The sequence below is a fragment of the Tachypleus tridentatus genome, chromosome 4, assembly GCF_004210375.1.
Source record: "Tachypleus tridentatus isolate NWPU-2018 chromosome 4, ASM421037v1, whole genome shotgun sequence".
In the NCBI taxonomy this organism is placed as follows: Eukaryota; Metazoa; Arthropoda; class Merostomata; order Xiphosura; family Limulidae; genus Tachypleus; species Tachypleus tridentatus.
This window is the reverse complement of record NC_134828.1, coordinates 3,320,220-3,443,061: the sequence shown is the minus strand read 5'-3', so window position 1 is coordinate 3,443,061 and position 122,842 is coordinate 3,320,220. Positions and strand designations below refer to the sequence as shown.

Here is a 122,842-nt window from a genome sequence, read left to right as displayed (position 1 = left end):
TGGTCTGGATTACGAGGCAACCTTCTCACCAGTGGTGCACTATGCATCAATTCGCTCCTTGATTGCATTTGCTGTGCAGAAAAACTTGAAAATTCACCAGATGGATGTCATAACTGCATTACATGGAACAACTGGAAGGCTACGCTGTTCCAGGGAAGGAAAACCTTGTGTGTAAACTGAAAAACTCACTGTATGGATTAAAACAGTCACCACGCTGTTGGAACAAATCATTTCATGAACAGATGATGGAACTGGAATTTGTTCAGAGTTCAGCAGATCTATGTGTTTACATACGGAAAGGTGAAAATCTAGCAATAGTTGCAGTATATGTGGATGACATTATTTTGGTTGCTGATAGTGATGATGAAATAATCACTATAAAGGAAGCACTAAAGGAAAATTTCCGCATGAAAGACCTTGGAAAGCTCCATTACATCCTTAGATTCAGTGTTGTTCAGGATGAAAAGAATGGCTGTGTATGGTTAAATCATTGACAGTAATTGTAAGTTTGTGTAAAACTTAAAATTAAGTGGGAGTGTTAAGAATATTGAGATATGTGCTGCCACCTGTAGTTAGGATTTTTTTTTTCTGTGCATGTGCTCTCAATGAATAAACACGTATCAGCAATAATGTTAGGCTAAACTGTTATTATTATAATGTTAGAAGAACAGAAAATAAAATGAGCACTATTGAGACTGTTTTAGTGAAAGGAATTGTTTTGAAATACAGAGTTATAGGTGGTTTAAGAATGATAGAGTACTAAAACGAAAGATATAAGTGGAATTACATGCTAAATGTAAGTTAAATTCTGTTCGAGTTGAGGATTTCAAAGCTAATAGCACGAAGTTGAATCTGTTTGTATTTATGTTATTGGTTAAAAGGGAGGAAAGCTGTAATTAGAATCAGTTGCAGGTCACCAGATAAAACTGGTGAAATTAATGATAAACTGTACACAGAAATAAAAAAAATTCAAATATTTATGAGGTTAGAATTATGATATATTTTAATTTTATATGCACGCAAGTTAAAAATATTAAAGTGAAATCACGAGGAAGACAGATTATTAGAATATACTCAACATGATAATCAGTGATGGCGAGAAAACCCACCATGACCCACCGCCAACTCTTGGGCTACTCTTTTAGCAACGAATAGTGGGATTGACCGTCACATTATAACGTCCCTAGGGCTGAAAGAGCGAGCATGTTTGGTGCGACCGGGATTCGAAACCGCCACCCTCGGATTACGAGTCTAACGCCTTAACACACTTGGCCATGCCGGGCCCTCGAGTAAGGGAAGAAATATTGGCCTTTGTGGATTACGAGATCGAACATATGGAAAAAAAAAATATTTGAAAAAATTCTTAAAATGTCAAAACAATTCAATCTGAATTTTAAAAACTGGTGTTTGTCACAACAGATGGTGCTCCTGCCATGACTGGAGTGAAATTAGGATTTTTCTCTTTTGAAGCAGCACTTAATTGAAAATAGTGTGAACTCTACGCTGCCGTCTCTCCATTGCATTTTGTGTCAGGAAAATTTATGTTCAGATGTCTAAAGGTAGTGAACTGAAAAATTTGATGGACGTTGTTGTAAAAATTGTGAATTATATCAGAAGTGGAAGCTCTCTCATCCATCGACAGTTTGTTGAATCTTTGAAGAAAAGCAGTGACTGTACTTTTGACGATCTTACTGATTTTACAAATGTAAGATGGTTAAGTGGAGGAAAAGTCTTGGAACGATTTACTTCCTTATTTCCTCAAATAAAAGAGTAACTTGTTGAAAAAGGTAAGATTGAAAATTTCCTTGAAATTGAAACTTTGTCATGGCACTGCGACTTGCACTTTTTGTGTGACATGATGGCTCACTTGAATAATTTGAATACGAAGCTTCAGGGAAGAGGTAAAATAATACGCGAGCAATTATAATCTATTCATGAATTTCAATTAAAGCTAAACCTCCTTGCGAGACAATTACAAAAGAATGATTTGATACATTTTACAAGGTTGAATAGTTTTCTAAAAAAATAATAAGGACTATTATTTCTCTGATGCTAAAGATGATCTCTATGTAAATTGGATCAAAAATCTGTCTCAAAAATTTGAATCATGTTTTTCCGAATTCAAACATTTGAAATTGATATTTGATTTTGGAATGACCCATTTTAATTTGACTTAGGAAATTTGAATAAGAAAATTGCACCTTTTTTGTCTTTGGATAAATGTGGATTTGAAAACGAGATACTTACCCTGCAAAGTGTAGAACACAAAAAATAAACAAAAATGTTATATCAGAGATGTGTGGCTCACTATTCTGATAAATGAGAGTCTTCCAAATTTAAAGATAGCAATTTCAAAATTATTTTCCATGTTTGGATCCACATGGGTGTGTGAGTCAACATTTTCTACGCTAGGTTTTCTCAAGTCTAGATACAGATCTCGACTTACTGACATAAATTTAGAGGTAGAGCTAAGATGCTTATTGAGCATAGATATTAAGCCAAATTTCACGAAACTTGTTGATGAAACCCCATCAATTTTCACAGTGAAGGTTAGTTGAAATGCAATTATTTTGATCAAACAAGCATTTTTTTTTTTTAAATAGTGTGGCCAACGCTGCTTTCATTAGTCACCCCTGCTCTAAGCTAATGTGATTCATGGTGCCCTGTCCCTAACCATGCTAGTCACTTCAGCAGCGGTATTTATATTTACTGTAATGTGTCAGCAGTAAACTAAACTTTATCAGGACATATATATGTGCTTTTATGCAGTCATACAACGTTTTTTTTCTCTTGAATTTTAATGACGCTACATTTAATTATGGAAACCTTGCCAGTATAATAATACGTTTTGATGCCACTGAAATAACCTTTAAAGTTGATCAAACTAAACAAGATAATTATGCCAATGCAGTATAATTTACTCAATGTTATGTAGCTCATATGATGTAATTTGCAATCATGGGTTTGCTTCACTGGCCTGCATACATAATAAACCGGAAACTCAACTGAAATAAATTATAATACGATAATGCATAACAGAAGTAAGTTTGGCAACACTGACTGAAAAGTACTTTGTAGTTTTGTCTTCCACTTTTATGGTTGATTCTTCTCTTCATGATATCAGCTGGCTCAACTCTCCACAAATAGTGTTGGGAAGATAAGATGTTACACTTTTTCCAACACCGACATATTTCTCAATGTGTTACGAAACAAAATTTGCTATTATTTCAAGAATTATGATATAGCATCCCCCAGTATCAGACAAGAAAGTTTCGTCTTCATATCAAAAAGGGAGGCCTAGCTCTTTTAGCGAGAAATTTTTTCGTTCAACAGAGTGCCCAAGAGTTTCTCTCCAATATTTCTGTTCAACCTCAAACATTTCAACTAGGCTCCCCAGATAGCTATTGAAGTTATATTATCAGAATTGTTTTCGTGTTCATTGACTCAATTATAGCAGTTTTCCAATCACTCAACCTACTCCGAAAAGTTAGTTCTTGAGAGCTAAAGATCCTGGAAAGTAAACAAAAGATATTAACAGTAGATAGCAGACAAGCAAGCTATTTTCTATTTACCCTTTCCCCATTGGCTATTTTACGTTCAAATAGGCTCAGCATTAAATATTGTTTCCGCGTGTTTCCAAGAAATTTCTGAAAAAGAAAACTCCTCAAAGTTCTGTGCTATAGGCAGCCTTACAAACTGTTCACTCAGTACAATCAATAAACCACACAGCAGGATCAGGAGAGACAGTTGTGAAATGATAAATTAGTAATGGTCATGTTGTCTTGACCGTTGTATTTATGGTCTGATTTTGACAAACGTTTTATAGGCCTACTGTGATCCAACTTTGATGAAGTTTCGTTAAATAATTTGGCATCGATGCCAGTACCGTTATATGTGGAATTTGCTTCTTTCCCTTTTCAGCGCCACTCAAACATGTTGTACCACACGTAACTATTAAATATTACATATAGCACACTAGGTGTAATGCAACTCTTTAATACCAGGTGAACATGTTATCACTAACATGCCACGACGAAATGAAATAGAAACCCTATAACCTGAGCGGTTTCGAAGGTGGACCTTTCGAAAGCGCTCGGGTTATATAGTTTCTTTTCACTTCTGTCAAGATTCTTAACCTACGTGTTTTTCTAATATAATGAAAATGTTACCGACGACACATTGGAATATTAGGAACTAATCAAGAATGAATCATTTGATAACCAGATAGGCCAAATGATATATTTTTTGCTAGGTCTGTCTTAACTTGTTTCAGGTATAAAAAATATTGATTAACAAATATCATAACCTGCTATAAAAGAAAATAAATATTTCGCTTGTGGCAAAAACAAAAACTCATATCCTTCTTTAGATATGGAAAAATGGTCGACTCTTATTTTGATGCTGAGAAGTTTACCGAAATATTTATCAGACGTTTTAATAGATTTACAATTACACATGTAGTTTCACGATAATTATACTTATACTGGCGATAATTTACAGAATCATGAATGATGACGTCGTTCATCACTCATCATATATGCCTAAAATATCCTAACAGTCCACAGATATGTGATACCACTTTTAAGTAAGAGCCTAAATATGGCAATTAAACATCTAGAAACAGGCCTATTTGCAACAAAAGTTATGTTTGTACACACAATGCATGAATCAAATTATACAACATTCTATATATTAAATATCGCGCAAGCTCTGATGCACAACGTTGGGCTATTATATATATTTTTACGTGGGCGTATATTTTTATTTTATTTAGTGAAAAATTTCGAATGGAAATTATTATTATTTTATACAATTTCATTCTTTTAACTTTTTATGTGACTTTTATCAACATAGGCCTATAATTATGTAGATCTAGACCTACATATACCATGCCACAACCGCAGTTGAGACGGGGCTCTTATAGAACCAGGGGCCTTATGCTGCAGCCTAATTAGCCCGTTGGTTAATCCGGTTCTGCTGGTCACTTGTTTGCTAATCACCTGTATAGTAAATTATGAATGGAATTCTACCTTCAAAATAGCGGTATATTTATCAACTTAAAATGCTATGATTTGGAGTTCGATTTTACGCGGTAGAAATACAGATAAAATAAACAAACAAAATATAGTGCGTCATCAAGAAAATATAGTGCAGTTAATCAATAGTTAAAAAAGTGAATTAATAATTTTTTGTAAAGGTTATATTTTACCAATTTTATCTTCAAAATACTTTATTTTTCAAAGAGACCGGATTTTGTACTGTTTCAAAATTTGTTACTGTTATATTTGATGTTAGAACTACAAATAAAATGAACAAACAAAACATAGTGCGTCATCAAGAAAATAAGATAAGATAAGATTTAATTAGTTAAAGTTTGATAATTTTTAGAATAAAATAAAATATAGTAAAATACATTAATTATAATATAACTGTAATTTAAGTCTCTTACACTTAATAATTACTTAAACATTTTAATTACATGTAAAATATCAATCCAATTAAATAAATAGATATAAATGTAAGCTTAAATAGTTATTTAATAGTTAACGATTTATACATATTTATTATTTTTGCTGTTTTGAAGCATTTAGTTATACAATAATAAATTACAAATAACGATTTACAAACATATCAAATTAGGTTATTTTCATGTAAAGAACATACCATATATTTTAACAGACCATTGCTTCAAGACAGACTAACGTTATGTTGAAACAAGTAACATGTTCCCTCCATCAAAATTTAATTTTGATTATGATTATAAATCGTTCTTGGTCAAGTTACGATTATAATACCATAATTTGCTAACGTACACAAGCGTTACTTTATACCTCGACATTCCGAAGCAAAAAAACATAATATTTTATTAATAAGCATCTAGCGGTGTTTTATGAAAATATTAGGGATGTGTTTTGCCAAGATGGCTGATAAGTTAGGCGATATTACGTTCCTCTATCTTTTACAAATAGTATTCGAAGGTTTTACTTAAATTATCTGTGGTGAGAGTAATAATTTGAATTATTTCATTTTTCATAGGTAATAAAGAATCATTTAATATAAAAGTAATTGTTTCTCCTTTTATAAAGTACTACAACATTGAAGTAATTTGTGTTAATTTGGCGTTTTTACTTGGTGCACTGCTGTTTTCCGATTGGCTAGAATTTGGCGGGTAAGTTGCCCGGCAATATCATCTTTTTCAAAACCGCTGACTTACAAATAAGAGACGAGCAATGTGATATATCAGATAGAAATTTCTTTAAAATCTAACGATTTGTTTTTGTAGTTAGAAATGACAAATGTTGTGTTAGCTTGTGTGCTACGACCATTATAGCATTAACAGTAGCAGATGGCCCTAGAATTTATAAACTAATTCAAAATTTATAGTTTTAAGCCACAAGTAGTAGTGGCAGTAATACTAGTACTGTTAGTGTTACAAATAACAGCACTGCTAACACTTAACTACAACTTCCATAATTTACTCTCAGTTTTTACAGTGCCATCAGCTGTTTAGATCGAATTACAGTTATTAAAAGTAGGTGTAATTATTTTCGTCAATTTGAAATAACTATTGATAATTTAAGAGAAAAAAATGTTAATTTGTTTATATCTTTAAATTTTAACGAGTCTTATAGATAAAACAAAATAACTCCTGCTTTTAGTTCCACAGAAACCTTTTTGAATGTACTTTTCAACACTTGCAGTATGTGAAATTAATTTTCATTTAGTACAAATAATTTAAATATATAGAATAACCATAGTTTTTAAAGTAGTAGTATATGGAAATAACTTTAGTGTCTTGGACAGATTACTTTGTAATTATATCTGGAGTTATGCAGAGTTAATATTTAAGTGCAAATTTGCTGATTTATAAATCTGAAAGTATATTAAAATTGTGTAACTTGTGATTAATTGAAGTGGGCAATGTCAGAAGAAAGACTGAATACAAATGATCTGGAAGGACTGAAGGCTGAGAATGGTTGGCTAAGAAAGACAGAAAGTAATCATAAGGAAGAGAGTATATGGACTACACAAGAGAAATGTCTTTCACTTGAATGTCCGGAAAAAAATTTAGGCCAGTCAAGGAAGAAACGAAAGTTTAGAGAAGGGCTGGATGTTTTATGTAGATGGACTGATGGACTTTTGTATCTTGGAGTTATCATTAAGGTAACATTACTTGTAAATAAAAATGAAATGACTCAACAAAATTATGTAATGCTTTATACAGAATCATCAAATTCTTTTTTTGGTAAAATTTTACTTTAATGGCATAGTAAAAAGATACTTTAATACAATGAATGCTAGAGCTGAGCAGTTTGTGGTATTTGCTAGTCAATAAATTGATGGCCCCATTAGTATATTGCATTTGATTAATCAATTATGCCAATGTTCCTCAAACCATGGTACATACAAGCATAAAAAAAAAAAAAAAGGTTGGTAGCAGGTGTTGCCAGCTAGTTGCTTTCCCTCTAGTCAGTAGTTAAAACTTTTGAGGCTGTGGCAGATACCACAATAAAAATAAGGTAAGTGTGGTAAAAATTACTTGGTTTTTTTTGGATAGTTGAAATAACCAAAAGTAGTAATAATCAGAAATCCTAATTTTTTTATTAATAAATTATTTTCATGTCCATCAGTTTAATCATTAATTGCTGTTTACAAGTAATTGAATATATCGATCAAGTTGTCCAGCAGTACTGAATACACAGATGACTTCTTTCTACAGAAAGAAACTTGTTTAATTTTCACTGTTTTGCTTTGGGTATTCTTTAGGAGTTCTGTACAACATACACAACAAACAGTTTTTTGAAAAACTTTAAAAATAAAATTCCTTTAATATACATAGCAGGAGCTGTTGGCAGATTTCAAGCAACACTTAACTATCATACCTTCACGGATTGAGTATATGCCTGGTTTGTTTGTCCCATACTCTAGTTGTTTTTACTGAAATGTGTCAGTTGTATTACTTGTGTGGAACCTTTAAAAAATGACATATAATTTTCAAAAGGTAACTTAAAAAAGAAATCTTCCTATCAAACGTATCCATGAACTGTGGTAGATTCCTTAAGTCTATTAGAAGTTCTGCATATGAGGTGTAATAAATGTAAATCTACAGGATCTCAGTAAAAGAGGAAACATTGTACACCAGGTGATCTGTGTTGCACTCAAACATTCATATTTGTGAAACATACCGTCATGGTAGAATAGTAGAAAACATAAGACATCTACAACCCTAATGTAAACAACATTGTTAATGTGGAATGCTATTAAGGAACGTGACTTACTGCACATTGAAGAGGCTTGTTTACTGTGTTGTGTGTATTATTTGCTGTGCACGTTTTAGATTGCTTTTGAAGAAAGAAAAGTAAAAAACTGTAGTAAACATGTTAGGAAAAATAATTTGTTCATACATTTCAGGTAAGAAATATCAGTTAGTATTTAAGAAATAAAAACTTGCTTTATTTCACAAAATACATTTTTTTTCACTACATTTATTTGATAGTAAAAATGGAACTGTAATAAATATGAAGATAAACTGTGTGAGTTTTTGTATGTAAGAAATATTAAACTAAACAACAGTTTTCCAATTATTTTCTTTTATTGAGAGGTCGTATCCCATCACTGTCACTTCTCATGTAGAAAGTGTCCCAAAGATTTTCAGCAGTAGTTAACTAAAAGGGTCTTGTCTCATTATTTACTTTAGCTTATGTTATTTCTTCCATTTGGCCTTTATGTGGCATTCTTATCAAAAGTATTTATTGTGATATGTAATTCAACTTTTTTTATTCTACGTCTTCTTTGTCTGGAACATTTTTCCCCCTTCATACATTGGTGGCTCATGAGAATAACTCCTCCATTTTTACCATTATCCTTGTACTGATCCAGATAAAATTCTGTGTCTTGTATACGTGATCTGTGTTATTACCTGCACAGCTGTCTTTTGTGGTGTTTGTTTTGTGTCTCTTTCTCTGTGTTATTACCTGCACAGCTGTCTTCTGTGGTGTTTGTTTTGTGTCTCTTTCTCTGTGTTATTACCTGCACAGCTGTCTTCTGTGGTGTTTGTTTTGTGTCTCTTTCTCTGTGTTATTACCTGCACAGCTGTCTTCTGTGGTGTTTGTTTTGTGTCTCTTTCTCTGTGTTATTACCTGCACAGCTGTCTTCTGTGGTGTTTGTTTTGTCTCTTTCTCTGTGTTATTACCTGCAGAGCTGTCTTCTGTGGTGTTTGTTTTGTGTGTCTTTCTCTGTGCTATTACCTGCACAGCTGTCTTCTGTGGTGTTTGTTTTGTGTCTCTCCCTTGGGAACTATCAAATCTGATCATGTTCTTTTTTTTTCCTGCGTACTTTATTTTGAACATCTTTTCATCTAATTTTGATATCTTTTCATTGGTATTTTATTTCTGTCATTCTTTGGGGGTACTTCTTCAATCAGGCAGGTGGACTACCCATGTTTATCTCTCACTGTTTGCATTGGATTGTAGTTTTCTTTCTCTTCAGATTATTTTCTTCTGCCTCTACCCACTCTAGAATATTAATATCCAGTGAGACTTTTTTATTATTTTTCCATTTTCTCTCTTATTAATGTTAACTTTTTAGATCTCACTCCATGGAAAGTGATGTTTGACTAGTTTTATCTGCATTGTAAAGAGTTATTGACTTGCATGCTATAATTCCAAGGATATGCAACACACACTGCATTTTCCAGTTTCAAGCTGCTAGGGTGGTGGACCATGGAGGCATCTTCATGAATGGATTAATGAAATACAAACAAAAATTTAGAAATTATTGTAAAACCATTGACTTGAAAGTAGGTCTGTGGTGTTCTGCTGGAGCAGATGTGACATTGCAAGAGCAATATGAAACAAAAATTAATGCAGGTAATTCCTTCAGAATGGATCCTTCATGTTACTCCTATGTGAATGTTGGTTTCCAGTGGGAGGATTTTGAATATAAGTTGAACCAATCAACATAAGTCCTCACACATGTATTAGATATGTTTATGTTCATCATTTATACTCCATCTGTGTTGTGGGTCATGGTGAAGGTAATTGAAGGTTGTTACACTTCCTTCCTTTTTGCCATACCTCAATGTTTCTTACTCTGAAGATGTTGATGTCTTTAGAGTGGTTCTGGTTAATTTCATGTCTGATGGAGTTGATTTATGTTGTGTAGACACCATTTTGAAACCATGTGCTGTCTTCATGAGTTGGGGGATACTAGATTTCCTCAGGTCTCTTCTTGGTGTGGATTCCTGTATGTGGTGAGGAGACTTCCCAGTGCAGGTTTTATTCTTTCAGTTTACCTCCTCTGTGATCTAAACATCCACCCCACATGTTTGCTGTGCCTGGTGACCTGCAAAGATGAGGAGAGGATCCTAGTGGTTGAGGGGTCCAACCCTAACACACCACTTTGGCCTTGAATTCCTGTAGATGGGCAGCCTTGGGGTGGCCCCACTTGGGTCAATTGGCTGGTCCACTTGGGCTTGGGTCAACCAAGTATCAGTGTTGGATGTTCTCAGCAGGTGTTGTGAATATAGTATCTGATGCTGGTGTTTGGGTATAGTGCTCATGAAACCCTGGTGTGCTGAAATTTCTTTGGTGTTGTAGTGTGTCCTTTCACAGGGCTTCATGGTGGGTGGGGTCAGTGTGCACCGAAATATTCCTTTTTCATTATGGATTCTCTAAATAAAAACATAATAGTGAAAAAAACAGTCCATAGTTAAACGACCACGTCTTGAAGATTCTGAGCAGCAATCTTCAACATCTTTAACAACTATTGTACCTCATTTTCTTATTCTGCATTCTCTTTCAGACAAACCTTATGGGCAGATGTCTCTCTTTTTCATTCAGAAGGGACTAGAGGGACTTGCTGAATCTCCAAAGTTGATAAAGAAGCTCCGCTCTGGTGATATATTGGTGGAAGCATCTAAATCTCAACACAGTGAACTCTTCTTGTATTCAAAGGTGGTTGGGGACATACCTATTGAGGTTACACCTCATGCTACTTTGAATTCATCATAAGGAGTTATTGTTGAGAGGGATTTGAAGAACATCCCAGAGTTGAGATTCTCGCTGGTTTACCCACCCAAGGAGTTTCTGCAGTGAGGTGTATCTCCACTCGCAAAGATGGAATTATGATGCCGACCAATATCCTCATTTTGACATTTACATCACTACGTCCACCTGCCACCATCAAGGCAGGCTATTTTAATTGCAGGGTATGGCCATACATTCCAAACCCTCAGATGACTTGAAACATCAATCAGAGAAGCCTTTCTCAAACAACATCTTGTATCAGTATTCTTTGACATTGAAAAGGCTTATGATACAACTTGGAGGTATGGCATTTTGCATGACCTCCATATATATATGGATTACGTGGCAATTTGCCCATTTTTATTAAACATTTATTAATGGACAGGAGATTCGAAGTTTGTGTGGCTTCAACACTTTCCTGTTCTTTTCTACAAGAACTTGAAGTCACTGAGGGCTGTGTTTTGAATGTCACACTTTTCAGTATAGAGATTAATACCATCACTAAACAACTCCCTCTCACTGTTGCAAATGGGCTGTATGTTCTATGCTAAAGATATATCATGCTCTTATTTGATCAAAACTCTACTCTGGATCACTGGTCTATAGCTCTGCCAGGACCTCGGCCTTAAAGATGCTGGACTCCATTCATCATCAAGGACTTTGACTCTGTACTGGGGCTTTCTACACTTCCCCAGTTCAGAGCTTATACATTGAGTCTCATGAACCTTCTTTGTTCCTTTGCCGTTTGCAACTGTCTTTACTGTATGCTTCAAAACTTCGTTCCTTACCAAAGCATCCCACCTGGGATTGTGTTTTCCTTCCTCAGTGAGCCATGCTTTTTCAAAACAGACAGTCTGCCATTGCTCCTTTTGGCCTTTGTATTCAGGCGCAGTTGGATGAATTGGGTCTGTCCTTGGATAACATTGCTACCACTGGTTAGCCTATCCCACCATGGCTTCTTAAAGACCCCAAATGTGACCTATCTTTAAGTCATCTGAGAAAAGCAGACACATCTGATTGGAAATACTTTATTTGCTGAACATTTTTTGAACAATCCTTCCTTTCCTATTTATACAGATGGTTCGAAATCAGGTGACTGTGTGGGCTCTGCCATGGTTTGTTGTGGTTCGGTGGTTGTGTGCAAAATCCCTTCTACAGCTTCTGTGTTCACTTCTGAACTGTATGCCATTTCTCTTGCTCTGGATTACATAGACACTAAGCAGTATTCAAATTGCACTATTTATACTGATTTACTTTGTTCTCTCATGGCCCTGGAATCGCTTCATTTTAGTTCACATCCTGTTCTTGCTAATATTCAAAACCAACTGGCCCATTTCTCTTTAACATCTATTTCTATCCATTTTTTCTGGATATCAGACCACGTTGGTATTTGCAGGAACGAGCTCACTGACAAGGCATCTAAATCTATCTGCTCTTGCACTATATTCGCTGTACCTGCTCCATACATGGACTATGGTTCTGTATTCAAGGCTTGTCTCCGTGTATGTTGGCAGTTGACTTGAAGTGAGCAACGTGAAAATAAGCTTTTCCAAATAAAACCCTACATTGGACTTCGGTCGTCTTGCTTCTGTAAGGATCGGAAAGAGGAAGTTTTAACTAGACTACGTAGTGGTCAGTTTTTTAATTCATTGTTTTCTTTTATCTTTGACTGATGCACCAATGAGTTGTCTGTGTAACTCTCAGGTCACAATAAGCCACATTTTACTGTCTTGCTGTCATAAAGTTCTGTCTCAAAGTTTATCCGTAATGTTAGAAACTGATATTTGTGATGGTGACACTGTCCACCTTTGAAATGTTTTTAGTTTTTTAAAGACTATTAATCTTTTTAATGCTATTTAAGATTAAAAAAATATATTCACTAGACTTTTTTAACGTGATTCCCTTTTAAGAAACAAATCACATCTAGTTCGATTTAAAATTAGAACATATCTTGAAACCAGGACTGGAAAGGCCAACTTCAGGTAACTGATGCTGCTGTTTGAACTACCCATTAGTCATTCTGGTAAGTTAAAATTTTGCTACAAGTCTTTAACAACTTTTATTACTTTACTTTCTGAAAATGTCCATAATGTTAAATAACTCTGAACCAGGGCTGTAATGCCAACTTTAGGTGTCTAACAGTGGTTTTTTAAACTTACCTGTTAGTCTTCCTGGTGAGTTATGATAATTACAATTATGCTACTGAAAGTCTTTTATAACTTGTATTTCTATAGTTTTTCTCTTACTGTTGTAGACTAGATGTAAACATTGGTTTTATTCTGTTTATGTTTTTTTAAACTTTGTTTTATTTTACCTTAATTTTCTTTTTCTAATTTCACTTTAATTTTAACTTTTTATCAGATGTTTGGTGCAGATAGCCGAGTTGCTTTGTGCCATAAAACACCAAACCAACCAAACAACTCTCAGGTCTCGTAAACTTAAGGAAAATATAATAGTCTTTCCTACCTCTGCCAGATGGCTGGGTTTGGTTTGTAGTGAACTTGCTAGTGGTATGATCCTCTTTCCTATATCCACATAGATGTTGGTACCATACCTGGCAGCTGGGTTTTGGATTATAGTTAAGTTAATTGCATGATTCTTATCCAACCTCTATGTTGATGTTGGGTCCCAGCAGCATGGGTTCTGAATATTGTCACTTGCTGTGGACAGTTCAGTTGTCATGTCATGTCCTAGCCTTGGAGTACGTCCTTTTTATTTTACCTACTTTTATAATCTGTGGGACTGAGTTTAATATATATTACATGGTTCAGATCAGTTTCTGGCCATAGTTCTTTCCAAATTGTATGTGTTCCTCTGTTTTCTTCCCATACATGCAACAAAGATTATAACTGGTTCAGAAGTGGTGGTTTCCCCACATCAGATTTTAGAATCTAACTCTCTTATCTTAGGGTGTGTCCTTTCTGAAGGATGTTTCTTCTGTCCTTCCACCTTTTCAGTGTTGGATTCTAGCTACTTAGGTGAGAGGAGATACTGTATCATATTGGAAATTGTAATTTTCCTACACTGAAAATGTATTTCTGATAACTTCCTGGTCTTTCTCCCCAATCAAAACCATTGCTTCCATCTGCCAAAACTCAAAGATAATTTGTTAGAATTGAATATAGGGAGCCACATGAGAATGTGTTGCATTCTTATTGGTTGATGCATGATCATTTGCATTTGAATCAGTCTATTCCAATGGAAGGGAGATGAAAGGCTTGTGGCATGTGTAAATTTGTTTGCATATAGAGGGCAGTGCTGAATGAGAAATGGTATTCATGTGAAAGGAGGTAAGTACCTATTGAAAATTCACTTTCAGTATAAGAAAATTATAACTTTTCATATACCACAAAGGAATCACAATTGCATGATTTAAGTCAATTGTAAGTCTTCTGTTGTTAGATTAACAATTTGCTGTAAATTCAAAACAATCAAATATTCATGTTTTTTCTTTACATAAATAAGATATTTTTCACTCTGGTTAATGATATTATATGTAAGTCATATGTTGATGTGGTTTTTAAAATAAACATCAACTCTTGGTTTACAGGGCTTGTATGTATGAACTTGTATCCAGTTCAGTTTTGATAGTTACATTATCTGGAAGGACTATGATTGTAGTACAGTGCTCTCACCTGTTTCTATAGTTAGACGATGTTTTATCTTCTGTACTTTTGCCTGATTTTAACTTGAAGTTATAGTTGTCTTTCTGTTAGTTGGTGCTAACCTGTGATAGAGTTACTACCTGTGTAAGTAGGAATATCTTGAAGTACAACGTAGGATGTAATAATTGATTTTGTATGGTTTATCTCTCACATGAAGAGACTAGTATGCAAGAAGAAACTGTCACATAAACTCACTAATTAACTAAAAGATAGTTCATAGCTAACAACTTTGACTTTAAAAATGTACCAGTGTAGAAGTCAAAATGTTGTCCATCCTAGAAACAGGCAGAAGCATTCCAGAAGCAAAACTGTCGTGTCTACACTGCCTAAAATATCCTTGAAACAACAGCTTCATTACTATTTTCAGACTGTACTGATTGCTCAAGAAAATTCCCACACCTAATTTTCTTAATTATAAATGATATAAGAATCAGATTTAAGGTGAATAATAGTGTTATACATTTGAATGTTGTTAAACTTACTGATTAGTAATATTTTTTTTATGTTCTATGAGAAATGTTGGTCTGTTACATAGTCTTTTTTTTCTATATTTGCTGTTTTTAATGATGCAGGTTGAAGAAAAACTGAAAAAAGCACTTGTGAGATTTGAGGATTCATCAGAATACTGGACTTTGTTTAAAGATATGCAAAGAGGTATATCATAGTCAAATGTTGTGGATTATTTCTATGTTATTTATAGTATTTGTAATTTTCTGTGTAACTTTTAATCTCTGGATAAAAGTTTTTTTGAACAAGGAAGTTGTATTTTGTACAAAGCTTCATGTGTATACTCTTTTACAGTTTTGTACCAAAGGTGCATGTCGTGTGTATATCCTTGTACAGTTTTGTACCAAAGGTGCATGTCATGTGTGTGTATCCTTGTACAGTTTTGTACAAAAGCTGCATGTCATTTGTGTATCCTTGTACAGTTTTGTACAAAAGCATCATAACTTTTTTGTCCAAAGAAATTTTATTTAGAGAATAAGAATTACGTAGGCAAATTCTCAGCAAGTTTTACTAGAACTGTTTATAAATAGCCGACTAAGATGATATATAATTATATCATTGTGTGTCTTCATAATTTCCATGTATGAAAGATCCAAGGTTCATCAAATCTGTATGAAATCTTGTCTTTTGTGATTCTTGTAGAAATTAGGTTGATAAAAGTTGAGCTTGCATTAAAGGGAACTTGAAGATACTTTAGTATTTTTTAACATAAACAGTAGCATCATAATTGCTTTATACTTTTCAGTACCAGAGTTTCTTTAATATACATTGCCTTAAGTATAGCCGTTATTGTTTTGACATGCATGTGAGCTTATTTTAATATGATGGCAGTATAGTTTTCTGAGGATAAGCTCTTGTGCTTCATAAAAATGAAGTGAATAAAAAAAGGGTTATTTTACAGTGTGAAATTTTGCAGATTATAAAGCTAAATTATAGTTCCATAGAAGGTTCAGTTGTCTTTTATTAGATATATATTCTTTTGTGATATATGAAAAAATTACTTTCATTTACCATTCTCACAGCTCATTTATATTCTTAAAACATTTCTATTCCAGTTTGAGAACTTGATGTTTTTATGTTACGTCTTTACAATTAAGGTAACAAAAACTTACCAGAAAGGGTTTATTATTTTTTCAGGTAATATGTCTGGTGGAGAAATTGTTTGTGTAAAGTGTGAAAATGGACAGTCAGATCCTCCAAATGAAATTGTAATCTGTGATCACTGTAATTTAGGTAAGCAATGTTTTAGCTGTTTTAGAAACTTTTGTAGTTATGTTAATGTTAAGATTGAAAGTACTTTTCATTATCTACAAATTGTTATATCTCATATATGTAACCTTTGTATTTTATGTGTTATATACTCTACTGTAATTACATACAAGGTTAATTAATTTATTTTTTGTATTTACCATAAAAATAACAAGGAAATAAATCTAAACCAACCTGCTTTTTTCATTCTACAATAATTTCAAAATGTTACAAGAAATTACATGTGTTTTTACTTAAAATTTATTGTTTCATTGCCCTTTGAACCATATCCAGCTAATAATCTCACCACACAAGTTGTAAAACACATGGAAGGTGTGTTGTTTGTTACCCTATCAATTGAGCAATGCCTGAGTTATTCATGAGCATACCTGATGGTATTTTGTATTATTATTTATCTTCATTTCACATAATCTAACCTAAAAAGTTTCTAATTCTTACATTTTAGTTACTTTTATAATAATAAATGAAAAACAAGAAACATGGTGCTTATATGGTTCTTGTTTTGTTGATGAAGTTCACATTTGAGTTTCCATCTGTAGCTTTTAATACAGCACATGTATCTTTACATAATTTGGTAGATTTTCAGTATATATTATAAAATTTTTGTACATAAAAAATTAGATTTTCTTTAAGTATTGTTAATAAAGATTTGTCTGTGAATATATCTAGCAGTTGTTTGTTAGATCAAGTAATTTTCATGTTAATATTAGAAATACTTATGTTTATCTTAAGATTTTCAGATTTCATGTTTATAGTCCCTAAAACCTCCAAATTAATTATAAAACCTTATTTTTTTTAGTAAGTCTATTTTATCTGTTAATTCTCTGTTAACACTAAACAATGTTGGTCATCTTGACTTTATAACCACCATAAAAAATATAAAATAAATCTAAATTAACATTTTTATCTTTCAAATTGTAATATAAAACTACTGTTCTTTATCGTAAATAATTTAAATATTGTTACAATATTCGTTTCTTTATGTTTAAATTATATTGTTTTATTTCTCTTAGAACTGTTTCTAACTAACATTCCCTTCATAAAACTTGTAAATCATTTTGTGAACATATATTACCCTATTGAATAATGTACTGTACAGGCTACTCATGAGCTGCTGGTGAGCATGCCTTGTGGAAAAATATTATTTATTTTAACTAACCTAAAGAGTTGCTGATTTTTATATTTCGGTTACTTTTGTAATAGAGTACAGATAAAAAACAGGAGGAAATATAGTACCTATTGCTATTGGCTGTTGACCAAACCTAACCCTACTTTTTATACCAATGGTACTACTGAATTAAGTAATTTTTTTTATTTAATCGTGTAATGCACCAAAGAACACAGAATAGTAGCACAAAAAACAGATAATGTCTCATAATTATTTCTGGCTTTCTAGCAATGCAACAAGAAGCATTAAAAATTCATCTGAGCTTGTTGATGTGTTTCCTTTGGGAAGAAAGTTTGAACGGAAAGTGAAATACAGTTTTTTATACAGAAAACATGTTATTTGATTGGTTAATACTTTACTGAATGTGAATAACTATTAAATTACTGGCAGTTTATGAAGACGTGGCAGGTTAGCAAGAGGAACATGATTTTCTATTTTATCATTTTGTGCTTTACCTGAGTGATGACATTGTAATGAGTAAGTCGCATTATATTTTGCACTTCTTGGAGAGGTGATAAATAAATTTGATAAGATGGGATACCTAGAGAGTAAATGTCACAATTCTGATGTTTGGAAAAATTGGGGATTTTTTATAAATATTTTTAGTTAAAACTTAAATAATGTCAAAACTTCTGTTATTAGCTAGATTTTGATTTCAAGTTTATTTACATATCTTGTAAATAAAGTACCTTTAAAATTTTGTTTGTTTTTTAATTTCGCACAAAGCTACACAAGAGCGATCTGTGCTAGCCGTCCCTAATTTAGCAGTGTAAGACCAGAGGGAAGGCAGCTAGTCATCACCACCCACTGCCAACTTATGGGCTACTCTTTTTACCAACGAATGGTGGATTGACTGTCACTATATAACATCCCCACGGCTGAATAAGTAAGCATGTTTGGTGCAATGGGGGTTTGAACTTGTGACACTCAGATTATGACTTGAATGCCTTAACCCACCTGGTCATGCTGGGCTTAATATTTTTTTTTTAATGTAGCTTGAGGCATTTTGTGACATGGGTAGAAAAGGATGCTTGTAGGGAAAGAATTAACTAATAAACAATTTTCAGTAGTTAAATTCAATGTTTATTAGGTTTGAAATTTTGCTAAAATTGGTAAATGAAAAGATGTTTATCTTTGTTTCTTGCTGTATGACATTTATCACAATTATATTTTGGCAGTGGATTTTACGTAACTATATAACCATGAAGGTGTAACCCTGAAAGAACTTAATGTAGCATTATGAAATTTGGAAACTTTTTACTGAACATAAAATCTTTTAATCAAGCATTTATGTAAAAGTGTGTTCAAAAATCTTCGGAGTGTTGACTGCTCTGAGTGAAAAGTGATTTTTGTATTAAAATTAAAAATACTTTTCTTTAACTGATAATTTTCAAATTCCATTTGCATAATCTTCTCCTCCTTTTATAAAAAGTTTATTTTTGTTATGTTATTCTGTGGGGTCAATTTGTGAAATTAGGAAATCTAAATCACTCTTTTGTTGTTGTTTTCATTTCTAAGATGACTGTAAATTGTAACAGAAAACTACAATTGTTTATTCTTGTAATAATGTACATTATTTTACACATAATTTTATTGTTCTATTGAACTGTGTTGGCCAGGTGGTTAGAATGCTCGACTCACTGTTTGAAGATTGTGAATTCAAAACCCCATCCCACCAAACATGCTTGATCTTTCAGTCATGTAGATGTTATAAAATGATAATCAGTAATACTATTTATTGGTAAAAGAGTAGCCCAAAAGTTGACAATGGGTGGTTATGACTATCTGCCTTCCCTGTATTATATCGCTACTAAATTAGGTATGGCTAGTACAGTTAACCCTTGTGTAGCTTTACCTGAAATTCCAAACAAACCTGAACTGTGAGTAATTAATAATTCTACCAATTCTAATGAATTTTAAATCATTTGTTGAACTTGTATCTCAAATTACTGTCTTGAATTATGTGATTCACAGAATGCTCGCAACCTTATCTCGTGAAGAATTATCTATTTTTTTCATTATTTTATCTAACCAAATAAGTTTCTAATTTTCACATCTTAGTTACTTTTGTAATAATAAAGAATATACATAGAAAACAAGAAGTATAGTACTTATCTGAGTTGTCTTCTTTTTATGTTCTGTGGACTGTTGATGAAACTTAAGCCTACTTTTATATAGTACTTATCTGGGTTATCTTTTATGTTCTGTGGACAGTTGATGAAACTTAAGCCTATTTTTGTATAGTACTTATCTGAGTTGTCTTCTTTTTGTTCTATAGACTGTTGATGAAACTTAAGCCTACTTTTTTATACTAATGGTACTAATACACTAAGTAATTTTTTATTCAATTAAATAATGCACCAAAGAATACAAAATATCAACATGCAAAACAATGTCTTATAAATACCATAATATGCTAACTGTGTGATAAGGGCCTTCAATAACTAAGTTCATCAATGGAATTTCCATGAGGACAAAGTTTGAAACTAAACAACAAAACAGAGAAAACAGTATAATATAATGTACTCTCTGACAGTTTAAAACTGGCTTTATATTGTTTATAAATAATACAGTAGAAGATCCCAGAAAGAACTATTAGTGTGTCTTATTTTCTAGTTTAAACAAGTATGATGGAAGGCTATAAAAATTGCGCTTCACTGAGTAAAATCTATATTATAAGTAATATATGTTAAATTCTGTACTTCTTAAAAGGAAGTTAAAAAATAGAGCAAATGTTATAATTCTTAGTGTGGGAGATTTAGAATTTTTAAAAATATTTACTTACAAAATTAAGAAATTAACTCTAACATTTGGATTATTAATCATGTTCTGATGCAAAGTTTATTCATATACATTGATAATAAATAGTTTAATTAAATTTGAATATAACTGTTAAAGACTATGATATGTGCACTTTGACCTGTATGATGTGAAAGGGTTAATATTGGTGAATGATAGCACAGTTAAAACTTAAAAATTGATATTATTATGAAAAAAGCTAAGGTAACTTGGCATTTATATAGTTTCAATATTAAGACATATAAGGCACAAAAACAGTGTAAGTGACAACTTTTTAGTAATATCAATAGTAATGTATATTTACATTGGGCTAAGGATTCTTCTACAGTAGGTGTCTCTGACATGTTGATGTTAAATTTGACAATAAACAAGCAGTACACACTTGTTGTTAAATGTATATACAAAAAATTCTTTACACAGTGCATATCATAGTAGTATCTTAAATACTATACAGTTCTTACCCAAAAGTCCACTTAGACCTATTAAATTGCTTTAGAATTCAATTGATAAGCCAAAGTATTTTTCTCTGTATTTATCTTAAACACTTAGTGAGTTACTGCAGTTGTATCCTGAACTTTCTGATGTTTATCTGCTGTTTTGTATTTAGGTCAACTTCTGCTAAACATCTTTTTTTGCTCTTGGTCTCTTGTCCAGTTGTTATTTACAATTTACATCTCTCACTGAGGCTTTCTCGAAATCTGTAGCCTTGATGTCAATAACTCATAAACACAACTTCCAGCAATTGTCTGCTTTTAACTCTCTTATTATGAAAAAGAAAAGAAACAATTGTGATATATTAAACCACAAAACAAATTAATACTATCTACTCTAAATAGTCTTTTATATTTGAAAAATGGATTGATTAATTAGGTTTGGAGTAATGTGCTATAAGGATGTATTTGAGTGTTATAGATTCAGTAGAACTAAATTAGATGCTTGTATTAGTATCAGAATGTTCCAATCAACTTCTGAATGTAAGTTACAAGACTAATTTACATATTTAAACTGTTTTAAATAAATTATATTTTACTGAGAAAACTCTGTAACAATAGCTAAGAATATTTATAACTTGGATCATTAGTTTGAGTTAAAAATAAGATAAGGTTCAACAGCTGTATAAACTATTTTTAATATGAAAAATTAAAAGATTTAAAAATTTTAAAACAACTGAATTTTATTGAAATTTGGATATAATTTGTCAGTCATAATTACTAGAGAGAACCTTTGTTATAATAAACCAATATAACGTAAGGCAGCATTATTATAAATTACTCTAATCTTATTTGAAAAACCATTTTCAGAAGAGTGCAGTTAATTACTGCTTATCTAATGTTTGTTTGTAGTTGTGAGAGCTACTGATGTGATACATACACTATGTCTCTGAACAACAAAATTCCACCTGGTCACGTTTTAGCTGCATCATTTTTTGTAGAATACGAAGCATTTATTCTTGTTATATTAGAACAAGATGTCAACATTAATAATTAGACAATAAAGCAGAAGTAAAATGTTTCTCTCCATTGAGAATTATTTTATGTTCCAGTTTTACATTTCCTGAAGAACTAATAATAAACTCGATACTTTAGGGCATGTTCTTTTTCTTTTTTTTTTCTGCAGTGAAAAAAAAGTATCATTTGAATCATTAGCAACTTCATAACATTTGGTTCACTGATTGTGTTAAAAAAAACAGTTTGTCTTTCATGTTTAAAGCAGTAAGGCCTGACTCAAGTTCAGTAATGTTCTTAGGAAACTAAAAACTGTGGCATGGCATGGTCAAGCGTGTTAAGGCGTGTGACTCATAATCTGAGGGTCATGAGTTTGTATCCCCGTCGCACCAAACATGCTCGCCCTCCCAGTCGTGTGGATGTTATAATGTGACGGTCAATCCCACTATTCATTGGTAAAAGAGTAGCCCAAGAGTTGGCAGTGGGCAGTGATGACTAGCTGCCTTCCCTCTAGTCTTACACTGCTATGTTAGGGACGGCTATCACAGATAGGCCTTGAGTAGCTTTGTGTGAAATTCAAAAACAAACTAAAAACTGCTAAAATATGTAACCCACTTTTATTGAACCCAGCTTACTGTCAATAGAAAACCTTGTCAGATGAAAATTAAGAATTTTGTTCAATGGTATTGTGTCATTATGAAATTGTTTAGTAGGTTCTGTATTTTGTGAGTTAACTTTACAAATTAGTGAGAAAAACTTGAACAAATGGTATTGTAAGTAACAAATGTGCAATGTTTCAACAGTTATCAGGTACAATAGTTTAGATTACAACAAACACACTTTGTAGTAAGAATAAAAAACAACTGGAGGTTCATGGTAGATTCTCAGGTTCTTAATTTTCTAACTTTGCTTAGGTTATCACCAGCACTGTCATAGACCTAAGATTTCTTCAGAAGTCTTAAAACCAGAGGTTCCTTGGTATTGTAGGAGCTGCATATTTGCTTCTACAGCTAAGGTAAGATTTGTTTTTTTATTTATAAAGCACAACTAATTTTTGTATGATTAAAGTTTACTTCAACATAAAATCTCTATTAATTAAGTCCCTTCCTGCTGTACCATACCTTAGGCCTGTCTTGGCAAGAAACATTCCTGCTGTACCATACCTTAGGTTTGTCACAGCAAGAAACATTCCTGCTGTACCATACCTTGGGCCTGTCTTGGCAAGAAACATCAGGCCCACCACTAGCTATTTTGTCATCATAAGCAAGTTTTTATTCCCCTTCAGAAGTTAAATAAAATCAGAATGCTACAAATCATATTTATCTATTAAAGTCCTAGGAAATTTTATGGTGACCATTGTGTCAGTCCAAAGTTTCTTACTTTCTTTGAGTAATTAATTTCCAGCTTAAAAACATTCAGAAAGAAATCAGTCCAGTCAGTCAGGAGGTCACTTTAGTTTGGGTGCGTCCATTTATTTGTCTGCCTAAGGTTTTCTTTTGTAGGGCTTCTTAAGTTGCATTTTTTTGCTGATCCTTTTTTGGATTTTGTTTTCTGACACTTCACTAAGTTGGCTTCTCACAAGTCTGATTTAGATTTTGAGGTTTTTTTCTCCTTTGAGTCTACCTTTCCATTGTTGGAACTATTTAGTTTCTCCTTGCTAAAATTCTGTTTCAGGCTGGTAGATTTACTGTTTTATTACGTGATGGGAAAGACAGAACTTGTACCCTATTTGTCTGTTTGCATGCCTTAGTTTTCTGCTTCCTTGTGGAAGTATATTTTTTGGTTGCTGACATGTTGATGTCATAATTTGGAGTTATTGTCATGTTTGTAAGATTTTCTCTCTCTTTAAGTCCTACTATATCGTGATAGGTCTTGGCAATTAGGGAATTCGATACATCCATCTCTGCAATTCTTTTGCAATCTATTTTTCACATGTGCAATCAATTATAATCTGAGAATTTGTTTTGGCCTGTCAGGCCTGAGAGTGTTATGCAACCCACTTTACCTTCTTTTGTGGTGATTGTCTTGACCATTGAGATACTTCAATTTCCCTTGATTTTCTCCACTTACTTAGAAGTGGATCTCCAAATATCCATTTTGCATATTTTGGTCTGTACAGGTGAGGTATCTTCTGGGTTACATCTCATCTGATTCAGCTCAGTTTTCTATTGCACCTATTACATTTATCTAGTGGGGGTCATTTATGGGCTTGTATTCAGACCTCTCCCAGTGCTTTTCTTACACATTTTTTATGTACTTGGACAGCTTTACTTTAAGAGTTTCCCCTATCCCATGGCTATTCTTGACAGTGTCTGCTTGATTATAAGGAGGAAGTTGTACTTTTGTCATAGTCTTGTCTTATTTTCCAGAGTCCCTTACATCTTGGTTTCACTGGATTCCACTTTGTGGTGAGTGTTATCTTGACAGATGTTTTTATCAGTCTGCCTTTGATTATTTTTACCACTGGTTGCAACAGGTTGTGTAGAAATGAGTTGTTCTATAAAGACATCTAGATGCTTACCAGATGGTATTACAATACTATCATATACTGCCACTCATGGACTATCGTGAATAAAGCTAAAGGGGATTCTACCTGTCCCTGATCATTAGATTGCATAAATTGGGGCCAGTTTGCTATTAAACATTTAGGAAACTTGTTTCACCTTTTATGCTATTTAAAGATTACTGTGCCTCAGGGCTCCCCAACATACATTACACCTCCAGATTCTACTAGTAGAGTTAGAGAGTTCTTACTATGCCCAGGTTTCAGTCACTTGGATAGTGGACAGAGACTATTCCTCCAGTGTTAGTGTGTTCCTCTACTCTTGGAGAAGAGGGTGAAGTTAAGGGCCCTCCTACTTGGGTCCCAGATGCCTGTAGGAGAGGGACCAGCCTCTGCAGGAGCTCTCTCGTGATTCTTGTTCAGATTTTACACTATCCTATCTGGTTAAGGTATCATGGCCCTTGTCTTTGATCATTGGTAGCTTCATATACTGTTTATGGGAGGAGGTCCACTATCTCCTCATATTAGATTGAAAAATAATGGCAGATTTTTATATCAAAAATTTAACTGTTTACACAGATAAGAAACCTGTCTTTTTTATGACTTCATATTGAAAAACTAAAACTATTTGTTAGTGTTGTAATTCTTTTCTAAAAGTTTATTTTCAATATTTCCTTACAATTAATGATGGAAAAAAAAAGTTTCACATTATTGTTTTGCATTAATTCAAACTTATTCATAATATATTACAAACAGCTTGCAATATTAACCAAGCATGGGGTGAAGGAACCACCTCCAAATGTACAGTACAGAGTTGGTTATGAAAATTTCATACTGGAGATGAGTCTTGAAGATAAGAAGGCCAAAGGACATCCATATGCTATTAGAATCAACCAACTGAGAATATTAGTGGAAAGAAACCTGCACGAAACTGTTTAAGAAATGGCACAAGAAGTGAGTTTTGGCACAACTTTGGACCATCTCGATCAAATTGGAAAAGTGAAAAAGCTTGACAAGTGGGTTCCATGTGAACTCGGTGAAAATCAGAAAAATCTCTGTTTTCAACTTGGTTTATGCTGATTTTGTGTAACAGAAATGACCCATTTCTTGGTTGAATTGTCATCTGTGATGAAAAGTGGATTCTTTACAACAACAGATAGCAATCTGTGCAGTGGCTCAACTGTGACAAAAAACACTTCCCAAAACCAAGGTTGCACCAACAGAAGATTATGGTCATTGTTTGGTGGTCTGTTGTTGCTATTATCCATTACAGCTTGCTCAACCAGGACCAGAATATCACTCTGGATGTTTACTGTCAAGAATTGGAAGAAATACGTGGAAAGTTGCATGAAAAAAAATCCCTGCACTGGTCAGTCGAAGACGACCAATCTTGCTTAATGGTAATGATCGGTCACACGTTCAAATTACACTCCAGTAGCTCAATGAAATGGGCTACTAAACCTTGCCTCATCCTCATCAGACTTTCAAGCATTTGGACAACTTTTTTATAGAATAAAAGGTTTAACAGCATAAAATGGCTTTAAAGAATTTATGAGTTTAGGACTTCAGGGTTTTATCGTCATGACATAAGTAATTTTATTTTGTGTTGTCAGAAGTGTGTACATTCAGTAGGTTCCTATTTTGATTAATAAAGTTGCTTTTGAATTTTTTTATTTCTTATTAAAGTTAAAATTTATTATTCACCATTATTTTTCAAACAACCTTATAATTCTGAATGAATTGTGGTCTCTTCCTAAGCCCTCTGTTGAGGACAGATTCCAGGTCCTTTCCATAATACCAGGGGCAAGTGGAATACTCCTTTTCTACTTGGTTTGGGAGTGGGAATGAATATTCATAATTCCAGACTGGATGAGTTCTGTTCCTTTGATTGGTTGCAGCATGTGTAATCCCATCATTCAGAACCTGGGTGTTGCTTTTTGGACTTTTTCAGACAGAGGAGAAATTTTGCCCACTTCAATGTTGCTTATTTTGTGATTTTGATGGTGTGAAATGCATAATTGTATAGGTACAGGATGAGGTACAGTATCCCTAGTCGTGTGATATAGAGACCAAGACCCCTAAATTCGAACCCTGAGTTGTGGAACCTCAGCTCTCTAGTTGAGGGCTGGCCTGTGATGATGATTACTCGTGTTATTCCACCCTCGATACAGGAACTGGGTTTGAGGTGAAAAGCATACCTGTTCTGGATGTATTGTGGTTCCCCCACTCTTGTATTCTTTTTTTTCTTATTACACTGCTGTTCTATGCACTCTTTTTGTTTGGATCATGTCTGCACAGGCCCCTGCATGTTCTTATTGTGGGATTCTAGCTACAGTTATGAAAAGTATGTTTTGGAAGTTAACATTTTTCCATATTAAAAAGGTATATCCAATAATACTTACTTCATCTGACAGTCTTTCTTCTGCCTCTCCAGTAAAAACCAGTGTAAGTCTTGGAAAAAATGATTTCTTTATCTAAGTGCTTATGCACAGTACCAGGGTAGACATTTCAAAGGGCTTCTAAGTGACGTATAAAAGACTGAAGCAGGTGATACCAACACTTAGATAGGCAAAGTCGATGTGGAAGAATAGCCATGTTGTCAGTGGGGAGAAGTGTTGTCTGAAATACATTTTCAGATTAGGAAAATGTTAACTTTAATTCAACAAAACAGACTACAAACACACATAACTAGGAGACCATTTAATTAAACTTTAAGACTAAAATAATTATAATGAAATGATTGGAAAATCTACAATCAAACACAGATACATTGTTGGTCAAATGATGTACACTGCTGGTCAAAATCTTAAGGCCAGTGAACCTAAAGAAAAAATATGCATTTTGCGTTGTTAGGCTCAACCATTTATTTGAGTAGAGCTTTGAAAGATGACAATAAGAAAAGGGAAAATAAAAATAACAACATTGTTAACATTTAATATGGAAAATGTGAACACTATGAAATTATCCTAAATACTAGCTGGTCAAAAGTTTAAGACCATAATAAAAAGAAGTCCTAAACAGGGTAGGAAATGCCCTACAAAAGGTCTCATTTTCCTTGGCATGGTCGATATAAGCATTTGCAGAAGGCTGGCTGGAATGTTATTCCAATTGGTGAAGATGGCTTCACAAAAATCATGCACTGTTTGGAATTGATGTCCATTTCTACAGACTTCCCTTGCCATCCACCCCCAAACATTTTCAGTGGGGTTTAGTTCGGGGAAACATGCTGGATGGTTCAAAAGAATCATGTTATTCGCCGTAAAAAAAAGTCCTTTGTCCTGCAGGCATTGTGGATTGCAATGTTGTCCACACAAGCAAGGGCTTTCAGTCGATAAGAATGCTCTCTCAAACATGCCAATGTAGCCAGCTGCTGTTTGACGCCATTGTTCCATGGAAGGAGAAAGCATCCAAGATCATGATAGAACCTACTCCACTGTGTTGTAGAAAATGTCTCTGGTGGGATATCCTTATTGTGCCAGTAGCGCTGGAAGTCATCTGGACCATCCAGGTTAAATTTTTTCTCATCAGAGAACAAAACCTTCCATTTTTTATGTCCCATGTTTGGTGCTTCTCAGCAAAGTTTAACTGAGCTGTTTTATGGTGTGGAAAGAGGTGTGGCCTTTGAAGACATTTACAGTTTTTTAAAGCCTTTCTCTCGTAGATGCCATCTTATCGTTCTTGAGTTGCATTCTGCATCCATAAGGGCCTTAATTTGGTTCGACGATTGGCTGGTGTCTTGCTGGACAACTCGTTGAATTCTCCTGTTCAATGCCGGTGAAATTTTCTTGGGCCGACCACTTGAAATTTTCATTCCATATCCCTCAGGGTCTTTTAAGAAATTTGCAACAGCAGTTTTACTACAATCTCACCAGTGACTTTCTGCACTAAGATATGTGAACAGTGATGCTTGTTTGCACTGCACATCTTAACATCAAGGTTTCCAATACTTTTATTTGATGAACAAGTTAGTATGAAAAATAAATTAATTAGTAATTAATATTTTACACTAAAGCTGAATATACTTCTAAAATATGGTGCATAGTTTGTTTCATTTAAGGTGCTTCACTCGTTTTTATTTGAAAACAGGATGAGATGTCAAATCCATATATTACTGACAGAAGGAATGATTTTCTCTAGCACTGATATTGTTTTGAGGCATTTATTTTAGTTATTTGAAATAATATTTTCAAATAAGGAACAACATTAATTCTATTGACTTACAACACTAAAATGCATAACTGGCTTACCTGTGGTGGACAGAGCAGATAGCCAAATACTTTCATTGCAGTAAATAAGTGTCATGTAAAGTACAAAATGTATAATTTGAAGAAGTGTTAGATGTGTATATTAAGTTTTTATTTCTCTCTCTCTCTCTCAGAAAGGTGGAGCAGTTAAGAAAGGATTGTATGGTAAGTCTATGTACAGGTAGTTGTATATAATTTAACTCTTTCCGTATGGCGTCGGTCAATGTGACCAACCTTGTAACAACAAACTTACCATTAGAGTTTCTATACTGTAATTCTTAATGTTTTATATACCTCCACAAAATTTGGCAAACTTTTAGTAAATGTTGCAAGTTATTTGTAAACAAAATCTGGGTTTGTTTGGTTAAGTATGTTTACTGATGTTATATCTATGAATGTATGGAATCAAAATGTTAAGTGCAAAATGATTTTCATGTTGGGTTTAAAAATACTTTTCTTCATCTGATAATTTTCAAATTTCATTTATGTAACCTGTAAAACTTCCTAAATAAATATCAAAATATTTTTCTTTAAATATCATATTTTATCTGTTATATTTTCCTACCCTAACTCCCGATGGATTTGATCAATCTTATAATCACTATAAAAAATATGAAATGAATTTCACAAATTTCAGATGATGAAAAGTATTTGTATTCTCATCATCATGAAAGTGATTTTGCACTTGTAGGAGTTGACACTCTTGACTCCACGTATCCACAGACAACTTTTTAGTTAATTATATATTTAATTAAAAAATTTGAATTTTGTTTACAAAAGATTTATAATGTTTACTGAAAGCTTATTAAATTCTATGAAGATACACAAAATATATTAAAAGTTATAGTATAGAAACTGGTGGTTACTTTGAGGTTGTGAACTTCATGGAAGGGGCTGAGCCAGTAGTGAGAGGGTAAACATATTTTCTTTTTCAGGTGTAATATTTATATTTTTCTCATCTATAATGTTTTCAGTTACAATACAGTTTCTTACTTTATTTCAGTACTAGATATTTTAGGGTTTTAAGTGTCATAAATTTAATATAATAATTGGAATATTTGAAGTTTGTTTGGAATTTATTACATTTCATTTCATAATGTATCTAATTGTAACAAAGCATGTGCATTTCTGATTCTCATGTTTTGAAGTGTTTTAATATTACAATAAAAACATTTGAATTTTAATCTTATTTTACTACAAAAAAAATCTTTATAAAATGTTGACTTTCACCTGAATAAGCACGTGTAGAACTTGTTAATATATTAAACTTGTTTTATGCTCACAGTGTAAGCTACTATAAAATACATTTTTTAAAGAATATTTTGTAAAAAAAAGGAAAACAGAGAGATGATATTGTTTTTATTGCAGGACAAGTCATGCAACAGATGAAGATGACACTTCCATATGATGCAAGTTTCATTTTTAAGTCATTTAAAAAGTTGTCATGTTATCTAAACACTTCAAAGAAGTTTTAATTCCAATTTTTAAATGTTTTTTTAATTGTAATTTGCTTCTGAATTGTTTTTTCAAATTGGATCTTTTACACAGAAGTTCCTTATATATATATACACACACATACACAATAAATTCATTTATTTTTTGAGTAAAAGGCACTCGGTTCAGTTGTTGTAACTGTGTCACTGTTACTGTTATTCATATTTAAACCTATTCCAGTGGTTTATGTATCATTATAATCTTTTAACTGAAAAGTGAGTACACGAAGTATAAAAAACAGATGATTTATTAAATTTCCTTAATTCACTGCTAGTTTTCACTCGTCTTCTTTAAGCTAATGTTATAATGCTTATTTAGGGGTACTCATTGGATTGTATGAGTGTACTCAATAAGCATGTCTGTGAAGTTTTGCTTATACTTTAACATTTAACGTGATAAAGTTTTTATACAATCTCTCCTTAAATAAGAAATGTTTAGAAAAAAAGAGTCTCCTACCTTCTGTGTTGCTATAGCTTACCAGTGCTAACTTTATTTTTCCCATAAAGGTCTGGGAAGGGCCTAGTGGTTAGCATACTTGGACAATTAATATGAGTGTTCATTGCTGCTGGTGCAAAAATACTGTCTACACTTTCAGTGATGTTGAGAAAACTCACTTGTAGAAAAATGTATATGTAAAAATGGCTCGTTTGGGTTGAGAAAATATTTTACGATGAGGAGCGAACAACGCTTTGACCTTCTTTGGTTATCGTCAGGTTCACAAAGAAAGAAAGAGTTAACTGACCAGAAGCTGACCACATGTTTGAAAGGGGTTGTGTAACTGACTGTCAGAATGTAGAGGGCGGTGTTAGATGTTTGAATATATAATTTTATATTATTTATTTTATTATTTTTAATATAGGTATAAAGATGTTTCTTTGTATTGGTTTATTTTGGGTTTAAGTTGTTGTATAAGTAAGGCTTCTTTAATTTTGCATTTGTTTTTTTATTTAGTATTTGAGTGTTTTCTATGGTTATGTTGTGTTTATTTGACTTGCAGTGTTCGAAAACGTGTGAAGGTGACTTTTTATGTTCTTTGAATCTGGTTTTCATTTTTCTACTTGTTTCTCCAATATAGAAGTCGGGGCAGTTATCACATTGTATTTTATAAATAATGTTGGTGTGGTGTTTGTCAGTGAAGTTTTTACATATTATAGACCTCAGTTTTGTGCCTGGTTTTTGAATAAATTTGGTATTAACTGGAATGTCATATTTTGTTACTAGTTTTTGCCAAATGTTGGTTATTTTTCTGCTGATGTTGGGAATATATGGTATGCAGCAGTATATGGTTTCATGATTTTTTGATTCGTGAGATATATTTACTTTAGTTGGTTGATTTTGCTTTCTGTCTAGGTGTGTGTGTATAATGTTTTCTACGGCTTGTGGAGGAAACTTATTGATGTTGATGAAGTGTTGTTTTATTTTGTCTACTTCATCGTTAATTTTATCTGGTGAGCATAGTTTTATGGCTGTGTTTATTTGGTTTCTTAGTATGTTTAGTTTTTGTTTTGTTTCGTGTGCTGAGTCCCAAGAAATGTATAGTCCAGTATGGGTGATTTTTTGGTGGATTTCTGTTTTAAATTGTGTATTGGTTCTTGTAATTTTGAGGTTAAGAAATGATATTTGATTGCTTTTGTGAAGTTAATTTTGGGATGTATAGAGTTAATGTGATTAAAAATATTAAGTGTGTGTTTTATAGATGTGAATCCTGCAATCAAGTCTTCTACATATCTGTACCAGTATAGTGGTGGATGTAATGCTGTGTTAATTGCTTGTGTTTCAACTTGTGTCATAAAAATATTGGCTAGAACTGGTGATACTGGGTTGCCCATGCTTAGGCCATTTGTTTGTATATAGTTTTGGTTGTTGAACATGAAGTTTGTCTTTATCGTGGTGAATTCTATGAGGGTTGCTAACTGGTTACTGGGAATTTCTATAGTTGGGGTAGGGTCTCGGATATAGAGTTCTAAGGCTATCTTGCAGGCTTCAGTGGTTGGAACTTCTGTAAAGAGGGATATAACATCGAATCTGGCCATTAAGGCTTTATGATTAAGTTGATTAAGATTAGACTTGAAATTAAAAGAGTCTTTGATGAATGAGCTGGCTGATGTTACATATTTGGAGAATGCCCATGCTATGTATTTACCAAAATTGTAATTAAACGATTCATATGTGGACATCATTGGTCGTAATGGACAATCTGGTTTATGAGGTTTGGGGATGCTGCATATTTGCGGTGTGCGTGAGTCGGTTTTACATAGTTAGTAATAAAGTGTTTGTGAAACTGTGTTGGCTTTTTTCATTTGTAGTAGTAATTTGTTCAGTTGCGTTTCGTGTGTCTTTGTTGGATATGTGTGTATTGGTTTAAATTTGTTCGTGTCTGATAGGATGTTATTCATTTTTTGGATGTATTCATTCGTGTTCATTATGACTATAGCGTCACCTTTATCTGCTTTTAGAATTTTTATGTTTTTGTCTTGTTTTATGTTTTTAATGGAAATAATGTCTCTTTTTGTAAGGTTGTTTTTTAGTTTTCTGTTTTGTGAAATTATGTTGATGGTTTTGTGAGGAAATTCTTTGAAAAAATCATTTAAGATGTTGTTTTTTAGGTGTTTCTGGAAAATATAAATTTGTAATTTTTCCTGGGAAGTTTGGCTGTTGGATGTCAATAAAATTGTCGAAGTTGTCTTCTTTCTGTTGGTTGTTTTCTGTAGAAAGTATCACACAGTCTCCTGGCTAGTTCTTCTAAACATGTTTTGATTTCTAAGGTTGGAATGCACCTAGGTGCTATTGCGATGTTCAGTCCTTTGTTAAGTAGATGTATCTCGTCTGTGTTTAATTGTTGGTCGGATCTGTCAATTATGAGGTTAGTCAATGGTTTGTTGTGATGTCTTTTCTGTTGTTTACATCTTAGTTTTTCCAGTTTTTTGTTGTGGCAGATCTTTTTGTCCTTGTTATTCCTAGTGTTGATTTAGTTTATGTTTTGTTGTACAAGTCCGTAAATCTCTGGTTTAATGCAGCATGCCAGTTGATGGTCTAGGTTCATTTTTGTTTTTTAAGTCATGTAGTTCTTTGTATTTTGTGTTCAACATGGCTTTAAGTAGTTTTTCTGTAAATTTTGATAATGTTTGTCTATTTATTAAAATTTTTTGATAATTTTACCTTTAAAAAATTAGGGTTAGTTGATACTTTCTACATTGTTGAATGAAATAGATGAATTAGACAAAATAAAACAATACTTCATCAACATCAATAAGTTTCCTACACAAACTGTAGAAAACATTATATGCACACACCTAGACAGAAAGCAAAATCAATCAACAAGAGTAAATATATCTCAAATTAAAAAATCATGAAACTGTATACTGCTGCACACCATATATTCCCGACATCAGCAGAAAAATAATTAACATTTGGTAAAAACTAGTAACAAAATATGACATTATAGTTGATACCAGATTTATTCAAAAACCAGGCACTAAACTGAGGTATATACTATGTAAAAACTACACTGATAAACACTCATTTATTATACATTTATCAAACATTATTTATAAAACACAATGTGATAACTGCCACGACTTCTATATTGGAGAAACAAGTAGAAAAATGGAAACCAGATTCAAAGAACATAAAAAGTCACCTTCACACATTTTCGAACACTGCAGGTCAAATAAACACAACATAACCATAGAAAACACTCAAATACTAAATAAAGAAACAAACATAAACAAATGCAAAATTAAAGAAGCCTTACTTATACAACAAGTTAAAATAAACCAGTACAAAGGAACACCTTTATACCTATATTAAAAATAATAAAATAAATAATATAAAATTATATATTCAAACATCTAACACCGCCCTCTACATTTCGACACTCAGTTACACAACCCCTTTCAAACATGTGGTCAGCTTCTAGTCAGTTGCGTCTTTCTTTCTTTGTGAACCTGATGATGACCAAAGAAGGTTGAAACATTCGCTCCTCATCGTAAAATATTTTCTCAATCCAAACGAGCCGTTTTTACATATATACTGTCTACAGTTTGTGCCATGAGGTGTATTGTAAAGGTGCTTATTTAAGTTTCATTATTCTGCCAGATACAAATAGCACAAGGGTTGTCTAAGTCTTCTTTTCATTGTGTAGACAGTAAAATACTGCTCTGAAGTGTATGAAAGCAACTGTTGTATTATTGTTTCATTTACAATTGTTAGCAAATTTCTGTTATTACCAGCCTGATAACTTCTGTAGTACTTTCTGCACTTGGTCTTTAATGGCTTTATCTTTGGAGCAGTTTGTAGATTATGTTTTGTTTTTCTAGTTGTAGGTTTCTGACTTTAAAGTTTGTTAACATCATGATATTTATTTTGGAGAGATGGTGACTCTAGGCAAATTCATTGTGGATGGAGTTTCAATGATGTTTTCAAGATAATATTTTCCAGTATTTTTTGCCCTGCAGTAATACATGTACTGTTTTTAGACAGTATGTTTTGATTGAACCTTTTTTACTCCAAAAAAATGTGTAAATTCATAATAGAAAAGTGCATTTCTATTTTAATGAACACCAAATCAGTATTTCGTTTATGACCACTGGAAATTTCTTAAGATACTGTTTAGCTTGATGTGGTTTAGATCTATAAAATTAAAAAATTTTCTCCACATGTTTGCTTTTAACAGCTAACTTTAATATTTTTCAGAAATGTGCGAGAAACTTTTTGACCTGAAAGACAAATTAGATTTAAGGCTAAAATTAATATCCTTTTATGAAACAGAAGTTTATATAGAAAACTGTTTGAACACTTGAAAGTGTTAACTGTGTTCTGTGACAGTGTGTCTTCACTTTAGGGTTCCTTGGTTTTGTGTATTTATCCAATGTTAGATTTTAGTGTTTGTTATTTTTTAATTGTATTTTGATTGTTCATTTAAAAGTTGTATAATTCATTGAAGAGGCTGTCTTCTAGTACTATTTTGTACATACTGGTTGGTTCTTTAACTTTGGTCGTATTGTTGGTCGTAACAGTGATGGTGAACGTTTTTTGTTTTTAACTGGATCTTTCATTTGTATATTTTCAGTTTTATTTGTTGTGAAAGAAACAAAGGGAAATTGCTATAAAGAAAGTGACAATGTAATGCTGTCAGTCTTCAAAGTGATGTAAGTTAACATTTGATAACTGGTTGTAATAATAGTTGGAATTGTTGAAAGTGCTTTACTTCAAAACTCTTAAGTGGTTAACACTAGTTCAGCTGGCAGAGCTCTTGACACTTTAGTTCAGCTGGCAGAGTTCTTGACACTTTGGTTCAGCTGGCAGTATTCTTGACACTTTGGTTCAGCTGGCAGTATTCTTGACGCTTTGGTTCAGCTGGCAGAGTTCTTGACACTTTGGTTCAGCTGGCAGAGTTCTTGACACTTTGGTTCAGCTAGCAGTATTCTTGACGCTTTGGTTCAGCTGGCAGTATTCTTGACGCTTTGGTTCAGCTGGCAGTATTCTTGACGCTTTGGTTCAGCTGGCAGTATTCTTGACACTTTGGTTCAGCTGGCAGAGTTCTTGACGCTTTGGTTCAGCTGGCAGAGTTCTTGACGCTTTGGTTCAGCTGGCAGAGTTCTTGACGCTTTGGTTCAGCTGGCAGAGTTCTTGACGCTTTGGTTCAGCTGGCAGAGTTCTTGACGCTTTGGTTCAGCTGGCAGAGTTCTTGACGCTTTGGTTCAGCTGGCAGAGTTCTTGACGCTTTGGTTCAGCTGGCAGAGTTCTTGACGCTTTGGTTCAGCTGGCAGAGTTCTTGACGCTTTGGTTCAGCTGGCAGAGTTCTTGACGCTTTGGTTCAGCTGGCAGAGTTCTTGACGCTTTGGTTCAGCTGGCAGAGTTCTTGACGCTTTGGTTCAGCTGGCAGAGTTCTTGACGCTTTGGTTCAGCTGGCAGAGTTCTTGACGCTTTGGTTCAGCTGGCAGAGTTCTTAACACTTTGGTTCAGCTGGCAGAGTTCTTGACACTTTGGTTCAGCTGGTAGAGCTCTAGCTCTTGACATTTTAATTCAGCTGGCAGAGCTCTTGCTCTTGACACTTTAGTTCAGCTGGCAAAGCTCTTGACACGTTAGTTCAGCTGGTAGAGTGTTTACCTAGTATATGATTCTTCTCGGGCTCAAATCTGAAGACAGAGATAATAAAATTGAAAATAAAAATATCTCGGAATGGCTGGTATGGATGTTAACATTTATTTTCAGGGAGAGAACAATATTTTGATCTTCCTAGCTCCTCTTTAGGTTACGAAAGAGAGAGTTTGAAAGTGACCATTGCCAGACACATTGTTCTCTCCTTATCAATAAGTGTTAATACCCATACTAGCCGTTCTGAGATACATTTTTATTTCAAGTGGGTTTCTCGTCATCACATATTGAAGCTACTGAAAACCTGAGACAAGGCCAGTAGTTGAATTAGTTGTTGAGAAATAGTTTAATTAAAAAACAACTTTTACATTAGACATGTTTGTCTCATAGTATTCAGTCATCAACAAGTTAATTGCACTTAAAAAAAGACTTCAGTTATTGAAAATGAGTCAAACACCTTAGTTTAGTTGGTGGAGCATTTGTCTAGTGTGTAAGAATTATTGAGTTTGTGTTATTGCTAAGGAAATTCCAATATGGCTCCAGTAGCATTTCATAATAAAATAGTTTTCAGTTTCATAACTTTCAACATATCTATGGTTTAAATTCCTAATATTAAGTGTGTATTTGTAATATGAGTACATACAAGGTGTATACCTCTTTCATGAGATAAAAGTATATCTTGTTTGAAAACAAGTTTTCTTGTTAGAGTTCGTAGAAGTAATGTTTCTTTAATGCCTACAAACTGATCTGAGAGTAAGACAATTTTTTTTTCAACAGCTTTATACTTTAACTTGGGATGCCCAACACAAATTCAACAGTGAGCAGTGTTACTGCTATTGTGGAGGTCCAGGAGAGTGAGTGATTCAATCCTTTCTCTAGTATAAAATGGATACTTTATGTCTGTGCAAAGAGTCATGTTTTTTTTCTGGTGGGCTATTATATGTCTATTTCTGAAACTTAATTTCATAATTAAAATAAATCATAGAACAGCTGACCAGTAAGATAAACTTTTTTTTTTAAGAATAGAAAGTTGTATAAAATGTGACAATAAAATCAAAGATATATTCACACCCACTTCTATTAAATGATACATTTTTGCCAGTAGTAATAACATTTTAGTGTATGTCCTAAAAGAAAAAATCAGTTTACCTCTCTACTGTTTTTGGAAAATCACAAACTTTCTTGTTAAAATTAAGATTTTTTTTTGTTGAGTATGATAGAAAAATTATGCAACCAATGACAGTTAATCAGTGTAATAAGATTGTAGTGATTTTAACATGTAATATTACAGGATTTTATTAAGTAGGAAAATGAAAAGTTTCACATTCATTTCAAGTTTCTCCAAATAGTTTTGAAGGCAGCTCTGAGGGGGTGAAAACAAACAGTTGAGGAGAGTGGCAGAACTTTATGAACTCTTCTCCTTGTCACTTAACCTCATAACTGACCACGTTCTTTGTAATTTTCAGTTATATGTTGTCTAGAATTAGTTTTTGATAAATTTGGAAATATAAGTAGAAATTGTGTATCGTGTCATTCGTAACCTCGTGCTTGTGAAGTGTTATGTTTAATGTCCTTTAATAAGTATAAGTAACCCTGAGCTTGTAAAGAAGTGTTAAGATGAATGTCTCTTAATGAGTAAAAGTAACTTAGAACTTGTGAAGAAGTGTTATGTTGAATGTCTCCTAATGAATACAAGTAACCTAGAACTTGTGAAGAAGTGTTATGTTGAATGTCTCTTAATGAGTACAAGTAACCTAGAACTTGTAAAGAAGTGTTATGTTGAATGTCTCTTAATGAGTACAAGTAACCTAGAACTTGTAAAGAAGTGTTATGTTGAATGTCTCTTAATGAGTACAAGTAACCTAGAACTTGTAAAGAAGTGTTATGTTGAATGTCTCTTAATGAGTACAAGTAACCTGGAGCTTGTGAAGAAGTGTTATGTTGAATGTGTCTTAATGAGTACAAGTAACCTGGAGCTTGTGAAGAAGTGTTATGTTGAATGTGTCTTAATGAGTACAAGTAACCTGGAGCTTGTGAAGAAGTGTTATGTTGAATGTCTCTTAATGAGTACAAGTAACCTAGAACTTGTAAAGAAGTGTTATGTTGAATGTCTCTTAATGAGTACAAGTAACCTGGAGCTTGTGAAGAAGTGTTATGTTGAATGTCTCTTAATGAGTACAAGTAACCTAGAACTTGTAAAGAAGTGTTATGTTGAATGTCTCTTAATGAGTACAAGTAACCTGGAGCTTGTGAAGAAGTGTTATGTTGAATGTGTCTTAATGAGTACAAGTAACCTAGAACTTGTAAAGAAGTGTTATGTTGAATGTCTCTTAATGAGTACAAGTAACCTAGAACTTGTGAAGAAGTGTTATGTTGAATGTCTCTTAATGAGTACAAGAAACTTGGAACTTGTGAAGAAGTGTTATGTTGAATGTCTCTTAATGAGTACAAGTAACCTAGAACTTGTGAAGAAGTGTTATGTTGAATGTCTCTTAATGAGTACAAGTAACCTAGAACTTGTGAAGAAGTGTTATGTTGAATGTCTCTTAATGAGTATAAGTAACCTAGAACTTGTAAAGAAGTGTTATGTTGAATGTCTCTTAATGAGTACAAGTAACCTGGAGCTTGTGAAGAAGTGTTATGTTAAATGTCTCTTAATGAGTACAAGTAACCTAGAACTTGTGAAGAAGTGTTATGTTGAATGTCTCTTAATGAGTACAAGTAACCTGGAGCTTGTAAAGAAGTGTTATGTTGAATGTGTCCTAATGATTACAAGTAACCTAGAACTTGTGAAGAAGTGTTATGTTGAATGTGTCTTAATGAGTACAAGTAACCTAGAACTTGTAAAGAAGTGTTATGTTGAATGTCTCTTAATGAGTACAAGTAACCTAGAACTTGTGAAGAAGTGTTATGTTGAATGTCTCTTAATGAGTACATGTAACCTAGAGCTTGTGAAGAAGTGTTATGTTGAATGTCTCTTAATGAGTACAAGTAACCTAGAACTTGTGAAGAAGTGTTATGTTGAATGTCTCTTAATGAGTACAAGTAACCTAGAACTTGTAAAGAAGTGTTATGTTGAATGTCTCTTAATGAGTACAAGTAACCTGGAGCTTGTGAAGAAGTGTTATGTTGAATGTCTCTTAATGAGTACAAGTAACCTGGAGCTTGTGAAGAAGTGTTATGTTGAATGTGTCTTAATGAGTACAAGTAACCTAGAACTTGTAAAGAAGTGTTATGTTGAATGTCTTTTAATGAGTACAAGTAACCTAGAGCTTGTGAAGAAGTGTTATGTTGAATGTATCTTAATGAGTAGAAGTAACCTAGAACTTGTGAAGAAGTGTTATGTTGAATGTCTCTTAATGAGTACAAGTAACCTAGAACTTGTGAAGAAGTGTTATGTTGAATGTCTCTTAATGAGTACAAGTAACCTAGAGCTTGTGAAGAAGTGTTATGTTGAATGTGTCTTAATGAGTACAAGTAACCTGGAGCTTGTGAAGAAGTGTTATGTTGAATGTCTCTTAACGAGTACAAGTAACCTGGAGCTTGTGAAGAAGTGTTATGTTGAATGTCTCTTAACGAGTACAAGTAACCTAGAACTTGTGAAGAAGTGTTATGTTGAATGTCTCTTAATGAGTACAAGTAACCTGGAGCTTGTGAAGAAGTGTTATGTTGAATGTCTCTTAATGAGTACAAGTAACCTGGAGCTTGTGAAGAAGTGTTATGTTGAATGTGTCTTAATGAGTACAAGTAACCTAGAACTTGTAAAGAAGTGTTATGTTGAATGTCTTTTAATGAGTACAAGTAACCTAGAGCTTGTGAAGAAGTGTTATGTTGAATGTATCTTAATGAGTAGAAGTAACCTAGAACTTGTGAAGAAGTGTTATGTTGAATGTCTCTTAATGAGTACAAGTAACCTAGAACTTGTGAAGAAGTGTTATGTTGAATGTCTCTTAACGAGTACAAGTAACCTAGAGCTTGTGAAGAAGTGTTATGTTGAATGTCTCTTAATGTGTACAAGTAACCTAGAACTTGTGAAGAAGTGTTATGTTGAATGTGTCTTAATGAGTACAAGTAACCTGAGCTTGTGAAGAAGTGTTATGTTGAATGTCTCTTAATGAGTACAAGTAACCTGGAGCTTGTGAAGAAGTGTTATGTTGAATGTCTCTAATGAGTACAAGTAACCTAGAACTTGTGAAGAAGTGTTATGTTGAATGTCTCTTAATGAGTACAAGTAACCTGGAGCTTGTGAAGAAGTGTTATGTTGAATGTGTCTTAATGAGTACAAGTAACCTGGAGCTTGTGAAGAAGTGTTATGTTGAATGTCTCTTAATGAGTACAAGTAACCTGAGCTTGTGAAGAAGTGTTATGTTGAATGTCTCTTAACGAGTACAAGTAACCTAGAACTTGTGAAGAAGTGTTATGTTGAATGTCTTTTAATGAGTACAAGTAACCTAGAGCTGTAATGACAGCTTGAACTTATCCCCAATACATGAAGAAAGGTTAGCATAACTGTATAAATGAGTATTTAGAAGGAAGTTTCTCTGTAAATGATATTAGTGTGTACCTTCTGTTACTGTAGAACTTATAAATTAAATGAGTGCATGTGCTGTGGCATGTACACATCTAATTAATGTTTTAACTAGAATACAGTTTTTTGGTGATTATTTACCTTATTATTTATTTACAGTTTGATATCTTCATTAATTTAGAGATACAATATTGAAAGTAGTGAAGTGTATCATACATAGAACCTTGATGTTACTTTTCCTCCCTTTAGTTTCTTTGGTTCCAAATATCTAACAGTTATATTAACCTTTCCTCTTATTTGCTTTGTTGTTTACATGGTTATTTAATTCTGTGTTGGACATTGAAAGTGAAGATTTTGTTAATGTTTTAAACATTTAGCCCTACTGAAGTCAGTGTTTTTAGAACCATCATATAACGTCTAATAATAAATACCTTTTTACCAGAGAAAATGTACAGAGACAGATGGACAGAAGTAGTTTGAGAGGACATTTTGAACTGATGGATCTGTGCTAGTAACTTGTAACTTTCGAAACAGATGCATGTTATCAATAATACTTTTGTTTAATTCAAATATGCATGAATGGCTGTTCCTTTTTTGAACTAGATGTTTGGAAAAATATGTTAATAAAACCTGCTTGTTAACTGAGTCAATTTTACAACCCGAAAATTATCAAATACAGGTTGCATTTTTGATTTTACAATAAGCCAGAAATTTGAAATTGGGATGAAATTTGAATGTAACTGGTGTAAGAAGATTTTATAAAGTTTAATGTATACTGAACTTACTAATGTTAGGTTCTATCAACCTTTTGACAGCTAGACATTTTGTATTTCTAGAAAGTGGGAGAAGTTGGAATATTTTATTAAATACTCCATAATTGTATAGTTGATTGAATAATCACATATTTTATTGAAGGCCATACAAACAATTTATCACGAGATTTAAGTTTGATGGACCTTATTAAAAAACCTTTATGGTCTCTGGTGATACAAATATTGGGCACACTGAGTATGCCCTTGTGGTAAGCAAGGGGGGTCAACTGTGGCTTGGGTTGTGCTCTTTTGCAAAAGGGTCACTTGTGGAAAATATGCAAGTTTAAGAATTGGGCATCTTGAGATGTTTTTAATAATGTACTGAGAAAAGAAATCACTATATTTCACTCAGATTGAATAATAGTGGTAGTAAGTTTGATTTACTTAAAACGTAGTGTATCACATATTCAACTTGAATGGTTTATATTTCAGAAGGTGTGTTATGGTTTATGTTGATACTTGTTTTTTATCACAGTCTTGTCTGCAATAATAGAAATTCTTATGAAAGTTTATTTCAATGTAATTTTAAAATTTTATTGTTGAGCTAATTTTGGGAGTATTGTACGCTTATAGCACCATATAATATTGTACGCTTATAGCACCATATAATATTGTACGCTTATAGCACCATATAATATTGTACGCTTATGGCACCATATAATATTGTACGCTTATGGCACCATATAATATTGTACGCTTATGGCACCATATAATATTGTACGCTTATGGCACCATATAATATTGTATACGCTATGGCACCATATAATATTGTAATGCTTATGGCACCATATAATATTGTATGCTTATGGCACCATATATATATTGTAATGCTTATAGCACCATATAATATTGTATTGTACGCTTATAGCACTTTCTAATTTTCCCCACATTTCAGATTTAACCTTCAGTGCACTTCAGCGGTTTCATGTTTTTCTTCTGGACCCGCTGGGCCACTACCTCAAAACTCTTAGTGGGAGTTTTGTTGATAATGTACAATGTTTTCCAGTGTAATCTTTCTTAAGGTTGCAACTTTTTAGAAACAACTGGAAATATTTTTCAACATTCTACTTTCATTTCTCTAGTACCAATATTTTTTACTAATAATTCATTTTTAGCTAAGTGAGAGTAAAGAATTTAAAAAATGTTATTACACTAACTAGAAGTATCTGTCACTCTACTAACAAAGAAATATAGTAGATCACAAAATAATTGTTATATTAACTAGACTCAAAGTCTGAGCAAGTTACAAATTGTCAATATTTATATTTTTAAAACAGAATTTTCACTTTTATTTGTCTTTATTTTAGGTGGTATTTGAAGATGCTTCAATGCTGTCGATGTAAGCAATGGTTTCATGAAGGTAGGATCTTGTTAGAAATTCTTTAGATATGAACATGTAGATCAAAACTTTATAATATTTATACTGCTTTTTTACACATTTTTATCTTTGTGAAGTTGTCTTTGTTTTTTTATATTTATTTACATTCTATACTATTGTGGATATTACTCATCTGGAGAAAGGTTTTACTCCAAAATAAACACTTTGACAAAAGTTCTGAAATGAAGTGTTGAAACTTTATGTGGTTAATAGTTATTATCACTTGTAACATACAGAATTTCAAAAATAAGAATATATCAAATTAACAGTTCTTATTTAGTAGTATCAAGTAATAAATCTGGGCCATAAAGCTACACATGAATAGTTTGCACGCTCAGATTTGTGGAATCCCATTTTTATGACACTTGCATTATGCATAATATCTTATCAAATTTGAATTTTAGTTTTTTATAAATCTTAAATATGTTGGGATAAAAATAAATTTTGGCAGGTCAGAAGACACAATACAGAAGTAGGGATAAAAATAAATATTGACAGGTCAGAAGACATAATACAGAAGTAGGGATAAAAATAAATATTGGCAGGTCAGAAGACACAATACAGAAGTAGGGATAAAAATAAATATTGGCAGGTCAGAAGATGCAATACAGAAGTAGGGATAAAAATAAGTATTGACAGGTCAGAAGACACAATACAGAAGTAGGGATAAAATTAAATATTGACAGATCAGAAGACACAATACAGAAGTAGGATAAAAATAAATATTGACAGGTCAGAAGACACAATGCAGAAGTAGGGATAAAAAATAAATATTGGCAGGTCAGAAGACACAATGCAGAAGTAGGGATAAAATAAATATTGGCAGGTCAGAAGACACAATGCAGAAGTAGGGATAAAAATAAATATTGACAGGTCAGAAGACACAATGCAGAAGTAGGGATAAAAATAAATATTGACAGGTCAGAAGACACAATGCAGAAGTAGGGATAAAAATAAATATTGACAGGTCAGAAGACACAATGCAGATGTATGGATAAAAATAAATATTGGCAGGTCAGAAGATGCAATGCAGAAGTAGGGATAAAAATAAATATTGGCAGGTCAGAAGACACAGTGCAGAAGTAGGGATAAAAATAAATATTGGCAGGTCAGAAGATGCAATGCAGAAGTAGGGATAAAAATAAATATTGGCAGGTCAGAAGACACAATACAGAAAAAGGTGTTCATAGGATTCTGTTAATGAGTTTTGTCTATAATATTATTCTGAAAGTTAATGTCCCTTGTCAGAAATTAATAGTTAAAAACAAGGTGTTCGAATGTTATGACAATGAAAGATGTTCACACTCAAGAAATGCATACTTCATCTATTTAAAAACAATAACAAATTCATTAAAGAATGAATGTGGGACAGAGGATGGTCAGAGTGATAAGTGTGTAGAATCTCTTCCCTCTAAAGAAAGAAAAAAAATATATCCTGAAACTATGGCAGACTGCTGTGTGTATATAGAACTTCCATAATTTTGTCACTCCATTTGAAATGTGTGTGGTAACATTGCTCTTGAAATATCTATTATTTTGTAATTACTGCAGAATTATGGAGGGAAAACAAATAATATTTATATAAAAACATTTTTTTACTTTCCACCAGTTTAAAAAAAAAGTATGATTTAGATATGCAGTGGTTAAAGTATATTTCAAGATTTATTATTGGCTAGACACTTTTTATAACTTTAACTCATGTTTCAGTGAATGTTGTTGTGATTTACTGTGAAATTATACCCATTTGTATCTAAAACCTTTGTTGTTCCCCACATAATGGCTTTCCACATACACTTTGTAAACATGGCAGAATCCATTAACAGTTCTCTCAAAGACCTGAGATTATATTCATTTTTTTTCTCCTTCAGCATGTCTGCAGTGTTTAGATTTCCCTCTTCTGTTTGGAGACAGATTTTATATTTTTGTTTGCTCAGTGTGTAAAGGTGGACCAGAATTTATATCCAGATTAGCTTTAAAATGGTGAGAATAGTTTTTGTTTTATCTTTTAAATAAAGTTTGATGTGTAGTTGTTCCTTATAAACTAATAGTTGTTAAAAGTTAATCTAAATAAAGTTTGATGTGTAGGTGTTCCTTATAAACTAATAGTTGTTAAAAGTTAATCCAAATAAAGTTTGATGTATAGTTGTTCCTTATAAACTGATAGTTGTTAAATGTTAATCTATTGCCTACTAGAGAACATTAAGTAATAATGTCAACTCCTGTTATGGATTTTGGAAAGTTAGTGCAAGCATTATTATACAAGTTCTTTTTAGACAGTTGCTGCTGTATGTGTAATTAGTTTCTACCAATGATTGATATATGTTTATATTTTTACTAATGGAGCAAATTATTGGAAACAGATAGGATTACAACATTAAAAATAATTTGTGTATGTGTAATTATTATTTAAAAAACAGTGATTTGCCAGGAGTAAATTGTGGTTTTTACACTTTTTTCCAATGTGCTATTTGTATGACCTTGGAAGAAATAAAATTTATAGTTTGATTAAATGTAGAGATTTTAAGGAAGAAAAGATTCAGATCCAGCATTTATAAACTAAAACATAGATACACGTTATTTCATATGCACCAAATTATAAAACTTCATTGTCCATCATGGGCTTAATGGTAAGGTTAAGAGCTTATAACTTTTGAATTCTAAGTTTGATAACGATGGTGAAAGTTCAAATAACATTGTATAGCTTAAGGCCAGAACTGGTGTTAAGTTTAAAACACTAAGCACTAGTGTTGTGTTGTAGTGTTTAATTGACATTTTATATATGTCTGTGTGTTTGTTTGCTCCATCATATTACAACAGAGCAGTTTAGGTTATTGAAAAGTAGCCTTGAAAATGTATTTTTGTGTCTATGTTCATGCCAGTTATATTCTGTTTTCAGTATGTTAGGCTTTGTGTTTAATCTTTAAAGTATTTCTTATACACTCCTTCTCTCACATGTAGGATAGATGTGGCTCACCTCATCATGTTCAACCTTACTATCCAAAACAACAAAAAATATTTTGATATTGACTCTTCCATCATCTCTTTCCTGAATTCTAATTGGTTGTTATTTCAACTTCAAGGAGAGGTTGGTGTGACACATTCCTGGTACTTTTTGTTTTTCATATTTAACATAAACTGATAAGAGACGCTGCTCTACAGCAGTTAATATAAAGAGCATTGTGGTATTCAAACACATTTATTTTCACCAGATAAGTTACAAGTAATTTGTAATAAATAGCAGAATTTGGGGAAGTTTTAAACAGAGAATAAATCAAATTTGGACAACAAAGAGAAGTGTTTAAATAAACGTTTTAGTAAAATTTTGTCCTTTGACATTCAGCAGACCAATTTAGTTTCTGTTATTGCTGTAGTGATTTCTGGCTGTTGAAGCATAAAGGACTTCTTTAGTAGTGGCATTGTTACAATGTTTAACACTTGTTATGGACAGTTCAAGTCATGAAATTTTAGAGAATTATTACAACTTTATTATCAAAGTACATTAGTAAATTTGGCACTTAAAACATAGTTTATAATTTAGATTCTAATATGTTTTAATTTCTTAATTTAAAGAAAAGTATTTTAAAGCCAATTATAACTTTTGTGTCAAAAGGAATGTTGCCTTGTTCTTTGTTGATTAAAACCTACCAGACAATGTGTGCCATAAGGAATGTCATATCCTATTGTTCAGTGTATCTTATTACAGTTACCAGACAATGTGTGCCATAAGGAATGTCATATCCTATTGTTCAGTGTATCTTATTACAGTTACCAGACAATGTGTGCCATAAGGAATGTCATATCCTATTGTTCAGTGTATCTTATTACAGTTACCAGACAATGTGTGCCATAAGGAATGTCATATCCTATTGTTCAGTGTATCTTATTACAGTTACCAGACAATGTGTGCCATAAGGAATATCATATCCTATTGTTCAGTGTATCTTATTACAGTTACCAGACAATGTGTGCCATAAGGAATATCATATCCTATTGTTCAGTGTATCTTATTACAGTTACCAGACAATGTGTGCCATAAGGAATGTCATATCCTATTGTTCAGTGTATCTTATTACAGTTACTTATTACAGTTACAGACAATGTGTGCCATAAGGAATGTCATATCCTATTGTTCAGTGTATCTTATTACAGTTACCAGACAATGTGTGCCATAAGGAATGTCATATCCTATTGTTCAGTGTATCTTATTACAGTTACCAGACAATGTGTGCCATAAGGAATGTCATATCCTATTGTTCAGTGTATCTTATTACAGTTACCAGACAATGTGTGCCATAAGGAATGTCATATCCTATTGTTCAGTGTATCTTATTACAGTTACCAGACAATGTGTGCCATAAGGAATATCATATCCTATTGTTCAGTGTATCTTATTACAGTTACCAGACAATGTGTGCCATAAGGAATATCATATCCTATTGTTCAGTGTATCTTATTACAGTTACCAGACAATGTGTGCCATAAGGAATATCATATCCCATTGTTCAGTGTATCTTATTACAGTTACCAGACAATGTGTGCCATAAGGAATATCATATCCAGTTATTGTTCAGTGTATCTTATTACAGTTACCAGACAATGTGTGCCATAAGGAATATCATATCCTATTGTTCAGTGTATCTTATTACAGTTACCAGACAATGTGTGCCATAAGGAATATCATATCCTATTGTTCAGTGTATCTTATTACAGTTACCAGACAATGTGTGCCATAAGGAATATCATATCCTATTGTTCAGTGTATCTTATTACAGTTACCAGACAATGTGTGCCATAAGGAATATCATATCCTATTGTTCAGTGTATCTTATTACAGTTACCAGACAATGTGTGCCATAAGGAATGTCATATCCTATTGTTCAGTGTATCTTATTACAGTTACCAGACAATGTGTGCCATAAGGAATGTCATATCCTATTGTTCAGTGTATCTTATTACAGTTACCAGACAATGTGTGCCATAAGGAATGTCATATCCTATTGTTCAGTGTATCTTATTACAGTTACCAGACAATGTGTGCCATAAGGAATGTCATATCCTATTGTTCAGTGTATTTATTACAGTTACCAGACAATGTGTGCCATAAGGAATATCATATCCTATTGTTCAGTGTATCTTATTACAGTTACCAGACAATGTGTGCCATAAGGAATGTCATATCCTATTGTTCAGTGTATCTTATTACAGTTACCAGACAATGTGTGCCATAAGGAATGTCATATCCTATTGTTCAGTGTATCTTATTACAGTTACCAGACAATGTGTGCCATAAGGAATATCATATCCTATTGTTCAGTGTATCTTATTACAGTTACCAGACAATGTGTGCCATAAGGAATATCATATCCTATTGTTCAGTGTATCTTATTACAGTTACCAGACAATGTGTGCCATAAGGAATATCATATCCTATTGTTCAGTGTATCTTATTACAGTTACCAGACAATGGTTGTAGTAAGGAATATCATATCCTATTGTTCAGTGTATCTTATTACAGTTACCAGACAATGTGTGCCATAAGGAATATCATATCCTATTGTTCAGTGTATCTTATTACAGTTACCAGACAATGTGTGCCATAAGGAATATCATATCCTATTGTTCAGTGTATCTTATTACAGTTACCAGACAATGTGTGTCCATTGTTCAGTGTATCTTATTACAGTTACCAGAATATCATATCCCTATTGTTCAGTGTATCTTATTACAGTTACCAGACAATGTGTGCCATAAGGAATATCATATCCTATTGTTCAGTGTATCTTATTACAGTTACCAGACAATGTGTGCCATAAGGAATATCATATCCTATTGTTCAGTGTATCTTATTACAGTTACCAGACAATGTGTGCCATAAGGAATATCATATCCTATTGTTCAGTGTATCTTATTACAGTTACCAGACAATGTGTGCCATAAGGAATATCATATCCTATTGTTCAGTGTATCTTATTACAGTTACCAGACAATGTGTGCCATAAGGAATATCATATCCTATTGTTCAGTGTATCTTATTACAGTTACCAGACAATGTGTGCCATAAGGAATATCATATCCTATTGTTCAGTGTATCTTATTACAGTTACCAGACAATGTGTGCCATAAGGAATATCATATCCTATTGTTCAGTGTATCTTATTACAGTTACCAGACAATGTGTGCCATAAGGAATATCATATCCTATTGTTCAGTGTATCTTATTACAGTTACCAGACAATGTGTGCCATAAGGAATGTCATATCCTATTGTTCAGTGTATCTTATTACAGTTACCAGACAATGTGTGCCATAAGGAATGTCATATCCTATTGTTCAGTGTATCTTATTACAGTTACCAGACAATGTGTGCCATAAGGAATGTCATATCCTATTGTTCAGTGTATCTTATTACAGTTACCAGACAATGTGTGCCATAAGGAATGTCATATCCTATTGTTCAGTGTATCTTATTACAGTTACCAGACAATGTGTGCCATAAGGAATGTCATATCCTATTGTTCAGTGTATCTTATTACAGTTACCAGACAATGTGTGCCATAAGGAATATCATATCCTATGTTCAGTGTATCTTATTACAGTTACCAGACAATGTGTGCCATAAGGAATATCATATCCTATTGTTCAGTGTATCTTATTACAGTTACCAGACAATGTGTGCCATAAAATGTCATATCCTATTGTTCAGTGTATCTTATTACAGTTACCAGACAATGTGTGCCATAAGGAATGTCATATCCTATTGTTCAGTGTATCTTATTACAGTTACCAGACAATGTGTGCCATAAGGAATATCATATCCTATTGTTCAGTGTATCTTATTACAGTTACCAGACAATGTGTGCCATAATCTTATTACAGGAATGTGTGCCATAAGGAATATCATATCCTATTGTTCAGTGTATCTTATTACAGTTACCAGACAATGTGTGCCATAAGGAATGTCATATCCTATTGTTCAGTGTATCTTATTACAGTTACCAGACAATGTGTGCCATAAGGAATGTCATATCCTATTGTTCAGTGTATCTTATTACAGTTACCAGACAATGTGTGCCATAAGGAATGTCATATCCTATTGTTCAGTGTATCTTATTACAGTTACCAGACAATGTGTGCCATAAGGAATGTCATATCCTATTGTTCAGTGTATCTTATTACAGTTACCAGACAATGTGTGCCATAAGGAATGTCATATCCTATTGTTCAGTGTATCTTATTACAGTTACCAGACAATGTGTGCCATAAGGAATGTCATATCCTATTGTTCAGTGTATCTTATTACAGTTACCAGACAATGTGTGCCATAAGGAATGTCATATCCTATTGTTCAGTGTATCTTATTACAGTTACCAGACAATGTGTGCCATAAGGAATGTCATATCCTATTGTTCAGTGTATCTTATTACAGTTACCAGACAATGTGTGCCATAAGGAATATCATATCCTATTGTTCAGTGTATCTTATTACAGTTACCAGACAATGTGTGCCATAAGGAATGTCATATCCTATTGTTCAGTGTATCTTATTACAGTTACCAGACAATGTGTGCCATAAGGAATATCATATCCTATTGTTCAGTGTATCTTATTACAGTTACCAGACAATGTGTGCCATAAGGAATGTCATATCCTATTGTTCAGTGTATCTTATTACAGTTACCAGACAATGTGTGCCATAAGGAATGTCATATCCTATTGTTCAGTGTATCTTATTACAGTTACCAGACAATGTGTGCCATAAGGAATATCCTATTGTTCAGTGTATCCTATTGTTCAGTGTATCTTATGTACCCAGTTACCAGACAATGTGTGCCATAAGGAATGTCATATCCTATTGTTCAGTGTATCTTATTACAGTTACCAGACAATGTGTGCCATAAGGAATGTCATATCCTATTGTTCAGTGTATCTTATTACAGTTACCAGACAATGTGTGCCATAAGGAATATCATATCCTATTGTTCAGTGTATCTTATTACAGTTACCAGACAATGTGTGCCATAAGGAATGTCATATCCTATTGTTCAGTGTATCTTATTACAGTTACCAGACAATGTGTGCCATAAGGAATGTCATATCCTATTGTTCAGTGTATCTTATTACAGTTACCAGACAATGTGTGCCATAAGGAATGTCATATCCTATTGTTCAGTGTATCTTATTACAGTTACCAGACAATGTGTGCCATAAGGAATGTCATATCCTATTGTTCAGTGTATCTTATTACAGTTACCAGACAATGTGTGCCATAAGGAATATCATATCCTATTGTTCAGTGTATCTTATTACAGTTACCAGACAATGTGTGCCATAAGGAATGTCATATCCTATTGTTCAGTGTATCTTATTACAGTTACCAGACAATGTGTGCCATAAGGAATATCATATCCTATTGTTCAGTGTATCTTATTACAGTTACCAGACAATGTGTGCCATAAGGAATATCATATCCTATTGTTCAGTGTATCTTATTACAGTTACCAGACAATGTGTGCCATAAGGAATATCATATCCTATTGTTCAGTGTATCTTATTACAGTTACCAGACAATGTGTGCCATAAGGAATATCATATCCTATTGTTCAGTGTATCTTATTACAGTTACCAGACAATGTGTGCCATAAGGAATATCATATCCTATTGTTCAGTGTATCTTATTACAGTTACCAGACAATGTGTGCCATAAGGAATATCATATCCTATTGTTCAGTGTATCTTATTACAGTTACCAGACAATGTGTGCCATAAGGAATATCATATCCTATTGTTCAGTGTATCTTATTACAGTTACCAGACAATGTGTGCCATAAGGAATATCATATCCTATTGTTCAGTGTATCTTATTACAGTTACCAGACAATGTGTGCCATAAGGAATATCATATCCTATTGTTCAGTGTATCTTATTACAGTTACCAGACAATGTGTGCCATAAGGAATGTCATCCTATTGTTCAGTGTATCTTATTACAGTTACCAGACAATGTGTGCCATAAGGAATGTCATATCCTATTGTTCAGTGTATCTTATTACAGTTACCAGACAATGTGTGCCATAAGGAATGTCATATCCTATTGTTCAGTGTATCTTATTACAGTTACCAGACAATGTGTGCCATAAGGAATGTCATATCCTATTGTTCAGTGTATCTTATTACAGTTACCAGACAATGTGTGCTATAAGGAATGTCATATCCTATTGTTCAGTGTATCTTATTACAGTTACCAGACAATGTGTGCCATAAGGAATGTCATATCCTATTGTTCAGTGTATCTTATTACAGTTACCAGACAATGTGTGCCATAAGGAATGTCATATCCTATTGTTCAGTGTATCTTATTACAGTTACCAGACAATGTGTGCCATAAGGAATGTCATATCCTATTGTTCAGTGTATCTTATTACAGTTACCAGACAATGTGTGCCATAAGGAATATCATATCCTATTGTTCAGTGTATCTTATTACAGTTACCAGACAATGTGTGCCATAAGGAATGTCATATCCTATTGTTCAGTGTATCTTATTACAGTTACCAGACAATGTGTGACATAAGGAATGTCATATCCTATTGTTCAGTGTATCTTATTACAGTTACCAGACAATGTGTGCCATAAGGAATATCATATCCTATTGTTCAGTGTATCTTATTACAGTTACCAGACAATGTGTGCCATAAGGAATATCATATCCTATTGTTCAGTGTATCTTATTACAGTTACCAGACAATGTGTGCCATAAGGAATATCATATCCTATTTTTCAGTGTATCTTATTACAGTTACCAGACAATGTGTGCCATAAGGAATATCATATCCTATTGTTCAGTGTATCTTATTACAGTTACCAGACAGTAGTTAATGAATTAGAAACTCAAACTTCACACTTTTACAAGCTATAATACAAAACAAGAACCTCTCATCTTGATTTGCTGAGATACCAATATATTTTACAAACCTTTGATGGTTGCCCCTCTCACTATTCCATTCTTTTGAAATCTTTCGTCTACTAATACTTACTTGTCTTAAATACATGTTTATAACAACATGAAGTGTACATTCCAAACTATGTAAATCTTACAGTCATTTGTAACTGGCTTCAATGGGAACTTGAATATGACTAGAAAATATGAAGAATACCTAATCTAGTAAGTTATTGCTCTGGGTAGATATGAGGTTTTTAACTCGTGTATAACTTATTCAGAAAGACAAATAAGTTACAGTGGTTTTATTTGTACCAGTATAGTAATTTGATGATTTTTTGTTTTGCTGAAATGCATCTATGAAATACCTCTTCTTGAGAGAATGAATGAAGCTTATGGTGAGCCTTAGCAAGTGTGACACACGAAGTACAAATCCTAAGTACTAGAAATCATTGTTTTGGTTATTTCCTGTTCTATGTTTCAAGAAAAGTAACTAAAGCTTAACATTCTCGCAATACAAACTCGGTCAGTTTGACTGACCATGTGACCTCTTTGTATTCATTTAAAAGTATCAATTTACATTTAACTTTCAATATAGTGTGTATATTTTCACAAGATTTAGCAGTCTCTTAAGTTAACATTGTAAGTCTTTCACATACAAAAAAATCATTTTTAGTGAAGTATTTTTAATAAATTAAAATAAAGATTTGTTTATGAACATATTGAGTATTTGTTTTGAATAGTTCATGTGTAAAGTAGTTTACATTTTAAGATTACAAATACTTCATCACACAAATCTCAAATTTTCTTTGTGTAATCCCTAAGACCTTTTAAATAATTTCAAATGCTTTTAATCAGTAAAACTTTGTATCTTATCTATTATTTTCTTTACCATAATTCTGAATGGGATTGGTCAATTTGACCAACTATGTAACTACCAAAAAAAATCAAAATTACTTTTTTTTTCCAGAAAGACTTCTTATTTTAACATGAAACTACGTTTTTAATCCTGAGTAGCTTTAATCTTGTAACAGTGTACATTTATTGGTAATTAAATTTATTGTTTTATTGCACATTGAACTGTGTGTGAGTACTATCTGCACCTTTATAAGTTGTAAATTACTCAGAGTGTGCAGCTCATGTTACACTATTGAATTACTTTACCCATGTGTTGCTTGTGTGTGTGCCTTTTGAAACATTATTATTATTTACTTTACTTAATCTAATCTTAACTAACCTAAAAATATCCCTGTTTTTACATTTTATTTACTTTTATAATAATAAATAAAGAATAAACAAAAGAAATGATGTATGTACCCAATCTTCTTCCTTCTTTCCATTAATTGTTAAGGACTTTTAAGCCTACTTTTTATTCTAATGGTAGTGATGCACAAAATAATACAACAAATAACACAAACTAATAACATGCACAAAGTAGGCCAATTCCCTTGCCTCTCAGTTTTTATGGCCTTATAACTGCAACAAGAGCAGTTACATATTCATTCAAACTACACATTAAGTTTCTCACTGGAAAGTTGCTTGTACTTTGATTTAAATCAACTATTAAATGTTCAAAACACAATGTTCTACATCATTTGATAGATGAAAACCTTGACTATCTATCGGTAATATGTAATTAAATGTAAGAGAGAACTATTAATACATCCTGAAATAGAGAATGTGACAGTTGGATGTAACAGGAGCAGTATGATTTTCTATCATTAACCAAACAAAAATTAAAGGCTATAAAATTATGGTTTGTCTGACAATTCTATTTTGAGTAATTTAGGTTTAATTTCTAACTGATGGTGGTGGAAAAAATATAGAAAAGAAGGTCCTAAAGAAAATGTTATGCATGTCATATTATGAGAAATTCACGATTGTTTTTAATATTTTCTTACAGAATTAGGAACGTAAAACTTGTATATTATTAAAATGTGGACTATTAACTGAGATTTTATTCTGTACTAATTGGTATAACATTTAAAAAGGAATAGTTCAATAAAATGTTGAATGTAAGACATAAAAAGTTTGTCATGTGTAGTGAAGGATACCTGAGGTGAAACAGTAATAACATCTATGTATATTATTCATAAGTATTTACATACTTTGTATGTCTATACTGCTAAATTAACATCTATGTATATTCATAAGTATTTATGTATTTACTATGCTGCTAAATTAATATCTATGTATATTCATAAGTATTTACATACTTTGTATGTCTATACTGCTAAATTCCAACCACCCCAGGAGACAAATCTTTTTTCCACATCAATATTCTGGAACTTATTATCATCCAATGGACAGTGTTTCAAGCCCTAGGTTTATTTAAGGGGAAAGTCATCATTCCAACAATTCCACAATGTTCTCTTACATTTCCCATCAAGGGGGAAAATATTCTCTGAACCTTTTTGTTTTTGAATTTTGGATATTTTTTCAAGGCCCCCACTGTATCAGGCTTGACGTGTTTTGGGGTGATGAACTTCATAGCAGTTCACCTGTCTCTGCCCAACTGATTGGATGCTCCATCATGAGGTTTTCCAGTGGATTTGCTCTCAGTTTGAGACCCCTATGATTGACACACTCAACAATCAATGAACTCTCAAGTACAGGTGTTTCAGTCCCTGGTACCTCATCCTAAGGCTTTGGCAATAGATGCATTCAATCAGTATTGTATGGGATTGCACTTCTATTTTTTTTTCCGATTTTGCTTTTTATCCAGGGTTCCAGCTATGATTAAGACCTACTACTTATTTGCTGTTGGTAGTTCCAGACTGACCAGTTCAACCATGTTTTCCTCTTCTACAGTATCTTCAAGAGTGTCCACCTCTGCAACTTCCTCTTTGGTCATCTCTGTTGAAGCAACCTTGATCTGACTGTCTACCTTCTCAAAATTCGTGTATGCAAGTTATTCAGTTCGTCACATGGAATTGGGGTTTGACTACTAAAGTTGCTTTGTACTTGTCTCACTCTGTCCGTAGACTTATAATGACCATTTATTAATGAGATGCTTCTTACCAGTATTTATATTGAACCCTCCTCACCTAAAAGTGCCCACCATTTTCTTTTTTTTTTTGACAAAGGCCTAGTTTCCTACACTGGTACTTTATATAAGGCAGTTTTATCAATTACTTTTGTTTTTCTAAACATCAGGATCTAGCCTTCACAGGTCAATTAGAATTCTTTGTCCCAAACAGCCTTTTTAGTTTCCCAACTGGGATATTAAGGTGGTATTACATGCTTTGTTTTTATGTCCATTCAAGCCTTTAGCTTCATGTACCATGTGTCACCCTTCCCTTAGAATGTATTTTTTATAGCTGTTGGCATGTGGATGTCCTAGTTTGGGTTTTTTGCATTACAAGTACACAGGATTCTTTATCACTCCACCTATGTCTCTCTGTACCCTGATAGGTGCTTTCTTCCTAAGACAACTAGAGGAGGGTATGAACCCTTCCTCACCAATTCATTTGCCAGCTATTACTTTTGCACCTTTATTACACTTTTATAACTGCTCTAACTTGGATCATTTGTTCTGTCCTGTCAAAGTCCTTGAGTGCTGTGTGATCGAACTACGAGGAATTAGAAGTACATTTTTTATTTATTGTGAATCTTCAGTTTTTTGAGATTTATCTCCGATTACTTTGCTGATATGGTTTCACAAGTTCATCCATATTGCATATTCTGGACTTTCAGGTGAGGATATTTCTCAGAGTCGTATTTTCATTATGTTCTCATTTCTGGCTTTAGCTCTTCTGGAAGATATTGTGAGGGTTGCTATGTGGATTTCTACAAACACTTTTTTCTCACATTATTTACACAATCTGGCAATTTATTCTTCTGGGAATTTTTGACTACCTCCTACGATTGTTTTGACCACATCTGCTAGATATTATGGAACGGTGAGTATTTGTTCTTCTCTTGTATTTTACATTTCAGGTTTCTTCTTCTCTTTTTTTAGTTGAATCCCATTCTAACTAGTGTTCTCCAGACAGATCCTACCTCTCCCTGCCAATCATCAGATTGAATAAATTAGTGTCAAACTTTTGCTTTTCAAACTTCAGAGACCTTAATTCACCTATTGCACTATTTTCATCACTCAGAACTCCCCAGTATGTATTAACCCTCAGATTATACTAATGAGGCTTTGAAGTACTTGTCCAGTCACTGGGGTGGTGGACAGAGGCTCCTCCTTCAAAGTGTTTGAGTGATTTCCTCTACTTGTGGAGAAGAGGGCAGAGTTGAGGGACCTCCTACTTGGGTCCTTGGATGTTTTTCCCCAGGTGTCTGTAGGAATGACACCAGTTTACGCAGGAGTCTACTCGTGTCTGTAGGAATGACACCAGTTTACACAGGAGTCTACTCGTGTCTGTAGGAATGACACCAGTTTACGCAGGAGTCTACTCGTGTCTGTAGGAATGACACCAGTTTCTACTGTGTGTCTGTAGGAATGACACCAGTTTACTCTACTCAGTGTCTGTAGGAATGACACCAGTTTACTACTACTGATGTAGGAATGACACCAGTTTACTCAGGAGTCTCCTCGTATACTGATTCAGATTCAACAGCTAGGGTGTATGTGATCTTTCTTTTAATCAGTAATGATTTATTATATTGTTTGTGGAAGAAGGTCTACTATTGCCTCATAATTCCAAACAAAGAGTGATACCATTCTTTGGAGACCACAGTGTTCCATGTCCTTTACATCATTTCTGGGGAGCAAGTGGAATTCTCCTTGCGAACTCGGTTGGGGAGTGAAGATAAATAGAGAAATAATTTAACTTAATATTTCATTTATGTCCCATGTAATGGAGCATGTACAAATAATTTGAAGTTATGGATTCTGTACTTTGAAAGGTAGTACCTACTAATGAACCATACAAATAATTTAAAGTTATGGATTCTATACTGTGAAAGGTACTACCTACTAATGAACCATACAGATAATTTAGAGTTATGGATTCTGTACTTTGAAAGGTACTACGTACTAAATGTATGATGTTCAAGAATGATGGTTACAAAAAGGAAAATAAACATTTTTGAACTGGATCTATTAACACTATATATTCAGTGTGTTGAATTCAAGGCTTCATATTTTTGGATTATAAAGGTACAGAAAGTATCAACCAGATGGCTCTCCTCTCACATTAATAATGGGAAATTATATGGTTGTTGTTTAAAGCTATTACATTATGGAAGTTTTTAATGTTGGGTAGTAAACCAACTTACTGTAAGTTACCTGCTAACAGCTGCAGTAATGTGAAAAAAGTTATGTAACAGAATTTTGTTAAGCTTATTAAACGTTTTTATCTCACTTGATAAGTTAGGTCTAGTGCAGAAAAAAGATTTTTTTTATTCATTTTTATCTCCATGTCTCTTCAGGTTTGCTAATGCTTGTTTCTTCTATTAACACTAGCCTGCAACAGTACCTGAAGACAAGAGAAGGGAGATAATATTGTCAGCTCTACATAATAATAGGAGTAGGTATGTCATTCACTGACGAAGTTTCTTATGAATACGAGTATTTTAAGGTTTAAGAAGTACTCTTAAAAGAAACTTGTAACTTAATTATGTACAGTTAAGTTTCATTAACATAATCCATACTTTAAGAAATAACAATTAAAAACAGGAATTCGGCTTATTCCATTGGTGATCCTAGGGTTTTCTTTGGAACTGAATGATTTTTTAGGAAATTGTTTTCCATTTATTCTGAATAAAAAATGTTAAATGCTGATTTCATGGGTCTGATAAAATGTAGTTGGATTTCGTTTATGTGACCCAGAAGATTAAAACTTGTTCTGTATATATATATATAAAACCATAAAATATTCAAGCCATAAACCAAAACACACTAACATGAAATTAAAAAAAATCTATTTTTTAAATACTTTGCACATTTAAAAGAAAAAACAGGGGGATCGTAGGGTTCAAGTTACAACATGGGATTATAAAATGATCCTAAGTTTTGGAGGTGACTGCGGAAGTAGGACCCACATTGCAGTGGGGATATACCACCTATCAGTCTTAACCTCCAATTCGCTAGTCTCACAAAAGAAAATTAGAAATTAGGAGAGTGAGATGTGGGTGATCAAGTCAACAACGTCCCATATCTCTTATCACCCTTCACTGCCTGCAGAGAGTTGTAGGAAGGTGACTGCTCTCCCAAGTTAGAATAAGAAAAGATAAACATAAAAAAGATGAAGAAAAAAATTAAAAAATGAAAACAAGGTACTACCACTTGGGGTTAAAGTGAGATAAAACTTACCTCTTAAAGTTGGTATTCCTGCCCGCAATATGGTAGAGGCATGAATTAACACGACGTCAACAAAGTAATAGTTTACTGTGACTGTCATGTTTTTACACGCAGCTTAAGGTGTACATCTGTATAAAGTAGTGAAGGGTGATACAGATGTGGGACACAGTGGACTTGAGCACCCACATATCACTCTCCTAATTTCTAAATTTCTTTTGTGAGACCAGCAAATTGTAGGTTAAGACTGATAGATGTTATATCCCCACTGCAATGTGGGTCCTACTTCTGCAGCAATCTCCACAACCTAGGATACATTTTATAATCCCACATAGCTTGTACCCTAGGATCCCTTTTTTAAAAAAAATGTGCAGCATATTTTTAAAAATTTCATGTTAGTGTGTTTTGGATTGTGACTTGAATATTTTATGATTATAATATAATTGCTCAGAGGTTGGGATTTACTGTTTGTAATGCAGTCCTTCCTCATGATTTTGTTTTTTAGTCATTTAACTTCATTTAGATATAAATTATTTAACTTCACTAAAATATGTGTGTGTGTGTGCAGGATCTGCAAAGTGACTATTGGAAAAAAACTTAAATTTATGTTTTCTTAATTATTAGTCACTATAAAAACATACAAACACATCTGTCTCAAACATTTGAATTTCTGTTATTTTCTAAAGATTTAAATGTGGTAAAGAAATAAAGAAAAAGACAACTCTTTGGGGTCTGAGGGTTCATGTTCCTCCCCCTGCTCCATCAGTCATCCTGCCAGCTACTGACCCACTCAGTGGAAATGCTACTTTTGAAACAAGAGGCAAGCCAAAGAAAACCAGAGAGTAAGATTTTTAATGTTTGGTACTGAAAATTAATCTTTGTATTTTAATATAGGAAATAATTGTGTTCAGTGCTGAGAATTTCACTTGGGTTCATATAATAAGTAACTTTCTGTTTGCTTAATGTTGAAGGTTTAACTTGGTGTTTTCATATAATAAATGTTTAGTGTTGAAGGCTGGACCTGATTGTTTCATATAATAAGTAACTTTCTGTTTGCTTATTGTTGAAGGTTTGACTTGGTGGTTTCATATAACAAATAACTGTTTGCAGTACACTACATTATTGAATTTCGTAATTTAAAAGTAAATATTAACAGAACACATCTAAATATAGATTTTAGTGTGTCACATGGTATATTGAATACAGCACTGTTTAAAATTAGATGTTTGTGATGTTAAGATACTAAATCTATAGTTTTGTACAAATTAGGAACTCAAATTACTGATATTGACAAGCTAGAATATAAAATAAGAACCTTGTATCCTTTTATTTTACTGAGATATGGCTTATGTACTGAATCAAACATGGCAGCCCCATTCACCTCTTTCTGTGTTTGGAAACAGTCCCTTACATACACTCACTACAGTATATGTGAATAAACAATCAGCAGCTTAGAATGTCTCCAGAATGGTTTTCTCAACTGTTTTAATCTGTGACCACATTTCAAGCCAATATTTCAAGGTAGGTAGGTTGTGTCTTTAGTTTGCTTGAAGTTTCAAATTTTTTTAGACCTAAATCCAGGCTAGTTACTGAGCTTGATATATTATAGTAGAAGACTGTGGTATTGATAACAGTAATTTATGATGTTTTGGTTATAAAACCTAAAATAAAATGTTCAAGTCTTCTGTGCACAAAGCTCAAAAGTTGTAGCGAGAAGAAATGATTGTTTTACTGTATTTATTATCCTGTATGTTAAGAAAAGTAAGTTTCATAACTTATTTCTAAACAGTAATAATCTATGTACATATTTTAATGTATGATAATTTAAATGAGACTATATTACAAAATACTAGTCATAGCCAAGATGAAGTCAGTTTGTAAAGATTGAAGGTCAGACTTATGTCACTGGATACAGTGACATGTGAGCTGCATCAAAGCAAGTCAGGTAATGTTATCCAGGCACGAAGGTCAATATAATCAATATGTAATTGTATAACATTATTAGACTTAGTTATTTGGACTAAACATTTGAATAAAAGTAATATATGTTTATTTCCTAATGTTTTGTGGTGGTTATAAGGTCGGTCAATTTGGCAGACCCCACACAGTTAAAGCATCCAAAGTAACAGACAAAATATATATATATATATATATATATATATATATAATCTTACTGAAGACAAACATTTTAAATGTATTTAGAATGTTTTAGAGATTACACAAATAATGTTTGAGGTTTATAAATTATACCTGTAAAATCACTTCACACTCAAACTAAAGGAAACACTTTGAATGCAACAGAAGCTGAATGTTCTTGTGTACAGCTTGTTTGTTTGTTTAGAGGATTTTGTGAATTTGAATTTTCTCTTTTTTTTGTAAAATTAAAAATTTGTGATTATTGTTTTACATGTGTTTCCTGTAGTTTTTGCATGTATATTTTTATATTTATAGTGTATACATGCAACTGTTAAAATGTAAACTACTAAAAATTTCTCTTTGCTTCATGTAGCAGTTTACATTTTCAGCCTTACTCACCTTGCTGTAGTCTCACTTCTGTACTAGTTTGAGGCTTAAGAACAAAAGTTTTCTTTACCTGTATAACACAAATAACATTTAACTCACCATCTTGAGGCATTCAGACAACACAAATATAGGCATAAACTGTATGGAAATTTGGAAAAATTTACTAACTAAGCCTAATAGAGATGTATTCTATACTAGGTATAGAAAGGCAAAATTCATGTCCATTTAAGTCATTTAATATACACTACTCGTGTATTTACTTTGTAAGGAGGGAGTTAAATATACAAGTTTGGTGTTTGAACTATTGCCAAATCTAAAGGTTTTTGATCAGTTTCTGTGTGAAAAGTGTATGGGAAATGTTAAAATAATCTTGTAGGATAAAATCAAGTAACTAAGTCTTTTCTTTGAAGACTGCACATTATAACTTTCTGTTTATGCATATATCCAAACAATATATGTGTGTGAAAAGTGTATGGGAAATGTTAAAATAATCTTGTAGGATAAAATCAAGTAACTAAGTCTTTTCTTTGAAGACTGCACATTATAACTTTCTGTTTATGCATATATCCAAATGATAGTAAACTAATTTCCTTCCTTTTATGATGCCAGTGATGCACATAGTATTTTGTAATTAAGTTACTGCTGTTAGATCATTTGCTTCAAATATGCAGGCTTTATTAGTATTGTAATATAATATAAAATTATTGTAGCTCGTTTATATACATTTTTGTAAATTGTTTCTACGATGCTGCATTAAAATTGTTTAGCTTATAAAACTTGTATAGCAAGAGAAGTGTGAATCATGGCATTCATCTGTACATCAGAAATAACTGCTAAATATTTTTGTAAACTACCATAATTTTGATAAAATTAAACCATAAATTGTTGCAAAGTTAAACTGTAGTTTTTAGCCTCTAATTGTTTAATAATCTGTAAATTTGTGCAGTTTGACTAGATGGTGCTAATTTCTTGTTATTCTGTTGTTTGATTAGATGGTGCTAATTTCTTGTTATTCTGTTGTTTGATTAGATGGTGCTAATTTCTTGTTACTCTGTTGTTTGATTAGATGGTGCTAATTTCTTGTTACTCTGTTTGACGAGATGGTGCTAATTTCTTGTTACTCTGTTTGACAAGAAGATGGTGCTAATTTCTCGTTACTCTGTCGTTTGACTAGATGGTGCGAATTTCTTGTTACTCTATCGTTTGACTAGATGGTGCAAATTTCTTGTTACTCTATCGTTTGATTAGATAGTGCTGATTTGCTATTATTGTATTGTTGCATTGCGTGAGTGCTAATTTCAATGGGAAGCGAGATTTCAAAACTAAAATAAAGTTTACAGTTGTAGTTCTTGGGTTTGCTTTATTTATGGTATTTATTTATTACTGTTTTAACTTAGAAAAGTTAGTTTTATTTTATTCAGGTATTTCGTACTTTTCGTGTGGATCACTATTTGATAGTTGTTGATAAAATGCTTTAATTATTTGTAAGTGTCTTGGTAATATATTAGTGTTAAGTTCACGATGATAGTTTCTTAATTTATTTTGTTTTTATTTCAGTTCTACCCATTTTTCCATGAAAAAAAATTGTATGAAAAGTTTTGATTCATCAAATGATTCATCTACTTCAACCAATGGGCAAAAAATTAATGAGATGTTCAATGGAAGCTACTGAATAGGAAGGTATGAAGCCAGATCTGTTTTCTGAAATACAATGTGTTACAAACTGTTTTTGATGTTGTGGTTTAGGTGTTAACTAGATGGTGCATGACATTAAGGTTGAGAAATTCAATAACGTAAACCTAGAAAGTTCTACTAACATGGACTTTAAGATTTCTAGTGAATTTAAGGAGTACATTGTAAGTATAATATTCAGTGGAGAATGAAGATGATGTTTCTTTAAGAGACGCTTTGTTTCAGCTAGTGGTGAAGCTGTTAGTGTTTTTCAGTTACTGGATATTTTGGTAATGAAGAATAAGTTTATACAATACCATTAGCATGGCTGTAAATGTGGTTACAAATTGTTATAGCGTTTAAGCCTTTCGGCGTGGTTGGCGACCGCAGTCGACTTGAAGGCTCAGCATGGCAGGTGATATTTGTCAACAAGATGTAAACAACAGACCCTCGTGGCTAATTATCATAATCACATAGGCCTGTAGACCCACTTGAGGCTAGAACCACATGTATTCATTGTTTACTTGGGATTCCCAGCAGGTATTTAAATCAGAGGTCACGTGATTTCTTTGTTTTCTAGGCTGTGTAGATCATACTGTTCATTGGTTTAGAAGACGCCTTCCTTGCATATTTTGTTGATACTTGCGATGTTGTTACAATGCTGCAAGGAAAAGTTTATGCCACTAAAGAAGTAATCGATATTATTTTTAACAATGAAGAGAGTGACAAAGAGTTTGAGCCAGATGATAATGAAAACTTACTTGTAATGGACGAGAGTGATAATGAAGACATTCATGGCCTGGAATCTGTCCCCACTTTAGGTAAGCACATGGTGTAGTTAGGGTCATATAACTTATTGCATAAACTGTCTGACCAAGGCTAGTTCTTGCAAACGGATATATAATATATTGTGCAGACTGCAAGAGCAAAGGTGAAAACCCGGTATCTCCAAGACTACTCAGAGAGCAGATTATTCATGATTTACTGAAGGGATATGTCAGCAAAGCCAAATGAAAAGACCAAATACTGATAAAGGTCAGCACTTGGTGGAAAGACATAGTATTGGACAATATGAGGACAAAAAAACACAAACCTGATTGTACTGTTTTCAGCGATAGATACACAGCTGGATGGAAAAGAAAGCAGACTCATTATTTCTGCAAACAGTGCAATCTCCCCATGTGATTTTTTTACCATGCCATGAGATATATCATAACCACACAGACTATTGAAGGACTGCTGTATACAACTTATAATAAATTATTGTGTTTTACATGGCGCTTCCTCGTTGTGTATCAAGATGTCTTCCTTTATTCCTGTTATTCTTATGTATTGAATTTAACATATATAGTATCGGGTACAATCACTGAATATTTCAGGAACTTTTATTGAGTATTGCCGAGATATCATGCTTTTAGTACTGATACCTTAATTAGTTGAAGTATCAAACATATATATATTCAGCACCATGCCGAACATTAAAAGTTGTTATTCAGTGCCGAAAGGGTTAAGCTCATAGTAATGTTAGAAGAAATAAACTAGTAACAAGTTGCTATAGTGTTTAAGCTCATAGAAATGTTAGAAGAAGTAAATAAACTAGTAACAAGTTGCTATAGTGTTTAAGCTCATAGAAATGTCAGAAGAAATAAATAAACTAGTAACAAGTTGCTATAGTGTTTAAGCTCATAGAAATGTCAGAAGAAATAAATAAACTAGTAACAAGTTGCTATTGTGTTTAAGCTCATAGAAATGTCAGAAGAAATAAATAAACTAGTAACAAGTTGCTATTGTGTTTAAGCTCATAGAAATGTCAGAAGAAATAAATAAACTAGTAACAAGTTGCTATTGTGTTTAAGCTCATAGAAATGTCAGAAGAAATAAATAAACTAGTAACAAGTTGCTATAGTGTTTAAGCTCATAGAAATGTCAGAAGAAATAAATAAACTAGTAACAAGTTGCTATTGTGTTTAAGCTCATAGAAATGTCAGAAGAAATAAATAAACTAGTAACAAGTTGCTATAGTGTTTAAGCTCATAGAAATGTCAGAAGAAATAAATAAACTAGTAACAAGTTGCTATAGTGTTTAAGCTCATAGAAATGTCAGAAGAAATAAATAAACTAGTAACAAGTTGCTATAGTGTTTAAGCTCATAGAAATGTCAGAAGAAATAAATAAACTAGTAACAAGTTGCTATTGTGTTTAAGCTCATAGAAATGTCAGAAGAAATAAATAAACTAGTAACAAGTTGCTATAGTGTTTAAGCTCATAGAAATGTCAGAAGAAATAAATAAACTAGTAACAAGTTGCTATAGTGTTTAAGCTCATAGAAATGTCAGAAGAAATAAATAAACTAGTAACAAGTTGCTATAGTGTTTAAGCTCATAGAAATGTCAGAAGAAATAAATAAACTAGTAACAAGTTGCTATTGTGTTTAAGCTCATAGAAATGTCAGAAGAAATAAATAAACTAGTAACAAGTTGCTATAGTGTTTAAGCTCATAGAAATGTCAGAAGAAATAAATAAACTAGTAACAAGTTGCTATTGTGTTTAAGCTCATAGAAATGTCAGAAGAAATAAATAAACTAGTAACAAGTTGCTATTGTGTTTAAGCTCATAGAAATGTTAGAAGAAATAAATAAACTAGTAACAAGTTGCTATTGTTTTTAGGCTCATAGAAATGTCAGAAGAAATAAATAAACTAGTAACAAGTTGCTGTAGTGTTTAGGCTCATAGAAATATTAGAAGAAATAAATAAACTAGTAACAAGTTGCTATAGTGTTTAAGCTCATAGAAATGTTAGAAGAAATAAACTAGTAACAAGTTGCTATTGTGTTTAAGCTCATAGAAATGTCAGAAGAAATAAATAAACTAGTAACAAGTTGCTATAGTGTTTAAGCTCATAGAAATGTTAGAAGAAATAAATAAACTAGTAACAAGTTGCTATTGTGTTTAAGCTCATAGAAATGTCAGAAGAAATAAATAAACTAGTAACAAGTTGCTATAGTGTTTAAGCTCATAGAAATGTCAGAAGAAATAAATAAACTAGTAACAAGTTGCTATAGTGTTTAAGCTCATAGAAATGTCAGAAGAAATAAATAAACTAGTAACAAGTTGCTATTGTGTTTAAGCTCATAGAAATGTCAGAAGAAATAAACTAGTAACAAGTTGCTATAGTGTTTAAGCTCATAGAAATGTCAGAAGAAATAAATAAACTAGTAACAAGTTGCTATTGTGTTTAAGCTCATAGAAATGTCAGAAGAAATAAATAAACTAGTAACAAGTTGCTATAGTGTTTAAGCTCATAGAAATGTCAGAAGAAATAAATAAACTAGTAACAAGTTGCTATTGTGTTTAAGCTCATAGAAATGTCAGAAGAAATAAATAAACTAGTAACAAGTTGCTATTGTGTTTAAGCTCATAGAAATGTTAGAAGAAATAAATAAACTAGTAACAAGTTGCTATTGTGTTTAAGCTCATAGAAATGTCAGAAGAAATAAATAAACTAGTAACAAGTTGCTGTAGTGTTTAGGCTCATAGAAATATTAGAAGAAATAAATAAACTAGTAACAAGTTGCTATAGTGTTTAAGCTCATAGAAATGTTAGAAGAAATAAACTAGTAACAAGTTGCTATTGTGTTTAAGCTCATAGAAATGTCAGAAGAAATAAATAAACTAGTAACAAGTTGCTATAGTGTTTAAGCTCATAGAAATGTCAGAAGAAATAAATAAACTAGTAACAAGTTGCTATAGTGTTTAAGCTCATAGAAATGTTAGAAGAAATAAATAAACTAGTAACAAGTTGCTATAGTGTTTAGGCTCATAGAAATATTAGAAGAAATAAATAAACTAGTGACAAGTTGCTATAGTGTTTAAGCTCATAGAAATGTTAGAAGAAATAAACTAGTAACAAGTTGCTATAGTGTTTAAGCTCATAGAAATGTTAGAAGAAATAAATAAACTAGTAACAAGTTGCTATAGTGTTTAAGCTCATAGAAATGTTAGAAGAAATAAATAAACTAGTAACAAGTTACTATAGTGTTTAAGCTCATAGAAATATCATAAGAAATAAATAAACTAGTAACAAGTTGCTATTGTGTTTAGGCTCATAGAAATGTCAGAATAAATAAATAAACTAGTAACAAGTTGCTATAGTGTTTAAGCTCATAGAAATGTTAGAAGAAATAAATAAACTAGTAACAAGTTGCTATAGTGTTTAAGCTCATAGAAATGTCAGAAGAAATAAATAAACTAGTAACAAGTTGCTATTGTGTTTAAGCTCATAGAAATGTTAGAAGAAATAAATAAACTAGTAACAAGTTGCTATTGAAATAGTGTCAGAAGAAATAAATAAACTAGTAACAAGTTGCTATAGTGTTTAGGCTCATAGAAATATTAGAAGAAATAAATAAACTAGTAACAAGTTGCTATAGTGTTTAAGCTCATAGAAATGTTAGAAGAAATAAACTAGTAACAAGTTGCTATAGTGTTTAAGCTCATAGAAATGTTAGAAGAAATAAATAAACTAGTAACAAGTTGCTATAGTGTTTAAGCTCATAGAAATGTCAGAAGAAATAAATAAATTAGTAACAAGTTACTATAGTGTTTAAGCTCATAGAAATGTCATAAGAAATAAATAAACTAGTAACAAGTTGCTATAGTGTTTAAGCTCATAGAAATGTCAGAAAAAAGAAATAAACTAGTAACAAGTTGCTATTGTGTTTAGGCTCATAGAAATGTCAGAATAAATAAATAAACTAGTAACAAGTTGCTATAGTGTTTAAGCTCATAGAAATGTTAGAAGAAATAAATAAACTAGTAACAAGTTGCTATTGTGTTTAAGCTCATAGAAATGTTAGAAGAAATAAATAAACTAGTAACAAGTTGCTATAGTGTTTTAGCTCATAGAAATGTTAGAAGAAATAAATAAACTAATTTGCTGTTGTTTATAGACTGGATCGAATTTTTACCAAGTAGTTTGAAAGAATCCGTCAATGAAAGAACGTTACAACAAATGTATTAATATTGAGGGAACATAAGTGTATATAACTGTTTTTCACAAAATTGGTATTCTGCCTTTTAACATCAATAAATTTCAGTTCTATAAATAGTATCCAGCAGTTTCTCTGTGATACAAATTCTGAGTAGACTGATATGTGTTACTTGTTCAAAACTCATCTACCAGCTAATGGAAAAAAGTCCTTCCCCACACAGTAATCAGATAAGAAATAATACCACATCCTCAGTTACAAAATATATCTTGGTTTTGGTGCAGTGTGACCCGTATAGCATTGGGGATACACCATCTATTGGATTTAATGTCCCTTTCCATATGTATTTCCATATCTTCTTAAATTTGGTGCTTAGTTATGAGAGTCACATTTTCAGTCCAAACTTTGGAAAACAGTTCCCTGTGATTTCTGTATATGTGTATATTAATTAGGTTTAAGCATATGTTCTGAATAGAATCGTGACTATTGCAGATTAATGTGGCCTCTGAAGCAGATTGAGAATACAAATCTTAGATCATTTTAAATTGGAAGTATTCCCAAGAAAACATTCTTTTAGTGAACAAAGCACAGTTTGAATTATCATTTGATGTTTTACTTATCTGTCACTGATATGCACTAATTATCAGAAGAAATTCTGTTTCAAATTTCTCCAGTTTGTTCAAACAATTTTCAAATCAGTCATATAGTACATATATTATTAAAATTTAATATCTATAATTAACTATTGAAACTAAGCTTTCAATAGTGATAAGAAGGCATACTTTTTTATGTTCCATTAATTATTCAGTACGTAGGGTGTTTACAAGAGCCAAAAGATATTAACCTTTAGTACATAAAGTAATTTACTCTGGTTTTTATTTATCATGCATAATGTTAGTGGAATGATTTCATATAAGCATAAAGCATTATCAGATATGTGGATTGGTACTTGCCAGTTTAAGAAAGCCATAAATGGATTTACTGGTATTCTATAGTTACAGCAAACTAAGTTTGTAGTTATTTTAATTCACATAGTTGTCTGAATTAGTAATAGCTGAATATTTATTTGTTCAATAAAGTTCACTATAACATGAAAATTAACATTACCTAGATACCATGACAGAGGAGGTAAGATTAAGGTAAACATGTATCTCAGGATGTCTGGTATGGGTATTAATACTTTTACTAATAAAGCAGAGAACAACGTTTCAACTTTCTTAGGTCATCTTCAGGTTAACAAAGAGAGAGTTTGTTTTTGTGTACTGTGGTATCTGTTTAAACTTAGCTACGCCATGCCATTGATATATGCTTGTGCAATCATAACAAAACTAAGAGACTTAAACCAAATAATTATCAATAGAAGAAATTTCATTTATTTCATCCAACAGGGTTGAAAGGAAAAAATTATCCCTAATTTTGTAAAGGTTAAACTATCTAAGGATTTTAATCAGTGTACAAACATTATCCATAATTTACCAAAAAAAATGCTAAAAGCCAGTTGTAAACTGTGTTAACCTGAAGGTAAGCTAAGAAGATCAAACTGTTGGATTAGTGTTAATATCCATACCAGCTATTCTGAGATACATTTTTACTTCAAGTGGGTCTCTCATAATCATGAATTAATGTAAACAATTTATTTTATTGGTACATAAAATGTTTCAGTAGTGTAAGAAGTTACCAGGTAGAACTATTATGATTTAATGGATGTGAACATATATGGTATCTAACTTTGTATCGTTTTTTTAAATACATTTACTGCAGAGAAAGATTCCGAAATCAAGTAGTTCAAGGTGTAGATACTCTGGTCAGTGTTTTACCAGTAAGCAGAATATATCCGACAGTGATGATGCGTCCTCTCGAAGTACCCTTGACACAATCATCCCTCCACCCACAAACTTTGAAGGGATCAACCATCCCTTCAGGGAACTAGATCAGCCAGTGAGTAGCACTCAGCACTCACAACCAATGAAAAGTCAGCTTAACGAAGATGAATTTCAGGTCTTTAGGAACGGAGAATTTATAAAAAATGTTAAAAGGAGAAGGAAGAGAGAAAATAATACTAAAATGACATGGGTAAATTTGTGTGGAAACAAACGACTGACAGTTGATAATGGCTTAGAAAACTCCCTAGTCAGTATTTCTAAAAATCTGAATCTTTCTCGTGATGATCTGTACACCTCCGTAAGTAATTACCTTGGATCAACTAATCGTATAACTAGAGGTGAGAAGTTCAGAGTTCTTGCACGGAGAGTGACACTTGAAGGCATTGTGCAGTATCTAATTGAATGGGGAGGTACACCAACGTAATAGAAATTAAAACAAAAATAGGTGTACATGTGTAATTGTTTTCTCTTTACCTGGTCATGGTTATTAGAGGAAAATTGTGTTGTGTTTCATGTTTCATTTGAACGTGTAATTTTATGTTGGTTTTTTTAGCTACTGAAAAGAATATTGAGATGTTCCAACTTGACAGTTTTTGTTAAAAAATTAAGCAAATATAAGTAAACAGGTTACACTTGAAGTATCTTATTTTCCTTATTCTTTGTTATTTTTTAAATTAATGAAATTTTATTTTAGATTCAAAGCCTACACAACGACAAGGGAAAGATGAGTGTGTAGTTCAGTAATTTTTAAATGTCTTTTACTTTCATTTGGAATCATTATAAGGATCAGAAGTTTAGATAATTTTACTTGGTGGTTCTGAGTAAGTTAAATGAGTGAAAAACATAAATGTTTCAATTCATAGTTACTTCTGTAATATGTGAATGAGTTAAATAAGTGAAAAACATAAATGTTTCAATTCATAGTTACTTCTGTAATATGTAATTTATAAAATTGATTTTATTTCTTTTAATTGTTATTGGTTACTTTATACATTAAATTTACATTTAACGTTTGATAGAAATAAGTATAACCATGATTTCAAAATTTATATTAATAATCAGTTGCACTTAGGTTATATATATTCACACGTGAGCACACACACAAACACACACGTGTTATTTTGATTAAAACATATGGTGACTTAGAAATAGTTACAAGAAGAATATGAGCAATATGAAAATCTAGTGTCCACTTATTTACAAAGTTGGTCTGTATAATTAAAAACAAAATTTATTCCATTATAACATACAGATTAAGTAATTACCTAAGGTAAAAGGTTAAGGTTCATTTAAACAGGTTATTTTATTGATATATTAGATTATTCATCAATCTAAGTAGCTACGAAGTAAAACTTATGATTTACGAGTTTAATGCTTGTTGACATACACGACTGATGCGATGGAACCAAACTTTGAGACTGTTTTCTGTATAGATTTACTATGCCACCTTGTATTGAGTGTAGGTTAATAGTGCTTCATGTGTATACTGATATGTGATAAAGTGTGAACCATGTGTGCAAACCATGAAGCACACAACCAGCATACTTGTTTTATCAAGTGAAGAGGTTGGTTCGGCTTTAGTAATTGACATATTGAAGCTTGTAGATACTGGAGAGTTTGTGTCAGTTAGGCATCCAATGCACAGTACAGAAATATTGGTACTTTTAAAGAAGAAACCATAGTGGTTTGTTTTAATAACATTATGTGGGACTTAGTCCCACAAAGTATTAGGTTATATCCTTACTCAGTGTATAGAGGCACATGTGGTACTAAGTCCCACAAAGTATTAGGTTATATCCTTACCCAGTTGTAGAGAGGCACATGTGGTACAAAGTCCCACAAAGTATTAGATTATATCCTTACTCAGTATGTAGAGGCACATGTGGTACTAAGTCCCACAAAGTATTAGGTTATATCCTTACCCAGTTGTAGAGAGGCACATGGCATGAGTGTGAACTTACATCAGTGTCTGAGATGAAAATGTTTATCCCAACTGTTTACTAGCAGTAAACATCTGGCCCATTGCTAAGAAAGATTGAATATGCTTTTCACAACAATGTAGCACGTAAAGAAACTGAGACCAAACCTTTGAACTTTGTAGCCAAGTGAAGATTGTTCTAGTAAAAACATGGACAATTTGCCAACATTAAATGGTTAGATGTTAAGGTGTGACCAAGATGTACAGTGATTATCTTCTAGACCTTGTGATAGCATTGTATGAAAACGTTAGCTGTCATATAATTGACATTACAAGCACACCCCCACCTTAATACTATGCATAAGGCTATAATCTTTCTATTGTAGAAGTCTAAAGCACATGTTGTTTGTTAGTTTTATCAGTACAGTTTCTTTATTACGGGGTTCTAGTAACTACTAGGAAAGTTACCCTCCTCCTTCGAGTGTATTTTATAAACGTAATTTTTATTTTTTTGTCACAGTAGCAAGCATATCCATGTTTGGATCTCAAAATCACATATAATGCCATGCTAAGATCAGTTACAATATACATATCTATTTAGTGTTCGTGGACATTACTTTGAAAATGGATGACCATTATGCCTAAGGTCCCGTGTTTTGAGGACAAATGGTGCATCAACACAAATTTTAGGAATAAAATACTGCAATAAACCAATATACTGAAAGGTGCCTTGCAAGTGTGTTGTTGGAGAATTTTTCTTTTTGGATAAGGAATGGAATTTGTTTTCTATTTTTTATTGTTATGTTTTATATTGCTAGTAATTTAGCTACTATGTTCAAGACAAGTAGGTTATCACGTTTACGTTTTTAAAAGTATTTGAATAGTGTGAACTTTGTGAGACAAAACCTTCACTGAATTATACAAGTTCTTTATGTACTGTTGAGAGAGAAATTTGTATAAGTGATGAGATTACAGGTGATTATAATCATAACACACTTCCCCTAATGTTTTCATCTTTTCAGTTGATGACATAATAGTGGTGTGCTGCATTGAAATTTGTTTGTATTAGTGCATTAAATCATGTCCTGTTATCAGCCAGAAAGCTGTTTTCATTTATAAAACTAATTTGTTTTTCAGTGAAGTGTTTACTGCAGTTTCTTAAGCCTCACAAATATGTAAGGAAAGTAGGCTTAGACACATTCACCAACAAGTTGTTAATAAGGCAAACAGTTGTATTGTTGTATTGGTTTTAAAAGTTACATAGAACATTTGTCTAAGAATATTTGTAAAACAGTTTTGCAACATAAGGTGAATTTAAAATGATATTTTTAGCAACAGTTTTATTGTAATGTTTTATGGTATAAAATCAATTATAATCAACAGTTGCAGCGACTTAACGTTTTAAAACTTGAAAATTATTTTATTCAGCGTAAGCTCTAGGGGCTAAGGAGCTGAAAATGCAATTTAAGTGATCTGTATGAAAAGTACCTTTTTTTTTAAAGTAAAAATTGTAATTTTTGTGGCCTCTATTTGTTGAATGTTATTCAACAGTGGTGTATGTATACACCAAGATGTGAAAAAATACGAACCTCTTTTTGAACTGCAATTTGGAATGTTTCAAGGAATATTTAAAGCATGTGGAATGGCTCATTATAAGATATATATAGTTACACTTACTGACATCTTAAAAACAAAATATAAGCAACGAAAAATAAAATTGTGTGAGAAGTTTAAAACAAAAACTAACACTCATTGTAAGTGAACACAGTGCAAATTTTCGTTTCACACTACGTGGAGCGCATATTAATGTGTTATAGCTTTAAATTTCGAAGCTGGCTTCAAATCCATGCACTACTATAAAATATTTTTGAAGCTTTTGATGGGTTACTGAAGAGGTAATATTCCATTGTTCATGGTGAATTCTACTAACTTCCTTAAGTGTGGCTACTACCAACAGATGTGTAGCATAGCGCAAATAGCCTAAAGAAACAGATATGTTTCTGTTTGTTAACTCCTCACAAATATTTGACTAATCAAATTTGACATGGTGGCACTAACGGTCCGCAGAAGTAACATAAAGGGACACAAGTATTGCAAGGTTTCTTACAAAAAACTAAACATTTGTCTTTAATTCAGTTACTGCCTTCGTGTCACTCTCAATTTGACAATTCACAAAATTACCCACTGATGTATGGCAACAAAACTATCACTATGTTGTTATGCCAACAATACTGTTTATATTAAATGTGTAATGTAAATGTTAATTTATAGTTTATTTTCTGTATTTTTAATAACTTTGACGATATAAAATCAATATAAGTTAGTGTTAAAAAAGTTTCCAATAAATTAAATAACTACATTACTGTTCCAGACAAATGTATTAAATTAGTTAAGGATACTAAAGGAAAAGATGTTCCCTAATATTAACATTATTATCAACATTATTAATGATCTAGCAAACGAACAATTCCTGCACGTACAAAATGGACTGTTCATGGCATAATGGTTAATTGTTGCAAAATGTTCTTGGCCACGAATTCACTTACATTTCAATTGTTAGTGTTTTAGTTATAGTTGATGTGTTAAATTACCCAAATGAATTTCTAAATTGTCTTGAATCACCAGCACACATTCTGAAGTTAAAGGTTGGTTCACCAATAGTGTTGTTGAGAGGTTTTGATCTTCCAAGGTTATGTAATGGTACAAGTTTAGTTGTTAAGACTACTGCCACGTGTTGAAGCAACAGATCATGTCAAAAGTGAAGGTGTCTTCGTTGAAATAATTCCTTCGCTGCCGTACGATTATCCTTTTGAATCTATATGACTTCAATTCCAGGTGATAATTTATTCAGCAATGCAAGTAAGGCACAAGGTCATAGTTTAAAGACTTGGATTGTTCCTAAAGCAACCTAGCTTTTCAGTTTTATGTAGGATGTTCAATGGTTGGATCTCATCAAAACCTGTGTATATTGTCGAAAGAAAGACCAACCAATGTGGTGTATTAAGAAACTCATTTACTTTGTGCGATTTTTGTTTTGAAAATCAAAGGTTTAGATAATAATTAAATGTTGTGAAAATTTCATTTTTTTTTAAATAAATGTTCTTAAGCCAAATTTCATTGTGTTTTTAAATATTTCAAGTAACTTGAATCCACGTGGTAAGTCAATTTTCCATTTCGGAATTTTTTATGTCAGGATTTGGATGTTTTTCGTCACTGTATACTCATACTGAAGTAAAAAAAAAATACTAGTGTAACTTACGAAGTTCGAGTTACTACGAATTCTTCAAAATTCGTATCCAACGAACTCTGTATGAAGGACTTTCGACTTCTTTGGTCATGGAACAGTTCATATGATACGATTGGATTCTCCAGAAGATAAAGTCGCTTTTCTTCTGAAATATCACAATGATTCTCCACTAGGGGAACTCACTTTGAAATTCTACATTTATCTCACTTTACCGCAATATTAGAAGTTATATTTTGAAAAAAAAAATTATGTTGACAATAATAAATGTACAAAATTAATGTACATTATTAAAAAAGAAGTGCCATACCTCCATTAAGAGCCTTCAGTGGTATGTCTGAGGACTTAGTTACGACAGAAAGTGTTTGTACCCCTGCGTCGTGAGTAGTTTTTTCGTCGTAACTTAAAAAGTATCATGATTAAGATAATGAAAGTATAGTATATTATAAATATTTTACTAACACACATCTACATAAATATTTATATAAATTGAACGACAAATAAACTGTATAAACAAATAACCAAACATAGGAGGAGCAGAAAGTGTTCGTGCGTCTACTTTAATGGTCAGTTGTGTAGCCTTTCAGGTGAATTACTTGGCGCAATCTCTCCTCATAGTCCTCCATAATCATTTGACAGTACTTGACTGGTATTTTCTTCCATTCTTCTTTACAGAAGAAGGCCTCCAACTCTTGCAAGTTTTTCGGATGATGCTGATGAACTCTGGTCTTCAATATCATGCCAAACGTTTTCAATTGGGTTGAGATTGTGTGACTGCGATGGCCACTCCAGAACGTTTATATGGTTCCTCTGCAATCAGGATTGCACATATTTCGATGTGTGCGTAGGGTTATTGTCGTGCTGGAAGATCCAACGACGCCCAAGCCGCAGGTTCCGAGCATCATTCTTGATATAAGTGCCTAATATGTCAACTTTTTTCATGATTCTGTTGATACAGTGTAGGCTGCTACACCAGAAGGGCTGAAGGAACCCTGTAGCATGATCGAGCTACCTCCGTGTTTAACTGTAGGGACGGTGTTCTTTGGAAGATTTTGTTCCCACTTCTTACGGAAAATATAGCGAACATCATTGTGGCCGAAAAGCTCGATTTTATTCTCGGCTGACCAAAGAATACTCTTCCAACAGGTAAAGGGTCTATCTACATGCTTTCTTGCATACCTTAATCGTGCTTCTAAATGAACAGGCTTTAAATATGGAGTTCTACGAGGACGGCATGCTTTGATCCCAGAAGAGTGTAACATGTTTGTAACTGTAGAAGTGCTTACTTCAACCCCAGTTTCCCTTACCAGTTTCTGTATGTCAGTACGTGTTAAACAAGGGTTCCTACTAACTTCTCTGAGAACCTTCCTCTTGGTTTTCTCTGGAATTTTGGTGTGGCGTCCGAAACGAGGGAGGTTAGCAGTTTATTCTGTAAGCTTAATCTTGGCAATTATGCTTCGAACAGTAGATTTCAGCACATTAAGTTGTGTAGCAATACCGGAAAGAGACACACGAGACTTGTATTTTACAATAATACAGTTGTTTCTTGTTCGCCATGATGACCAAACAGATGATGACGGAGACGGCGCTAAATTGCCGGAAGTACATTTTTTGCTGGCTAAATTCCAATAATTATGAACCCAGTGTCTAATTCTGGAATGGTATAATGTGGTTTATTCGCCAAACTAAAAATTTTTACGGGAATATCAGTTTTTCATACGTTCTGAACTGTATGAACACTTTCTGCTCCTCTTATTTTTGGTTATTTGTTTATAAACAGTTTATTTGTCGTTTAGATAAAAATGTATGTAGATGTGTGTTAGTACAATATTTGTAATATATTATACATCTATTGGCCCTCGTGATACTTTATATATTATGAGCAAGAAACCACTCGGGACGCAGGGGTACGAACACTTTCTGTCGTAACTGTGCATGCTAGAAATGTGTTTCCATACCTGTAGTAGGTAGACCACAGATAGCCCATTGTGTAGCTTTTTGCTCAACGACAAAGAAACCCACATTAAGGAAGTGATTTAGGGAAGATGTTATAAAATAAGATCCTTTGTAATTATAGCCAGGTTTTATGTTAACCTTTTGGTACAATATTATGCTGTTATTGAATTATTTCTTAAAGAAATGTGGACACATTCACGAAATAAACGTTTTTACAAGAAACCCAATTGTATTGAAAATTAAAGGAACTTTCTGTTACGAGGTTAAAAATAATGCAAAGCTGTGGGAAGAATATAGTTGGAGTATACCTCCCCATAAATGCATGATTAATTAAAGGTTATCCAAAGATATGAGGCCCGGCATGGCCAAGGGTGTTAAGGCGTGCGACTCGTAATCTGAGGGTCGCGAGTTCGCATCCCGGTCGCGCTAAACATGCTCGCCCTCCCAGCCGTGGGGGTGTATAATGTGACGATCAATTCCACTATTCGTTGGTAAAGAGTAGCCCAAGAGTTGGCGGTGGGTGGTGATGACTAGCTGCCTTCCCTCTAGTCTTACACTACTAAATTAGGGACGGCTAGCACAGATAGCCCTCGAGTAGCTTTGTGCGAAATTCAAAAAACAAAAACAAAACAAAGATATGAAAAGTTGTTTACCTTGCATGTATTTACTGTCTACTTATGAAGACATTTTGTTTTATGTATTCATCTATACATTGTTTCTGTACCTTTTATCATGCATCATACTTAATTTGTGCAATATTTTTTTCTAATAAACAAATACTGCATACGTCAAAAGGATCTCCAGTATATAGGCTATAATGCGAGATAAAAATGTTATATTTATTTGCAACATACCGCAGTGTGTTTAAACGGTGTTAATAAACGTTTTTGAGTTATTTTAATAATGATTTGGAATTTTTAGGGTGTACTTAAATATTTGAATTTAAGTAATTATTCTTACAATATCTGACAATTATCAGTCTAAGAATAAAAAAAAAAACGATTTTTGTTTCACGATGACTAGTCATTGAAAGTCGTTGGTGATTCTATAGGTTAGGTACCCAACATTCGACTCGTGAGTTAGCTTAGTCACGTGATTCCAGAACTCCGTTAGTTCAACGATATGTTTAACTTTCCCAGTAGAACAGCCTTGATATATCAATCACAGCACTCCTTTCTGGTATTCTGTTCTGTCGGTCCCAAAGTTTCTACAGTAAAGGATTTTCCCTTCATTTCTTGTAGACCTACATTCGGGATGTTGGTTTTTAAAGTCTGAAGGATCTTAAAGCCTTGCCTGGTTTGCCTCTCTTAGCTCTAGTTGTGACTAGTCTTCTTTTTATCTGATTTATACAAATTTATAGTAACTAACAATACCAGGCACTAAGTTGTAGATGGCTACTTTCATACACATGACCTCAAGGTTTCTCACGTAGTACGGAATATTCATTTTTATTCATGTTTTGGAAGATTTTTTCACTGTCTCGTACATCAAAACACACAAATTTACTTTGCCCATCATCTGACAAGATACCAAACTGGTTCTCACAGTTGCACCAGAATTTTGTAGAACTTTCACTTTCTTGACTTCAAACATAGCCTTCACCTTTTGAAATGTTATCTTTTGTTATCTCTCGACACATGCTCCAAGTACCATTGGCACTGTTGACCTATTTACAATATTGAGCTGAACACCAACCAAGAACTTCGTTCTTTTGGTGATTCTGATGAGTTGTTTTTATCTTGTTCCTTCTGGCAGTGGCACCCATGGTAACAACCACTATTTTCTTGTTTCTTTCCAGGATTATTTCCGTTAGTAGCTCAAACTGGTTGATGTTGAAATTTTTTGACATAATTCAACTCATTTGCAATGTGCCCACTTTTATAAACGTATAGCATCTCTTATTTGTTGACATCCTGCTTCCGGTCAGCCATCTCTGATTTGGACTGGTTATTTTTGGACTTGCTAGTTGTACTCTCCTCTATGGGCTTCCATATATTGTTCTAACAACTTGATCATCTCGTCCATGTCTTTTGGTGCCCTCTCCTTTAGAAACAATGATATTGCAGTGGGGCACGTGATCATGAGCTATGCACATATTAGAAAATTTGTCAGTCCTTCGAAACTATCTTCACCCTTGGCCATGTCAATTCTTCTTGTGAAGTATTGTGGTAGTGTGCCACAGAACTAAAATATAGTTTCTACAGTGTCAGATTTGACTTCTCTAAACAATTCCATCTTTTTAAAGTAATATACTGAAACACATCAAATAATCAGTGATGACGAGAAACCCACTTGTTGAGAAATTTATATGCAAAAACGGCTCGTTTGGGCTGAGAAAACACTTTACTTTTTTTGTGAACCTGACGATGACCGAAGAAGGTCGAAACGTTGTTCGCTCTTCTATGTAAAGTGTTTTCTCAGCCCAAACGAGCCGTTTTTGCATATAAAAAACACATCAAATGTATATACAAATGTCTGTTAAACTGTTGGATACCACAATGGTCTCTAGAGCTTTAAACAATTCTCTTTTTTTTGTTGTTGTTCCCATCAAAGTCCACACAGGCTGGCTCAGTTGCTTTAGAACACAAATGGCAAGACGAATTATTTTTTATACTCAGTTATTACACTATAGTCTATGATAAATTTACTTTAAAAAATCGCCACTATACACTCTTTATTACTAAACTCATAATCATGCAGTCTAAGTGGAATTCAGTAACGAGTGTTGATACGTATTTATTCTCTGACAAAAGACTAACATTTATCCAATATTAGATATTTTGATGCAGTAATGCATTCTTAAATTGAGAATCTCAAATAGCCTAGCAACATGACGAAACTATCTCACTAATCAAAATAATCTAATTCATAACAACTGAATCACGATGTACGATTTCTAAATAGTCACAAACAAAAAAAAAGACTCCCATGCTATGTAAGCTGTCTAAATTGTAATGCTAACATAAATTTAAACAGTTGTGTACAGGGTTTGCGATATTACTGGTGCTATCAAGTTACCAGTATCAGCAGTTAGAAATTCAACTATTCTTTCCAACGAGTTCTCGTTGCAAAATTTTTTTTCACATCAAACCAAATCGTCAATTATCTGAAAGCACACATGGCATGACAACTATGGCAATCAATCATTTGAAATTTGGCCTTTTTATTAGTTATAAATTTCATAGGAGTCTAACACATTACAAATAGTATTTTGTAGTGCCCTTGCAAGAAACCTGTTTTCAATCTTTATAAATACTACCTGGAATTATTTTTTGGAAGAAATAATGTCTACATTAAAATACACACATTTATTTCCAAATACACTTTTTTTATTTCAACTTTTCCTTTACAGCTTTTGTTGTCCTACATGGTAAACAGAGTGAGAAATGTGTAGCAAACTACCATTTTCTCAAGATATAAAAATTCATATTTTTTCCCCCATTAATAAATGCTTCCTGTTTATGGTGACATGAACAATAATTCTGATAAAGGGGAAAAGTTCCTTGCTGAACATTCACAATTGTAGCTTATTTGACGTGCAGTAAAAAATAAGAGATAGTACAGAGCCAGTGTACAAAATATACACTGTATTATAACCACAACTTTTTAAGCCAAAACAAAACACATTAAAATTAAGAAAATAAACAAAATATGCTGCATTTCTTAAAAAAAGATCCTAGAGTACAGGTGGTTTGTATGTTAGGATCTTTAAGAAATACAGCATATTTTGTTTAATTTTAATGTTTAGTTTTGATGGTTAGAAAATAACGGTTATAATATAGTTAATCAGAGGTTGGGATTTGCTGTTTCTAATGCAGTCCTTCCTCATGATTTTGTTCACTTGTTTAACTTCATTTAAATGTATTTAATTCTACTAAAAATGTATAGTATGTATGACACTTTGTAGAATGGATGACAACTGCCTGTTGTTGAGACAAGTCCTCTGCACTTGTGTCTCCACAACAGGAAGTTGTCATCCATTCTACAAAGTGTCATCAGGAATATTCTGCCTGAACAATCTATCAAAGAATATATACCATGTATGTATACATGTTGCTATACAAAGAGTTCAGTCTGTCACTGGTTGAAAAGAAATAAGTACTTAAAGAAAATGTAAACATGCTAACACATGTTGGAATAGTGTATACACTTCTATAATACATGTATGACACTAAGATCACATATACTTACAACACCTCAACAATTTCAAAATTATCAATTAAACTCTTACTTTGTTATCAAAACATTACAAGGTTTTCACCAAACAGATATTTAAATTTCCAAATAATTAAATATTAAGATTTGGCCATACTTACTGTTTACAACCAGTAGTTTAAAATAGTGTCAAAATATTTTGAATGAGTTAGTTCATTACAAAAGGTTGAAACAAAACTGTTGCAACTATCTGTATAAAACATGTTGACTGAAATAGCAAATCTCTACCTATTAGGTTTAAATTTTAAAACTGTACCCCTTGTGGTTCAGAAGTAAACCTGATGGAAACTTATAACAATAGAATATAGGATTTGGATGTCATTGTAGACTCAAAAAACAGAGCTCATAATGTAGCTTTGTGCTAAAATAAAACAGTTATTTAAATAATATTATATTACCACACCAGTCAGTATAGATTAACTTACACAAAAACATCTATTGTCTGTTTTCATAATAATTTTTTAAAAGTGATTTGTAAATTTGGTAACTGAAATAACTCAAAACTTAAACTTGTAAGCGTAACTTTATAGACAGCTGAAAAACATTGTATAACTATACATGGGAGTTCGAAGAAGTGATGACCAGCAGTAACTCAAGACAGCAGGAATGTATCATAGTAAATAATCAGTTTGATAATAAAACCCAATAAAAGCTTATGTTATGTTTAAATGAAGAACAATTCAGGTTGGTCTACTTCTTGTTCAGTTCCTCCTGTTAAAACCAAACAATACCAGTAAATAACGTATCTAAGTGGCACAAAGAAACAGCTTATAAATTTCTAATTGTAAACAAGAAATATAAGTGAAGTAACAAGTTCAAATGAGTTACATAAAAATGTTGTTAAAAAAACATGAAGTAGTGACTGAAGGTGTCTGTACACATGCTAGAGACAAAACACTTCCAGCCCAAGAAAAGTGTGATTTTATTTTCTCCACATTTTGGTTATGTGCATTTATGAAGAGACTAAAACAACCAACAATGTTTCAGTAAACAATTTTCTGCTGTTTGTACCAGAATTGTTACTATGGAATACGTAAAACATTTTCATAAAGGAACATAACTGAAATGTTCAGGAAACAAAAAAACGTTCTGATGGTAAGAGTTGGTCTTATTTCCTCAAAACCTTACTGTGTATAAATACCTGGAGATTCTGAGGCAGTTTTTTTGATTTGTGTTTCAAGTAATAGAGAGCTTGGTAAATTTGGCAACCAAACTTACTTAAAGTTATATCTGTTATTAGGTTTTAACAGTTGATGCATATCAAAATAACCCTAAAACTGTTAAACAACATGAATTTCTTTATTTACTATTCCACTTATATTTTTAAATTTCACCCTCTTTCCTATTTAACATCAGAACTTAAGTTATTCTACATAACATGAAATTACAAACAGATACAAAAAACATACCCTCCAAAGAGTGTAGAAAAAGTTACTTGTAACTTTAGAATTTTTAACAATACATCAGTTAGTAGAACCTTTCTATAGATCATCCTCATTAGCTTTTTACTTACTGCTTTTTTTAGAGCTTGCTCAATGTCTTGCAAGAGATCATTGGTTGATTCAAGGCCAACAGACAGACGGATTAGATTGTCTGAAATTCCTAACAGTTCCCTATGCTCTTTTGGTAGAGATGCATGAGTCATAACAGATCTGAAATACATTATTCACAAGACTTCCAATACAGCAGGATGTTTGTTGTTTTTATTATACTGGCACTAAAGGGTAATCTTATTTTATTAGAATGGATGTAGAGTACATGTATTAGAATTTTAGTATATACTAAAAGTAAACATTGTAAGAAGTGGTAATTCTATGAATAAAAATACATAAAACAAATTAAAAGCCTCTTTGTGAATCAAAAGGCACATGACTCGATACAAACTTCCATAAATTAAGATCCAAACTGAAGAACTTAAAACTTAACGTGTTTTTGAGCAACTACGCCAATCTCTAACACACACACGCACATACGAATGAGGAAGCACGATACCAATCTCTAACACACACACACACGCATACGAATGAGGAAGCACGATACCAATCTCTAACACACACACACACACGTACGAATGAGGAAGCACGATACCAATCTCTAACACACACACACACACACGCACGAATGAGGAAGCACGATACCAATCTCTAACACACACACACACACCACACGTACGAATGAGGAAGCACGATACCAATCTCTAACACACACACACACACACGCATACGAATGAGGAAGCACGATACCAATCTCTAACACACACACACACGCACGAATGAGGAAGCACGATACCAATCTCTAACACACACACACACACACTCACGTACGAATGAGGAAGCTCTAACACACACACGATACCAATCTCTAATACACACACACACACATACGAATGAGGAAGCACGATACTAGATTCCTTTATTTTAAATGTTATTAATTAATTATATTAATTACTTACGGAATTTCCACAAGACTTTCTACACATCCTAAACTTTCAGCTAGAGTAAAGAGTTTTAGATTACTGATAAATTCTTCCGCTTCCTGTAGACCTCCCTTGATGTAAAACGACACCATTCCACTGAATCCAGTACACTGTCGTACAGCAAGCTCATGTTGAGGATGGCTAGGGAGACCTGAAGTAACAAAAAATATTGTTTATATAATTCAGTATTCTTTTCTTTGTAGAAGTAAACACAGAAACAAAACTACATTTTATTGTGGTACATAAGTACCTAAAAACACATTAACTGTCTTAAGATACCTCATTATAAAAACAAATTTTAGTTTATTATGCTTATTGTATAATAGTTCAAGTAATCAATGAACCATACTAAAGCTATGTGAAACTAAAGCAACTTTCTCACTCCATCACACAATATGGTGACAATTATTTAACAGCAACTTCCTGCTTTAGTAGCTATTAACAAGTATTTGACAAAATGTAAACAAGCTATTATATAAAAACGTTAAATAATCATTTGACAGAACAGAGCAAGATATTACTTTCATTTCAGGTTTCAACAGTTTATTAAATTTGAAATATTTTTCTCTGTTGTTTTTTAAAGCAAGATGTATGTATTGATTAAGTATATTTTAGTGTTAGAAGCATCTTAGCCAGGACAAAGTGCTTTAGTGTTAGAAGCATCTTAGCCAGGACAAAGTGCTTTAGTGTTAGAAGCATCTTAGCCAGGACAAAGTGCTTTAGTGTTAGAAGCATCTTAGCCAGGACAAAGTGCTTTAGTGTTAGAAGCATCTTACCAGGACAAAGTACTTTAGTGTTAGAAGCATCTTACCAGGATGAAGTACTTTGTCAACGTGTGGATGAGCCTCCAAAAACCTTGCTACAGCTAAACCATTCTGCATGTGTTTCTCCATTCTCACATGAAGAGTCTTGAGTCCACGGTTAACCATAAAACAGTCAAATGGAGATGGGATACAGCCAAGAGCTAAAACATTGTAATGATTAAACTGGTATTGTTCAAAACGTTAGACGTTACTTAGAAAAAAAATTCAAACACACTTTTACCTCTGAGACATACTTAACTCCAAAATATCAAGCTGCAGTGAAAACAATGCTACTCTAATTAAGCTTTGTAAACAACAAGAAACACTAAGATCTGTAAGCTGATTCAGTTGTTACTTTTTACACCATGTCATGGGTAATCAAATTTAAATTACCCAAAAGTAAGGCTATAATTTGAATAAGTGTAATTAGGAATCTTAACCAATTATCCTTTTCCCCTGTTCAGGTTTAAATTTATAAATGTGCTTAAGTCATCAAATAGAGAGAAAATACTTATACGAGTTTGAAACAAAACTGACAAGTGTCAAAATATTACTTGTAATCTATACACAGAAACAAATATAAATTTATAAAACACAGAAGAGATGAAAAGGTAAGCCTTTGACTGTAGGAAAAACATGTGAAAAATAACAAACTTAAATGTAGCTCCAAGAATTAATAAGTTCATATTCATTATTTCCTCTCCAGACTCTTGACAGATGTTTGATATGCAGAACAAAGAAACAAATGAAAATCATATCAAATCTAATGAAACCGTCATTTGAAAAGGCTAAAATCAACTGTGCTTGTATATGTAAAAATGGCTGGTTTGGGTTGAGAACATTTTTACATAGAGAAGTAAACAATGTTCTTCGGTCATCAATATTCACTCCACATAAAACTTTCTCAACTCAAACCAACTGTTTTTACATATATATTTTTCTCTACCACTGGGTTTTCTCATCATCACTGACAACTGCACTCAAGTTTATTAATGTTAGCCTCATATGAGTTCTTTTAATGATAATGTAACAGTTTATAATTAGCTACGTTTACCAATATTGCAAATTACCCAATTGGAATGACTATATCCAGATAATTTGATACAATAGAACCAGTTTGAAGTCTAAGATTTTAAAGTAATCTACCTGAAATAGCTATATGTGACTTTGTAGTTTTTTAAATAATTTTTACACATTATAAAAACTGACATTGGTCAGAATGGAAAAAAAGTAGGAGAATTGTAATGAATATTCTAGAAAGTGTGAAATGCTCCAAAAACAGATGTTGGTTAGTTTGTTTGGTGTTTAATGACACAAAGCTACCTAAACCTATTGGTGACAAACATATGTTAAAAATTAAAATTAAATTTAGTAAAATTCATAAAAGGAAATTAAGGTAAAACAAAACAAAGTTTAAAAAACATAAATAGTATAAAACCAGTGTTTACATTTAGTCTACAACAGTAAGAGAAAAACTACAGTTTATACAAGTTGTAAAGGACTTTCTGTAGTTAACTGTAATTATCATAACTCACCAGGAAGACTAACAGGTAAGTACAAAAACCACAGTCAGTCACCTGAAGTTGGCCTTTCTATTCCTGGTTTCAAGTTATTTCATGTTATGGCCATTTTCAAAAGTAATAAAAAAGTTTGAAAGAACTTGTAGCAAAATTATAATTATAACTCACTAGGATGACTAACGGGTGGTTCAAACAGCAACGTTAGTCACCTGAAGTTGGCCATAATATCAAATAACTCGAAACCAGGACTGGAAAGGCCATTTTCTAATTTAAAATTGAACAAGATGGACTTTCATTCTTAAAATGTATAAATTAAAAACTTAAATGGCATTAAAAAGATTAATGGCCTTTAAAAAACTAAAAACACTACCACGGTGGACAGTGTCACCATCACTAATAACACTGTCTAATGTTATGGACAAACCTTGGGACAGAACATGGTTAAAATGGTGCCGTTGTTGTGAATCTTAACGATGACAAGAAAGTAAAATGTGGCTTATTGTGATTTGAGTGTCACACAGACTACACACTGGTGCATCAGTTCCAGATAAAAGAAAACAATGAGTTAAATAACTGTGACCAATACATAGTCTAGTTCGAACAACTTCCTCTTTCTGATCCTTATGGAAGCAAGATGGCCAAAGTCCAATACAGGGTTTTATTTGGAAAAGCTTGTTGGCACGTTGCTCATGCAGTGTCAGTGACATGGATCATTGAATACAGGACCAAAGTCCATGTTTGGAACAGGCACAGTGGTGATAGTGCCAGAGTAGAGACTTAGCCAACGTGGCCTGGTATCCAGAAAAACCAGATAGAAGTAGATGTTAGAGAGGAATGGGCAAGTTGGTTTTGAATATCAGCAAGACGGGTGTGAATCAACATGAAGCGATTCCAGGGCCAGTAGAGAACTAAGCAAGTCAGTATAAATAGTGCAGTTTCAGTACTGCTCGGCTTCTATGTGATCCAAGACAAGAGAAATGGCAAACAGTTTAGCAGTGAACACAGAAGCTGTAGAGGGGATTCTGCGTGCAACCACCAAACCACGGCAGAGCTCACACAGTCACCTAATTTTAAACCATCTGTATAAATAAGAATGGAAGGATGGTTCGAAAGATGTTCAGCAAATAGCAGACAGTATTTTCAATCTGGAGTGTCTGCTTTTCTCAGATGACTTAAAGATAGATCACAATGGGGACTGTAAGAAGCCATGGTGGGATGGGCTGACCAGTTGATACAGCAATGTTATCCAAGGACAGACCCAATTCATTCAACTGCATCTAGATATGAATACCAAAAGGAGTAAAGGCATATAGTCTGTTTTTAAAAAGTAAGGCCCACTGAGGAAGGAAAACACAACCCCAGATGGTCTGTTTTTAAAAAGTAAGGCCCACCGAGGAAGGAAAACACAACCCCAGATGGTCTGTTTTTAAAAAGTAAGGCCCACCGAGGAAGGAAAACACAACCCCAGATGGTCTGTTTTAAGAAACAGTTCTGAAGCATATGGTAAAGACAATTGCATATGGCAGAGGTGCAAACAAGGTTCATAAGACTCTCTGCATAAACTCTGAACTAGGGAAGTGCAGAGTTGAAGTCCTTGATGATGAATTGGGTCTAGCATCTTTAAGGCCAATGGTCTGGCAGAGCCATAGACCAGTGACCCATAGTTGAGTTTTGATCAAATAAGAGCATGATATATCTTTAGCATAAAACATTGATCCACTCCCCATGTGGTTAAAGAGAGGACACAAAGGATGTTCAGCACATTTGACCCATGGCTGCTTGATGTGTGGTATAAAGGTCAGCTTACGGTCAAAAGATAAACCTCAAGAACTTGGTCTGAGGGACCACAAGCAGCACAACTTCACTGATACAGAGGTAAATACCCATTGGCAGCAAACGGTGTCAGAGAAAGAGAAATTAAAACCATTTATCCACTTCAGTCGAGGGCAGTTTGTAGTTGCTGCTCAATATATCTCATGTTCGACGACTGACATGAAATGTGAAGGTCATCGACATAGAGCCCATTTGCTACAGTAAGAGGGAGTTGTTCAGTGATGGCATTAATCTTTATACTGAAAAGTGTGACACTGAAAACAGCCCTGAAGGATTCAAAGTTCCAGTAGAAAAAAATGGGAAAGTGTCAAACCCAAAAGAACTGAATCTCCTGTCCATTAAAATATTTTAAATAAAAATGGGCAAATGGCCATGTAACCCATATATATGGAGGTCTCGCAAAATGCTATACCTCCATGTTGTATCATATGCCTTCTCAATGTCAAAGAATATTGATGAAAGATGTTGTCATTTGAGAAAGGCTTCTCTGACATTTCAAGTCGATTCAGTTGGTCCATGATGGAGTGCTGTCGTCAGAACCCACACTGGGTGGGCAAGAAGAGGTGGTTTACTTCGAAGAACTAAATAAGATGAGCATTAACCATCCTCTCTAAGGTCTTACAGAGACAGCTCAAAGTAATTGGATGGTAGTCTGAAGGAATCTTGGGATCCTTCCCATGCTTAGAGAAAGGTACGACAATAGGCTGACACCAGGCATCAGGAAAAACATTTTCCTGCCAGATCCAGTTAAAAATAATCAGAAGAATAGCAGAGGTAGATGGCACAGCATTTCATAGTGTACATCATCAGGTCCAACCTATGTACTGCCACACCAATAGAGGGCCAGTTTCAGTTCCACTAGTGTAAATGGATTATTATAGTCATAGAGACAATTAGCTTAAAAGGAAAGAGATGACAACTCTGCCCAAGTTTTGATGGCTAAGAAGGTGAAGGAAGAAGCAGAAGTGCTAGATACCCAGCAAAAGCTTTCACCTAGAGTATTGGCAATGCTCCAGGTACCAGCTACATCCTGGCATTCAGAGAACAAGGTCGAGAGGGGGGACCGAATTATATTGTCCACTGACCTTTCGAATCTTGTCCCATATGACTTTGGAACTGGTGGTAGAAGATATGCTGGTTGTGAACTTAATACAAGTTTCCTTTTGGCTTTGACATCTTACCCACCATGCATGTGCACAGGCCTGCTGGAAAGCCATGCAGTTCAAGAGTGTGGGATAGCTACAGAAAGTATCCCAGGCCCTTTTTGAGCCTTCCATGCCGTGTGGCAGGCAGGATTCCACCACGGACAAGGATATTGTGAAAAATGTGTCAAGATTTTAATAATACATTGAGCACTTGTATAATACAGTGAGTTACTGCTACCACACAGTTGTCTATTGATGGTTTACAGACAATGGCAAAATCAAGTTCTGTGAGAGCAGTGAAAGAGGGCCAGTTTGTCTGATCCAGCTTCCACAGTGGCACGCGGGTCGAGTGGCATAGACCACGGCCAGAATCTCTCAAATTTATAGGAAAATCATCACTGCCTCATGGATTATTGTCAATCCTCAACGTAAACTGGGAGAATAGTGAAAGGGAGCAAATTGAGAGATCAATAGCAGTAAAGGATTGACTAGGTGCATGAAAATAAGAACCAGTAATGAAAAGAGAAAGGTTATGATCAGAGAGCATACACTATGGAGCAACCCCTCCTCTCAATATCAGCACTTCCCCAGAGGGGATGATGTCCATTAAAGTTCTCCTGCATTAAAAAGGGAGACAACAACTCTTCAATGAGAGCATCAAGGTCTGACTGATCATATGTCTCTCCAGGTGACAGGTAGAGAGAACAAACTGTGATGGTAAGACTCAAGAAAAAATGGATGGCTACGACCTCCAAGGGTGTGTCGAGTGGCAAAGACAGGGTCGGCACATGATGATCAACCAACAGTGCCACCCCTCTATGCACTTGTCCATCACACAGCCACTTTATCATTTATGTACAAAGAAAACTGCTGAAAAGGTGACTGTATCGACAGGTTTAAGAAATGTTTCCTGTGAGAAAAGACATACCAGATGGTAGGAAGCAATCAGTGTTTTGATGTTATCTAGATTAGAATGTAAACCTCAATTGTTCCATTGTATAAAGGAACTGTTTATGGCCACATCTTTTTTCCTTATTTGAGGGAGGTCTATTGACCTCCATGGATCCTACCTGGGTCAATTGGGCAGGTTTTTGCTGTTGGAAGGGGATTCTGGTGACTGAGAACGTGAACGAACAATTGTTTTTCATCTTGGGTTGGGAGAAGATGTATCTGAGGAAATGCCTGTACAAGAACCAAAGAAGTGGATCTTGGGATTTGTTGGAATGTATGTAAGGGACAGAGATAGGTGTTGAAGTTGATTCATCAACTTTTTTAACCATGAAAGTCAAAAGACTATTTGGTTTGAAAACGATTCCTTTGGAGGCACAGAGATCCATCTGCACTCCTACTGTAGTAGTGGAACTAAGTGCAGCAGCATACATCCGAGATGAAGTGGTGGACAGCAACTTTTGAGCCTCAGGATAAGTAATGTTATGAATTGTCTTCAAATGCTGCACCTCTTTCCTCCAACCATTTAGAGCAAGAACAAAAGTCGGATGGGCGACAGCCATTGCACTCTTAGGCACTGTGGTCCTTACCACCACAACAAGCACACGTCAAGGAACCACGACATGACATCTTTGAGTGACTAAACCACCGACATTGGAAAGTTTGGAGAGGATTTGTAATGTATGGCCATATCCTGAAATTAAAAACCTGCCTTGATAGTGGCAGGTGGACGTGGTGATGTAAATGTCAGAATGAGGACATTGGTAGGTATAGTAATTCCATCTTTGTGAGTGGAGATACACCTCACTGCAGAAACCTCTTGGGTGGAGAAACCAGCGAGAATCTCTAACTTGGAGATGTTCTTCATATCCCTGTTAACCTCCTTGTGATGAATTCAAAGTAGTAAGAGGTGTAACCTCAATAGGTATATCCCCAATCATTTTTGAATGCAAGAGGACTTCACTGTGTTGAGATGTGCAAGTTTCCACCAATATGTCACCAGATTGAAGCTTCTTTACCGACTTTAGAGAGCCAGCAAGTCCCTCTAGTTCCATTTGCTCAAAAGGTTTGTCTGAAAGAGAATGTAAGATAAGAAAATGAGGTACAACAGGTGGTACAGATGTTGAAAATTGCTGCTCAGAATCTTCAAGATGTGGTTGTTAACTTATGGACTGTTTTTTCACTATTTTATTTAAGCTTCAATTTGGAGGATTCATAATAAAAAAGAAAAATTTTGGTGCCCACTGACCCCACCCACAATAGAGCCCTACGAGGAGACGCACTACAATGTCAAACAAGGACACTGCAGCAATGCTAGGGTATTGTGAACACGAAACCCAAACACCAGCATCAGATACAATGTCTACAACACCTGTTGAGAACATCCAACACTGGTACTTGGTTGACCCTAGTCCAGGTAGATCAGCTGAATGATCCAAGGGGAGCCATCCCAAGTCCACCCATCTACAGAAATTCAAGGCCAAAGCGGTGGGTTAGGGTTGGACCCCTCAACCACCAGGGTCCTCTCCTCCCCTTCACTGGTCACCATGCACAGCAAATAAGTGGGATGTTTAGATCCCAGAGGAGGTAAACTGAAAGAACAACCTTCCATGTACAGGAATTCACACCGGAGGGTAGATTATGTAGACTACATGGTTTATAATTTGGTTTTACAAGATATTTCAGATTTATTCACATGCCCAGAATATTCATAGTAAAAGATAATAGTTTTTAAAACTTATCCTCTCTGGTTTTAATGGTTTTGTAATTTGTAAAAAAAATGAAAATAGGTACTCATCAAATTATACTATTAAAGCACATGTAACCCTTTCTCTCACAGTAACAAAAGTATTAACAGATAGAAACTTACAGTTCTGAAGGTAAGCTAGTCTTTCCCAGATGTCACTTCTGTTGGTCATAATTGCACCCATCACCACATCAGAGTGACCTATTTGTGATGAAAGTATTTATTTCACTAAATATTTTATTTTCCAGTAGGCACCATTTTAATTTCTTTGAAACAGTAGAATTGCAAATATTTATTTCTAACAATGTTCATTTGGCTACACAGAACAGAATATTGATACTAGTGATAAACATTACAAACCTGGTCCAACTTTTGTGCAGGTTTATGTGTTGTAAGCTAAATCACAGAGGAGTTCAAAATGTTTATATAAAACATCTGGGTTGTAACATCAAAAAGAATACTGATAATCCTTACCATTCATATATTTAGTTAACGAATGCATGACAATATCTGCTCCTAGACTCAACGGTCTCTACAACAAAAGAGAACAGCTCAATAAAGATCTTATTACACATAATAATCATTATAGGTTCTATATTAAACAAATGTATACATACAATGCAGAAAAACACAAGATATTGCATCAAGAAGTGTTTGTTGACCTAAAACATTTTACATAATATCAGTTACTGAAAGAATTTAATCTCTCAAACTGATTCCAAGTCTATGTAATGGTTGCATGACAAGACGATCAAAGTACAAACAGTAGAACACTGGGAAAACCAGACACAGCAAGCCTGAGAACTTTAATAAATTACACCTGCCTGTTGTTTCAGTAGAAGTTTATGTTGAGTAGACACAGCAAGCCTGAGAACTTTAATAAACTACAACTGTCTGTTGTTTCAGTAGAAGTATGTTGAGTAGACACAGCAAGCCTGAGAACTTTAATATATTACACCTGCCTGTTGTTTCAGTAGAAGTTTATGTTGAGTAGACACAGCAAGCCTGAGAACTTTAATAAACTACAAGTGTCTGTTGTTTCAGTAGAAGTTTATGTTGAGTAGACACAGCAAGCCTGAGAACTTTAATAAACTACAAGTGTCTGTTGTTTCAGTAGAAGTTTATGTTGAGTAGACACAGCAAGCCTGAGAACTTTAATAAACTACAAGTGTCTGTTGTTTCAGTAGAAGTATGTTGAGTAGACACAGCAAGCCTGAGAACTTTAATAAACTACAAGTGTCTGTTGTTTCAGTAGAAGTTTATGTTGAGTAGACACAGCAAGCCTGAGAACTTTAATAAACTACAAGTATCTGTTGTTTCAGTAGAAGTTTATGTTGAGTAGACACAGCAAGCCTGAGAACTTTAATAAACTACAAGTGTCTGTTGTTTCAGTAGAAGTATGTTGAGTAGACACAGCAAGCCTGAGAACTTTAATAAACTACAAGTGTCTGTTGTTTCAGTAGAAGTTTATGTTGAGTAGACACAGCAAGCCTGAGAACTTTAATAAACTACAAGTATCTGTTGTTTCAGTAGAAGTTTATGTTGAGTAGACACAGCAAGCCTGAGAACTTTAATAAACTACAAGTGTCTGTGGTTTCAGTAGAAGTTTATGTTGAGTAGACACAGCAAGCCTGAGAACTTTAATAAACTACAACTGCCTGTTGTTTCAGTAGAAGTATGTTGAGTAGACACAGCAAGCCTGAGAACTTTAATAAACTACAAGTGTCTGTTGTTTCAGTAGAAGTATGTTGAGTAGACACAGCAAGCCTGAGAACTTTAATAAACTACAACTGTCTGTTTAAAGAAAATGGGACATTTGAGCTTCTGTACAAAGGATTTCTTAGTATCAGTTTAAAAACAGAACCATCTTTTCATTGTCACTCAACAACCAGTTTTAGTTCATATATACATTTAATTTACACTTTTAATAACTAATCTGTAGAACTGATGAAGTGTTAATTGTTGGACCTACTGAGTTTCCAGTTAGTAATTTATACATGCTAAAATATGGATTAAGATGTATAGTTTATAATTGTTTCTAAACATAAATATATTTATTTTTAATTCCAAAATTTAAAATGTTTGTCTTCAAATGTTTTTATTTTCGTATGAAGTTGCATTAATAGATATAAAGATAGAAGGTTTGAAATAACTGGTTCATAACCTGATTGAGCTACCAACAATGGTGTTTCATGGCTATATATACACACATTTTTTTTTAAATTTCTTCCACTGTTTATTTTACTTATAACTAAATACTACTAGTAACAAAAGGAATTACTAAGCTATTATATCACTAGCCATGACAAGGTTTTAATCAGATTGTGTTAAACATTGTGAGAATTCCATACACTGAGAAGCTGTTATTCAAAATATTAATGATCCAGAGAACTGTATCAGGAGAGATGCAATACAACTTCACCTCTGAAAGCATTCCTTGTGATATGATAGGTTATTAAAGAAGCATGACTTTGGAAACAGTACGTAATGAAAGTTTGATTGGTTGGTTGTTTGATTTAGTGTTGTATGGCACAAAGCTAGCTAGGCCTATCTGTCTCAAACATCCAGTAAAAAATTAAAAGTAAATTTAGTAAAATTCATAAAAGGAAATTAAGGTAAAACAAAACAAACTTTCAAAAATATATATAGATAGTATAAAACCAACATTTACATTTAGTCTGATGAAGTAAGAGAAAAACTACAGTTACAATACAAGGACTTTCTGTAGTGTAACTAATTATCATAACTCATCAGGAAGACTAACAAGTAAGAACAAAAACCACTGGTAATCACCTGAAGTTGGCCTTTCTAGTCCTGGTTCCAAGTTATTTCATGTTATGGGCATTTTCAAAGTAATAAATGTTTTAAAAGACTTGTAGCAAAATTTTAATAATAACTCATCAGAATGACTAACGAGTGGTTCAAAGAGCAACGTTAGTCACCTGAAGTTGGCCATAATATCAAATAACTCGAAACCAGGACTGGAAAGGCCATTTTCTAATTTAAAATTGAACAAGATGGACTTTCATTCTTAAAAAGGTCTAATGTATAAATTAAAAACTTAAATGGCATTAAGAAGATTAATGGCATTTAAAAAACTAAAAACACTACCACGGTGGACAGTGTCACCATCACTAATAACACTGTCTAATGTTATGGACAAACCTTGGGACAGAACATGTTTAAAATGGTGCCGTTGTTGTAAATCTTAACGATGACAAGAAAGTAAAATGTGGCTTATTGTGATCTGAGTGTAACACAAACTACACACTGGTGCATCAGTTCCAGATAAAAGAAAACAATGAGTTAAATAACTGTGATCAGTGCATAGTCTAGTTCGAACAACTTCCTCTTTCTGATCCTTATGGAAGCAAGATGGCCAAAGTCCAATACAGGGTTTTATTTGGAAAAGCTTGTTTTCACGTTGCTCATTCCAAGTCTACTGCTAGCTGGCATGGAGCCGAGCCTTGAATACAGGACCAAAGTCCATGTATGGAACAGGCACAGTGGTGATAGTGCCAGAGTAGAGAGACTTAGCTGCAGTGTCAGTGAGATCATTCCTGCGAATATCAACGTGGCCCGGTATCCAGAAAAACCGGATAGAAGTAGATGTTAGAGAGGAATGGGCAAGTCGGTTTTGAATATCAGCAAGACGGGTGTGAATCAAAATGAAGCGATTCCAGGGCCAGTAGAGAACTAAGCGAGTCAATATAAATAGTGCAGTTTCAGTACTGCTCGGCTTCTATGTGATCCAAGACAAGAGAAATGGCAAACAGTTCAGCAGTGAACACAGAAGCTGTAGAGGGGATTCTGCATGCAACCACCGAACCATAACAAACCATGGCAGAGCTCACACAGTCACCTGATTTTAAACCATCTGTATAAATAAGAATGGAAGGATGGTTTGAAAGATGTTCAGCAAATAGCAGACAGTATTTCCAATCAGGAGTGTCTGCTTTTCTCAGATGACTTAAAGATAGATCACAATTGGGGACTGTAAGAAGCCATGGTGGGATGGGCTGACCAGTTGATACAGCAATGTTATCCAAGGACAGACCCAATTCATTCAACTGCATCTAGATATGAAGACCAAAAGGAGTAAAGGCAGATGGTCTGTTTTTAAAAAGTAAGGCCCACTGAGGAAGGAAAACAACTCCAGATGGGATGTTTTGATAAGAAACAGTTTTGAAGCATATAGTAAAGACAATTGCAAATGGCAGAGGTGCAAAGAAGGTTCATAAGACTCTCTGCATAAACTCTGAACTAGGGAAGTGCAGAACCAAAGTCCTTGATGATGAATAGGGTCAGCATCTTTAAGGCCAATGGTCTGGCAGAGTCAGACTAGTGATCCATAGTTGAGTTTCGATTGAACAAGAACACGATATATCTTTAGCATAGAACATCGATCCACTCCTGATGTGGTGAAAGAAAGGAAACAGAAGATGTTCAGTGCTTTTGTACATTTGATCCGTAGCTGCTTGATGTGTGGTATAAAGGTCAGCTTATGGTCAAAGATAAGCCCCAAGAACATTGTCTCAGGGACCACAGGCAACATGACTTCACTGATACAGAGTTCAGGATCTGGGTAAATACCCCATTGGCAGCAAAAGTGCATGTAGACGGTTTTAGAGAGAGAAAAGTTAAAGCCATTTGCTGTGGTCAGTTTATGATGAAGGGAAGTGGAAAACTGGGACACTCAAAACACAGCCCTGAGGGATTCAAAGTTCTTGTAGAAAAAAAAACGGGAAAGTGTCGAACCCAAAAGAACTCTGAACCTCCTGTCCATTAAAAAATTAATAAAAATGGGCAAATGGCCATGTAACAAATATATATATGGAGGTCTCACAAAATGCCAAACCTCCATGTTGTATCATAAGCCTTCTCAATGTCAAAGAATATTGATAAAAGATGTCATTTGAGAAAGGCTTTTCTGATTGATGTTTTAAGTTGAATCAGGTAGTCTACGGTGGGTGCTGTTGTCAGAACCCACACTGGGTGGGCAAGAGGAAATTGTTTGATTTGAGGAACCAAACAAGATGAGTGTTAATCATCCTCTCTGAGGGCTTACAGAGACAGCTCGTCAAAGCAATTGGATGGTATTTTCAAGGAATCTTGTGATATTTCCCAGGCTTGGAAAAAGGTAGGACAATAGCCTGGCACCAGGCATCAGGAAAAATATTCTCCTGCTAGATCTCATTAGAAACAATCAGAAGAATAGCAAGAGAAGCAGATGGCACAGCATCTCAGTGTATATCATCAGGTCCAACCAATGTACTGCCAGACCTATGAAGGTCCAGTTTGAGTTCCACCAGTTTAAAGGGAGGATTATAGTCATAGAGACAGTTCGAAAGGAAAGAGGTGATCACTCTACCCGAGTCTTGATGGCTAAGGTGGAAGAAGAAGCAAAAGTGCTAGATACCTGGCAAAAGCTTTTCACCAGGTGTACTGGAAATGCTCTGGGTAGCAACTATTTCCTGGCAATCAGAGAGCATAATTGAGAGGGAGACAGAATTCTATTGCCCACTGACCTTTTGAATCTTGTCCCACATGACTTTGTAACTGGTAGTAAATAAGCTGGCTGTGAACTTAATCCAAGATTCCTTCTGGCTTTGGCATCTTACCCATCTTGCATGTGCACAGTCCCATTGGAAAGCAATGCAGTTCAAGAGTGTGGGATATCTATGGAAAGTAACCCAGGCTCGTTTTTAAGACTTCTGTGCTATGTGGCAGGCAGTATTCCACCATGGACGAGGATATAGTGGAAAACGTGTCGAGGTTTTAGGAATACATTGAGCAGCTGCTTGTATAAAACAGTCAGTTACTGCTGCCACACAGTTGTCTATTGATGGCTTAAGACAATAGCAGGATCAAGTTCTGCAAGAGCATTGAAAGAGGGCCAGTTTGCCTGATCCAGCTTCCAACATACACGGGTTGGGTGGCGTCGACCACGGCCAGTCTCTCTCAAGATTATAGATAAATGATCACTGCCTCATGGATTATTGTCAACCCTCCATGAAAATGGGAAAATAATCAAGGGGAGCAAATTGAGAGATCAATAGTAGTAAAGGACTGACTAGGTACATGAAAATAAGTAGAAAAACCAGTATTAAAAAGAGAAAGGTTGTGATCAGAGAGCATATGCCATACAGAGTGATATTTTATTAGGATGGCCATTTTTATTTACGTGCGTGTAGGTGATTTGGGTGGAGAACCCTTCTGTTTATGGCCACATCTTTTTTTTCTTATTTTCCTTATTCAAGGGAGGTCTATTGACCTCCATGGATCCTGCCCTGGATTGATTGGGCAGGTCTTTGCTGTTGGAAGGGGATTCCAGAGACTGAGGACGTGAATGATTGTTTTGCATCTTGGGGTGAGAAAGGAAGATGGATCTGAGGAAATGCTTGTACCTGGAACCAAAGGATGTGGATCTTGGGGTTTGGTGGAATGTATATAAGGGACACTGTTTTATCGCCACATTGGGCTATCTGCTGAGCCCACCGAGGGAAATTGAACTCCTGATTTTAGCATTGTGAATCCGGAGACATACCGCTGTACTAGCAGGGGCTATAAGGGACAAAGATAGGTGTTGATTCATCAACATTTTTACTCATCTGTTAATTTTCTGTCATGTTTCTGTTGTTAGAATCCAACAAATGATGCTTATTGTTAATAATAAGCAAGAATTCAGTAAATATCTATCGGGATCACACATGTTTGTTTACTTTTAAATTAAACTGTTCTAGGGTTCAAAAAACTAGGGGAAAAAAAAAAAGTGAATGTTCGTTGTTGATACATCGTACACAAAATATATTTCTGCCGTGGAAAATCCCAACAAAGCATGCTCTCAGAAAAACTAAGAAGTGCTTGTTCAAGTTACTTTTATATAAAAAAAGATAATTGTGAAATGTAGAAAAAGTTAAAAATAAGTATTATGTTGCAAGTTCAGTTTCGATTTGGTGGAAAATACTAAACAATTAAAGTAAGTTAAAAATATTTTATAAATTGAATAAATATGAATTCTCAATTTATTATTGTAGTATTTTGTAAACTTGTCCTATTTTAACAGCAGTAACAATGAAGATTCTAATAATAAGATTTTCAGGTACTTAAATAACATTTACTGAAACTGAACTGAGCATATAAAAGTTTTGCTTCTAAGAAACAACAAAATGTATTTAATACAAATGTATCAACCCTGTGTTACATTTTCACGTCGTGTTCAGAAACAGACATTTTACTAATTTATACAATGTTGGATTTTATATTTATATTTGGAGGAAAGGATCCTTGTTCATAATAGTTTTATATACCCACTTACACAAGTAGCACAGTACTAGAAAAATGCACTTGAATTAAGAATTGTTAGTACTTGTTAAAACTATTATACACTAAGAGGTACACAGCTATACTGAAACAAATAAAACAAATGTAATCCTTAGTAAATATTTTAGTATGTTTTGATTTGACTATAGCCTATCATTGCTAATTTTAATCTAAGAGTGCTACACTTTATCATAACCAGAAAAAGGTTTTACACCCTTTTATTATTCAGATAAAACTGAAAATATCCAATTATCAAGAATAAAATGGGACTGTTAACATATAATAAACACAAGTTCTCCATTTCCCAACAACACTAAATTATTAATGTACAAGTAAATAAATTTCTAACTGGAAGGTGAACAAGGTGTTTTACCTGGAAGTAGGAAGACATGAAGGTATTGTCCACAACCATTAATGCTCCAGGATGTTCTCTGACAATTTCAGACACTGCTCGAATATCAACTAATTTCATAGTTGGGTTTGTAGGGGTTTCCATCCATACTATCTGTTAAGAAACATGGTTCTATGTACTCTTAGTTTCATGTAATTATACAGATAATTGTGTGTTATCCAGCATACATGCCTTTTATACATGTGAAAATCTTGGGCCATTTAAAACTTAATTGGTCAGTTTTATACATGAAACAATCTTGAATATTCTAGCAGTTAGTAAAAGAATTAATGAATAACATAGATTTAGTTTTCAGTAAAATCCAGAGTAAAATAAACCCACAGCAAAATGTTTAGGGGAATACGGTAAAACACGAAATATATATACTTAGGTTTTAATGGAATGAAAAGCCACAAGTAAATTATGAGATGATTTACCCACTGACCACATGAAAAACACTAATTGGTTATATTCAACACTGCTGTGATAGTTATAATACACAAGTAAATTATGAGATGATTTACCCACTGACCAGATGAAAGACACCAATTGGTTATATTCAACACTGCTGTGATAGTTATAATGCACAAGTGAATGCAGGAAAACATTCATCTTTTAAACTAGGAAAAACAAAATGATTCTCGAGGATAACAACAAATAAAACTACAGTTGTATTTCTAAATCTTCAAAGTATTCAAGATTTATTCTCTCTCAACATTTATCTGCTATTTGTACTTGGACAGATAACACTAAAAAGGTCAAATCCTCCTTGTATACATCTATTCATCATGTTTCATACCAGTGCCATTTTGAACGCAGTAATTCAGTAACAGTTTAAAACAACCTTAAAAAGGATTTTCACATCTAGTGGCCAAAACCTTAATGCAGTTTTTCTCCAAAGAATACGTTTCAATTTCTAAATTCTTCACAACTTACAAAACACAAATATTTCATGAATAGTAACTACACATTCTATTAATTTTAATCATACACTTACAATAAATGTTTTTAAATGGTTGTTACAAACGTTTTTAATTATTTTTCTTTAGAATAACTTAACTGCAGAAATAGAGGTCACCATAATCAATAGTCATGTTGAAGATAAAGTTTTTCTTGAAGACAATTTGGGTCTGAATGTATTATTTCATGTGAGGTATTCTACTGACCAATGTAAATATTTGGTTGTCAAAAGATGGTTGGTTTTAGCTCTAACAAATAAAGCACTAGGGTTATCTGTGCCAGATTGACACACCTGGTGACCTGATTTCTGCAAGGGCTACTTTAACATGGCTATTACCAATTAGAAGACCTAGTTGATAAACTACCAGCAATGATAGTTTTAAGTGTTTAAAGGTAAAATGACATAACATGGAGACTGGACCATTAAAAGATGCTGATGACAAGATGTTTGTTAAAAAGCTGCACTTTTAAATGATTTCTTCTCTTTCATTTTAAGAAAAGATAACATTAACAATATTCTATACCTTCAGCACTCTATGTGATATATTAATATTGATTTGATATATGATGATATTACTTTACAAAATGATTAAGATATTAAAAATGGATAAAGCACCAGGACCAAACAATATTTTCCTTGGGATTTTTAAAGGTGGTCAAAGATTAGATGTTTGTCAGATGTAAAAGACTTCAGTGTAGATCATTAATTTTGTGTTTGTATTCATTGATGTTGAGGTTATGGAGATTTCTGGAAGACCTAAATGATAGATATATAAGTAGTAGTTACTAAACAAGCAAAAAGAGAGAAAAAGTAAAGTCATGTGAAAGAGAAGTTAAATTAGTAAAAAGTTCAAAACAAAGTGTCATGAGAATGAAAGGCCTAACAGTTAATATGTTATAGTGAGATTAAAAGTTTGAAAACTGTGGACTTTAATGAAAGGCAGAAAATTTATTGGATTTCAGGATACAACTCCAGCAATTCCTGTGACAACAGGATTGAATTACAGATGGATACTACTGAGATTAAAAAAGTGAAAAATAGTTCAACTGAATTCTAAATCAATTGAATTGGCCTAGCTGGACTTTTGACAAAGAAAAAAAAGAAATGCAAGTCTACGATACAGCCACGATCTCCATAGTGTAAGGACTTTTTGTACAAGATACAGCCACGATCTCCATAGCGTAAGGACTTTTTGTACAAGATACAGCCACGATCTCCATAGCGTAAAGACTTTTTGTACAAGATACAGCCACGATCTCCATAGTGTAAAGACTTTTTGTACACATGTTTAACTTGTTTTGTGTGTGCATGCACATGCATGTATTATTTGAAAAACAAGTGGGGTGCGTGCTGTTTGTTTATTGCCAAATTTATCACTAACAAATTACAGACAGCTACTGTAGAACTATTTGGTAAGCCACGGCCAGGATTATACAGTGGTGAATAGTGAAAATTTGTAGGCCTATGTACACAACTGTACACTGTATTGCAAATAGTGTGAAGATTACAATCATGCTATGAACCATGTCAAATTTTAATAAATGGATAGAGCATCTCAGTTTAAAAGAGTTAAGTTTGTGAAACAAGAACTAGAGAGAAAGAAGAGTTTGATAAACAAGATACTAGTAAGTTAAGGATGTGTTAGGAACAAGAAAGTGAAGGTCCTACAAGATACCAGCTGCAGTAATGAGAACCAATCTAGTGTGTGATGACAGGTGAGGTATGTCTGTGTGTGATAACTGACAGGACAGTGTGGAAGTTTCCCATTGCAAATATATAGGTGAATACACCATATTATGTAGGAGACCTTGGGGCCATGTGTATGAAGGCAACAATATATGACTTGGTGATTGGAAATATACCAAGTAGTAAACATTTAGAGGAATTAGAAAGAAGATTGATGAAACCTCTGGAGTCATTATAAGGGTTTCAAAAAAGAAGGGAAAACAAGACATCAAGCCCCTGCAAGGGTCAAAAGGCAACATCCTGAATGTAGGTTTGCAGAAATTGAATGAAGCACACAAGAAACATTGGGACAATATCCAGGAGAATGTTGAACACAAGAGAAAGAGGAGACATATATATAGTGGACCAGAAGGGAGTGATATACCAGATTTACCAAGGCAGTCTATTGGGAAAGTTAAACAGATCACATTACCAACACAATATTAGACCCAAGTGATGAAGTTGGCTCATGTATTAATTGTGGGATGACACCAAGGAAGGCAGACAGAATCACAAGCAACTTCCATTGGCCAGAAGTCAGTGACGTAAGTAAATTCTGTAGGTCATATAACATCTGTCAGAGGACAATACCCAGAAGGAAGGTAGCCAAGGTGGCATTGGGGAGGATGAATGAGGAACTACGTCTACTGTTTCAGTATACAGATAGATTAGGAAATACAAACTCCAATCTCACCCACCACATAGATAAGAAGAAGAATGAGGAGCTACGTCTACTGTTTCAGTATACAGATACATTAGGAAATACAAACTCCAAACTCACCCACCACATAGATAAGAAGAAGAATGAGGAACTACGTCTACTGTTTCAGTATACAGATAGATTAGGAAATACAAACTCCAAACTCACCCACCACATAAATAACAAGGAAAATGAGGAACTACGTCTACTGTTTCAGTATACAGATAGATTAGGAAATACAAACTCCAAACTCACCCACCACATAGATAAGAAGAAGAATGAGGAACTACGTCTACTGTTTCAGTATACAGATAGATTAGGAAATACAAACTCCAAACTCACCCACCCACACAGATAAGAAGAAGAATGAGGAACTACATCTACTGTTTCAGTATACAGATAGATTAGGAAATACAAACTCCAAACTCACCCACCACATAGATAAGAAGAAGAATGAGGAACTACATCTACTGTTTCAGTATACAGATACATTAGGAAATACAAACTCCAAACTCACCCACCACATAGATAAGAAGAAGAATGAGGAACTACATCTACTGTTTCAGTATACAGATAGATTAGGAAATACAAACTCCAAACTCACCCACCACATAGATAAGAAGAAGAATGAGGAACTACATCTACTGTTTCAGTATACAGATAGATTAGGAAATACAAACTCCAAACTCACCCACCACATAGATAAGAAGAAGAATGAGGAACTACATCTACTGTTTCAGTATACAGATAGATTAGGAAATACAAACTCCAAACTCACCCACCACATAGATAAGAAGAAGAATGAGGAACTACATCTACTGTTTCAGTATACAGATACATTAGGAAATACAAACTCCAAACTCACCCACCACATAGATAAGAAGAAGAATGAGGAACTACATCTACTGTTTCAGTATACAGATACATTAGGAAATACAAACTCCAAACTCACCCACCCAGACAGATAAGAAGAATGAGGAACTACGTCTACTGTTTCAGTATACAGATAGATTAGGAAATACAAACTCCAAACTCACCCACCACATAGATAAGAAGAAGAATGAGGAACTACGTCTACTGTTTCAGTATACAGATAGATTAGGAAATACAAACTCCAAACTCACCCACCACATAGATAAGAAGAAGAATGAGGAACTACGTCTACTGTTTCAGTATACAGATACATTAGGAAATACAAACTCCAAACTCACCCACCACATAGATAAGAAGAAGAATGAGGAACTACATCTACTGTTTCAGTATACAGATACATTAGGAAATACAAACTCCAAACTCACCCACCCAGACAGATAAGAAGAATGAGGAACTACATCTACTGTTTCAGTATACAGATAGATTAGGAAATACAAACTCCAAACTCACCCACCACATAGATAAGAAGAAGAATGAGGAACTACGTCTACTGTTTCAGTATACAGATAGATTAGGAAATACAAACTCCAAACTCACCCACCACATAAATAACAAGGAAAATGAGGAACTACGTCTACTGTTTCAGTATACAGATACATTAGGAAATACAAACTCCAAACTCACCCACCACATAGATAAGAAGAAGAATGAGGAATTACATCTACTGTTTCAGTATACAGATACATTAGGAAATACAAACTCCAAACTCACCCACCACATAGATAAGAAGAAGAATGAGGAACTACGTCTACTGTTTCAGTATACAGATAGATTAGGAAATACAAACTCCAAACTCACCCACCCAGACAGATAAGGAGAATGAGGAACTACATCTACTGTTTCAGTATACAGATACATTAGGAAATACAAACTCCAAACTCACCCACCACATAGATAAGAAGAAGAATGAGGAATTACATCTACTGTTTCAGTATACAGATACATTAGGAAATACAAACTCCAAACTCACCCACCACATAGATAAGAAGAAGAATGAGGAATTACATCTACTGTTTCAGTATACAGATACATTAGGAAATACAAACTCCAAACTCACCCACCACATAGATAAGAAGAAGAATGAGGAATTACATCTACTGTTTCAGTATACAGATAGATTAGGAAATACAAACTCCAAACTCACCCACCCAGACAGATAAGGAGAATGAGGAACTACATCTACTGTTTCAGTATACAGATAGATTAGGAAATACAAACTCCAAACTCACCCACCACATAAATAAGAAGAAGAATGAGGAGCTACATCTACTGTTTCAGTATACAGATACATTAGGAAATACAAACTCCAAACTCACCCACCCAGACAGATAAGGAGAATGAGGAACTACATCTACTGTTTCAGTATACAGATACATTAGGAAATACAAACTCCAAACTCACCCACCACATAGATAAGAAGAAGAATGAGGAGCTACATCTACTGTTTCAGTATACAGATACATTAGGAAATACAAACTCCAAACTCACCCACCACATAGATAAGAAGAAGAATGAGGAACTACGTCTACTGTTTCAGTATACAGATACATTAGGAAATACAAACTCAAACTCACCCACCACATAGATAAGAAGAAGAATGAGGAACTACATCTACTGTTTCAGTATACAGATACATTAGGAAATACAAACTCCAAACTCACCCACCACATAGATAAGAAGAAGAATGAGGAACTACGTCTACTGTTTCAGTATACAGATACATTAGGAAATACAAGCTCCAAACTCACCCACCACATAGATAAGAAGAAGAATGAGGAACTACATCTACTGTTTCAGTATACAGATAGATTAGGAAATACAAACTCCAAACTCACCCACCACATAGATAAGAAGAAGAATGAGGAACTACATCTACTGTTTCAGTATACAGATACATTAGGAAATACAAACTCCAAACTCACCCACCACATAGATAAGAAGAATGAGGAACTACATCTACTGTTTCAGTATACAGATACATTAGGAAATACAAACTCCAAACTCACCCACCACATAGATAAGAAGAAGAATGAGGAACTACATCTACTGTTTCAGTATACAGATAGATTAGGAAATACAAACTCCAGACTCACCCACCACATAGATAACAAGGAAAATGAGGAGCTACATCTGCTGTTTCAGTATACAGATACATTAGGAAATACAAACTCCAAACTCACCCACCACATAAATAACAAGGAAAATGAGGAGCTACATCTGCTGTTTCAGTATACAGATAGAGTAGGAAATACAAACTCCAGATAACATGAGATCAAAATAAGGAAAGTCCTACATTAGAAGAGACTGACAAAAGAACTGCAAACGTTGGTGTAGACTATATGACAAAATTTTGTATATGAACCACAAAGTCTCACACATAGTGAAAAAATACTATAAATATTTCTCTTGAAGAGGAGCTTATTGTCAGATATAAGAGACTGTTTAGTGTTGGTATCATTAATATGTTTGCAATCCACCAATGCTGAGGCTATGTACATTTAACTTCAATAGGAGTATAGTTATGTACGAGTTATTTATAAAATGGAACTAGTAAGAATTATCACATATTTTAAAACAGTAGACTTCATAGGTATTAGATGAAATTATCATGAAAAGAGGGATAATGAGTTAATACAAAGAAAGTGGTTTTACATAAATTTGATAAATGGCAAAACATGCAAGACATAGTATATACTTCTAAAGTGATTTTTATGGACATAAATAACTTTTTTTAATACAATATATTGAAAGTGAATGCTTTTCTTTATAAACAAAAAAAACAAAACATGACAATACAAGGCTTAGTAACAAGATACGTGACCAAATATATATATCAAATTTTATTCTACATTTGCAATACCACTATTTAAAAACAACAATATTCAAGCATACCTTAGTATTATTTCTAAAAGCTTTCTTCACATTGACAGGGTCTGTGGCATCTACAAAAGATACCTCCACTCCCATCTTACTTGCACAAGTTCTGAAATATCTGTTTGTACCTGTTATACAGTTTGAAAGACAATTTACTAAGCATATGTTATTCTAGTAAAAATAAACATTTTATAAAAAAAATCTTAACCACAACAATGCTTGTAAATTCTTTTCATAAAATTAATGTTTTTATTTCTTCTGGAGGGCAGGGGGTGAACAACTGAGTACAAAGACTTCTTGAAATAAAGAAACGTGCACAACAAAAGCTGCTGCACCTGTTAAACCACAAAAGAAAGAAAGAGATAGATAGAGCAAGAGAGAGAGAGAGAGAGAGAGAGAGATTATTAAAATATGATCAAATACAACAGGATACATTTGTCCCATATATGAATATATACTTTTTTTTATTTTTTTTAGAGGAAAAGTTTTTACGACAAACAGTAACGCATTAAAAATTTACTTCTTAGAGCTTTAGTAAATTTTGATTAAATTATGCATACTTGTCATTTTTCTAACCGTCAGGTAGGACCTGAGAGGATTTTATTGACTAAGTATTCTAAACAAAACATAAATAATGGAGATTTTAACAAATATGATTAACTATTTGTGTATAAATAATGGAGATTTTAACATATATGATTAACTATTTGTGTATAAATAATGGAGATTTTAACATATATGATTAACTATTTGTGTATAAATAATGGAGATTTTAACAAATATGATTAACTATTTGTGTATAAATAATGGAGATTTTAACAAATATGATTAACTATTTGTGTATAAATAATGGAGATTTTAACATATATGATTAACTATTTGTGTATAAATAATGGAGATTTTAACATATATGATTAACTATTTGTGTATAAATAATGGAGATTTTAACATATATGATTAACTATTTGTGTATAAATAATGGAGATTTTAACATATATGATTAACTATTTGTGTATAAATAATGGAGATTTTAACATATATGATTAACTATTTTGTATAAATAATGGAGATTTTAACATATGATTAACTATTTGTGTATAAATAATGGAGATTTTAACATATATGATTAACTATTTGTGTATAAATAATGGAGATTTTAACATATATGATTAACTATTTGTGTATAAATAATGGAGATTTTAACATATATGATTAACTATTTGTGTATAAATAATGGAGATTTTAACATATATGATTAACTATTTGTGTATAAATAATGGAGATTTTAACATATATGATTAACTATTTGTGTATAAATAATGGAGATTTTAACATATATGATTAACTATTTGTGTATAAATAATGGAGATTTTAACATATATGATTAACTATTTGTGTATAAATAATGGAGATTTTAACATATATGATTAACTATTTGTGTATAAATAATGGAGATTTTAACATATATATGATTAACTATTTGTGTATAAATAATGGAGATTTTAACATATATGATTAACTATTTGTGTATAAATAATGGAGATTTTAACATATATGATTAACTATTTGTGTATAAATAATGGAGATTTTAACATATATGATTAACTATTTGTGTATAAATAATGGAGATTTTAACATATATGATTAACTATTTGTGTATAAATAATGGAGATTTTAACATATATGATTAACTATTTGTGTATAAATAATGGAGATTTTAACATATATGATTAACTATTTGTGTATAAATAATGGAGATTTTAACATATATGATTAACTATTTGTGTATAAATAATGGAGATTTTAACATATATGATTAACTATTTGTGTATAAATAATGGAGATTTTAACATATATGATTAACTATTTGTGTATAAATAATGGAGATTTTAACATATATGATTAACTATTTGTGTATAAATAATGGAGATTTTAACATATATGATTAACTATTTGTGTATAAATAATGGAGATTTTAACATATATGATTAACTATTTGTGTATAAATAATGGAGATTTTAACATATATGATTAACTATTTGTGTATAAATAATGGAGATTTTAACAAATATGATTAACTATTTGTGTATAAATAATGGAGATTTTAACAAATATATTAACTATTTGTGTATAAATAATGGAGATTTTAACAAATATTTAACTATTTGTGTATAAATAATGGAGATTTTAACATATATGATTAACTATTTGTGTATAAATAATGGAGATTTTAACATATATGATTAACTATTTGTGTATAAATAATGGAGATTTTAACATATATGATTAACTATTTGTGTATAAATAATGGAGATTTTAACATATATGATTAACTATTTGTGTATAAATAATGGAGATTTTAACATATATGATTAACTATTTGTGTATAAATAATGGAGATTTTAACATATATGATTAACTATTTGTGTATAAATAATGGAGATTTTAACAAATATGATTAACTATTTGTGTATAAATAATGGAGATTTTAACAAATATGATTAACTATTTGTGTATAAATAATGGAGATTTTAACAAATATGATTAACTATTTGTGTATAAATAATGGAGATTTTAACAAATATGATTAACTATTTGTGTATAAATAATGGAGATTTTAACAAATATGATTAACTATTTGTGTATAAATAATGGAGATTTTAACAAATATGATTAACTATTTGTGTATAAATAATGGAGATTTTAACAAATATGATTAACTATTTGTGTATAAATAATGGAGATTTTAACAAATATGATTAACTATTTGTGTATAAATAATGGAGATTTTAACAAATATGATTAACTATTTGTGTATAAATAATGGAGATTTTAACAAATATGATTAACTATTTGTGTATAAATAATGGAGATTTTAACAAATATGATTAACTATTTGTTTACTATCAGTATAAAAGACACAAGTCTGAAGGATGTACATTAAACCATAGTTAATAGATTTTAATAAAACATAAGAATGTTAAAACACTAAATGTTTTTTTTAGTTTCAAACAAACAACTTTCACCTAACAATGGTGAATAAGGTAATCAAAATTCTGATTAAACACCTTCAGCTAGTATTCTGATTCAAATACCATGTCTCAAGTTCTGATCATTACAGAAGCTACTAAGTGGAATATTATCTTTGTTTGCTAAGGCTAAAAAACAAGTTTCAATACCTGTTGGCTGAGCACAGATAGCTCATAGTGTGGTTTTGGGGTTTTAAAATAATAAAAAATTGCATTTGCTAAGCTGGACAAAATGACACATACCTCCATAAACATCATCGAAGCAAATGACGTGATCTCCGCTACTTAAGAGATGAGTTATTGAAAGAGTAGTTGCCAATCCCGAGGCAAAGCTCAGCGCTAAATATAAAACATATGTAATCAAAATCTTTTACCCTGAAGGTCATATAGTTAGCTTTTACTATTTATAAGTTAACAGTTTCAAACTTTTCATCCATTAATTTATTAGTTATAACTACACATCTCTTATGCTTATTTCACAAAATATAAATATATAAAATATAAATAGGTCCTAAATACACACAATTTTATCATATACATGAAAATAAAATATTGTTAATAAAGTTACTGCATCTGATAGTATTTTTTAACCATAAAAGAATTATCATTAAAATATCAATCTAAGTTCTTATTAAAGAAGTGTGTAAGAACTGTGGTGTTTAAAATTAAGTAATTGGTTAAGAACTGTGGTGTTTAAAATTAAGTAATTGGTTAAGAACTGTGGTGTTAAAATTAAGTAATTGGTTAAAAACTGAGGTGTTAAAATTAAGTAATTAGTTAATGTAAGATATTGAAAGATTTTTCTGCAAATTCAAAATGTTATAAGCATTGTAAAAATAATTTCAGTGCTAGCACAAATGTTTTACATTAAATATTGTAGTTGATAATGTACACTTATATAAAATCAAACGACTTAATCCTATCATTTTCTGTATTACTTGTATACCAAATTCCTTACAAGTTTATGACTTTGTTAGCTATGGGTCTTTAATAACACAGAAACTACACAAAAAATTTAAGAACTACTTAAATTAAACCCACTAATTACAGCTGGGGGTCCTGAAAAGATACACAGAATACCATATCTTTATAAATTTTAACAGATCTTTGCATTGAATGTTCTAAAATGTAAAAAACATTACATTACTCAATATAATGCACCACAAGTTTCACTGGTAATGAATGATATGCAACTAATTTGACAATTTAAGGGTTAACATGCATTACCATATTTTCCACCTTCTAAAGCAGCCAAGCACGTTTCAAGACAATTTCTGGTGGGATTACCACTTCTCCCATACACAAACCCCTGCAGCATATAAAATAATTTATAAGTTTTATCATACACAAAAGAAAATATTTAAAAACCATGCAAATAATAATAATTTTATAATTTTCTTTACTTAAAATATTTTATCTTATTCATTTATTAAAGGTTAGATAATTATAAAAATATATAAATAATTGACAGATGTCAGTTGTCTTTAAATTTATATACTTCAATATTTACTTCCATTGTTGTATCTCCATATCCCATAAAACCTTGATGTAAAACGTCCGTGTGAACCAGTCATTATTTTGAGTTTCTAAATGACATTAACAAAATTCGTAACTTTTTTTAACTAAAGATAAATTTGTTTTATTTTCTTAATATATCATGATATTTTAGCAGCCATTCTCTGAACATAATAAACCAATAGAGACAGATTATTATCCTGTGGATTCATGTCACCCATCAATCATTCCAAGACAACTCATGCAGGTCATGTATCATACTCAATGGTGAAACAAGCTATTCAGAACATAATAATAAACAAAACACCTAAGCATGACTCAGTGGTATGTTAAAAAACAAAACAAAAAACAGTTCTGGACTTTGGGGATTTGTTATAAGAATTTGAGTAAATTTGTAGTTTATGACTACAAATTGGGACAGCTAGTACAATTAGCCCTTGAATATTATGTGTATGTTCTCTTACAGCAAAGCCACATCAGGCTATCTGCTGAGTTCAGAGGGGAAACCTATCTTGAGTAGTCTTATGTGAAATTTGACAAAACAACATTAATAAAAAAAAAAATGCTTGTAATTCTTTTACTTCATATTATTAAAACTGCCATATATGATCGAATTGCTGATGAAATCAAAACTTACAAAATGCTATTTATGAATTTAATTTCGGGAATGTTCTTTAAAAATTAAATTGCAGTTACGTTTCTACTAGAACTAAGAGTTTTGCAAATATACAATACTTCAATTTTATGATATACAAACTTAATTTCTAAGGTTTAAGTATTTTAAGGTAAAATTTTAGGATCAAGTGTGAGAAAAAACAAAAACTCATAGCCCATGCAAATAAGTACTTTTATTTAATTAAACGTTTAAAAATATATGCATTTCCAAGTCGCATAATCATAACTTCCGATAGATGGCAGTATAAATGTTTCATATGTGATGTAATACAACAATTAATTTACAATATGCATATAGAAATAAAAATAAAGAAACAGAAATTTGTAATCATAACAATAAAAAAAGATAAAAGACTATATTTTAGTAGTTGCTTTTGCTCATTTAAGTTTCATTATTATTCGTTAGAATTCACTTGAATACAATGCAAATTATATATATAACATGTTTATCCAATAATTACAAGAACTGAGGTTAATAAACAGTTCTTTCTTTATCCGACAGCACTGTTAATATTATCATGTTCTAAGGTAAAATATGAAAACAACTAATTAAACTGACAAGGTCGTATTAGAAAGACAGATCCGCAGAAGAAACAAAAATTTTTTTCGTTGAAGCAAAATTAATGAAATTGGCTAGAGGCATTTTTATTTCTGAACTACAGCACCCACTGCCAACTTCTGGGTTAATTTTCTATTATTATTATTATAATACGATCGACTTTTACAATATAACGCCACCAAACTTAGAAGAACAAGTAGTACAATCGGCGACACAAAAAATTTCGAGCTGTGTTAAACACCATGCCAAGCCCTTAAAGTGAAAACTTGATTAATACATTAGGTGCAGCTAAGATATAGAATAATAAGCTGAAATATACTGGAACGGAAAATAATTAAGTTAAAGAAAATATAATAAATGTAAGAATACTACGTTGAATTAGGGGTTGTAGTATACTCTATCATTATCATCTTTTCTTCTTTTTTAATACAGAAATAAACGTATGCCAGTTTTACCGCATCTTTTGCAGGAGCGAACTGCTGAAATGTGGTTGCTGGACAAATTGGTGGCACCACGGCTCTATGTGTCCATTGGGCAGGATCTTGACCTTCGTGAATAGCTTTTGTAGCAAAATGTTCATCTTCAGAGCGTCCGAATTTATCAGAGATCACATCATTAGACATAGAATCCATTTCTAGCTTATTAATCGGGGAAACTAATTACTAAGTTGCACGATTATGAAAATTTTTTTTTTTTTAATACTTATCTTTACGGATACCTGTCTAAACCTCTCTCTCCGATACAAATAGTAACGTGTTAGTCTTACACTGGTTATATACTCTAGGTGATGATAAAACGCATGCGTGTTACATAGTGTGCGTAGAAACATTCGGTGGTCATGCCTTCACAAGTAAAGTTCAAAAATGCCTGTACAACTGAAACAGCAGTATAACAAGGATAAGTCAAAAATTAATCGTTGTTAAATAATAAAAATATTTTATTCACAGTAGTTTCATTTAGTACTAAACTCGATTATTATGTATAAGTGTTTCAAATTTTAACACGTCCGCGAAAATGTTTGAAAATTCACGTTATTCTGAGATCCATATAAAATACAATAGGCGTAATATTACGAATACTTGAAACCAAAAAAAATAAAATTACCCCTCTTCCTTTTAAACTTTCGTTTATGAAATTTAGAAACTGCGAATCGGATCGATTAGTTTATTTTCCATTAAAGCGCAGAACTACACAATATCACTGTGTCACTAGGGCACAAGAGTCGGTTCCAAACGTTTGTTTGTTTGGGAATTTTGAACAAAGCTACTCGAGGGCTATCTGTGCTAGCCGTCCCTAATTTAGCAGTGTAAGACTAGAGGGAAGGCAGCTAGTCATCACCACCCACCGCCAACTCTTGGGCTACTCTTTACCAACGATTGACCGTCACATTATACACCCCCACGGCTGGGAGGGCGAGCATGTTTAGAGCGACGCGGGCGCGAACCCGCGACCCTCGGATTACGAGTCGCACGCCTTACGCGCTAGGCCATGCCGGGCCCCGGTTCCAAACGTGTCGTCAAATATTTTCAGTTTTTCTGCTGTGGAACGTTATTTTATGGTGGTAAATCCCAAGCCTTTATTTAATTTCTGTAGGGTATAAGACATATTAATACTGGAAATAAATGTTGAGTGTCTAATTAAATAAAAACAACAATTTGGTGTTATAAGGTCATTTATTACTAGCTTTAATAAATCAAAAACTATGTTTGTGAAAGAGTAGCTCAAGAGATGGCAGTTCAAAATTAGGGACAGTAGCTTTGCTATAAACCAACAAGCTAACAGATTCATTATGGAAACACTAATATGTTGCCCTGACTGCGAAGAAATATACGCGCTGAATAAAACCAAATCAATACATATGTATATAAGATTAATACTCAACTGTCAAGTAAAATAAAACAGAATCATAGGAAGGACTGCATTAAAAACAACAAATCCAAACGTCTGAATAATTATATTCTAATAAATAAAAACAAACCTAAACAACAGTAAAAAACACTTGCACAAATCAAAATGATCCCCAGAGTGCAGGCTGTAATGTGATATATAAAATATCTCGTAGGTTTTGGAGATAACTGTGGAAATAGGACCCACATTGCATTGGGATATCAGTCTCAACTTCCATTCGCCAGTCTCATATGCAGAAATTCATAATAATACTAATATAATTTTGTAGCGATATCGATGAAAAAATAATCACTTCTAACACGTTTTTAAAATGCTTGGCTTTAATTAACCGTACACTATTATTCTGTAATATTATTTTCCCAGTAAACGGAAAGTGAATAGTTTAGACGTATTTGTTTAAAAAGTCCAACCTCTGTGACGAATGCAATTGAAAACATTAATGACATTTTGTTTTGTCAAGAGCAACTGAGAAAACACGCTGTAGTATACGTACATTTAAGGGTAAATATATAACAGGCTTCAAACCATGAAGTGAAAAACTGAGTCGTGTCTATGAGGGTGGTTTAGGTATACCCTATCTAACATTCAGCAGCCCTACCCTCTCTAAATAAGATTTTAACAGTCTTCTTACGTTATGACCTCTCACTAATATGAATGTGTAAGTTTTACGTTGACGGACCACGTAGTTGTACTATGCAACTTGAACCGAAATAGTTGTCTCCATTCAGATAAGATCTAGGATGAGGGATTAATGTTAATTTGAAACAGCTTCAAACTGCCGCGAAGCTGTGACTCTCTAGTAATTTTATTTTTTAGATAATTATAAAGACTAAATAGCCAATTTTTTGGAGGCAAAAAATATTTATTTTGTGTTTAATAACAGTTGATCCTCGTTTTGATACAATTGTTTTGTTTCTTAGTATTAAATACTAAACTTTGTTTATTACTGGTCTAATTAAGAAGCTGCACCTGTGACTGGAGTAGAAATCGTGATACAAGATGAGAATATTTCAGTGCAGCTAAGACTTGAAGAATTACATAATACGAGCTTCTGATACGTTTTGTCAAGTATACTCTTTTGCTTTCAGTTCTGCGGGCTCGGCAGAGCGGGGTGTGTTAAGGCGTGCGACTCATATTCTGAGGGTTCGCATCCACCATCGCACCAAACATGCTCGCCTTTTCAGACGTGACGGTCAATCCCAGTATTCGTTAGTAAAAGTAACCCAAGAGTTAGCTGTGGGTGGTGATGAGTAGCTGCTAAATTAGGGACGGTTAGCGCAGATAGTCCTCGAGTAGCTTTACGCGAAACTAAAAACAATTCACTTTTTCGACGGTCCCTAACAAAAATCATTTTCATCCAATCAGTCGTGTGAATTCGTCATAAGGAAACTTCCATTTAGTGGTTAAAATGAAAGTTTCCTTTTTACAAAAATATAACGTTACGACATTCGGTTGCAAGAAACATATCCACAATGGCGTGACTCTCGTTGAAACGGAACTTTGAACAATGAATCAATACAACTTACGATTCTATCACCGAACCATAAGAAAATGTTGCATCAGCAGTGGTATCAGAAAGTAGATCTTGAGCACTACTGTAATCATATGAAGAAATTAGTCAGAGAGACAGCATCACCATCAGTAAGTTAATAACCTGCAGGTTTGACGATGGTGCATTTTAAACAAACTTTGGGCATTGATATTGATCCATTCAGCTTAACCTGGCTAGAAAGCATTGAACTTTTACAGTTACACTTCCAAGGCATGCTGTTACAATGTGAGTCTGACCTTCAAAAAAAAAGAATTGGATGGGCGCCACCAACTTCTTCCTTCTTTGGCTTTGGTTGCACAGAAAATAAGTTTCGTTTTTTTGTCTTCACATCGTGTTTTCTCAGATTGCAATTTTTTTTTTCCCCAAAGACCACTTGCATATTTTCTCCTAAATTCCTGATGTCAGCCAAATATAATATGACGCAATTATAGTTGCACGGCTTCAATACAACTCTTATAAATCACTATGATAATTCAGGTCTGTACGAAGTTACCGTTGATATTTGTTTGTTTGTAGTGAAGCACAAAACTAGACGATGGATCGAAATCCGGTTTCTAGCATCAAAAGTCTGCAGGCTTATCGCTGTGTCACTAGGGGCCAGGACATGTTTGTTCTGCTGTTAAGTACAAGACTCTGAACACACACTGCTGACGTAACAAAACTAATAAAAACACTTGTCGTTAATGTAGGTGTACAATCTACTAAAAAATAAAAGTGTTGTTCAGGAAAAAAGATATAGGGTCGTACATATATATCATTTCATATACCTTTCTTTATTCCCTAATCAATCAATATCATACTTGACACAGAATCACATGAGAAAAGGAGGGAATGTTATGCTCTTATCTAACTAAGTAACTAATTTCTTTAAAAAAAAGACCAAAACTGCACACCTTAACACAGTGATACAGGATGACATGAAGAAAGCCATAAGGGAGGAGGTCACCCACCCACCTCATTCCATGTTGATACAATTCATGGAAACTGTATATCTTTCTTTTCAAAGTGTACACCTTTATCCATTTGTATTGCACTTTTAATGTTTATTATGTTAAGGAAAAATTGAAGCACAGTTTCCTATCCTTTGTTCTAAGTGAGTTTTCATTCCACCCTCTAATGGACGGGTACTACAGCTAGTATTTAAAAACACTTTTAAGCAATCACAAGTACCTATAAAGCATTTGACTATTTTGGGAACATTAATTTTATATTAAAGATCAAACAATTTATGTTTGTTTGTTTTTTGAATTTCGCGCAAATCTACACGAGGGTTATCTTCGCTAGCCGTTCCTAATTCAATAGTGAAAGATTAAAGGGGAGGCAGCTAATCAGCACCACCCACCGCTAACTCTTGGACTACTCTTTTACCAACGAATAGTTAGACTGACCGTCACCCTCAGGTCGAGCGCCCTAGTCACCTGGCCATGCCAGGTCAAATAATTTTTACTTATGAAAAGAATAACACCTACAGTATGACAGCAGGAGATGATTTGTTGGTTTTGAACCTTACTGGTATCGAACTTGGATACAACTACTAATAAGAACACTTTCTAAAGCTATACAGTTCTCTCCTTGTTTTAACGAAAAATAACAACAATAGTGTTTCCTTCTTGTTACATTCTCTTACGAATATGTTACATTTTACGTTGGTAAAAGAGTAGCCCAAGAGTTGGCGATGGGTGGTAATGACTTCCCTCTAGTCGTACACTGCTAACTTAGGGATGGCTAACACAGATAGTCCTCGTGTAGCTTTGTGTGAAATTCAAACCAAACCTGAAAGTGGGTGTGGACATCGTTTCACTTATCTCAACTTCGTGTGTTTTCTGTAACTCGTTAATAATTCAAATTAAATTTCTGTTGTAAACTATGTTTCAACACTCAAGTACAGATACATGCATGTAAAAAAATTACATGACCCTAACGAAATGCAAAACATCGTAAGAAGACGCTTGATGTCGGAAGTGAGACAAGAATCTGCAATAGTCGTGCTTTACTTATGGGATACATAAAAGTTATATGACTGGTATGGAGTGAGCCAGAATAAAAGTATAAAAAGTTATGATTTTTAAAATTTTAGTATTTAGAAAGGATTAGACACTGATAAAACTCAATTCAAGCAAAACACAAAATAGTTACGTTATTATAATAAAACGCCTTAACTTTAGTTTCTGATAGTTACGTTATTATAATAAAACACCCTGACTTTAGTTTCTGATATTTACGTTATTATAATAAAACGCCTTAACTTTAGTTTCTGATATTTACGTTATTATAATAAAACACCTTGACTTTAGTTTCTGATATTTACGTTATTATAATAAAACGCCTTAACTTTAGTTACTGATATTTACGTTATTATAATAAAACACCGTGACATTAGCTTCTCATATTTACGTTATAATAATAAAACACCGTGATATTAGCTTCTCATAGTTACGTTATAATAATAAAACACCCTAACATTAGTTTCTCATATTTACGTTATTATAATCAAAACTTCTGGTGTTAGTTTTGCTTATTTGTGTTATTATATTAAGATATCCTGGTGTCAGTTATTTATTTTCACACAATGATTACATTCACGACCTCAACAATCTTTAAATGGAACTGAGTATGAACTAAGTAACGGTAATTCTCTTCAAGAATGATTTCTGATAGGTTATACTTCGTTTGCTTCAATAGTTACCTCGACCTCTGCTCTTAAAAATACGAAATCTTGACCATCAAGTTATCTTTACAAGTCTACCTTCACAGGATTTCTATTTATACCCTTAACTGGACAACTATCAAGGATACAATAATAACTCATTCTGAGAGCACCTGTAATGACACATTGTTGACTTCATGACTCAAGTAAAGGCAAATAGTTTTTCACTTATTAACCTACGAACGTGTTTATTCATTACGGAATCAAATTTTCTCATCAGTTCCGTTTGAGCCAATTTTTTTCCCGAGATAATCTAACCGAAATCTGCATATTTTAACACAATCAAAATAGGTAAAAAAAAAAATTGACACGTGTGGTCGAAGCAGATGCCAGATTCCGGCGATTTGGGATTCAAGGAGAACTGACGACGACCCTGTTAAAAAAACTGTTATCAAGGCCTTCGACAAGAACACGTCCTTGTTTATATTAACACTTACTATAAATACATTTGAATCGTTCAACAACAGAGTAGCAATGTAGTTAAAGCACTGGTTAAAGGTTGCACATTGAAATTCATTTCAGAAAATTTGGATAAAATCATTCAGAGCTCAGTTTAGAATTAAAACAAGAGTCATTTTATTTTTGGCAAATATATCCGTTTATGTATCCGTTTATGTATTTTTCAAAATATTAATACAATATCACCATTGTTTTGATCTCTCCTAATAAATAGACCAACGACCATTTTGTTCATAACTCGCAATTCTGGGGCCTTGCATGGCTTGATGGTTAAGAAGCTTAATTAGCGGGTTCGACCTCTGTCATTGAACATGTTCGTCTATTTAGTTTTGGCGTCGTTATAATGCGGCATTCCATCCCACTATTCGTTGGTAAAACAGTAGTTCAAGAGTTGACGGTGGGTGATATCGACCAGCTGCCTTCTCTCTAGTTTGAAGGACAAAAAATGATTTATTCTTTGAGTTCCTTCCTGTTTCTTTAAATTTTCAAATTTGTGGCTTTTTTTAGTTCCTGCCTTTTTCTTATTGAAACACCTTCTAAAATGGTGAACTGGTAGAGCCTGTATGTATTCATGAGCATTGTTGTCTGGAGAGAGGGCCCAGAGCTTTAGACTTAGATTCTGAAAAGGGTCCGTGATTGAACCAAAAGAAATATTAAGAAACGCTGCTAATGCTAACGTGGCGCAGATAACCCTCTTACATCTTTGCGCAACATTCATAAACAAAACAAAATCTCGCAATTCTCATCAGAAGGAAGAGGTCAACTGTACCTGACCCAAATCTTGATCAGAAGAAAGAGGTCAACTGTACCTGACCAAAATATTGATCAGAAGGAAGAGATCAACTGCAGCTGACCAAAATATTAATCAGAAGGAAGTGGTCAACTGTACCTAACCAAAATACTGATCAGAAGGAAGAGGTCAACTGTACCTGACTCAAATATCGATCAGAAGGAAGAGGTCAACTGTACCTGACCCAAATCCTGATCAGAAGGAAGAGGTCAACTGTACCTGACCGAAATATTGATCAGAAGGAAGAGGCCAACTGTACCTGACCAAAATATTGATCAGAAGGAAGAGGCCAACTGTACCTGACCAAAATATTGATGATGAGAAAAGATGGAAAATTCTTGTCAGATTATGATTTTTCTGTGGGAACATTCATTGTAACGTTGTTTATAATTTAATTCTTATTACGAGTCTCACTCAGAACTAATTTTGAACAGAGATACTTGAAAGACCATAATCACGTCACTTAGATCATCATCACAGTTATAGAAATATAAAAAATTAGACAATTAAATCTATTGTTATTGTTCTTAGTTATACAACACGTATGTATACTTCGAAAATTTAACTTTTGTTTGAGATACTCTATCATGTGTAGTAGTATTAGATGTTTGTAATGCTGCATCAACATAAAGTTTGGTTTATTTGTTTCTGAATCTCTGATGGTTACATAATATGGTGATTCAACAGTTCGATACTCTTGCTGTTAGATATAATTTCAGCGATAAATCTCACAAGCTTAGAATAAATAATTGATTCTAGTTTGTTTGTTTTGAATTTTGAGCAAATTTACACAAGGGTTATCTGCTCTAGCCGTCCCCAATTTAACAGTGTAAGCCTAGAGAGAAGGTTGTTAGTCATCGCCACTTACCGCCAACTCTTGGGCTACTCTTTTACCAACGAATAGTTACACTGATCGTCACAGTTGAAAGGACGATATTTGGCCATCTGGCCATACTGTCCAGATTAGTCCATATACTGAGCTTATAACACAAAATGATCCTCATAATAAAAATAAGCATTGTCAGCTTATTTGGTGTATATTGGAGCAAAGCGCCTAGGCTATTTATGTCGAACCACTGGTAAAAAAATGGAAAATTAAAAATTATTATAATATCTACATATAAGTCAATTTAAAACAAAACAACGTTCAAAATTCGGATAAAAAAGTCATACAAAATTAAAAAGGTCAATGGCTTACAAAGTTAAAAACACCAACAAGTGTTTGTTCAAAGTTAAACACAAAGCTCCACAATGGGCTATCTATGTTCAAGCCATCACAGGTATCGAAACTCGGTGTCTAGCCTTGTAAGTCTGCAGACATCCACTTTGTTATGGAAAACCAACATAAAGAGGATGCGAAACAAAATTGGATAAACTACAGTGGTCACTAATGAGTTTTAAGAAAACTGATAGAGAAATTGAAACCCAAAACCACCGAGTATACTGATGTAATTTAACCAAGTTCCACGAGGCTGTTGGAATGTGACGTAATTGAGAAATAAAAAAATAAAAGCTATGTTCAAGAATAAGACACCCTAAAATGTGCCTCGTTTTCATAAGAACCTAATTATGTTTATATATCACGTACAGATAAGGCTTTTTTTATCGTCTGCACGGTCGCTGTGTTTTACCATGAATGTATGAGGTTTTCTCCCAAAGAGATATTTTTAGATATAAATAGTAAGCTTGGTGCTAAAGTTTACAAAACTTGACAAAATTATAGTCGGTCAATATTTTTCAAGTTATTTATTGATAACAAACTAGAGCACGGAAAACATAGGTGGCGGTTATCTACGACAGCATATATTCAGGAGCTTTGGCGTTATTAAGTGTGTAAACTTAATATCTATAAAAGCCGTTGGTTATACTTCCACTTATGCTTTGTAAGTTCATAAAAATGGAGATTGTGAAGAGCATTTCGCAAGCGCCACAAAAAGAATTTGTAAAAACATTACAGATGCAGAGAAAAGGTGTGCTAACAGGATAAAAAAGGGGCTGGATGGAAGAAATTTAAGATTTTTGAATATAAAGTATGTTAAATGAAAAAAGAGTGGCTGGACAGAAGAAAGTTAAGATTTTTGGATATAAAGTATGTTAAATGATAGAAGAGTGGCTGTACGGAAGAGTAACTCGATTGTTATGAATAAAGAAGGGCACATTTGGTGCAACGGGGATTCGAATCTGCGACTCTCAGCTTACAAATCGAATACCTTACCAACTTGGCCACGCCGGGCCACATAGTAAAATAAAATTGAAACATATTCTGGCAATACGTTGTTATGTTTATAGTAAAGTACTTTTGTGGTATAAATATCAAGACGTGTTCACTGTGGCTGTTTTGTTTTACTTAATACGTAGTTATGTTTATAGTAAAGTACTTTTGTGGTATAAATATCAAGACTTGTGTTCACTGTGACTGTTTTGTTTTACTTAATACGTAGTTATGTTTATAGTAAAGTACTTTTGTGGTATAAATATCAAGACTTGTGTTCACTGTGACTGTTTTGTTTTACTTAATACGTAGTTATGTTTATAGTAAAGTACTTTTGTAGTATAAATATCAAGACTTGTGTTCACTGTGACTGTTTTGTTTTACTTAATACGTAGTTATGTTTATAGTAAAGTACTTTTGTGGTATAAATATCAAGACTTGTGTTCACTGTGACTGTTTTGTTTTACTTAATACGTAGTTATGTTTATAGTAAACTACTTTTGTAGTATAAATATCAAGACATGTGTTCACTGTGA

At 33.2% G+C, this 122,842-nt stretch overlaps 2 protein-coding genes across 2 annotated transcripts; one reads left to right on the top strand and one right to left on the bottom strand.

Moving 5' to 3' along the window:
- Positions 1 to 5,899: 5,899 nt before the first annotated feature.
- Positions 5,900 to 71,156, top strand: LOC143249997 (metal-response element-binding transcription factor 2-like). The gene is made up of 16 exons (XM_076500632.1): positions 5,900 to 6,169; positions 6,916 to 7,164; positions 15,265 to 15,346; positions 16,337 to 16,432; positions 22,795 to 22,895; positions 28,762 to 28,792; positions 29,996 to 30,036; positions 36,998 to 37,074; positions 42,868 to 42,920; positions 44,807 to 44,918; positions 45,897 to 46,023; positions 58,290 to 58,357; positions 59,810 to 59,965; positions 63,204 to 63,310; positions 63,929 to 64,138; positions 70,056 to 71,156. Exons 2-16 carry the CDS (start codon positions 6,922 to 6,924, stop codon positions 70,610 to 70,612), a joined length of 2,061 nt encoding a protein of 686 aa, XP_076356747.1. The 5' UTR covers positions 5,900 to 6,169; positions 6,916 to 6,921; the 3' UTR covers positions 70,613 to 71,156.
- A 9,457-nt stretch (positions 71,157 to 80,613) lies between these two features.
- On the bottom strand, positions 80,614 to 113,429 carry LOC143248456 (cystathionine gamma-lyase-like). The gene is made up of 11 exons (XM_076496834.1): positions 113,134 to 113,429; positions 111,157 to 111,238; positions 110,173 to 110,268; positions 106,919 to 107,028; positions 99,690 to 99,821; positions 92,468 to 92,525; positions 92,117 to 92,194; positions 84,809 to 84,961; positions 83,974 to 84,148; positions 83,035 to 83,173; positions 80,614 to 82,232 (listed from the first exon to the last, which is right to left on the bottom strand). The coding sequence occupies exons 1-11, from the start codon at positions 113,308 to 113,310 to the stop codon at positions 82,212 to 82,214; spliced, it is 1,221 nt and encodes a 406-aa protein (XP_076352949.1). The 5' UTR covers positions 113,311 to 113,429; the 3' UTR covers positions 80,614 to 82,211.
- Between the last annotated feature and the right edge of the window lie 9,413 nt (positions 113,430 to 122,842).

Excerpts from the sequence above, each read along its gene's own strand:
- LOC143249997 (XM_076500632.1), top strand. The coding sequence starts at position 6,922 with ATGTCAGAAGAAAGACTGAATACAAATGATCTGGAAGGACTGAAGGCT. Across the intron at positions 42,921-44,806 it reads TAAGCAATGGTTTCATGAAG|CATGTCTGCAGTGTTTAGAT; the intron begins GTAGGATCTTGT and ends TTTCTCCTTCAG. Across the intron at positions 58,358-59,809 it reads CTACATAATAATAGGAGTAG|ATTTAAATGTGGTAAAGAAA; the intron begins GTATGTCATTCA and ends TATTTTCTAAAG.
- LOC143248456 (XM_076496834.1), bottom strand. The coding sequence starts at position 113,310 with ATGGATTCTATGTCTAATGATGTGATCTCTGATAAATTCGGACGCTCT. Across the intron at positions 111,239-113,133 it reads TCGCTCCTGCAAAAGATGCG|GGGTTTGTGTATGGGAGAAG; the intron begins GTAAAACTGGCA and ends TATATGCTGCAG. Across the intron at positions 83,174-83,973 it reads GAAAGTCTTGTGGAAATTCC|ATCTGTTATGACTCATGCAT; the intron begins GTAAGTAATTAA and ends AATGTATTTCAG.